Raw genomic sequence first — 144,179 nt, 5'->3', positions numbered from 1 at the left:
ATTTTGTCCCGTTTTTGCATTAACACGCTGCTGAATTTTACAGAGGCTCTGCTGTCAAGGAAGGAAGTATGTCATCGCCATTTAGTGCTAGTCCAGTGGTTCTCAACCTTCTGGCCCTTTAAATACAGTTCCTCATGTTGTGACCCAACCATAAAATGATTTTCGTTGCTACTTCATAACTGTCATGTTGCTACTGTGATGACTCGTCATGTAAACATCTGATATGCAGGATGGTCTTAGACGACCCCTGTGAAAGGGTCGTTCGACCGCCGAAGGGGTCGCGACCCACAGGTTGAGAACTGCTGTGCTAGTCCAACACATCGAGGACCTAATGAGCACTGATAGCCAACATCAGGGATATTTTGGAAAGCACTGTGCAGTTGGTCTGTGATCTTAACTTCTTTCAAATTAAATGCAGATTTTTTTTTTTGAAAAAATAGGGACCTTGCAAGTAGAATCCTAGTTTCTTTTCTGTATACCTTTTAACTAAACTAGAATAAAACCAGTGGATGGTAGGTTAGTGAGTCACAAGCTTTCTACCAAGGTACACATAGCATCAGACGAGAGTTAAGTAGCCCTGCCTTTATTTCTTATTTACCTTACAAAGCCACATGACTTCTGCAGTGCACACAGCTTAATATATTCACATGGATAGAAATATAACAATATGCCAAATTGACACCCCCAGAGGACGTGCCATTTTAACTTTGTGTATTCCTTGGCACTTGGCTATTGTGCTTCCATTTGAAGGGTAAGGCGCTGCGGGTCAGTTTTGATTTAATTATCGGGTTTAAAACTTAATAGTTTGAAATGTCACACACTAGGATGTACAACCAGCATTTATTTCACTTTCAAATACATGCTTTTGTAGTATGTGGTTGGTGTACAAAGGCAATTACAAGTTATTTTAGATGTAAATACTCGGTTATCTAACACGAAGGGGAAACTTCCCCACAGTTCTTATCAAAAAGCAAATAAGGCCAGTGTTTTTCCCCCAGTTAAAAATATGAACTAATCTCACTAGTGATTCAAAAGATAGGCATGAGTTGATGCTGGTTGTTGGTACAGTGCTGGTGACAATAGATACAAATCTTTTTCAAGCTGACAGGCTACAAAAAAGAAAGAAACCAACCTAATTTATATACTAGTATAGGTAGGAAATGTAGCACTCAACAGGTGAAAAGTGTTTTTAACTGACTTGATGAAACCTAATTTAAAATTCTTAAAAATCTTCAGATAATCTGTGAGAACCTCTGAAGAGCACACTTTTCATGTGTAGACAGTGTTCTTGTCATCCTGATCATGAGTATACAAAATCTGTAATAATAGAAGCGTAATATGCTAATTAGACTGGACGTCCTTCCGGACGACCTTCCCTATGAAGCCAGAGCTGCGAGGGAAGCCTGAGTCCCAGGTGCCAGAGGGAAGCTGGTGACAATGCCAGAGGGAAGCTGGTGCTGGCAGCCGGGGGAAGGAAGGCCTACTCTTGCACGAATTTCGTGCATCGGGCCTCTAGTTAAGGTAATAAGAATAGCGGCTGCCATGGAGTAGTTTCTGTTTGCAAAAATACCACATTCAAAATCAGTGCTCTTCAAATATATTTGTTTTTCATTTGTTTTTTCTTGTTTGTTATTTTAAAATTTAGAAATAACAATAACCCATGTTTTTATTGATTTTAGAGAGGGGGGGAGAGAGAGAAAAATCAATGAGGTGAGAAACATGCATCGGCTGTCTCCTGCACACCCCCTAGTGGGGGTCAAGCCAGCAACAGGACATGTGCCCTGACTGGGAATGGAACTGTGACTCCTTGGTTCATAAGTCAATGTTTAACCACTGAGCAACACTGGCCGGGCCAAATTTGTTTTTTAATACATATATTCAGATGTTCAAAATTCAGAAGAAGTAGAAGAGTTTACAATAGTTACTCTTTATGTATACTAGAGATTTTTAAAGCATTTGCAAGTATTAGTATTGTTATTAAATGTATCTTTTCTCTCCTGTAAACTGAAATTGTAGCATGTTTATGTGGATTCTTCCATACATTGATGAAAGGTTTTTTTTACATACCACGTAATTCTGTGTCATTACATAAAGTGCCTTTGTCATCATTCTTTTGTTGGGACTGCCCGGTTTTCCCTCGAATGGCTGTACCCCTGTTTTTTTAACCAGTGCCTGTATTACACTTTTAGATTGTTGCATTATTGTCTTAACTCCATAAAATATTTTAGTGTTGAGAATCATTGTTTCTTGCTTTCAGACAGAAATATTACAGAGTTATGGAAAGAATAACAAAGAATGTTGGCAGCGGGGTGAGGAAGGGTAGATAGACTTTAGCCAGTTTTTGTTTGTTAGAGGTAAAGGGTTCAGTTAAAGACTTTTTATTTCCTATTTAAAATCAGTTTCTTAGTCTGCTATCACACATGTCTCCATATAAGTGGTAGCATCCTATAAAAGGGGCTTCTAAAACAAAAGCACAAAAAATTGAACAGACCTGGGCAGCATTTGGTCATAGTGCCAAGACCTAGGTTTGTATAGTGTGGAACTGGGAATGTGGGCAAGCCCCAAATTCTCAACTATCTTTTTTATTTACCCTTTTAAAATTGTTGTTATTATCTATCTATCTATCTATCTATCTATCTATCTATCTATCTATCCATCCATCCATCCATCCATCCATCCATCCATCCATCTATAAGCCTAAGCAACTGGCTGACTGTTCAGCTGGCTGACCAGTGGCTATGACACGCACTGACCACCATGGGGCAGATGCTCAACTCAAGAGCAGAAACATGGAACAAACTGATGAATCTCAGAGGGGAGGAGGGAGTGGGGAGGGCGGGAAGAGATTAACCAAAGATCTTATATGCATACTAGAGGCCTGGTGCACGGATTTGTGCACCGATGGGGTCCCTTGGCCTGGCCTGCACCCTCTCGCAATCCGGGACCCCTCAGGGGATTTCAAAGAGCCGGTTTCGGCTCTATCCCTGCTTGATCCCCGCAGGCCAGGCTGAGGGACCCCACTGGTGCACGAATCCGTGCACCGGGCCTCTAGTAATAATAATAAAAAAAACTAATTGTAAACAGTTTAAGTAGTGGTTCCTATGTTCATTATCCTCTTGCTTTTTAATATAGTTTTATTACAGCTCTATGTACCTAAAGACATTTTACTGTTTCAAGAACTTGTTTTAAATTTTATAAAAAGATCATGATGTGTGATCAAATCTTTGCGATTTCTTCCATTTACTGTTACATTGCTAAAATTCTTCCATAGTATTACTTCTCAAAAAATATTGATCCGTCTTATATTGTTATGTCTATTTCACTCTATGACCATCACCGGAATGTAATTATCTGGTCTTCTGTTTGTGGATATTTGGGTTGTTTCTCCCATTTTTTGTTATTGTGAAGAGTGCTTCTGCAATTATATTCTTATGCTTGTTTCCTATTGTGCATGTACAAGAGTTCCTCTCAGTTACATGCCTAGGAAATGAGTTGCTAGGTTATAGCACATGTGAATTTTCCACTTCAGGAAACAACGTCAGTCTTTTTACCAGAGCGCTTGTGCTCTAGCAAATAACTTTCTGCTTCTGTTGTGTTATGAATACAGATAGGGTTCCTACTCTCATGGGAATTATATTCTAGCTAAATAAATACGAGAGATAATTCAAGAATTATTGCAGTGTCATGCAAAAAATAGGTGGGGTGTCGGGAGCTGGGCGATGGATGGTCTTTAGCCAGTTTCTCATTGTTAGAGGTAGAGGTTGTTTTAGTGAGTGGGATTGTGGAAGGCCTCAGGGAGGGGCATATGAGGCAAGACCACGAAGAGGCAGCTGCGTCAAAATCTGGGCCTCCAGGTGTGGCTAGCACAGAGGCCCTGGGGAAGGAATGGACAGGGTCTGTAGCAGGAACAAAAAACCATTGTGGTTGGGAGACAGGGGACCAAGAGGGAATGAGAGGTGGGCAGAGCCAAAGCATGACAGTGCAACGAAGAGCCTTAAAAAATTGAAATAGGTGAGTGATAATGAGCTTAATACAATTTTGGAAATGTCACTCTCCCTACCATTTTGGTAACGAATACCAGACAGGAATGAAAACAAGGAGATCGATTAGAAGCAATTGCTAGTCTAGGTGGACAGTAACGAGGCCTTAGACTAAGGTGCCAGTGGAGAGGAGAGAAATAGTGAGATTCAGGATATGTCTTATAGATAAAGTGACAGGAATTGTCAATAAATTAGGTTTGGATTTTTAGGGAGGCATAAGCTTTTAATGTAGAAAACATGCCCCTTAATGATTAAAAAAAAAAAGCAATATGTTATTTAGAGGCTTTGTCTCTGATTTAAATAATTTGCTCAGTGATTTCAGGAGTGTTAACTGATTTTTTCCCTTTCTTCTGCTAACTTTGGGCTTGCTTTGTTCTTCTTTTTCTAGTTCTTTAAGGTGAAGTGTCAGGTTATTTATTTATTTATTTATTTTTTGAGATTTTTCGTGTTTATTGAGATGGGCCTGTAATGATAAAATTTTCCTCTAATTACCACTTTTGTTATATCCCCCCAATTTCGATATGTAGTATTAACATCCTCATTTGTCTCAGTATCTTTTGATCTCTTATTTTATTTTTTCTTTGACCCAAAGAAAAAATTGTTTAATAGCATTGTTTAATAGCATGTTATATAATCTTTACATATTTGTGGTTTTCCCACTTTCTCTTTGCAGTTGAATTCCAATTTCAAAGCATTGTGGTTGGAGAGTAAGCTGGGTGTGGTTTCAGTCTTACTAAATTTGTTAAATCTAGTTTTGTGTCTCAACATACGGTGTATCCTTGAGAATGTTCCGTGTGCGCTAGAGAACAAGGTAATCTGGTGTCCTGGGATAAAAGGCTCTGTAAATATTGATTATGTACATTTGGACTAAAATGTCATTTAGGACCAGTATTTCCTTATTGATTTTTTGTTTGGATGATCTATCCTGGTAGTCAGTGAAAAATGAGGCTTGCTCATCTTGCATCTGAAGCACGCAAGTGATTTTCTCAAGACAGCCACGTGTTGTGTTTTGAAGTCTAAAGTGCTTTTATGCTATTTCCCATTTCATCACACAGAACATTAAATAGATACATGGATTCACCAAGAGGCTGCCCGTTCGATTCCAGTCAGGGCATGCACCTGGGTTTTGGGCTTGATCCCCAGTAGGGGGTAAGCAGGAAGCAGCTGATCAATTTTTCACTCTCACATTGGTCTTTCTCTCTTCCCTCTCCCTTCCTTTCTCTCTAAAAATCAATAAAAAATGAAACAACAACACCATCAACAAAAGTAAATATTTGAACAAGAACCATAAAGTATTTATGTGCTAATACAGTGAAAAATTATTTTATTTTGATTATTGAGTTTTAGGCTTATATTTGATAGATTCTTATATTTTACAAGTTAGCCAATCATTGAATTGATTTGAATGTAGTATTTGGTACAGTTTCTTTTGAAATCATTCAGTTTAAAGATAGCTTAATCATTAAAAAAAAGGTTTATTCTGAGGCACACACTTATGATATATTACTCATCAGAAATATTAAAAGTATTTCCTAGTTTAATTTGATGTCTCAAATTTAGCTTGTAGAGGACAAAAATGTTTAAAGTTGCTTACTTTCCTGTCATATTCCAGGAACAATGCTTTTCCTTAAGATGTTTTGTAATGAAATTAAAAAAAAGTAAATAGAACAAGAAGTAAATATGTATGGAATACAGATGGTTGCATCATTCCTTACATGTATTACCTAGATTTTTATTATAAACTCAAATGGGAGAGATTAAGGAGAGTAAACACTTTTATCTAGGTATAAAAACAATAGTATTTCTCAGTAGCATCGAAGCATTTTCTCAAAGATATGGATTGTGGATTTGGAAAAAAATAAATAGCTTCTTTTTAATGTTTCATAAAATAATCTGATTTGGCTAAGCAGTAGAATGTTAAATTTTAGGTTCATGTTCCAAGCCTCTCTGTTACAGTAATTATGTCTTTCACAAGACTGCCACCTGATGTTCCAATTCTTTATTAGCAGCTAGCTCAGTATTTCATTTAGCAGCTTAAAATATTTTTGTTCCTTGTTATTTGGCCACATTAATATTACATATACGTATCTCTTAATATGCAGGCTGTTCTCGACATGGTGATAAAATTAAGACTTTTAAGTAATTTAATTAAAAATATTGACATATTTTAAGGGATTCAGATATGATTTTTTCCAGTGGCCCCAAATCTTGCTGATAGCCTCTCCACTATACTACCTTTTATGCTCTTGTTATCTACATACTTCTAATCTTCAATTGGTAGTTTAGGCAGCAGTCTTTGGGGTTGCTCCATGGTGGTGGTAGGGGGTAGACTTTATTATAACACAATGTAAAAATAAAATTAATTAGCTCTTTAATAATTCAGAGTGTTGGATACTTGAGCCAATAGTAAAAAGTTTAATTAGGAAACAAGTTTTCTTCAAGAAGGTGTGAATGAAATTACTATAAATACTAGAGGCCCGGTGCACGAGATTCGTGCACTGGTGGGGGGGCGTGGCCTGTGGGGATTGGCCCGCTGTAGGAGTACCGCTCATCCCAGTCAGCTGAGTGGCTGTGAACCCACCCTCTGAGTGCACTGACCACCAGGGAGCAGCTCCTGCATTGAACGTCTGCCCCCTGTTAGTCAGTGCACGTCATAGTGACTGGTTAACTGGTCATTCTGGTTGTTCCGCCGTTCGGTCACTGGGCTTTTATTATATAGGATGATTTAAGGAAAATTATTTTAAATTAAAGTAATTCTTGCCCAGCCAGAGTGGCTTAGTGGTTGAGCATCAACCTATGAACCCAGAGGTCATGGTTTGATTCCAGATCAGGGGACAGACTTGATTCCCAGTGTGAGGTGTGCAGGAGGCAGCCAATCAATGATCCTTTCTCATCATTGATGTTTCTATCTCTCCCTCTCCCTTCCTCTCTGATAGTAATTAATTAATTAATTTATTTTTTTTAATTAAATTTTTATTGTTCAGATTACATTTGTTCCTCTTCCCCCCCCCCATAACTCCCCTCCTTCCAGTTCCCGCCCCACCCTCCGCCCTCACTCCCCACCCACTGTCCTCATCCATAGGTGCACGATTTTTGTCCAGTCTCTTCCTGAATCTCCCATTCCCCTTACCCCCCCAAAAATAGTCAGTCCATTCCCTTTCTATGTCCCTGATTCATTATAATCACCAGTTCATTCTGTACATCAGATTATTTATTCACTTGATTCTTAGATTCACTTGTTGATAGATGCATGTTTGTTGTTCACAATTTGTATCTTTACCTTTTTCTTCTTCCTCTTCTTAAAGGATACCTTTCAGTATTTGGTATAATACTGGTTTAGTGGTGATGAACTCCTTTAGCTTTTCCTTGTCTGTGAAGCTCTTTATCTGACCTTCAGTTCTGAATGATAGCTTTGCTGGATAAAGTAATCTTGGTTGTAGGTTCTTGGTATTCAGCACTTTGAATATTTCTTGCCATTCCCTTCTGGCCTGCAAAGTTTCTGTTGAGAAATCAGCTGACAGTCGTATGGGTATTCCCTTGTAGGTAATTGAGTCTCTTTCTCTTGCTGCTTTTAAGATTCTCTCTTTGTCTTTTGCTCTTGGCATTTTAATTATGATGTGTCTTGGTGTGGTCCTCTTTGGATTCCTTTTGTTTGGGGTTCTCTGCGCTTCTTGGACCTGTAAGTCCATTTCTTTCACCAGGTGGGGGAAGTTTTCTGCCATTATTTCTTGAAATAGGTTTTCAATATCTTGCTGTCTTTCATCTTCTGGCACCCCTAATATTCTGATGTTGGTACGCTTGAAACTGTCCCAGAGGCTCCTTACACTATCTTCACACTTTCGGATTCTTTTTTCATTTTGCTTTTCCAGTTGGGCGTTTTTTGTCAAATCTTTGGTTTGATTCTTGTGCTCCTCTGGTCTGCTATTGGGTATAATATTCTTTATTTCAGTCCGTGTATGCTTACTTTCTAATTTCTTTATCGTAGCATCGAGGGTCTCATTAGTTTTCGTGAGGCTCTGCACAAATTTATGGCCAGCCCTCAAAATTGCGATTCTTAGCTCCATATCCTCCATTTCTGTCATGTTTTTTTGTCTCCGCATCTTTTATGCTTTCTTGGTGCACCCCCTTGTGGTCTTTGTGCGCAGTCTTGTTCTAGCCAAGCCTTAATTGTTGTAGTTAACACTAGAGGGATTTGACCACCAGGCCGACTGGCTGCAGGAAACAGCTGTGTGGAAAACGTCTGCCTTCTGGGGAGGCGCTAATCCAGCCTTTGCCTGAGGCGATCGGCAAATGGCTGTGCACAGGGTTTGGGCGGGGCGGGATCCACAGGGCGGGCGGAGGGAGCAGTTATGGCCGCTCTCAGTCCCGTTCCCAGAGGCTCTGCTTCTCAGAACCCCGGCAGCCGCTGCAAACCTCGGAGAGAAAGCTGCCCTCAGGTTCCAACTGATGCTGGATAATCCCGCTTCTCCCGTTTGAGTCTGGGTCCCTAGAGACTCGCCCGGATCTGGAGCCCAGAGTCTGAGACTCACTCCTGACCGAAAACGACAACCGCGCCCTCAGCCACCAGCCCGCTTTGCGCGCGCACCTCGGTACCTTTGTATTTTCCACACTGCGCCGCCTCTGAGCCTCGGTTTGCTGTTCTCTTTCCTTCTAGTTGTAGAGTCTCTCTTCAGCCAGCTTTCCTGTGGTTCTGGGTGATGTCCGTTCCGTCTTTTAGTTGTATTTTTGAAATGGTTGTTTGCGGCAGCGGTCTCCGGTGTTTACCTACGCCGCCATCTTGGTCTCTCCTGATATTAATTTATATATATGTATATATATATTAAAATAAAGCAATATTCTTTCTAAATATTTATTATATGTGAATGATGCTTTAATTACTAATAATTTGCATCTATTCATTTATATTGATTTCCTAAAGCCTTCTATCAGTACATACTTTTCTAAGTATAAGTTGATAATGACTGTTTTCAATAATGCCCAGTTTAAGTCAAAAGAACATCATAATTAAAATCCTATATTTGACAAAAGTTAGAGATGAATACAATTGTGTTCTTTAAAAACACTTCATAAATTCAAAAGCTGATCTAGGCAGTGCAGCATGATGTAAAGAACATATGGCTTAAATTTTGACTTCTTTCTTTCCTGGTTCTTTGTCGTAGGGTCAGTGGTGTAACAGTGCACAACCTTACTTTACTTTTGTGTGAATTGGGCCAAATGTACCTTCATAGGTGGCAGTGACTATTAAATGAAATTACATGTATTACATAACAGTATATGACCGGCAGTAGCTTAAGATTGGTCAATTTTGTTGATCTTTCTCAAGGACTAAGTTTTTGTTTTCTCAATTTTTCTGTTTTTTAATTTTTTTCCTGTTGTCTCTTTCTGCTTTGGTATCTTTACTATTTCTGTCTGCTTGCTTTGCATCTACTTTATTCTTTTACTAGCTTCTTAAGGTAGGAGGTTAGGTTATTGACTTGAGTTGTTTTAGTATTTAAGATAAAGGCATTTTCAGCTGTAAATTCCCTCTAATCACTGTTTTCATTGCATCCCGTTAGTTTTGGAGGTTGCATTTGTGTTTTCACTTGTCCCCAACATTTTCTAATTGTCCTCGTGAATTCTTCTGTGACCTATTTGTTATTTAGGATTGTGTTGTTTAATTTTCAGTTACATGTGCATTTCTCACTATTCTTTCTGTTAATTAATTTCCAATTTCATTCCATTGTGGTTTAAGAGTGCATATTTTCAGAGCACTTTTAGTCCTTTTAAATTAATCAAGACCTGTTTCATGGTCTAACATATTGTTTATCCTGGAGAATGCTCCCTGTATACTCGAGAAGAATTTGTATCCTGGTGTAGATGAAACATCCCGTAGATGTCAGTTAGGTTAGGTTGTTGTATAATGTTGTTCCATTCTTCTGTTCCTTATTAATCTTCTAATTGTTTCATCAATTATTTAAAGTAGGGTATTGAAGTTTCCAACATTAGTGTTGTATTCCCACCTCTCAACACTGGCAGCCTTATGTATTTTGGGACTCTGCTGTTAGCACATGTATATTTGTAGCAGTTTCATCTTATTGACAGACTAGAGGCCTGGTGCATGAAAATTCATGCACTGGAGGGGGATCCCTCAGCCCGGCCTGCCCCCTCTCACAGTCTGGGAGCCCTCAGGGGCGAGAGGCGACCCGGTGATCGGGAGATGGAGACACCCCCATCACACCTCTGCTGCTGCCACTGCCGGCAGCGCAAGCCTCGGCTGGCCCTGGTTACCTGAGCCTCGGGCGGCCGTGGGCTGCCGGGCAGCCACCATCTAAGGCTTGCCTGCGCCTCAGGCCCACCCTTAGCAGCTGGGCAGCTAACATCCGAGGCTTGCCTGCTCCTTGGGCCGGTCCTGGGTGGCTAGGGGGCTGAGGGTGGGCTCAGCCGCACCTAGCGCCTGCCACCCCCCCTGGCGGGTCTGAAAGGACTGGGAGACTCCGGCAGGGCTAAGGGGACTGGGCGCCGCCATCTTGTGTCTATGGGTGCTGGCATCTTTGTGATGGTGTGACAGTCAGTCAATTTGCATATTACCTCTTTATTAGATAGGCTTGGCCATTTTATCAGTATAAGATGTTTTCTGTCTTTAGTAACAATGTTTTTTTTCTTAAAATCGTTTTCTGTTAGTATTAGTATAGCCACTCCAACTCTGTTTTTGGTAGTCTGCATGAAACTTGTTTTTCATCCTTTCAGTTTATGTTTAAAGTATGTCTCTTATGGGCAGCATATAGTTGGATCACATTTTTTAAAAATTTCATCCTGCCAATGGAATGTTCAGTTCAAGTGTTTTGATCTGAAGTCTCTTGCGGACAGTATATGTAAGGGTCTTGTTTTGTTAATCTAACCAACCTATATCTTTTGATGGGAACATTTAATTCATTTGTATTTAAAGTAATTATTGATAGACATGTATTTATTGCCATTTTATTATTCATATTTTGGAACTTTTTTTTTCTTCTTAAAGAAAACCCTTTAACATTTCACATTATACTGATAGGTTGATGATGAACTCCTTTGGCTTTTTTTTGGACTTGGATGCTTTTTACCTGTCCTTCGATTCTAACTGATAGCTTTGCTGGGTAGAGTAATCTTGGCAAGTAGTTCCTTGCTTTCATCACTTTGAATATTTCACACCAATCCCTTCTGGCCTGCAAAGTTTCTGTTGAGAAATCACCCACCAGTCTTATGGGAGCTCCCTTATAAGTAACTGCTTTTCTCTTGCTGCTTTTAAGATTCTCTCATTGTCTTTAACTTTTGCCATTTTAATTAAGATATGTCTTGGTATGGGCCTCTTTGGGTTCATCTTGTTTGGGGCTCTCTGTGTCTTATCCTGTCCCTCAGTTTGAGTTTTTCTGACTTTTTTCTCATGGGTTAGGGCTTATGGATTTTGGGGAGAGTTACTATTGCAATTCTGTTTTAAAAATTGCTTCTTGAGGAACAAACATGGACAAGAAAAGGTAAATACGAGACATTGTTCTTCCCTTCTAGATTTTTAAAAAAGATTTTTAATTGATTTTCAGAGAGAGGAGGAAGGGAGGGAGATTGGGTGGGAGAGAAAAAGAGAGAGAGTGAGAGAGAGAGAGAGAGAGTGAGAGAGAGAGATCAATGTGAGCTCCAGACACAGATCTGCTGCCTCTTGCAAGTCTCCTATTGGGGATTGAGTCCGCATCCCAGGCCCTGCCTGGGAATCAAACTAGTAACCTTTTGGTGGACAGGATGACGCCCAACCAACTGAACCACACTGGTCAGGTCTTACCTTCAAGATTTTTATTTAAAATCATACAAATCACATATCCACTTATCCCACAAAACTAGAGTACATATTTAGTCTCATTACCAATAACTCTGCCCTCATTTATTGCCTCAATTTATCATCCCTATGGTGTTCACGTAAGATTCATTATTTTGGCTATCATAGCGCACTGTACATATTTGAAATAAATATTTTTAAATAGCTCATATAGCATTACGAAAATGTTGCACTATTAAAAATATTATCTGCAACATAAGATTTAATTCAAGGGAAGGGAACCTGTCACGTTTTCAGGAGTTTTAGTCTGGTATTTATATTTCAATAATGCAGCATTCATTTAAGGCAGCTGAGCTAAGGCACACTATTTTTGATATGTTCTGCAATAATGTTATTTAAATGGATTCTAAGGATACTGTGATGACATCTTGGACTCTTGCATCAGCCACCTTTCTCCTTCACCATCGCACCACCTGCTGCCAATTGCAGGAAATTTCAGCACATTATTGTGTGCTGTGCTGTCATTTGCCTTTGCCAAGTTAATTCTGACAAATGGAAGATTAAAATTGAGGTGGTATAGGTGGTAAACCACATCCTTTGTGTCAGATAAAATATCTCCTGGGGTATTTTTCTGGTTTAGCTGAAGCAGTGATTTTGTTCATTGTCAATGAAATGTGAGTTTCCTTGAGCATAAGAGCATGCCACTGCCTTGGGGAACATTTCTTAATTACTCCGAATACAACTTGTATCATTTACATTTCAAGCAGCAGAACTACTAACTGAGTCAAAACAATTTGAGGCTTAGACAAATGAAAACTGAGATTCTTCAAGTATGCTGTATTTTATTTGAAATATAAACTTTTGGTGGGATTTAGAGAATAAAATGAAGAAATTATATATATAAAATTTCGGGAACAACAAGGTAAAGTTCAGATGAAAATATAATTTGAGCTTCAAATTAATCATGTTTGGTAGCCCAAATAGGTTTGTTCTTTATATGTAGAATAAGCAGTTTTTTAGCTCTCAAATTAGAACCTTGTTGCTTTCTTGTAAGTATTCTGGATCACACACATTTAAGTACATGTTAATTAAGCATATATATATGTATATATATATACACACACACACATACACAATGCTGTGGAGTTCCATAGGGCATTTGATATAAGCAGACCATGCTCTACTTGCCACCTAGAATGTTCACAGTTGTACTACCTTATGTACTATACTACATATAACATTCTACCACTGTAGTAGAGTCATATTAGCATCTATACTAATAAAAGGGTAATATGCTAATTAGACCGGTTGACTGGACATCTTTCTGGATGTCCGACTTCCTTCCGGACAAAGCCATGGTGGCGGGGGCTGAGGCAGAGGCAGTTAGGGATGATCAGGCCGGCAGGGGAGCAAGCAGTTAGGGGCATGATCAGGCCAGCAGGGGAGCAGTTAGGCAGCGATCAGGCCAGCAGGGGAGAGGTTAGGGGGCGATCAGGCCGGCAGGCAGAGGTGGTTAGGGGTGATCAGGCAGGCAGGCAGGCAGGTGAGCGGTTAGGAGCCAGCGGTCCCAGATTGTGAGTCGGACATCCCCAAGGGGTCCCAGATTGGAGAGGGTGCAGGCCGGACTGAGGGACACCGCCTCCCCCATGCACAAATTTTGTGCACTGGGCCTCTAGTTTAAAATAAGAAGTAAGTATAAATTATTTTGAGGTAAATTAAGCAGTACGGTTTGTAATAGCGTAAATTTTATTGGCATAGCCTTCATGAGAATAACTTGCCCCCACAGACCCAAGAATTCCAAAATACAATAGTTAAAAGAAGATGGTGACTTTGCTTCTTTTAGATTGCCATAGCTCTGTGCTAAGAAAATATGACTTCCCACATGTGCATATGTTACAAACACCATGGTTTGCTTCCCTTTTGCACAGCGAGGGTCTTATTTGTATAGTATGCCAGGCAACTAGATAGAGGTTAAAGTTGATAGCAATGTTACTATTTTCTTTCATTCAAGCCTTGTACTAACCACATGTGGCTAATGAACAACCCCTCCATATTTGAATTGATCAATTCTGAGTTATAGGATTAAAAAACGGCTATTTATACAATTTTAATACTCTTTATTTAGGAATGCTATTTCCTGTTCTTGAATTATTGGTCATTTCAGAAAGTAAAAGCATATCATTTTGGGGGCTTAATTTTTGTGCTTGTTTCTTATGTAAATGCCTGATCATGATCCAGTGGGCTGTTGGATAAATAAAATGAACTGAAGAACCTCTAGTGAAGATTCTAGCATCTGGTTTCTGGAAACCCAGTAGGTCTATGTGGGCGTGGGAGAACCTGTACTTTTTTAAGTTACTCAAGGGGTGCCCAGTTAAGTTTAGGAGTCAGTCATAGCATCTTTAAATAGTTCTCTTAAATACATTCTGAGGAACTCCTGGCTCTTTTGGGTTACATAGAAGGCACTGAGATGCGCAGGCCATGAATAGCTGTTCTGTTGTGTTAGATGCCCAACTTTTTTGATGGGAAAACTTTTATTTTGTAGTAAGACTTGAAATATCTGACTGTCCATAAAAGCATGTATAGTAAATATAGATATTGATTTTAAAGCATTATTTTTTACACAGTGTTTTTGCTGTAACATGATGTATGTATTTCCAAAAAAAAAAATCTTGTGGTTTTACAAATCATATACTAAAAAGAGAAGGTCTGGTAAAAATAAGGTTGCACAAATATCTCAAAATCTATACAGCTTTGTATTCACAGCAGTAAAAAAGCAGTAGCGGTCCTAATAACTGTGGACCCTGCAAAAGCATCACCTACCAAGAAGGACTCCTGGTGGCTAACTGGAGTCAAATTAAAAAAAAACCACAACAGAGCCTCGCAGTCATTTCTACACGGGGGCCTGTCTCGCAAACTGCACTTCAGGGAGAAGCCTGCACCAAGCTGCCTGCCTCCTGCACTGAACTGCCTGCCCGCACTGTGTCCCTGCCATCCCTTACAAAGGTGTTCCTGGAATTGTTTTCAACCAGTAGGACCAAGGCTTTCCCTGTACAATGGGAGCTGTGCATCTATATCCCCAACAGCATCTTCATCAACCAATCAGAACGGCTCTATTCTGACAATTCAGGAGGTGCCTTTTGGGCCCAGCAAAGTACAAGGATTTGGAGACGGACCAATCAGAGACCAGGGGGTGGGGACTTCTGTCTTTATAAGTCAGCTCTGCTCCCCTCTGGCCCAGAGAGCACTCTTTCCCTTTCCTCCTAAGAGCAGAGCTGTCTAGAGGGGCCTCCTCACAGCTGTGCGGCTTCACAGCCATGCTGCTTCCTAGTTGGACTGTAGCACGCTTGAGCTCTTCCGTAGCTGGGCTTGTATCACAACGGAGCTGTTTGCGCTCTAAGGCAGAAAAAGGAAACCTGAATTTCTAGAGTTCAGTTGACTGATTTCAGAATAGATGGCTTCAAGGGTTCTTCTAGCTTTGAGATTATTTGACTCAAATTTCTGTTCAGTGCTCATGGTTGATTCAAGTTCTTTATGTTTTCTGACACAAGTATTTCTCTCGCCCTTCATTCTTCTTAGTGGTACATAGCCACTGGCCAAATTCTCCTTCACTGTCATAGACATCTGCATCACATATTCAATTTGGCAAATATTCCTAGTTGTAGAGATGATGGCCTAACAAACATGTCAGCAACAGCATAGGGATTGCCCCCATATTGATGCACAGCCAGGGGCCGCGCAGGCCATCATTGTGTCTCCGGGCGTCATTTACAGAATGTCCTGGGGGAGAGTATGGGTACCCTTACTGATATCCCCAGACATTCTGGTTAATGACATGTCTGTTTCATCTGGGAGTTTTTAAGGAATTACACAAAGTTTACTTTTTGCCTGGTTACTTCCCCCCTCCTGTTGTCCTTCCTGACCAGAGACTTCATTTCATCCAGTTCTTCCTCCCATCCCATCCCTCCTTAAAAATAACTTGTGTGTGCTGCTGATTTCAAGTAAATTAAGTTCTAATTGAAATAATTTCCCCCTTAAGGTTTGAATGCTCAGCCAGCTTGACACTCTCAAGGAGAATTTGCGTTCTCAATTGTTGTTAATCAAAATAAATCCCTAAATAAGTCATGAGTCATTGTTATCATTGAGTGTGTACATATCCCTGAACTTTTCGGGGGCAGAAAAAAGGATTGAGAATCTGTTTAAAAGATTCTTGAAGAAACAGCCTTAGTTTTTTTTTTTTTTTCCTTTGGAAAACAATGCTGCACGTGACCTGCTCTCTCATTGTATCCTCATTTCCTGGAACACGGTGCACCTGTTTTTACTATTAAGCTCTTTAACGTGACTATGTAGTTATTGAAAGATTATAATGAAAAGGACACATCTGTAATACCCTTTGTAATACTTTAAGCAATACAAAAAAGAAAGATTACAATGAGTTCAGTTCTCAATGCTTTTTTTCTCTTAAAATTTTAGTTTTCTAAAATCTGATTTTATATCTAAAATATATAAAATTCCCACCCTTTCTCTTTGTCACTTGTCATTTGCTCTGAAATTTGTCAGAGTGCTTTGAAAACAGTAAATGGCTGTACTAATCTAAGGGGATATTTTTATTACTGGCTGGTTGGTTGACGCTGGCAGAAACACCAGCGAAGGTTGAATCGTCTTCTCCATTTGTTCATATAAAAACTCCTTGCTAGTTCGTGGACATAGTTGGTATTTGCAGAATCTTTTACTTGGAGATTCTGATGCACTGACCAGATAGTAACAGCACTTTCTTGGGGTTGGGTGGAGGAGATTGTCTAGTTCTCCTTGGCAAATCTATGACACTTGTTACTAACATGTTGGATTTCGAAGCTCATGAGGATTTATTAATGTTTATCCCCTCTGTGTTACATTATGTCATGAATCCATGTTTTCTCAGCTATGAGCCTGTTACAGTTCATTATTTGACCTGATTCTTACAGTCATTTAATTTCAAATATTTAAGAGTTGGTGAACTAAGTTTAGTATATTAGAATGGGATTTTCAGCTTTTTATTCACATAATTGATCATTTATTCTGGGATATAAATTGTTCCTTCTTCCTGCTCAAGTGGGATTGACTTATGTTTCTGTCCTCCACTTTAAGGATAGTCCATAGTTCACGCAGCTTTTATGTGGTCCTTCTAAAATAGGAGGAATTAATTAATGACAAACGTGCTGTGTAGAGTCTTAGGATTAGCCATAGATGGTTCAGATGTGTGTGGTGTTACCATTGTCCACCTAGTAGATCGTGTAGGAGGACACAGAATGTCATTGATGGCAGTAGAGGGTGCAAGAGCCCCTTTAGGTTAGAGGTCAACACTTGCAACCTCTTAATATGTCGTACCATGGAGAGCTGCCCCACTTTAACTTAGTTAAGTCATTGCAAGGTTATCTGTGGCCCTTTGGTTACCTTTTTTTCTTTGTATTTTCTAACTTTTTTTCCATTTTGTTCATTCGATTAACATTTTTCTTTTTTAGAAGGCTGGTAGATAAGGCAGAAAATATAAAACTAAAGCATTCAATATAGCTCTTAGAAATTAGTGACTGAAAACATGACAGCTAGAGGAACCCGTAGAACAGCACTTGGGATATAATCAGCAAGATCCAGACTGTTAGAGATTATATCGGACCTGGCTTCGTCACAAATATATGACAGGAAAAAGCGGGAAAGCCTTTAAACCACAAGAAATTTAAGACATCTATTCGTTAAATATAATGTGTGGACTTTCTGATTTAAACAAATCAGCTATTAAAAAAAAAAGATTCCTGGCCATTGGAAAATTTTGTACACTGTCTGGATATTTGTGATATTAAGGGATTAGTGGTTAATATCTTTAAGTGAGGTAATGATATTTTGGTAATTTAATTTTATGAGAATTTTGATTTCTTATCTAAAGGAGCTTAACATTTTTTTAATAAACCCAAAACCTAGATTCATGAAACATCTTTCTTTAGTCATAGCTACCATTCTTTCAGCAACTATTATGTCTCTCTCTCTTTCTCTCTCTATCTCTCTCTCTCTATATATATATTGTGTTGCAAGGATACTTTATAGGTACTGTTTCATTTGATGACTTTGGTTGCAAAATGGTTAGGCATGGTTATTCTATTCAGATGAGGAAATTGAGCCTCAGAGATCTTGTTTTATTTACTTTTTGATGTTTAATGATTTCAGGACTTCTTATTTGCCCACTTTACTCCAAGGGGGTTAGGGTGTTCCCTGCTTCTGAAGCTTTAATGCCTCAGAAGTTTGGGGTCAACCTCATACAGGTCTTTGCTGTCCACAATCCTCCTGGTGGATTGCATAGAGTTTTGGATGGATTGCATAGAGTTGTCCAGGGTGTCACCAAGATTGAAGTCCTCCCCTTCCTCCAGCAGGCGGCAGTAGATGTTGATCAATCTCCTGCTTGACCTTGATATTCAGCAGAGCTTCCTACTCCTGGCCCTGGCCCTGGCCCTGGCCCTGCCCCTCCGCCCGGGTCTGGGGCATCTCTGACTCCAGGGCAGCTGGATCCTGTTGAGCGGTTCCATCTGCATGGCATTGCCCATCTCCACCTCCCTCAGGCTGTTCTCCAAACTGGCCTTCAGATTTCTCAATGAGGCCAAGTCGATCTCCAAGGACTGGACCGTACGTCTCAGCTCTGTGACTGCCGTCTCAGCAGCTCCTATCTCAGTGGTCTGCGAGGTGCCCACTGTAGTGCTCTCCTCAATGTGCTGGCACCAGTACTTGTCTCGCTCCTCTTGGTTCTTCTGAGCCGGCTCGTCATACTGGGCTCAGGTGTCTGCCATGATCTTGCTGAAGTCCTGAGATTTGGGGGCACCCAACTCCTCGGTCAGCCCAGAGTTGGCAGTCTGGTTTCATAGACCATTTACTTCCTCCTCGTGGCTCTTCTTCATGAAGAGCAGCTCCTCCTTGAGAGCCTCTCTCTCTGTCTCTGGCTGCAGCCCAGTGACATGGGTGTCACCAGTGACCTTTCGGAGCCCATTGATGTCACTCTCCACAGACTGGTGCATGGCCAGTCCCATCTCATCTTGAGTCTGAAGTCATCATCAGCAAGATGGGCATTGTCTACAGAACTTGCAAAGATCTGAGCCCTCGGACCCTCTCTGGTCAGAAGTAATGCCCCAGTCGCTGACCTGGGGTCCCTTTTTCTCTAGGTGTTCCCGATTTTGCTCTGTATTCTCTGATTACCAGCTCTCAGGCTCCGCACCCTCTCCAGGTAGGAGGCCAGGTGGAGATTCAGGCATTGCAGAGTTTCCTTCTCTGTCTGGATGCCCACAGATCATGGCCACGCCTCTGGACCCCCTGCCACGATGGATGCTGGTGGAGTGGGACATGGAAATCCTGGAGCCTGAGCCCCTGGTGCCTGCATAGACACTGGCCCTGCCGTTTGCCAGCTGGGTTGGTGGCTGGGCAACTGCCCGGAGTCCAGGTTTGGGAAGAAGCTGGAGCAGATTTTGATGAAGCTCATGTTGTTCAAGGAAGAAGGCGAGAGGCCAAGACTCAGGTTCAGGCTGTTGATCGAACTTCAGAGATTTTAAGGAAATTACTTAAGATAATAAGTGGCATAGAAGGAATTCGAATTATTTGAGCTTCATTAAATTAAAAAATATCTACCATTATTTCTAAAATGGGAACCATGGATACTCAAAAATACTACTGTTAAAAAAATACTACTGTTGTTTTCAATTACTTTTATATTTAACTTGACTGCTATTTATAATAGTGAAATAGTAGCCGATGCATTGCATACCAGTAAGCAATGAGTTAGATTCTAAACCTGCTTACCTTACCACAAGGGAATCGTGATAGAACTTGGAGATGCTGAATTGAAACAAAAAATAGCTTCATTATTTTGCCAGTTCTGTTTGAGACATTGTAAAATGTGCTTTGCATTCATTATATCTTTGGGAAATGTCAGATGAAAAGCACCACAGATAATAACTTTAATGTCTGGCTCCAGCAAAATCAGAAGAAATAGGCAGATATTCAATTCCTAACTAATGTGTCATTCAAACTTAAATACAAGTCTGTATGGTTTTAAAGAGCTACCTATATTAACTTCCTTTTACCTTCCTATTATATTTTATTCTTCAAAAGTTTCACATGATTATTTTTGCAATGGGTAAGTTTTCCCAGAAGAAATTTCTATAACAAAAGATAATGGGAAAAATGCCTGTCTCCTGAAATAAATTTAAATGAGCAGGTAGAAACTTAATGCTCCTTTCTAGGAAAATAAAACCAAAGAATTACTGATACCAGAGTAGAAGTATATTTATTTCATTATTACTATTGTTTTCTTAAACTTTTTTAAAAAGTTGAGAGAGAGATACATCGATGTGAGAGAGACACATCAATCAGTTGCCTCCCGTACTCAGCCAGCCCGGGGATCGAACCCACAGCCTTTCAATGCATGGGGCGACACTCCAACCAACTGAGCCACACTGGCCAAGGCTATTGTTTATTTATTTATTTATTTTTTACTGTGTTGCTGTTCAGAACTTCTTGAGAACAAAAGTATGAATACCAGTCAACTTCCCTGGTCTAAACTTAATTGGCCTAAAACAGGTTATTTTGTAGCTTGAACATCTATAATCTATGCCTTGAAAATTTAAAGCAGAAAGCAAAATACTGTAGAAAGCCAGAAACCTCATCAGTACACCTGGATAGACATTTCCTGGTAGTTTTTGCTCTCCTAAACCTTTTCCCCACAGATTGCTCAGAGGCCCTTGGTCAGCACAGCCCCGGTGAGGGGTGAGAACAGAATGTTGGCAGGTTCTGCAAGTGGAGACCTTACTCTCTCCATGGGATCGAATCTGGCTTTTTTTTTTTTTCATGAAAGCTTTATTTCATTCAGTTTTCTTCCCCCCTTTCTGTGGTATTCCTTGCAGTGTCTTTCCGTGCATCTGCAGTGGTAACAGTACCAAGTTTCTTTTCACATTTTTCACACACCACCCTCCCCGGTCCCCTTAGCCGCAGAAGCGGTGGCAGCTTAAAAACATCAGTCAGAAACATACTTATTTTAAATCAGAATGGTTAGATGTCAGATTAGCTTCTATCCTTTGAGGATGGGGTGATTGTGATGGAAGAAAAACGCTCCTAATTCTGTAAGTGTTTTATAAAACTTTAAGTAACTAGTTACTGCCGACTCCCACCTTTATTCTTGCCACCCCCTGTGGGTGGCAGCTGGGGAGCAGGCTGAATAAGATGAGTAGCTGCTGCTAAAATTACTTCCCTCTCAAATAAACACAGTCGAGTGAGCTGTCCAGGTAAGGATACCAGTAGGTAAAACATATGAGTAGATGAAAACATTCGATGTATTGGCATTTTTCAAGTAGTGTAGTTGGAGAAATGTTAATAAGGTTAAACAATACCCTGAGATTTTCAGGTATGCAGGCTTAGTATAGCCTATTTATTTATTTAGTCCCAATTTCCCCCATAGTGACTGCATCCTAGTCCCTCCCAAATCTTCCACTGAGAATCTAGTTAGATCATTTCTGATTATTATTCACTAAATTTATATTTAGCATTTTTTTGCGGTATTATTAATATTAGGAGGAGTTCTATTACAGTGGTAACCAGAAGTACTATATGTACAGTTTAGTTTCTGCCAAGATCATAATTTTCTAGCTCTGAATTCATGAAAGTTGTAGCCTTCTTGTGCTGTAACTCACTGACTATGGCATATCCAATCAAAATTCTAACTCAGGAAATATTTTCTTGAATTGAACATTATATTAAAGGATACTCAGACTTCATTATCTTTACAAGACCTTTTACTATACCAATTGTGACATAATTAGTTCTTAATTTTCAACACCGTACCTTTACATTAATTAACTGGTCCACTTCCTTTTTTAGTCCTATAGATTTACTCAGATAAAAATACTGTTTTAGTCAATATGGTCATTTTAAAAGATGAGTGATTCTGTTAAATTTCTTTTTGCCAGTGTTTTCATTTAATCACTATATGTAGATATTGTATTTTTGTGGTCTTTAACTCATTGCTAGGATAATTATAACTTGTTTTAGACTTTATATGTTAACAATTATATAGTTTTGATTTGTGTGTTGTTGTTTTTGTAGATTGAGAGCAAAATTGAGTACCGCCTCAGACCAGTGAAGATTTCCTGAGATATCTGGAATCTCATGTATCTGATAATGCAAGCATTTCTGTTCTTATTACCTACTGAGTCAGCCAATAGAATGTTGAAGTTAACACAACTTTCTTGTTTTGTGTGTCCATGGCTGGGTAGTTGTATGCGTTGTTCTCTGTAGCCTCTGACTATTTTAATTTCATTTGGTAGAATATGTTAACGTTGATACCATGTCCTCCCCTCCCACCCCCCCATACACACACCCTTGGCATGAGAATACCTTGAGTCTCCTGAGTGTTGGAAAGTATTCCTGTGTTGGATTTTGTGAACTTTTGAACAGGGAAGCAGTAAAAGAAAGGGATGTGGCTCATGAGTTTGACAGTAAGTAGATGCAGTCTCTGCATTTACGGACATTAGATTCCATTATCAATGAGGTGCAAATACCATGGATTTGGGTCTTCATAGGTTGGGGTGGGAAATAGGTAGAGAAGGGATTACAGTCATATTAATGCCTGATGATCAGGTTGTAAACCAGGTAGGAAAGGCAACCACAGGGTCTTCAGGAGCAGAGCCCTCTGAGAACTTCCCAGCTTCAAGGATTGGATTGACTGCTTTCTTTCCTCCCTCCTGCTATTCAGTACCTTCTGTTCGTGCTGGGTTTTCTTTAGCTCCAGAAGAAGGGAAAAGAAAACAGAACACGTTGATTTCGAAGTTAAAAACAATCTTTAAAAGTTCTAATAGCAGAGTCAACCCTGTGAGGACAAGTCTGGGAAGGTTTGCTTGGTGCGTATGTCGGATTGGTGAGAAGGATTAGTCAGACTGCCCTCATGTTCTGTAGAAAATAGTGCTGACAGTCCACTTCCCCAGGTTTGAAAGGGCTTGAGGAAGTGAGACAAAGAGATGAGTTGAAAGGAAATGTGGGATGAATAGAAACATCGTAAAGGAGTTGAAATTGTTTAGAAGAAAAAGAAGATCCAGGTAGTTGAAATAGTATTTAAAAATCTGGTTCTTTACTGAGGGGTATAAAAGGTTATATATAAAATTAGTTATTGATTTTTATAAGGGTTATATGTGCATGATATAGTGAAAACCTGTCTCCCTCTCACTCCTTTTCTGTGTTTTTTCCTTTGGAGACAACAACTGTCATTGGTACTGTCCTTCCGTAGATATCCTGCACATGTCTAGTCATGCATGCTTCTTCGAAAATGTGAATTGCAGCACTTCATAGACACTATTCCATACCTTTATCTCTTTCTTCTTTGCCTTAAAGTGGCCTTAGAGTTTTGTTCCATGTTATGGCCAGTAGGGCTGCCTTGTGTTTCTCATTTAACTGTATACTAATAGCATTCCATTCTATGGCTAGCCCATAATTGAACTATGTAATTTTCTGCTAATGGGCAAGTAAGGTTGTTTTTGCTATCTCTATTTTGTGATTATAAAGTTTACTACAATGAATATTTCTGTTCATCTCTTATTTCCACATGTAAAAATAATGGAATGTCCTAGAAGGGGAATTGCTGAGCCAAAAATATGTGCATTTTGAATTTTGGTAGATTTTTGCCAAATGGTCTTGCACAGAGGTTATGTCATTTTATATTCCCATCAACAGTGTATATTTACTTTCCCACATCTTGTTTCAGTTTGTTAAAACCTTTAAAAATCTTTGCCTGAAAGATTGAAAAAGGCATCTTACTGTGTTTTTTGCTTTTCTATTATGAGTGAAATTAAATACTTAACTATGTTTTAAGGTCCTTTTATATTTTTATATTATTATTCTGTTTATGCTCTTTGCCTGTTATCTTCTGGGTTGTTGAGTCTTGTATATATGTAGGCACGCTTTATATATTACTTGCTATGTACTAGTATATATCTCCAATATATATTATTTGTAAAATTTTAAATGGTTTTTAATGGTTTTAGGGCTTCTTAAAATTATATTTAGAAAGGACTTTTCCCACTGTGAGGTAAAAACTTTCCTATGGTTTTCTTTTATGGTTTTATTTTTTCATTTTAATCTTTGATCCATTGGAAATTTATTTTGCGGATGGAGTGGGGGAGGTATTAAATTTCATCTCCCCAGAATCTTTGGAATATGATAGGGGATTTATGGCATAGAGAGATCTCAGTAATACATTAATTTTTAAAATGATTATTCAGGCCAAAATTTGCAATGGATTTGTCTTGAGTGGAAATTATTAGACTAGTTTGCAATATACCTCTGTGTAAATTGTTCAGGAATTTTTTCCATATTTGTTGCTATCAAGAACCATTTGTTTTCTAAATGTATTCCCAGGCTTGAGAATGAATTTTGGTTTCTAGCAGAAATACATTTGATGATCACAGTCAGTAGATTAAAATTATACAGAGTTTTGAAGCAGTAAGATTAATACAGTAACACATTATGTAAGTTATAATTTTATAGGAAAGAAAAAAGTACAGTATTGTATAAATAAAGTCAGCTAGAAGGTCTCTTTTCCTTATTTTCAAGTATGAAAATTCAAGGGTATCCTAGTGGATGCCTTTAAATTTTTTTTATCTGATCAGATTTCATAGATAATCAAGGCCCCATTAAAAGCAGAAACCTATGACTATCTGACTTGTGAATGGATGGTACCAGGATGGCCGTTCTCTAAGTAACAGTTGTGTTGTTGCCTGTTACAGATGCTATACTTTTCACTCAATTCCCAGAAAGTCATTTTATTGCTACTATTGGCATCTGTATATTAAATTATGTGCAAAAATGTCGCATGCTTTTTATTTGATATAATTTTTGCATGCTTTTTATTTGAAACTAGAAGCCTGATGCACGAAATTCATGCAAGGGGCTTGGCCCTCGCAGCCCGACACTTGTTCTGCTGTTTGGTCTAATTAGCATATTAGCTCTTTATTATATAGGATAATTTTCAACATCTTTTAACTTAGGATGCTTTTTTTTTTTTTTTTAAAGCCATGGACAGACAAGCTTGGCTGTGAATGTCCTACTTTGGATACCTGAGCAAAGGTGTAGATGGCAGTTCTTGCTGAGAGGAAGGAAAGATGGGTGTGTTACACTAGAAGGCATGAGGTTGGCCCGGTCCCTAGACTTACCTTGTCTATAAATTGTGATCCTCCTTACCTGTGAGGTCTATAACTGCGCCTCTCTGCATGGTTGGCCCAGGAGAGCTTTACCCATAGTGTTATCTTTTCTAGTTTTCCTGTTTATTTTTCTTAAGTCTGAAACAGCAAAAAGATATGTGAGAGAAGCATGCATTTTGAAAACATCTAATGTTAAGTGGACACGTTCAGTTAAGAAGAGACAAATGGTGATGAAATAAATTATAAAGAATGAGCCGAAACCGGTTTGGCTCAGTGGATAGAGCGTCGGCCTGCGGACTGAAGGGTCCCAGGTTCGATTCCGGTCCAGGGCATGTACCTTGGTTGCAGGCACATCCCCAATATGTGGGGATGTGCAGGAGGCAGCTGATCGATGTTTCTCTCTCATCGATGTTTCTAACTCTCTATCCCTCTCCCTTCCTCTCTGTAAAAAATCAATGAAATATATTTAAAAAAAAAAAAAAAAAAAAGAGTGACTGAAACGTCCCCTTCCTTTGGGCTCTGCATTGGCTTATGTAGGTCACCTCCCAGGGCCTCGGGCAGTGGGCGGGTGTGATGTCACAGGTGTAGCAGTCAGTGCAGTGAGTATGTGGTGTGTGATTTCCTGTCTTACCCACTGTAATTAACCCGGCGCGTAATAGACTGTGGCCGGCATGGTCACATATCACTGGTGTGCCAGCCACGCACCCGAGTGCAGGTAAATAGAGCTGAACAGCCTGAACACTGGCGTTCCCGATTCCATGCCTTGAGGTACACTTTGGACGACAGGATGGAGACCGAAAGTGAGAGCAGCACTTCAGGGGATGACAGTGTCTTTTGGTTGGATTCTGAAGTTGTCACCCAGGTGACTGACAGTGAAGGGGAAGGAAGGGAAGAAACTTGGAGGTAATTATGGAATCCCCAGTTCTCTCTCTCTTTCTCTCTCTCTCTCTCTTCACCCCCACGCCCCCTTCCCATCCTCTGTGTTTTCATCTCTTCTCAGTAAGACTTTCTCTTCTCTGGGGGATGGTTTGGTGCTGTAAGAGGACAGGTTTCTAGTTGTATATCACGCTCTTCACTCCCCAGCTCGCCCTGAGCTTGTAAAATGCATGAGAAATGACTTGTTGGAACACCAGGAAGAGAAGGTGTCAGACAGGTTCTGGAGTGGCATTTCAGGAATTTCAAGTAGAGACTTCGAGTGAACTACTACCCCTTCCTGTGCCTGATTTGTATCGGAGAGATTTAATCTGAATTTGAATATAATAGGACTTTCTTTCTCTATTTTTAGAATATGTGTGTGTGTGTGTGTGTGTATGTGTGTGTGTGTGTGTGTGTGTGTGGCTGCTTTTGGTGCCTTATTCATGTGTGTGAAACATTTTCATTAAGCATAAATTCATTATTTCATGGCTTTAATCCTTAATCTTCTTTCTGGCCTTATGGCTCCCTCCCTCTACCCCCACCAGTCTTGGTTTTGGATCTCTGACTGTAACTCCACGATTCTCCAAGTTGGAGAAGGCCTCTTGACTAAGCAGCTCTCCAGGTTCAATGGTGGTGAAGAAAGAGTTCTCACTCAGCCTGTGGACACAGGGCCATTTGTTTGTTAATTCTGTTGCACTGTTACAGATTTTAGGAGGTTTGATTTTGGCTTTTCTTTTTCAAAAAGGCTTAGCAAATTACAGTTTTTTGGAGGCATGAACAAAATCTCTGGAAGAGTGTGTAGTACAGATTATCACTGCCACCCACATGGGCAATTAAACATCATTTATAATTTTACCTGTGAGTTCTCGGGTAGGTGAACATACCATTATTTCCATCAGATCTTGTCTTTGTGTTTAGTGTTCAAAAGAGTGTCTCTCTTTCTCAAGGTAAAGGATTTCTGTATCCACAGATTTCATTTTTAAAGTCTAGGTTAAATGACAAAAGGGATTGGATATTGGGATCTCGTGATAACTCACACTAAATTAGCTAATCAGTGGTTAAAACGAATAAGACATATGTTTTAAATTTTGAAAAATAATTTTAATGTTCAAAGGAACTATTTTATGAGCACATGGCATTCTTGTGCGAACTTTCTCACTCTCTCCATGACTTTATTTAGCCTTTCTTTTTTGAGTGTGCCATTTTTCTCCCAAGGTTGCTGGAGTTACTCACATTCCTTAGTTTTCAGTGTGGTCATTCTCACGGACAATCAGTAGGAGTAAAGTATTTATTTTGTTTGCTTTGATACTGTTTGACCCGGTATTAAAATTGTGGGGTATTTGTCAAAGGAAGAAAACAACCTGGACTCTGTTGTTGTAATAGATTCGGTGCTGTGAGCCTCCATTAACTTGTTAGACAAGAATAGCCTTCCTGGGCATGTGCCCCGACTGTGAATAGAACCAGTGACCTCTTGTTTCCTGGGTCAATGCTCAACCACTGAGCAGCACCAGCCGGACAAGGATACTTCTTCTTACATCTAGCACTGTGGGAAGTTGCCCAGTCTCCTTCATGGCAGTAGTTCACAGGTGTCTACCACTGAGTCACAGATCTCTCATTTTCTAATTTCTTACTTGTAGAGGGAAGTTAATGTCTCCCATTTCTCTATGGTAAGATAGTTCTTGGACTGAATATTTAAAGATCACTAGAATCCTTAGAATAGAATAGTCCTTAGGGATTATCAGAAGGGGAATGTGAGGCAGAAAAGGAAAAACAAATGTTTTAATTCTTTTAAGAAAGAAATATTCTACTCAGGAGTTGTTATATGCAGTGTACTAACCCAAATATGTTATATACAGAATATTCATTATCTACTCCTATACAGTAAGTCTTATTTTACTTATTTTCCAGATTAAAAAATTAAAACTTATAAAGCAATTGACCTTATTGTCAGAATACAGTAGAGCAAAATTCTGAACTCAGGTGTAACTGATGTTGAAAGTGAAAGACTAGTTTTAGAAAAGATTTTTGATATGTCTGCTGCTAAGTGTTATGCTCTGGTCAGTAGTAATAACTGCTGGAGGCTGTAACAGATACGCTTTGTGAGGAGTTTTGAGCACCCATGATGTATAGATATGGAACCAATATAAAAGTGAGTTAATGCATACGATCATGTGACCTTATAAAGATACGACCTCTAGGATACCTAGCAATCATTCCTGACTCACAGTCACGAAAAGTTCTAGTTTTTTGGCGTTTGAGGGTAGGAAGGGTTATTATATAATCTTTCTTATTTTTTATAGAATCTTTCTTAGTCTTCTCTAACATCACGTTATTGGCAGATAACACAGCCTGGCAAGTAGGACATGTAGTTTGAAACAGTTACAGAGATGATATGGTGCATAATTGAACCACATTTTTAGAATGATCTTTTTTCTTTTTTAATCCTCAACTGGGGACATGCTTAGAGTGAGGAAGGGAGAGAGGAAGAGAGAAGGAGAGAGAAAGAAGGAGAGATTGATGTAAGAGAGAAACATCAATCAGTTGCCTTCTGTATGTGCCCTCACCAAGGATTGAACCTAATCCCAGGTATATGCCCTGACCAGGAATCAAACCTGTGACTTTTCAGTGCATAGGACGATGCCCAACCAACTGAGCCACTTCAGCCAGGCAGAACTTGTATATCTTTAAAATCAGAGTCTGCAGATGCCCGGATCTCTCAATCAGATCTTCACTTTATCTCCATTGTAAGGTAATTGATTTTAAACGAGACAAAAAACTTCTAACTTCCGTTACACTAGATGATTTGGTGAACATATTTTAATTTTCTTGGCATGTCTATTGCTTTGTAGCATCCCAGGACTAATACAGTCCAGGAACTCGATTGGTTGGTTGCTTTATTCATGCTCTGCCTTATTTAAAACGGTACCATAAGTTAGATGTTGCAGCAGTAGGAATAGGTAACAAGGGCTTGGAATGTGATGTTATATTTCTTCTCATTCTTGTTTTTAATTACATTGAGGACAGTTTACTTTAATGGCTAAATTCTTCTGGAAGTTCCTGCTTTTATTTTTTTTAATTTTTTTTATTTTTAAATATATCTTATTGATTTTTTACAGAGAGGAAGGGAGAGGGATAGAGAGTTAGAAACATCGATGAGAGAGAAACATCGACCAGCCGCCTCCTGCACATCTCCTACTGGGGATGTGCCCCCAACCAAGGTACATGCCCTTGACCGGAATCGAACCTGGGACCCCTCAGTCCGCAGGCCGATGTTCTATCCACTGAGCAAAACCGGTTTGGTGGAAGTTCCTGCTTTTAATACCTTGACTGTTCCTTTGTCTTCTGTAGAAATTCGTGATTTGGGGGTTCTCAATCACTTTTTATGGGCTTGGAAGGCTAGAGAGGTAGCATTAGCAAGTAACTATTGACATATATGCCAATATCATACTCTGAAATTACTTATCCTTAATAATCTGTTATGTACAATACCAAAAAAGATGTGTATTTTGCAAAAAAGGTTATGTTTATATTACTTTATAACCTTCTATGTGTGATCTAGAGTATAGTTTAGCCCTGCACATATTCTTTTAATATGTGAAATGTAACTTTCACCTAACATACTGCTACCAGTATTAGAAAAAAAAATTAATTGTAAACAGCAGAGTCTTATGTGAACATTGCTTTATCTCAGAAAATTTTATGCCATATTGGAGTATAGCCTGACTGCCTTTATAATCTGTGAAATGAATCTGTCTTAATCATGGGGCATGCTAGTACAAGACTCTCTTGGTATTTCAGTCATTAAACTCTTTGCGATGGAATCTAAGGTGAGCCTTTTTTATATATCTGTCTGTATGAGGTTTTTGAAGTTCAAGACAGGACTTAGAGCACAGAAACTATATAAAATTTCCTAGCTATTAAGTTGTTTATGCGCAGTTAAAACTTTAAAAACCTATTTTTCCTTAACTTTTGCATTCAACTTAAACATTAAACTCGCTTAAAACAGTCAATTGTATGTTGAAACTTAGTAAATAAAAATTTCTGAAACATTTAAAATTCTGTTTATAAATGTCATATACTCAGTTTCCTTAAAAAAAAAAGATTAGGTGACTAGCCTAGCAAGATTATATCTCCCTCTTAAGATTTTCAGAATACTCATACTTCCTCTTTCTCTCAATTCCCTTCTGCCTAGATGAGACTTTGCATTCTTTATTTATCACCATTCTCCTCGACCCCAATCATAGTTTTTTGTTGAGATTTAATATTTTTATCATTTATTCAGATTTAATTATACAGGCATACCTCAGAGATATTGTGGGTTTGGCTCCAAACCACTGCAATAAAGTGAATATTGCACTAAAGCAAGTCACATGACTGTTTTGGTTTCCCAGTGCATGTAAGTTATGCTTACACTGTACTGTAGTCTATTAAGTGTGCAGTAGCATTATGTCTATAAAAACCCAATGTACCTGGCTTAATTAAAAATACTTTATTGTTAAAAAATGCTAACTATCTCCAGGCTGGTGTGGCTTAGTGGTTGAGCATCGACCTATGAACCAGGAGGTCATGGTTGGATTCCTGGTCAGGGCACAAGCCTAGGTTGCGGGCTTAATCCCCAGGAGGGGGGCGTGCAGGAGTCAGACAGTCAATAATTCTCTCTCATCATTGATATTTCTCTCTCTCCCTTCTGCTCTGAAATCAATAATAAAAAAAAAAATGGTAACTGTCACCTGAGATGTTAGCTAATCTTAGTCTTTTTGCTCATGGAGTGTCTTGTCTCTGTGTTGATAGCTGCAGACTGATCAGGGTGGTGGTCCTGAGCGTTGGGGTTGCTGTGGCAATTTCTCAGTGTACACTAACAATGAAATTTGCTGCATTGATGGACTCTTCCTTTCACGAATGCCTTCTCTGTAGGATGTGATGCTATTTGAAAACATTTACCCACAGTAGAACTTCTTTCAGAATTGGAGTCAGTTCTCTCAAACCCTGCTGCTGCTTTATCAACTCAGTTTGTGTAATATTCTAAGTCCTTTGTTGCTGTTTCAACAATCTTTACAGCATCTTCACCAAGGGTAGATTCCATCGGACATCCCTCTCACAATCCGGGACCGCTGGCTCCTAACTGCTCGCCTGCCTGATTGCTCCTAACCGTTTCTGCCTGCAAGCCTGATCACCCCCTAATGGCTCCCCTGCTGGCCTGTTTGACGCCTAACTGCTCCCCTGCCGGTCTGATCACCCCCAACTGCCCTCCCCTGCCGGCCTGATCACCCACAACTGCCCTCCCCTGGTGGCCTGATTGCTCCCAATTGCCCTCCTCAGCTGGCCTGATTGCCCCCAACTGCCCTCCCCTGCCTCGACCCGCCTCCTCCACTGGACCCCGCCTCCACTGTGTGCGTGGCCATCTTGTGATGACATTAGAGTGTGATGTGTGAGGGTGTGATGACCACCTAGGCCAGTGATGGCGAACCTATGACACGCGTGTCAGAGGTGGCACGCGAACTCATTTTTTTGGTTGATGTTTCTTTGTTAAATGGCATTTAAATATATAAAATAAATATCAAGAATATAAGTCTTTGTTTTACTATGGTTGCAAATATCAAAAAATTTCTAGATGTGACACGGCACCAGAGTTAAATTAGGGTTTTTCAAAATGCTGACATGCCGAGCTCAAAAGGTTCGCCATCACTGACCTAGGCTATTATTAGTATAGATATAGATTGATTTCAGAGAGGAAGGGAGAGGGAGAGATAGAAAATCAATGATGAGAAGCACTGATTGGCTGCCTCCTGCACGCGCCCTACTGAGATCAAGCCTGCAACCCGGGCATGTGCCCTGACTTGGAATTGAACCATGACCTCCTGGTTCATAGGTCAATGCTCAACCACTGAGTCACACTCACTGGGCTACAATGTTTTCTTTAGTCTTCGCATGATGCGTATAGCATCTGCCTTGCTTCTCTCAGGTACAAACACCCACATTAGGAGCCCTAGTCCTTCTAATTGGTTGTTAAATTTCTTTCCAGGTAATTTTCCAGGTTTTATTAATTCCTTGGAGTGCAGATCTCTCCTTTGTTGTGGAGAGAAGTGGGAGTGTAGCCTTGAACCTTTGGTTTCTCAGTCAGTATGCTCCCACTTGCTTTTTGTCTTCCAGAAGCTTATCAAGATATCTGGCCAGCCGATCCCATGCATGCCTTTCTGCTAAAGATTTGCTTTGATTAGCTTACTGACTTTTCAGAAAGTGGGAGAAGGAGAGATCTGTCCCTCTACATATATGCAGACTTGATGGCAAGCCTACTGGCGTTTTTTCATGGCTCTGAGAGGGAGCTTTTGTCTTGGTATCTGTTCCCCAGTCCAGTGGTCCTTAGAGATGGGGTTGGCTTGTTTCAGTGTCTTCTCCAGGCTGGAAAGTGGGATAATCCAGGAGAAAATGGTTTATCACATCAGAGTGTCTGAGATGAGTTCATGTGTTTCAATTTTTCTATCTGCATAACAGGGCTAATGATAGTGGATCAGGCAGTAACCATTGAGAAGATGTAATGGAGGGGAAGGTGCCATTTTTAAGAGCAACAAAAAAGATAGCATAATCAAAAGCAAACTTAATAAGGAACTCTAAGACCTATATAAAAATCTGAAACATTACTAAATGTTTTGAACAAATGAATACTGTACCTTGTTCCTACCTGGCAATATTCAACATTATGAAAATGTCAATTTATTATAAATGTAATGTGCTAATAAGAATGCTTTTTTAAAAACCTAGATAGATTGATCTAGAAATAAATTGATCTTGGCTTAATAACTTAGACAAGAAACCTTTTCAGGAAAATAAACAAAGCAAGTATTGCCCTGGCCGGTGTGGCTCAGTTGGTTGGGTGTTGTCCTGGCCATTGAAATGTTGCCCGTCCATTCCTAGTTAAGGCACATCCTCAGGTTGTGGGCTTGATCACCAGTAGGAGGCATGCAGGAGGCAGCCAGTTGAGGTTCTGCTTGCACATTCACGTTTCTCTCCCTCTCTCTAAAAATCAATAAAAAATCTTTTAAAAAAAAGCAAGGATGGTGGATATGACTAGGGCAACCAGATATTATACTTAGAAAGTCTCAATAATTAAAACCTTGTGGTATTGTCATGAATAGTAGGCATAATGGGTAGAATGGAAAGCTTAGAAATATACTCAAATAGACATGGTAAAGATGCCTTCTCAGAACCAATGGTATAGAATGTACTATTCAATAAATACTTTGTGGGAAACTGGATGCGCATCTGCAGAAAATAAAATTGGAGTTCTACCTCATCCAAGGATAAATTCCAAATGATCAAAGATATAAGTATACTAAATGAAACCATAAATTTTTTAAAAGAAAACATGGGAAAATTTTAAAAAATTATTTTGGATCAGGGTAGGCATTTTTGAACTATGATTTAAAATGCAAACCAATAAAAGAAAGGGTTGTGAAATTCAGCTATATTAAATATAAAACATATGTATTATAAAAAAAACAAAATGAGCAAGGACAAATGATATCCTGGAAAAACACACAGATAAAGAACTAATCTGTTTAATATACGTATAACGAACTAAAAATAGATTTAAAAAAGACTAACAACCCAGTAGAAAAATGGGCTAATGCATGAAAATAATTTTTTTCATTGATGAGAATTCTCAGGTATACTTGTGCATGTGTAGTAGTGACATATTTACCATCTTTTTGTAGCATTGTTTGTAATAGCAAAAGCTTGGAAATAATTCAAATATTATTCAGTAGGGGACTGGTTAAGTAAGTCATGGAATATCTATTTAGTGAAAACAACAAGGAAGCTCTTTATATACTAACCAGAGGCCCGGTGCACGCATTGGGGGTTAGGGGGTCCCCGCAGCCTGGCCTGCATCCTCTCGCAGTCCGGGACCCCTCAGGGGATGTCTGCCTGCCTGCTCGCTGTGCTCACCAGCCGTGAGCCCAGCTTCTGGCTGAGCAGCACTCCCCCTGTGGGAGTGCACTGACCACCAAGGGGCAGCTCCTGCATTGAGCGTCTGCCTCCTGGTAGCCAGTGCGCATCATAGCGACCAGTCTTTCCACTGGTCATTCCCCCATTCGGTCGATTTGCATATTAGGCCTTTATTGTATAGGATGTGTGAAGTTCTCCAGGGTATATTAGAAAACTATGCAACAGTGTGTACACATACTTTTTATGTGAAAAGTAGGGTGGCAATGGAGGAATAACAATTATTATTATTATTTTTTTACACAGAACATGTTTACACATTGTTTCTATATTTTGTTTTGTGTGTATATATTCTTTAATATATATGAACAATCTCTCTATATGTTTATATATACAGACATAGTTAATTGCACTTTGCTGATACTGTTTTTTTTTTACAAATTGAAGGTAAGACCCTCTATCAGCAAAAAGATTATGACTCACTGAAGGCTTAGGTGATGCTTAGCATTTTTTAGCAATAAAGTTTTTTTGTGCTTTTTTGTTGTCAATTCTCACCTGAGGATATTTTTCCCCATTGAATTTTAGAGGGAGTGGCAGGGAGGCGGGGTGAGGGGAGAGTAGGAGGGAAGAAGATCATTGATTGGGCTGGGGATCAAACCTTCTATCCAGGTCCGTGTCCTTGACTGGGAATCGAACCTGCCATCCTTCAGTGTGCTGGCTGAAGCTCTAACCATTGAGCTACCTGTCAGGACAGCAATAAAATTTTAAAATCAAGTTATGCACATTTTTTTAGACATAATGCTATTGTGCACCCAGTAGACTACAGTATAATGTAAACGTAGCTTTTATATGTATTGGGAAACAAAAAATATGTGTGGCTCAATTTATGAAACTATAATTAATAAAACTATAATTAATCACTTTAAGGGTTAAATAAGTCCATAATTTAAAGAGAACAAGAGTCAAATAAATAGATATTAAGTGTTTATGGTGTTGATTCATTGTTACATGACCCAATGCATATAAATAATTTTTACACCTATTAAAATAATGTGTAACATTTGCCAATAAACTTATTTAGATATAATTTGCATATCATAGTCTACAAATCATAAGCATATATAGCTTGAAGAATTTATATAGGTGTATATGCTCAGGTAACACAATGCAGTCAAGATATAAATTATTTCCAGCACCTCACAAGCCCCTTACAAGCTCCTAGTCAGTACCTCTCCCAAAGGTACATTATTCTGATTTCTGTGACAATAGATTATTTTTCCTTGTTTTTGAACTTAATGTAAATAAAATTATACAATAGGTACTCTTCTTTTCAGCTTTGTTGAGATATGATTAACATATAACATTGTGTCAGTGTAAGGTAAAACAATGAGATGTGTTTCCTAATTCCCAAACATTTGGGAGAATTTGTAGTTATCTTTTTTGTAGTAATTGATTTTTTGTGTAATTCTAGAATGGTCACAAGTTACTTCATTCATAATTTAAATTCTTTGTTGAGATTTACTTTATTGTCTACATATTGTCTCTTGATAAATGTTTTAGATGTACCTGAAAAGAATGCATATTGTGTAGTTGGGTTTAATGTGCTATGTTAGTTCAGGTTGGAATACTGGTTTCAAATGTTCTGTATACTTACGACATTTTTTTCTGTCTGATTATTCTGTCAATTACTGAGAAATGTTTATTAATATCTGCAACTGTAATTGCGGGTTTATCTCTTTTCCTTTTAGTTCTTTCAGATTTGCTTTATGTATTTTATTTTATTTTTTTTTGTTTGTTTTTTTAAATATATTTTATTGATTTTTTACAGAGAGGAAGGGAGAGAGATAGAGAGTTAGAAACATCGATGAGAGAGAAACATCGATCAGCTGCCTCCTGCACATCTCCCACTGGGGATGTGCCCGCAACCAAGGTACATGCCCTTGACCGGAATCGAACCTGGGACCCTTCAGTCCGCAGGCCGACGCTCTATCCACTGAGCCAAACCGGTTTCGGCTGCTTTATGTATTTTAAAGCTGTGTTACTTGTCACATACAGATTTTATTATATCACCCTGTTCGTTTGACACATCATTGTGAAATGTGTTTCCTTTATCTATTTTAATGGACTTTTTTTTAGTCCACTTACTAGTTTAATAAGGTATAATTCACATACTAAAATTCATTCTTTTAAATTCTACAATTAAATGGTTTTTAATATATTCACAAAGTTACACAACTACCACCATTATCTAATTGTGAACATTCCGGAAAGAAATCTCCTATTCATTAGTAGTAGTTCTCCCATATCCTCCTACCCCGAGTCCCTGGCAACCACCAATATACTTTCTGTCTCTATGGATTTGACTAATCTGGACATTTTGTTTATATGGAATCAAATAATATGTGGCCTTTTGTGTCTGACTTCTTTCATTTAGCAAAAAGGCTTTTACTATTCATCCATGCGATGGCATGAATCAGCACTTCATTCTCTGTTTTCATAGCTGCATAATTTTATTGTATGAACCTGGTACATTTTGTTTCTTCATTTTTCAGTTGACGGACACTTTGGTGGTTCATACTTTTTATCTATTGTGAATAATATTGGTATGAATATCTGTGTACACGTTCTTGGTGGATATATGTCTTTATTTCTCTTGGTTTAATACCTAGGAATGGAGTTGCTGGATCATAAGGTATTTGTATTTTGTAAAACTGCCAAACTGTTTTCTACAGTGGCTGCAACATTTAAGTTTCTACGAGCAATGAGTGAGGGTTCCAGTTTCTCCACATGCTTGCTTACTGGCTCATTCAATTTAAAAACTACAATAATGTACTGGGATTGAAGTTTACCATCTTGATTTTTTTTTTATTTGCCTTTTTCATTCTCTGTGCCTTTATTCTTTCCTGCTTTCTTTTGGATTAATCAAGTATGCTTTATTTTTCAAAATTTTCTCCTCTGTCAGATTTTTAGTTATATATTTATTTATTATTCTTTTAGTGGTTACCATTGAGATTGCAACTTTTATCTTTGACTTATTGCATTCTCTAAGATTGGACTTATTTCACTTCTCAAAAAAGAGGACTCTTAAACTGTGTTCATGTACGTTTCCAATCCTCTGTGCTTTGTTTATTATAAACCTCAGAGGATATTATTTTTGTGTGCGCATTAGTTAGTTTTAACACCAATATTTACTTAAATTTTCCTACACTTTGTTCTTTATTACACTCTTTGTTCATTTCTGTAGTTCTGGGGTCAGTTTCTTTTGGTGGGAAGAATGCTCCTTTTATTTTCCAGTTTTTCTGGTGGGAAATTCTTTCATCTTTTGTTTGAAAATAACTTACTTTACATGATTTTACAAGGAGGAGAGCTCTAGGCTGGCAGTATTTTTCCTTTTATGAAGTTGAAGATTTTTTCCATTATCTTCTCATTTCCATTGAAATATCCTCTGACATTGTTATTATTGCTTCTTTGAAGTCAACTTGTCTTTTTTTTTTTTTTAAGATTTAAAAAAAAATATATTTCTATTGATTTCAGAGAGGAAGGGAGAAGGAGAGAGAGTTAGAAACATTAATGATGAGAGAGAATCATTGATTGGCTGCCTCCTGCATGCCTCCTACTAGGGATTGAGCCCGTAACCCAGGCATGTGCCCTGGATTGTGATCAAACCTTGGACCAAACCCGGGACCTTTGAGTCTGAAGGCCGACGCTCTGAGCAAGACCAGCTACGGTTTAACTTGTCTCTTATTCTCTAGCTGTTTTTTTTTTTTTTAATTTTAATTTTTATTTTTTTATTAAATTTTTATTTTCAGATTACATTTGTTCCTCTCCCCCCCCCCCATAACTCCCCTCCTTCCAGTTCCCGCCCCACCCTCCGCCCTCACTCCCCACCCACTGTCCTCATCCATAGGTGCACGATTTTTGTCCAGTCTCTTCCCGAATCTCCTATTCCCCTTACCCCCCCAAGAATAGTCAGTCCATTCCCTTTCTATGTCCCTGATTCATTATAATCACCAGTTCATTCTGTACATCAGATTATTTATTCACTTGATTCTTAGATTCACTTGTTGATAGATGCATGTTTGTTGTTCACAATTTATATCTTTACCTTTTTCTTCTTTTCTTAAAGGATACCTTTCAGTATTTCGTATAATACTGGTTTAGTGGTGATGAACTCCTTTAGCTTTTCCTTGTCTGTGAAGCTCTTTATCTGACCTTCAGTTCTGAATGATAGCTTTGCTGGATAAAGTAATCTTGGTTGTAGGTTCTTGGTATTCAGCACTTTGAATATTTCTTGCCATTCCCTTCTGGCCTGCAAAGTTTCTGTTGAGAAATCAGCTGACAGTCGTATGGGTATTCCCTTGTAGGTAATTGAGTCTCTTTCTCTTGCTGCTTTTAAGATTCTCTCTTTGTCTTTTGCTCTTGGCATTTTAATTATGATGTGTCTTGGTGTGGTCCTCTTTGGATTCCTTTTGTTTGGGGTTCTCTGCGCTTCTTGGACCTGTAAGTCCATTTCTTTCACCAGGTGGGGGAAGTTTTCTGCCATTATTTCTTGAAATAGGTTTTCAATATCTTGCTGTCTTTCATCTTCTGGCACCCCTAATATTCTGACGTTGGTACGCTTGAAACTGTCCCAGAGGCTCCTTACACTATCTTCACACTTTCGGATTCTTTTTTCATTTTGCTTTTCCAGTTGGGTGTTTTTTTGTCAAATCTTTGGTTTGATTCTTGTGCTCCTCTGGTCTGCTATTGGGTATAATATTCTTTATTTCAGTCCGTGTATGCTTACTTTCTAATTTCTTTATCGTAGCATCGAGGGTCTCATTAGTTTTCGTGAGGCTCTGCACAAGTTTATAGCAAGCCCTCAAAATTGCGATTCTTAGCTCCATATCCTCCATTTCTGTCATGTTTTTTTGTCTCCGCATCTTTTATGCTTTCTTGGTGCACCCCCTTGTGGTCTTTGTGCGCAGTCTTGTTCTAGCCAAGCCTTAATTGTTGTAGTTAACCCTAGAGGGATTTGACCACCAGGCCGACTGGCTGTTGGAATCAGCTGTGTGGAAAACTTCAGTCCTCTGGGGAGGCGCTAGTCCAGCCTTTGCCTGAGGCGATCGGCAAATGGCTCTGCGCAGGGCCTGGGCGGGGCGGGCTCAACAGGGCGGGGGGAGGGAGCAGCTATGGCTGCTCTCAGTCGGTCTCCAGGGGCTCTGCCTCTCTGTCCCCACAACCGCTGCAAACCTCGGAGGGACCGTAGCCAGACAGTCCTGCTTCTCCCGTTTGAGTCTGGGTCCCTAGAGACTCGCCCGGATCTGTAGCCCAGAGTCTGAGACTCACTCCTGATTGAAAACGACAACCGCGCCCTCAGCCACCAGCCCGCTTTGCGCGCGCACCGCCGCACCACCGTACCTTTAAATTTTCCACACTGCGCCTCCTCTGGGCCTTGTAATGCTGTTGTTTTTCCTTCTAGTTGAAGAGTCTCTCCTCAGCCAGCCTTCCTGTGGTTCTGGGTGATGTCCGTTCCGTCTTTTAGTTGTATTTTTAAAGTGGTTGTTCGAGGCAGCAAACTCTGGTGTTTACCTATGCCGCCATCTTGGTTTCTCTCTCTAGCTGTTTTTAAGAATATATTTGTTTTTTTTTTTTTTTTTGAACAATAAAGATTTAATAAAAAAAATAAAAATAAAAATAAAATAAAGGCCAGGGTCAGGCAGAGGCAGTCAGAAGGCAGCTGAGTGTAGGGATGGAGCAGGAGCTGATTTACAGTCACCCGTGCCTCAATCTGGGAGCAGATGGACTTGAGGAGGCAGGGGGCTAGGAGAAAAAAGACACAGATGAGAATCAGGGTCTTATCATGAGTAAGACCCAGGTAGCTAAAGGGCTTTGGAACCAGCCGAAAAGAGAGTTGTCGCGGGATTGTCTTGCATGTAGTTCTTCACTCAGCTTAGACAGGGTATGCACGTTGTGCTCCACTACTCCGGACTCGTTGATGTAGTAGCAGCATTCCTCCTGAAGGAATATGTAGCTTCCTCCTTTTTCTGCAGTCAGAAGATCTGAGGCGCGCTGGTTCTGTAGGGCTACCTGGTCTACTGATGTTTAAGAATATATTTGTTTTGTTTTTTTAAATAGACGCTTTTTAAAAAGCCTGCTTGAGGACTTCTTCAATCTGTAGTTGGATGACTTTCATCAGTTTTGAAAAGTTTTTGGCCATTATTTTTTCAAATATTGCTTTTGTCCCTTTCTCTCTTTCATTCTATTTCTTATCTCCGAGTTGCTAGTTTTAGACATATTTGAGACCTTTTACCAAGTCTCCTTGTGTTTTATGCTGGTTTGTGTATTTCTGTTTCTGTTGTCTTTGTTCTTCAATGTAGAACCATCTGCTAGTTCACCAATCCTCTCTTTAGCCATGCCCATTGTTCTGTTAAACCCATCCATTGAGTTCTTAATTTAAGATTTTTATTTTTAGGATGAACATTTTTTTGTTTTTCATAATTATAAGTTTCTTTTGAAGTACTTTATCTTTTCATCTACTTTATTATAAACATACTTTTCTCTGAACGCATTAATTATAAATATTTTTAACAGCTTGATACTGAATTCTTCTTACCAGTTGTGTCTCTCTCTTCTACCCATGCCTTGTCCTGGTGCAGTGATGGCGAACCTTTTGAGCTCGTCGTGTCAGCATTTTGAAAAGCCCTAACTTAACTCTGGTGCTGAGTCACACATAGAAATGTTTTGATATTTGCAACCATAGTAAAACAAAGACTTCTATTTTTGATATTTATTTTATCTATTTAAATGCCATTTAACAAAGAAAAATCAACCAAAAAAATGAGTTCGCGTGTCACCTCTGACACGCGTGTCATAGGTTCACCATCACCTAGTGATTGCTTGTGACTTAGATCATCTTGGATATTCCTGCCTTTCCTTAGAGTTTAGGCTAGTAGTGGGTTGCCACGAGACCTCAGTTTTTTGATGGATTCAAGAAAAGTTATGATTTCGTAGATTATCTGTCTTGTTGTTAGGCTGGGAGTGATGCTTTCTACATCATAACCAGAAGCCAGAAATCCGTCATAGCCACTTTTAAGTCCCTTTCTGATAATTCGAAAATCCCAATCAAACATGACTCTTGGTCTGTTTTGACTGCGTTTTTTAAAAATTTTGTTCATTTGTTTCTGTTTTCTTAAAGCTCGCCTTATAATGTTTGTGGGCTACCAGTCAAGGTGGATGGAAAGTTGCAAGGGGCCTGTAGAATGTTATTTTCCTCTGAAGAGAGTTAATTTTTCTTCTGACAGTTCTGACCATGCCCGAGGCTTGGTTTGGGGCTTTGAGCTCATCTATTGCTATTTTGTCCTTAGTCCTGAGGCATGGCTTTTCTGGAGTCTCAGTTGAGAGTCCAGGTTTCTTTGTTTTGTTTGTTTTTTCAGTGCCCCTGTTTGGGGCAATGCTTGCCAACCTCCATTCCCTCAGCATGGCCAGCCTGTGAAATGTCTGCTGGGCCCACTAGTTACCCCGCAGCTGTTTTTTGATAGGTTTCTTGGCATCTTGTCCTACATACTTACAAGCTGAGGAATCAGTTCACAATTTGAGGGGAATTTCCATGTCTATTTTTGGACTCTTCCTCTACAGGTCTTTGAGGGGTGGCATTTTTTTACCCTGAATCCCCATCTGCTTTGATGACCCCAACATCCAACCTCTGCCTCTTCAGCCTAGTTACGCTATCATATTATCCTCAACCATTGATTTGTATAGTCTGTTATACAAAAGGAATGATTAAGTATGGAATTTGCTTCATAGGTTTTTTCTCTCAAAGAATGTAGCCCCAGATATTCTATTTGTATGGATTGCTTTCTTGTGCCTTCAGGAAAGAAGCTTTATATGATTTGTCTAAAATTCATAGTTATTCTCCTTGAGAATGTTAGTTTAATACATTGTCCTCCATAAATTGGAAAAAAAAGTACTGTATCTGTCCCTTCATCCTGAAATTTTACTAATGCTTAGCGCAGTTCTTTAATATTGACCACTGTTGCAAATCTTTTCAAGGTACCAACTATGTTGAACTGATAAAAATCAGTCCTTATATAATAACTAGAGGCCCAATGCACAAAATTCGTGCAAGGGGCTCGTACCTCGCAGCCCCGGCTTCATCCTGAAGGTCGTCCGGATGGTCGTTCTGCTGTTTGGTCTAATTAGCATATTAGCTCTTTATTATATAGGATTATCACAGATCATAAAGGTTAACTAGTGAAAGACCTTAGTTTTATCTCCTGGAATAAAACAGGTGTTTGGTACATCAGGAAAGATCTCCAAAAACTAGACTAGAAATAGAGGAACAATACTAGCTCACCAAAGCTCTTTTAATTCAACTTTAAATCTCACGTAATTTTCTATTCTTTGAATTGTAGTCATTGGAAAGTTTTTATAGAAGCATAAATTCTTATCAAAGTCTCTCACGTTTTGGTCTCTAGGAAGATGAAGTCCTCGGTACATTCTGAAGAGGATGATTTTGTTCCAGAACTACACAGAAACGTCCACCCCCGAGAGCGGCCCGATTGGGAGGAAACACTGAGCGCCATGGTAAATCAGCTGTATGAACGTGGATGCATGCATTTATTACAGTACATTTTTACCGATTTCAGAGAGGGAGAGGGAGAGAGAGAAACATCAATGATGAGAGAGAATCATTGATTGGCTGCTTCCTGCACACCCCCTACTGGGGATCAAGCCCACAACCTGAGCATATGCCCTTGACTGGAATCAGACCCTTTGGTCTGCAGGCCGATCGATGCTCTATCCACTGAGCTAAACGGGCTAGGGCAAATAATTATCAAACAAAGAGTAAAATAAAATTGGAAATGCATCTCTTTCTGAAATAGATATTTTGCAATTAGTGTATATATTTATGGATACGTATCACTTAATGCTGGAACGGATGCATGCATATTTTACTTACATAAGAAAGAGGAGCTGAAGAAGCCTTACTTACAGAAAATGTGTTGCTGTTGTTGCTTTGTTCTTTTATTGAGCAAAAACTTATTCCAGGCACTGGTTTAGACTCTGCGGGTAGAGCCCTGAACAAAACACACGCATTTCCTGCCTTTGTGGAGCTTATATTTTAATGGGGTAGGAGGAAATGTAATTAATTAAATATATAAGATGTTAAGTGGTGGTATGTGCTATTGTAGAAAATGAATGCAGAGCAGTAGGGTTACAGAGGGTAGGGCAGTGTGAAAGGATAGTTGCTCGTTATACTAGAACACGGTGGGCACAGACAGCCTCTGGGACAGAGGTTCTCAACCTGTGGGTCGTGACCCCTTTGGGGGTCGAACGACCCATTCACAGGGGTCGCCTAAGACCATCGGAAAACTTACATAATTACATATTGTTTTTGTGATTCATCACTATGCTTTAATCATGTTCAATTTGTAACAATGAAATTGGGGGTCACCACAACATGAGGAACTGTATGAAAGGGTCGTAGCATTAGGAAGGTTGAGAACCACTGCTCTGGGAGGTGATTTATCTGGAACAGATCATTTTAGGCAGTGGAAGAACAAGTTAAAGTCTGGGGCAGAGGGTTAAAAAGCGTTGGAACAAACCCCCCAGATAGGACATTGGCTGGAAGTGAGCCGGGGGAAAGCGGAAGGAGTTGAGGCCAGAGAAGGGGTTTGGGTGGGCGGAGAGCAGATCATGTTGTTTCTTGTTGTCCATAAGGTCTTTGGTTTTTTTTTGTGCTGAGCGGGAGAGGGAAACCACTGGAGGATTTTTGGCTGAAAAGTAACATAATCCGGCTTAAAATTTTAAAGGGAGTCTGTGGTTGCTGTGAATAGGCTAAATGGGGAGTTAAAAGAGGAAATAAGGAGACCAGTTAGAAGATTATTGTAATAGATGAATGATAATGATAAGCTTGAACCAGGATGGTAGATAGGATGAAAAATGGTTAGATTCTGAATATAGTTTTACAGATAAAAGCCAACCGTTTTGGCTGATGAATGGGATACAGAGAGCGAGATAAAGAGAAGTCAAGGGTGACTTCAAGTGTTTTTGGCTTGATCAACCTGAAGAATGGAGTTTACATTCACTGAAATGTTGGAAGAGCATTTTTTGTTGGGGGATGAGGTGGACCAATCCCATGCAGTATAGTTTTCCACATACATTTAAAATACCCATTTAATCTAGTATAACATTATGTAATTCCGGTCTCTTAATAAGAACAATGAAATCTTTCTGTGGAAAGTAACATTTTATTTAATTGTAATTAAAAGTTAGTGTTTCTCATCATGAAAATTGAATGCGAATGTTCATCTGTCAGTGAAGGTCAGTAATGAGATTTTACATATTTCATTTTTTGAAAATGCCTTTTCACTTGGATATGTCCTGCCAAATACTGACATCTGTTTGTGAGCACATGATTCTAATTGAGCATATTCATTGCTTAGAAGGCATTTTCAGGACTCTATTAGATTTTTCGTTTAATTTTTGCCCTTTAGCATAACATTGCAAACTTCGATTTGAAGGTTAGAAGGAAGCGCCTCCATTGCACAGTGAAGTGGGTTTTGCAATATGGAAATTTACTTTGCATTTGCAGGGCAGTCTGAAAAGGCCTGCTGGAAGTGGAGTTGGAGCTTAGAAAATATATGCACTGCAAGTTGATGTGGGGATGGCGATCTCCCATCTCGGTTTCATGTTTGATAGCTGGGAAGTATGTATAACTGCTCACGATTACTTGCCAGACTGACAGTATTATTCTTGCGTAAGTTTTGCCTTGTAATTTTAGGTAGAATTCATTAAGAAATAGCACCAAACGTGCCCCAAAAACTAATTACAAAGGCCATTTAGTGTTCAGTAACAGAGGTGGAAAGGAGGTCCAATCCTTTCTCTGCTCCACACATATTTTTTGCCCAAATCAGTTTTAATGTATCTTAGTAGATTCCACTTCAGGTTGTTCTGGACTAATGTTTGCTGAGTTTACTTGAGAATATTGTCGCCTGTAGTTTCCCTATGCAGACTGTTCATAGGAGCTAATTCTTGAGCCATTTTAAACTTGGCATTGACTCCTCGACCATTGAGGCAATATTGGCTATGTTTGAGAGTCAAGGAAAGCCAATTGCAGTCATTTGCCTTGTTTTTTTTAAAATATACTATTGATTTTGCTCCCAATAACCTCAACTCTTCAAACAGCCGTTCTGACCAAAAGGCTAATAGGCTTAAAGAGTCTGTTTTCTCTGGATGCATTTCTTTGGCGGCTGCAGTCAAATACGATTTAATGGGTTCACCACTGGTAAGTGGTACCATGACTTTCCTTGTTGGCTAACCAATGAGCTACCTGGAAATTTACTTTGGATGCAGTCTTGTTTCTGTTTTTGTGAAGAAGTCCTGTGTGGTGGTAATAACCTTTTAGAATTTTGGAATTTTTCAGATCATGGCTTTCCTGTTAGTTGAGAATATTGTGATGAGTGCAGAGTTTGGTAATATTGATGTATATTCTATCTTTCAGCATAACTGTAGTGTCATTGGGTAAGAAGCACAATGTTCTACCATCTGATTTGCTAACAAAACCCATACTCTTCTGTGCCTTAAAAGCGTGACCTTCAAAGTCCACTTGTCTCTTCTTTGCTTATTTTTACATGATCTGTACCAAGTGGTAATTTAAAAAATGTGGTATGGTGATACCTGTTGAACTTGAACTGCTGTTGAGTTATAACTCAGCTAGAGGCCCGGTGCATGAAATTTGTGCAAGAGGCTCGGCCCTCACAGCCCTGGCTTCGTCCGGAAGGTCTTTTGGCTGTCTGGTCTAATTAGCATATTACACCTTTATTATTATAGACTAGAGGCCCGGTGCACAAAAATTTGTGCACTCGGGGGGGAAGGGGGGGTCCCTCAGCCCGGCCTGTGCCCTCTCGAAGTCTGGGACCCCTTGGGAGATAACGACCTGCTGGCTTAGGCCTGCTCCTGGGTGGCAGAGGGCAGGCCCAATCCCTAGGTGCAGCCCCTGGTCGGGCTCAGAGCAGGGCTGATTGGGGAGTTGGGGCACCGCCCCCTGTCATGCACAGAGCAGGGCGGATTGGGAGGTTGTGATGCCACCCTCAGTCACGCTCAGGGTAGGGCTGATTGGGGGGTTGGGGCACCGCCCCCTGTCACACTTAAGGCAGGGTCGATGGGGAGGTTGTGGTGCCACCCCCTGTCACGCACAGAGCAGGGCCAATCAGGAGGTTGGGGCGCTGCCCCCTGTCACTCACAGAGCAGGGCCAATCAGGGGGTTGGGGCACTGCCCTCCCCCTCGCCCCCCCCCCCCCCTGTCACGCACAGAGCAGGGCCCATCAGGGGGTTGGGGAGCTCCCCCCTGTCACGCACAGAGCAGGGCCGATAGGGGAGTTGGGGCACCGCCCCGTCACGCACAGAGTAGGGCTGATAGGGGAGTTGGGGCACCGCCCCCTGTCACACACAGAGCAGGGCGGATCAGGGGGTTTGGGCGCCACCACTGTCACACTCAGGGCAGGGCCGATGGGGAGGTTATGGCTGTACCCTGTCACACACAGAGCAGGGCGGATCAGGGGGTTTGGGCGCCACCACTGTCACACTCAGGGCAGGGCCGATGGGGAGGTTATGGCTCTACCCTGTCACACACAGAGCAGGGCCCGTGGAGGGGGGGGGGGGGTTGGGGCGCCGCACCCTGTCACACACAGAGCAGGGCCGATCAGGAGGTTGGGGCTCCACCCCCTGTCACACACAGAGCCGCAGGGCGATCAGGGGGTTTGGGCGCTGCCCCCTGTCATGCTGATCTGGTGCCAGGAGGCCTCGCGGCTCCGCTGATCCCGGTGCTGGGAGGCATATTACCCTTTTACTATATAGGATAGAGGCCTGGGGGCCGGCTGGTTTGCCCTGAAGGGTGTCCTGGATCAGGGTGGGGGTCCCCACTGGGGTGCCTGGCCAGCCTGGATGAGGGGCTGAGGGCTGTTTGCAGCTGGTCACACACCCTTCAGGGTGGGGGTCCCCACTGGGGTGCCTGGCCAGTCTGGGTGAGGGGCTGAGGGCTGCTTTCAGGCTGGCGGTTTTGACTGCTTTCAGGCTGGCGGGAAGCTCCCAACCGCTCCTTTTTTCTTTTTTTTTTTTTTCTTCTGGGCCAGCTTTAGCTCTGGCTCTAGCTCTGAGGCTTCCACTGCTGAGCGTTCTATAATCGAAACAATGTGTAACTTCAGCTCTGAGATCCCAGCCGGCTATATTTGTTAGAATGTTTCAAACTGCCAGCTGAGAGGCCGGCAAGTTAGGCGGGGAAAGTTGCAGTCTGTAGTCACTGGAGCAAGGAAGCCTCCCTGCTCGCTTCAGTGCATGGCTGCCGGCCGCCATCTTGGCTGACAGTTAATTTGCATAAGGATACGCTGATTAGCCAATCAGAAGGGTAGCGGTCGTACGCCAATTACCATGTTTCTCTTTTATTAGTGTAGACTAGAGGCCCGGTGCACAAAAATTTGTGCACTCAGGGGGGTCCCTCAGCCTGGCCTGTGCCCTCTCGCAGTCTGGGAACTCTCGGGGGAACACCACCTGCTGGCTTAGGCCCGCTCCCCGGGGATTGGGCCTAAGCTGGCAGTCAGACATCCCTCTGGCAGCGCAGGAGCCTTCGGGGTATGTCCACTTGCCAGCGGGGAGCAGGCCTAAGCTGCAGTCTGACATCCCTAGTGCTGCTGAGGAGGCTGGAGAGGATCCCACCACCACCGCTGTACTGGCAGCCATCAGCCTGGCTTGTGGCTGAGCAGAGCTCCCACTGTGGGAGCGCACTGATCACCAGGGGGCAGCTCCTGCATTGAGTGTCTACCCCCTGGTGGTCAGTGTGTGTCATAATGACCAGTCATTCCTAATTTTTCTGCTATTACGGTCAATTTGCATATTACCCTTTTATTATATAGGATACTGCAGTTCATGGTGTGCGTGTGGATTGATGAGAGTGCCACGCAAGGTCTCTCACAGCTACTCAGTCCTGTCATTGTAACATGAGAGCAGCCACAGAGAGTACATTGAGTGTAGCTGTGTCCCAATAAAATGTTATTTGTGGACACTGATATTTGAATGTCATGTAATTTTCACATGTCATTAGATAATCATACTTCTTTTGATTCCCCTCTCCCCCTAACGTTAAAAAAATGTAAAAAACATTTTTAGCTTATGGGCCACACAGAAGCAGGCAGTGGGTGGGTTGGCCCTGGATTCGTGGCCCCTGCCTTGTTATATAATTGTAACTTAAGAGGTAAGACTCTCTTAAACCTTCCAGGCAGAAAATGATTTTATTTTACTTCTCATATGTTATTCATATCTCTCTTGTAATACTTACTCTCATCCTAGTTGGCTAGTCATATCTCTATTATAATACCTACTCTCATCTTAGTTGGCTGTTTTCCTTACAATATTGTGAGATCTCTGAGGAGGCATGGGGATCATTTTGTATTCATTTTACTGAAGGATGAAGTTTAGAAGAGGATGTAAGCATGACTTTCAGACAAATATAAAATGAACACATACCAAAGATATTTCACTCATTAATTAATGAAGGAATCAGTCAAGTGTTAGAACTGGTTCAAAGGAGAATTCGATGTTACAAGTTCACTTATCTGTGGAGGTGTAAAATAGCCAGGCAAACAAAGCAAGCCCCACACCCCCTGTGGAATCAGGTAATCCCTGGAGGTGCCAGCATTCCATTGAAAGGATGGATATTCAGTAATCTCTGCCATTTTTAAATCTTCCACATTTGTCCCCTACAATTCTTATAACCTCCCCGAAACCTACATTGAATTTATCGAATGGGAAGAAAGGTGTTATCTGTTACTATATGGTGGTTTGTATTAAAATGTCATATGCTGCATACATTGAAAGCTAATGAATTATCCTTTTTGGAGTCCACATTGATATGTTTATGGAAATTACCAATTATATCATACTAGAGGCCCGATGCATGAAATTTGTGCAAGAGCAGGCCTTCCTTCCTCAGGCTGCTGGCACTGGCTTCCCTCTGGTACCCAGGACCCGGGCTTCCCTTGCAGCCCTGTCTCCATCCGGAAGGTTGTCTGGAAGGACGTCTGGTCTGATTAGCATATTACACTTTTATTATTATATAGATGTGGTAGCACCTAATTGTATTATCAGTTTGGTATTCTAATTTTTTCATGTGTAAGTTTTTTTTGTTTTGATTTTTTTAATTCTCACTTGAGGATCTTTTTCCCATTGAAAAATATCCTCAAGTGAGGATTAACAATCAGTGACATGTCTTTCAGTGTTCAGGTTATTCATCTCCTTGGTTAAGTTTATTCATGGATGTTTTGTTCTTTTTGATGTAACTATAAATGGGGTTGTTTTATTAATTTCTCTTTCTGATGGTTTGTTATTTGCCTTGAGAAGTACAACTGATTTTTGTATAATGATTTTATATCCTGCAACTTTGAATTCATTTATTGGTACTCACAGTTTTTTGGTGGTACCTTTAGGGTTTTCTGTATGTCACCTGCAAATAGTGACAGTTTTATTTATTCCTTTCCAAATTGGATGCCTTTTTTTTTTCTTCTTGCCTAATTGCTCTGGCTGGGACTATGTTAAAAAGACAAGGTGAGAGAGAGGAGGCATCTTTGTCTTGTTCTTGATTTTGGAAGAAAACCTTTCATGTTTGAATATGATGTTAGCTGTGGGCTTGCCATATATGGCTTTATTATGTTGAAGTACTTTCCCTCTATGTTCACTTTATTGAGAGCTTTCATGGCAAATGTATGTTGAATTTTGTCAAATGCTTTTGCTTCATGCATTGAGATGATCATAAGATTTGTGTAACTTGTTTTGTGAATGTGGTGTACCACATTGATTTGTGGATGTTGAGCTATTTTTGAATTTCTGCATTAAATTCCACTTGATCATGGTGTATTTCAATGTATTGTTGAATTTAGTTTGCTAATATTTTGTTGAGGATTTTTCATCAATGTTTATCAGGGATATTGGCTTGTAATTTTTTTTTGTGTGTGTGTGTGGCTTCATTGTCTGGTTTGGTAGCAGGGTAATGCTGGCCTCATAAAAAACGTTTGGAAGTTTTCTTTTTTTTATTTTTTGGAAGAGTTTGAGAAGGATTGCTATTAACTTATCTTTAAATGTTTGGAAGAATTTATCAATGAAGCCATCTGGTCCTGGAGTTTTATTTGTTGGGGGCTTTTGATTACTGATCGTCCCCTTTTTAGTATTTGGTCTGTTCTAAATAGTCATTTAAAAATCAAAACAGAAAAAACAAACCATAAAATAGGACTTTCCCCTTTTTTGATGTATGGTTCATGATTTGTTTATTATTCTTCATCAACTTGTAACAAAATAACGAGTTATCTTAAGAAATCAAAAGCTAGAGTTTTAAAAAATTAAGAGTAAAATAATTATTTGCAATGTCTTAATAATAAATTATATAAGTAAGTAAACATTAGGATCTTAAAAAATAAGATAAAAGATATAAAAAGAAAGTAAGAGGAAATCTCTCACCAGTTTTGAATATTTTAACTAAAACCACTTCAATCATCTTACTTCTTAGTGTTGGCTTAAAATGATCTCATGAAAAATAAAGTGTAAATTTTGTACTTCCAAAATACCGAAAAAATTTAAAAGGCACGAAGTTAATTTTTGGATTTGTCAACTGTGTATGTGTGTGTGTGTGTGTGTGTGTGTGTGTGTCCATGAGTGATGCTCTCCCCTTCCTTCCTGTCCCTCTTCCTCTTTCATAAACACATATATGTGCATGAGCATGTGCTCTCTCATGCATGTTCTCTCTCTCTCTCCCTCTCACCCCCCCCTCCCCACACACACACACTCACAAGGGTGGGCTCTTTTCCTCCGACTCTCTTCCCACCTGCTGAAAGCAGGCATTTGCAGGATCTGTACTTCGTCTCTTCGTGCTTGGTCCCTCCCAGTTCTATGCTGGTCCTGCAGATTTCATTGTCCTCTCTATACAGATGACTTCCATGTCCGTGTCCCTAGCCCTGTAGGAATTCATTTCCCAGCTGAAGGTCCTGTGGAAGCCGTGAGCTGTAGATTTTCACTAAATCTCATCTTTCCTGCTCCCTCAATGAGCTTCTTTTTAACTTTACAGATCATGTTAATAACACTCACTTTATTTCAGTCACCCAGGTCTAAGACCTTGTGGTTTGTTATAAATGAAATGGTTCCAATTCATTTTCCTTAAAAGCCAAAGCCCTTCCTCACTTGATCATTTTGCTCCAGTTACATTGACCTTTTTGCTATTTATTTCTGGACTATGCCAAGCATTAGCTACTCCGGGGCCTTTGTGTTTGTGGTCTTTTTTTTTTCTTTTTCTTTCTTTTTTCTGAAAGCACTTTCCCTGCATTATCTGCAAAGCTTGCTCCCTCTCTTCCTTCAGTTCCCTCTTTACGATTAAGTGCTGCCTTCACTCACCGTCTTAGATGAAATAATAACCCTGCCCTCCCCTCTTTATCTTTCTTACGTTGCTTTAGTTTTCTCCACAGTGTTTAGACATACTGAATATTTGTATGAAAATTGTCTTTCTTTTCCATGAGATTGTAAGCTCCTTGAGTACAGGGACTTTGTCACTCATGTTTTGTCTCTTGTGCCTGGCATAGTAAATTCTCAGTAAATATTTTTTTGAATGAATGAAATTGTCACTCTCTGGACAAATTGAACCAGTTGTTTTTTCCTTGACAGCACCCGAATTTCCCTGCTTTTCTTTTTTTTTAAATATATTTTATTGATTTTTTACAGAGAGGAAGGGCAGGGATAGAGAGTTAGAAACATAGATGAGAGAGAAAGATCAATCAGCTGCCTCCTGCACACCCCCAACTGGGGATGTGCCTGCAACCAAGGTACATGCCCTTGACCAGAATCGAACCTGGGACCCTTGAGTCTGCAGGCTGACGCTCTATCCACTGAGCCATACCGGTTAGGGCTCCCTGATTTTCTTTATCTCATTTGTTAATATGAATTTTCTTTTCTTTTGTTTTCTTCTCCCCTTCTTTCTTTTCATTCTGTTTTAAATAAAAAGTTAGACCATTACATTTTTCCAAAAGTACCTCCCTTGTATTTGGACCACATTCCCCCCATATTGCCTGCTTTCTAAAGAGGATTGATAGAATAGTCATTCTTCCTGAATAGTCTTGAAGCAGTACTTTTGGAAGACATGTGTATTTTGTGTATTGCTCTACTCTCTATGGTTCCTTTTACCCATCAGTTATAAAAACATTTGCCATTCGAATAAGAGAGAGAAAAGTCTTTGCAGATGCTCCTTCAGTGAATTTCTTTAGCTCTTTCTTACTGTGTGATGTTTAGCTGTTCATTTTTGATTGATGGGTGGATTTTCCTCATGATTCAGAGACACTGATGGTGTTTATCATTTCAGTTCTAAAGGCGCGATGTCTTGTTCAGAGTTGCTTTGTGAACAATCACAAATGCACCCATTGATTACTATGCAAAGCCCAGGTTTTGAGTTTCTGCCAGTATATTCAATGCTCTTCAATAAACAACCCCAAGCCCACCCCATTCCATGGTGCATTCGGCTCTGGCTGAAGATGGTGGGAATTCTCTGGCATGAATCAAGCAGTGTTAATTATGGAAGGTAATTAATGCACTCCTGGGAGTTCTGGGATTTATATTAGGTTGAATGTATGAACTCGTTCATTTTATAGGTTAAAAGGTGTTGAAAATGGGTAGTTTTATAACATTAAGCCTAAAATCTTTTGAGCTGGCGAACTGGTCATAAACCCAGCATTTATTTGATAATTATTAAACTAAAAAATACATTACAAATATTGTGCTCTTTAAGACTTTAAGTGATCTGGATGTTACTTTTACTGATAGAATTTGTTATATGACTTTTCAAAAAATGTTTAAACTTGTAAAATATTGAAGGAGGAAGGACATAAAACACATGCAGTTAGAAGAATGGGGTGTCACGCGTAGTCTAGAATCTTGCCATTTCTTCCTTTAGTAGAATATTTCCAACTCAGTGTCTCCATCATTTGTGGTTCTTGGTTCCCTTCCACCCTTCTCTTCATACCCTGCCTATTCCAGGAAGAATTCACATTTTATGTTTTTATAATACACGTTTAAACATTATATGTACATTTTTACTAGTAGATCTGGTGCACAAAATTCAAGTGCAGAAACAGACCATTTTCTAGCAGCACAGAAGAATAGCAGTACTTTACCTGAATAAAGTACCTACAAAGCTAATCATGTTGTTTTTAGATTTTCCTAGGAATCTTTTCATAAAATGTCTGGTAAAAGTATATACAACATGGGACTCCATATTTTCAACAGAAAATATCTGCTGAATCAGTAGGATTATCTTTAATGATTGGGGCAGATAGGAGTGAACAGATAAATCTGCATTATAGAAAAGTAGAAACTTCAAAATGTTTTAAGATTTTGCTAATATGTCAGTGTGTTAATTTTTAAGTTGCTTGCCTAGCTGTTGCCTAGAGAATTTGTATTATTATTCTGATGGCCCTTGCTGATCATTTTTCTTAAATTATTTTAAACATTGCTCCTGAATAATTTTCCCCTAGCTGTTGCATGTTCTTTTCGAGGAGATATTTTCTGTTAGAAGTGAACTTTAAAGGCAACTCCTTTGTGCAAAAGTACTAGTTTTATAATCAGGTGCAGAAATCTTTTTTTCTTCTCTTTAGTATTCCCACCCTGTTGTTCCTCATCAAAATAGAGAATTAAATAGGAGTAACTATATAGTTTACTCATGGGCTCATTTGATAGCTACTTGTACGGTTTGTGAATTTTCCACATACTTAAACCTTCCTGCCTCCTTTGAGTCCCATTTCTGTTATTTAGCACTTGCACATTGGGAGGTCTAGATAACATACTGGAAGAAATAAGTGAAGAAAATTGTCTTGTAATATGTTTTTAACATCAAGCGTATTTTGCTGTACAAAATTCTCTTGAAAATATTCACACATAACTCAGTTAATTGAATTTCTTTGTGATCTTCTTTAAGAATCATTTTAGTGATAATGTAATACACTGTAGATTTAATAAATTTAGCTTTTCTGATGTATTGGGATGATGATTATTAAATTTTACCTCATTATCTCTTCTTTGTAAGAAAGGGAATAATATTTAGACTAATTAAAACTTTGTAAACTTTTCATTACAGAGATTTTTTTGCATTTATTTACTATGATTAAACTGTGGTTGCATTTGGAAACTGGCAGTCCTGTTTGCCTTTCTTGGCAGAATGGATTTTCCATTCAAATACTGCTTTTTCAGTTGACTGTATATATGTATGGGTACCTCCCATTATACGTGTGTTTTTATTTTTATTCCTCCCTAAATATGGATACCTAGTTTTGCCCATTAGAGTTCTATAGAATATATAATCTCATTTATTTATGACAGTTTGTTATGCATTTGCAAATGGTTGCTGTAAAGGTAGGTAAATGCAGAGGTGGGAAAGCTAGCTAGCCTGCTTTCTCTCTTTTTCTCTCTTCTACTTTATAAACACAAAACATGCTTATATAGAAAAGGCAGAAAATTGAAAAAGAGAGAGAGAGAGACTGTCAACCACAATCCCATTTTGCACAGTGGTGAGATTATTTTGGTATATTTCTTTCATGATTTCTTGCAATGCAGAGTGTTTTAAATTTAACATAATATAAACACGATTTTCTTACATAAAATTTTCCAAATTGTTAGTTTCAAAGAATAATGCTTTGTTTATCTATCCCCCTTTCCCATCAGGCGTGGAAATGTGACTTATAATTGTAAACCATATACAATTTTATCTCTCCTTCCTACTTAACATAAACTTTCTACCTTATTATTAAGGTGCTGCAGTTAAGAGAAGCTTGAATGTTTCCCAATGTGCATCATGGGAAGTGTCATAGGTGCAGGAGTTGCTGGTTCACTGGAAGGAAAGAGACCTCTGGGAAAGATTGGCTGCTGGACATAGTGTAGGGACACCTGGAAGGGGGTTAAAACATTTCTGTGAAGGAGGAAGGGAATTCAGTTTCCCTTAGGAGAAAATAGGGAGGGCTTTGAGATCTGCAGAATGGGATATGGGACAGATTGTAGCATGTGCATGGAAATGCATGGTTGCAAGAGAGAAGGAGAGAGGGCTGTGGCGCTGAGTCAGCTCTATATTTCCCACCAGTTACCTACTCCACCTGCCAAATTTGCACTTAATTCTAGGCCTTGCCTTCTCATGAGCAGCATACTCCCGAGGGATGCTTCAGCAGAAGCCTTGCGAGACTAGGAAGTAGGCTCACCCAGATAATTTTCCTACTTTAAGATCCACTGACCTGGAATTTTAATAACATCTGAGCCGTCTCTTCCCAGCATTGCTCACGTTAGTGTTTGAATAGCCAGGAAGTGACATAGGAATCTTGGCGGGGATTCTCTTGAGAATTTTTCCTCCCACAATGTTATATAGTTTTTCTCTGGTATTTATACTCCATGATATAGTTAACATATGTGATAACATTAGTTGATGGAAATGACAAAAATTTTAAAACCATTAATACTCTATAAAACTTGCCTGGGAGAAATTTATGTATACATAATTAGTGCTAAATGAAAAGCTCTTAATAAACAAAGTTAATGGCTGCATAATACCCTATAAGACAGGAAATATTATTGATGTTTCATAGATTAGTAGGACTTTGAGTTTGTTTTATATTTTTCATGTTGATGAATATCTTTATGATGAATTTTGCCTTGTCTTTTTATTATTATGGGGAAGTATCTAAAGAGTATGAAAGGATTTGTTAATTCGTATTCTAGGCAGTAATGTTTAGTGTCTTTTGTGCCATTATCTTTTCATTCAAACATTCTTAGTTTTTCACATTTTGATAGGAGTAAAACTATTTCCCACATACTATTTGGTTAATAACATGTTGCTTTCTTTACAGTTGGCTACATGATCTGGTTGAGTTCCTGTCAAGCTCATTCTGTTTACAGCTGCAGCTGCAAAATACTGTGCTGCATCTTAACATTTAGCAACAAGAGCATTTAGTAAGAACTGCTCAGACCTCGAGACCCTGGTCCTACCTAACAATTTGGGCTTTTTGTGTAGGTTACAATTTTCACCCAGGAATTTTTGTCTTTTCAATATGTTTATGATCCTATATAACAAAAGGGTAATATGCAAATAGACCAAAAGGCAGAACAACTAGAATGCCTGTGGCCCCTTGCCCCAGCCAGCCCTGCTCCCAATCGGCCCCCCTGCCCCAGCCTGCCCACCCTTGATAGCCCCCATCAGGGCAGGCCTGCTGGACCCCACAGTGCGGGAATTCGTGCACTGGGCCTCTGGTATCTATTATATTAAAGAGCCCATGGCCCTAACACTGTAACAACCAAAGACCAGCATGGGTGGGTGGGGCTGTGAGCATGGCAAGGCCGCGCAGGTGGGTGGGGCCTCGTGAATTTGTGTGCCGGGCCTCTAGTATATGGTATAAAGTCTTTGGTAAGTCCAACATTTGTTTCATCTCATATTTGGTATCTGATTGTCTCTTTTTGGGGACTTGCTCATATTTTACAGATTTTTGGTGTATCAAGTAATTTCTTATTGTGTCATGGATATTTTGAATATTATCTTGTGAGACTGTCTCCTGTTGAAATCCTCTGGAGAATGTTGACTTTCCTGGCTTATCAGGCATTAACCTGGTGGGGTTTAGGGTGATGTTTCTATCTGGATTTGTTAGGTGGTGGTTTTAGCATCAGTTCAGTTTTGACTTGGGACCCACTGTCTCCTCTCAGAGGATGCTTTTCCTGGCTTCTCTGGCTAGAAGGAAGGAGGAATGTATTCTCCAAGAATGTTAGTCTCTGTACTGCACAGTTTTTCCTGACTGGGGCTGTCATCAGGCCTAAGCAATGAGAGAAAAAAGAGAAAAACATAACAAGGATTATCCCTACGGTCTTTACACAACAGGGTCCCCTTTGATTATTTCTCCAGTCCAGTGATGGCGAACCTATGACACGCGTGTCAGAGGTGACACGCGAACTCATTTTTTTGGTTGATTTTTCTTTGTTAAATGGCATTTAAATATATACAATAAGATCCTTCTTCACTTTCCAACCATTTTTTTTTTTTTTCTCTCTCTTATCTTTCTATTGTTTTCTTGATTGTTGAATATATTGGGCTTTTTTTTTTTTTTTTTTTTTTTTTTTTAAATTTGTTTGTTTGTTTTGTTTTGTGTTTTTTCTTCTTTTTTAGGACTGGTTGTGAGGTTGTTTTTCTTTTTCTTTTTCTTTTTCTTTTTTTTTCTGCTGGTTTTTCCCTTCCCTCCCCCACCCCACCCCAGCTATTTTTGTGCTTCTGTTTTCCCTTACCCCTCTGGATATTATTGGTGGTTTGTAGTTTGCATTCATCTCCAGGGATCTGTTGCTGGAATTTGTTGAGATTAGTGGCAGTTCCATTGGAGTTTGCTCCTCATACGGGGAGTCTCTTCCCCACTTCTACTTCATTCTCTTTTTTCGCTCTCTTTTTTCCCCCCTCTTTTTTCCCAATTCTATTTTTGCACTCCTTTTTTGTTTGTTTTTTTCTTATTTTTCTTTTCTGTTCTCTCTTTTATCTTCTTCTCTTCTTTCTCCCTTATCCCCTAATTCTCTTAATTCGGTTGGTCACCTTTATTTGGAGTTATTAATATTGTGAATATACTTGTGTTCAGTGCCTGGTACGTTGTGCCTTGCTCTGTTGTATTTTGTGCCTTTAAATCAACGCAGCAGATCCAAGCAACAGCAGCCCCCTGATCACCGCAGCCTCCTGATCACCACAGCCTCCTGATCACCACACCCTCTGTCTGTGGAACAGCAACTGTACGTGAAGCCTCCCCCCACCAGCCAGAAGAGCCAACACAGCTGTGAACAACACCCACCAGAGGAGCTGCTGCCAACTGGAAAGCAGCTGCTACCGCAACCGTCTGAGCAGCAACCACAACCCAAGGAGCCCCTGCCACCCAGGGAGCAGCCACTGAACACCTCAACATCTACATATGTCAGCGAGATCAAACATGGGTAGGCAAAGAAACCCCCAAAGGAAAGAAAAGGAGGACTCGCCAGAAAAGCAGCTAAGTGAGACAGAGATATGCAACATGACGGAAAAAGAATTCAGAATAAGGTTCCTAGAGTACATGCACCACATGTTCAAGAAGCAAGAAGAAACAGATGAAAAACTCAACTACTTATGCAAGAAGCTAGAAGAAACAGATGAAAAAATCAACAACTTAAGTAAGTCCCAAGAAGAAATGAAGAGTGACATAGCTTCAATAAAAAACTCCATTGAAAGTATCAACAGTAGACTGGGAGAAGCGGAGGACCGAATTAGTGAATTAGAAGACAAGGAAGCAAAACACACTCAAACTGTACGGCAAATGGAGAAAAAAATTAAAAGACAGGAGGAGAGCCTAAGGGAGCTTTGGGACAACATGAAACGAAACAACATACGAATAATAGGGGTGCCAGAACAACAGAAAGATGAACATGGATTAGAAAACCTATTCGAAGAAATAATATCAGAAAACTTCCCTGAGGTGGGGAAGAAAAAAGTCAAACAAGCCCAGAGAGTCCCAAACAAGGTGAACCCGAAAAGACCCACACCAAGACACATCATAATTACCATGGCAAATGTTCAGGATAAAGAGAGAATCTTACAGGCTGCAAGAGAGAGACGGAAAGTAACATACAAGGGATCTCCCATTAGATTATCAAATGATTTCTCAACAGAAACACATCAGGCCAGAAAAGAATGGACGGAAATCTACAAAGTGATGCAAAGCAAAGGACTGAATCCAAGAATACTCTATCCAGCAAGGCTATCATTCAAAATTGAAGGGGAAATAAGAAGCTTCACAGACAAAAAAGGGCTAAGGGAGTTTATCACCACCAAGCCAGCCATGCAAGAAATGCTAAAGGGACTGGTGTAAAAAGAAGAAATATCAAGCTCAGAAAGAAAACAGCCACACACACACACACAAAAAGAAATGGCTACAAACAAATACCTTTCAATAATAACTTTAAATGTAAATGGACTAAATGCTCCAACCAAAAGACATCGAGTGGCTGAATGGATAAAAAAACATGACCCATACATCTGCTGTCTACAAGAGACCCACCTCATTAGAAGGGACTCACACAGACTGAAAGTGAAGGGATGGAAAAATATCTTTCACGCAAATGGAAAGGAAAAGAAAGCTGGGGTAGCAATACTTATATCTGACAAAGTACATCTCAAAGTGAAGGCCATAACCAGAGATAAGGAAGGCCACTTCATAATACTAAAGGGATCAATACAACAAGAAGATATAACCCTGGTAAACATATATGCACCCAATGCAGGAGCACCCACATACATAAGAAAACTTCTGGAAGATATCAGGGGAGAGATCGACAACAATACAATCATAGTAGGGGACTTTAATACACCACTGACATCACTGGATAAATCCGCTAGACAAAAACTCAGCAAAGAAACAGCAATCCTAAATGACTCACTAGATCAGATGGACTTAATTGACATCTTCAGAACACTTCACCCCACAGCTGCGGAATATACATTCCTCTCAGGTGCTCATGGGACATATTCAAAAATAGACCACATATTGGGTCACAAGCAAAGTCTCCACAAATTCAAGAAGATTGAAATCATAAAAAGCTTCTTCACAGACCACGATGGCATAATGTTAGAAATAAACTACAATAAAAACAACCCAAAATACTCAAACACTTGGAAGCTGAATAGCATGTTATTAAATATTGATTGGGTTACCGATGACATCAAAGAAGAAATTAAAAACATCCTGGACACTAATGACAATGAAAACACAACAATCCAAAACCTCTGGGACACAATGAAAGCAGTCCTGAGAGGGAAGTTTATAGCTCTACAGGCCTATCTCAAAAAACAAGAAAAAATGGTAGTCAATCATCTAACTCTACAACTCAAAGAATTAGAAAGAGAGCAACAAGAAAACCCCAGAGTGAGCAGAAGGAAGGAGATAATAAAGATTAGAGCAGAAATCAATGAAATAGAGACCAAAAAAACAATACAGAAAATCAATGAAACCAAGAGCTGGTTCTTTGAAAGGATAAACAAGATTGACAAACCCCTAGCCAGGCTCACCAAGAAGCAAAGAGAGAGGTCCCAAATAAACCAAATCAGAAATGATAGAGGCGAAATAACAACAGACCCCACAGAAATACAAATGATTGTTAAACAATACTACGAGCAACTCTACTCCAACAAACTGGACAACCTGGAGGAAATGGACAAATTCCTAGAAAAATACAACATTCCAAAACTCAATCAGGAAGAATCTAAAAACCTCAATAGGCCAATAACTATGGAAGAAATTGAAGCAGTCATCAGAAAGCTTCCAGCAAACAAAAGCCCAGGGCCAGACGGCTTCACAGGGGAGTTCTACCAAACATTCAAGGAAGAACTAAAACCTACCCTCCTCAGACTACTACAAAAAATTCAAGAGGAAGGAACGCTTCCAAGCTCATTCTATGAAGCCAGCATCACCCTAATACCAAAACCAGGTAAAGACATCACAATGAAAGAGAATTACAGGCCAATATCCCTCATGAACATAGATGCCAAAATCCTCAACAAAATCTTAGCAAATCGGATCCAGCAGTACATCAGAAGGATCATACACCATGACCAAGTAGGATTCATCCCAGAGATGCAAGGATGGTACAACATCCGTAAATCAATAAATGTGATACATCACATAAACAAATTGAAAGAAAAAAACCACATGGTCATATCAATTGATGCAGAAAAAGCATTCGACAAAATCCAACACCCATTTTTGATAAAAACTCTCAGAAAGGTGGGAATAGAAGGATCATACCTCAACATAATAAAAGCCATATATGACAGGCCCACTGCCAACATCATACTCAATGGACAAAAACTAACACCATTTCCCCTAAGAACAGGAACAAGACAGGGATGCCCACTCTCACCACTCCTGTTCAACATAGTACTGGAAGTATTAGCCATTGCAATTAGGCAAGAAGAAGGAATAAAAGGCATCCAAATTGGAAAAGAGGAAGTAAAACTGTCCTTATTTGCAGATGACATGATATTATACATACAAAACCCTAGAGACTCCATCAAAAAGCTACTAGACTTAATACATGAATTTGGCAATGTAGCAGGATACAAAATTAACCCCAAGAAATCTGAGGCATTTCTATACACCAACAGTGAACTTTCAGAAAGGGAGATCAGAAAAACAATCCCATTTACCATCGCACCAAAAAAATTAAGATACCTAGGAATAAACTTAACTAAAGAGGTTAAAGACCTCTACTCAGAAAACTACAGGACGTTGAAAAAAGAGATAGAGGAAGACATAAACAGATGGAAGAACATACCATGTTCTTGGATTGGTAGAATCAACATCATTAAAATGTCCATACTACCCAGAGCAATCTATGCATTCAACGCACTTCCCATTAAAATACCAATGGCCTTCTTCAAAGATCTAGAACGAACTCTCCAAAAATTCATCTGGAATAAAAAAAGACCCCGAATAGCTGCAACGATCCTGAGAAAGAACAAAGTAGGTGGGATCTCAATGCCAGATATCAAGCTGTATTACAAAGCCACTGTTCTCAAAACTGCCTGGTACTGGCACAAGAACAGACATATAGATCAGTGGAATAGAATAGAGAGTCCAGAAATTAGCCCGAACCAATATGCTCAATTAATTTTTGACAAAGGAGGCATGAACATACAATGGAGCCAAGATAGTCTCTTCAATAAATGGTGTTGGGAAAATTGGACAGACATATGCAAGAAAATGAAACTAGACCACCAACTTACACCATACACAAGAATAAACTCAAAATGGATAAAGGACTTAAATGTACGACAGGAAACCATAAAAATTCTAGAAGAATACAAAGGCAACAAAATCTCAGACATATGCCAAAACAATTTCTTCACTGATACAGCTCCTAGGGCAGTTGAAACTAAAGAGAAACTGAACAAATGGGACTACATCAAAATAAAAAGCTTCTGCACAGCAAAAGAAACCATCAACAAAACAACAAGAAAACCCACCTCGTGGGAAAACATATTTGCCAACGTCATATCGGATAAGGGCTTAATCTCCAAAATTTATAGGGAACTCATACAACTTAACAAAAAGAAGATAAACAATCCAATCAAAAAATGGGCAAAGGATCTAAATAGACACCTTTCAAAAGAGGACATTCAGAAAGCCAAGAGACATATGAAAACATGCTCAAAGTCACTAATCATCCGAGAGATGCAAATCAAAACAACAATGAGGTACCATCTCACACCTGTCAGAATGGCCATCATCAACAAATCAACAAACGACAAGTGCTGGAGAGGATGTGGAGAAAAAGGAACACTTGTGCACTGCTGGTGGGAATGCAGACTGGTGCAGCCACTGTGGAAGGCAGTATGGAGGTTCCTCAAAAAATTGGAAATGGAACTCCCATTTGACCCTGTGATCCCACTACTAGGAATATATCCCAAGAAACCAGAAACACCTATCAGAAAGGATATATGCACCCAGATGTTCATAGCAGCACAATTCACCATAGCTAAGATCTGGAAACAGCCTAAGTGCCCATCAGTAGATGAATGGATTAGAAAACTGTGGTACATCTACACGATGGAATACTATGCTGCTGTTAAAAAGAAGGAACTCCTACCATTTGCAACATCATGGATGGAACTGGAGAGCATTATGCTAAGTGAAACAAGCCAGTCAATGAAGGAAAAATACCACATGATCTCACTCATTCATGGATAATAAAGACCATTACAAACTTTTGAACAATAATAGATACAGAGGCAGAGCTGCCTCAAACTGATTGTCAAACTGCAGTGGGAAGGCCAGAGAGAGTTGGGGGGCAGGAGGGAGGGGAGTAAGAGATCAACCGAAGGACTTGTATGCATGCATATAAGCATAACTAATGGACATAAGACACTGGGGGGTAAGGGAGGGTAGTGGTTTGTCAAGGGCGGGGGGGGGGGGGAAAAGGATACTTATGTAATACCCTTTGTAATACTTTAAGAGGAAAATAAAAAAAAAAAAAATATGAAAAAAATAAAAAAAAAAAAAATAAATATATACAATAAATATCAAAAATATAAGTCTTTGTTTTACTATGGTTGCAAAGATCAAAACATTTCTATATGTGACACGGCACCAGAGTTAAGTTAGGGTTTTTCAAAATGCTGACACGCCGAGCTCAGAAGGTTCGCCATCACTGCTCTAGTCAGAAGGATGGGTTTTCACTCAGGGTCTTACGTGTCCATGGTACAGCTGAAGTGTTGCTCCCAAGTCTGTCCTTGGAAGAGAAGCAAAAAAAAAGAAAGAAAACTCTTGCCTATTTGTTTCCATATTCAAGGGCCATTTTCTAGTCAGAAAGTTGTAATTCCTTAGAGTTTTACTAGTCATGCTTGTTACTTATATCATGAGTCAGGTTTTCCTTAGGCAATTCCAAGAGGTAAAGGGCAGGGAGGGGGGCGGGGGGGGGGGGGGGAGGTTTGAATCCAGGAAACACGCTGTCAGCCTATGATTAGTCATTCTTCAGGTCTTGACTTTACACCCCAATCCACTTACTCTAATTAAATATTTTAGAATTCTCAGGTAGTTGCTTGTTTTTATTTTATTTCATTTTGTTTTCTGTAGAGTTTCTGTTATAAACAGAAGAGTCTAGAAGCCTCCCATTCTTTTTTTTTTTTTTTTTGAAATAAATTTTGCTGGATATAGAATTCAACGTTGACAGTTGTTTTAAAAAGCAATGGAAAGAACCCATTCCACGTTTTCTGCTTTTCTCATATGTAGTCCTGTGAGTGTAATGTGTGTATATACTTTCCCCCCCTTGGCTGCTATTAAGGTTTTCTCTTTATCAGGGGTTTGGCTGAGTATGGAGTTCACCTTATATAATCTGTTTCTTTTAAAGATCATAGCCTCTTATGTCTTTTCTGTATTGTGGAACTTTAGTGACTTAAACAGTTGGTTTATACATTTATACAGCTTTTCTTAATCGTGTCCTTACTAGTGTTGAAAGTTTCTTGGGTGGTTTTGATGTCTGTGTTAACTTATAAAATAAGTAAGAAAACAGTCTTTTTAAAAATGTTCTTTGAAATACAATTCTTTTCTCACTCCTCATTTTTTCCCCAGTTATAACTATTTTAGACAAATGTAGAACCAGAAGTTTCACAAAAATTCCTATTGACATTTTTTCCTGTTAATTTTTAATACAAACACACACAGTCACATACTGTAGTAATGCCTACATTTATTCATGTTTTTAATGTTAATAAATTTTTTTTCAAGCACAGCATTCCATAAACACACTATAGTTTATTCAGCTATTCCCCTGTTTTTGTGTATTTTGGGTATTTGTGTTTTATAATGACCATTTTCTGGTGATTATAAAAAAGCTATGAATGTTTATGTACATGTTTACTTGTGTACATATGGAATATTTTTTGGGTCTATATTCAGGAGTGTAGTTGCAGGATGATAGGTATTTCATGTTTAACATAATAAGAATTATCAAACAAATATCCTAAGTGGTTATTACTATTTTACACTTTAATCAGCAATAAATGAGAGTGTTAGTGCTTCATTTTTTTTTTTTTGCCAACTTTGGTATTTTACTTTTTTTTTTTTTTTAAATTTAGCTCTTTGGAGAGTGTATATTATCCCATTATGGTTTAATTTTGCATTTCTTTTATGAGTAAGACATTGAGTATCTACAATTATTGACCAGTTGGCATCCTCTTTTATGAAATACCTGTTTAGATTTTTTGGCATTTAAAAAATTGGGTTGTTAGTTTTTAATATATTATAAGGAGCTCTTTTTAAATGACTTGTTTTTAATCTTGATGTAATCAAATTTAATTTTTTCCTAAAGGTAATACTTTTTTTATTTCCTGTTTAAGGCACTTTTACTTATGTTAAAGTTGTTCTTCTGTATTTAATTTTAGCAGCATTATTAATCCTCACATTGAGTGAATTTTGTGAAGGTTCAAGGTTTATTCTTATGTTGCATGCTTTAGAAAACTTCACCAAGCATATTTATTGACACAGCAGTATTCCTTTGAATCTCATTATTACTTTTGTTCACAAGTTAAGTTTTGTTGTCTATATGTGGGCTTTCTCTGGACTTTCTGTTATATTTATTTCCTTTGTCCTTCCTTACTCCAGTCCAGTATCAACTGACTTAAATTACTATTGCTTTTCAGTAAGTCTTTTAATCAGGAAGTGTACAGACTAGATCTTCCAGGTTATTAATTTTAATGGCAAGCTATTAAATCTTGATATTTATATGTCAGACAGATATGACTAGCTTTCACTTAAAAATGTTCTTTTCTCTGAAAAATCTAAAAACCAGAATCTAACAATATGTATATATATATATACACACACACACAATAATACAGATGCCCACTAAAAGTGTGAAACTTTATTGAATCTTTTACCTATTTAATTAGAAAAAAAGATGAAGTAATCCTATTAGATGGCAATGCTAAAGATTGATAATATTCAGTGTTTGTGAGGTTGTGAGAGAACAGGCATCCATGTACATGGTTGGTAGTGTTGTAAATGGGATCAGTGTTTTCTGGAGGATTATTTAGCAGTGTGCATCAAAATAGAGAGCCAGGACAGTGGAAAGCTAGGACAATTCCTTTCAAGTGGAACGGGGAAACTGAGACAGACAGCTGACTGAACTGGTCTGACACTTTACAGCCAGATACGGAAAGTCACCGGGGCCGGCCGAAAGCCCTGGGTGTGGTTTAGACCCCCTGACCTTTCCTCCCTAGAGATAACATCCAGGCCTCCATTTCAGCTCCAGGCCCAGAAAATCAGCAAAACCAGGTGGGTGACGCTAGGACCAGCTGCAGTGAGTGACTAAGGCGCTGACCAGTCAGTAGAGACCGTGACCTTGATAGAGTACCTGTGGGAAAGCAGCCCCACCTCGTTTCTCTCTTGTTGCTTCTTCTGTCCTAAGCCCTTCCTTGTGTCACTGTCCCAGCTTTCATAAACTTACTCTCAAAATCACCTGGACTCGTGCTGTGAAGTCTTCCCTGCTCGAAGCCAAGAACCCACACACTACAGGCCGGCCCGAGGCAGACCCGCTTCAGGCCTGATCCCCATCTGATCACAGCAGTAGTAGTGCTCCCACATGTCCAGCTTGGCTAAGTAAAGCTGCAACTTTCACAGATGCAGCACAGTACTGCTAACTATAGTCACCCGGGTGTACGTCACTTCCCCATGGCTTCTTTATTTTATAACTGGAGGTTTGTGCATTTTGACCCTGTTCACCCATTTTACCCACTGCCTACCCCCCTGCTCTGTCAAGCATCAGTCTCTTCCCTGTATTTATAAACTTTTGTTTTTTGGTCTATATTTTTAGATGCCACATATAAGTGATATCATATGGTATTTGTTTTTCTATTTTTATGTATTGATTTTAGAGAGAGAGAGGAAGGGAAAGAGAGAAATATCAGGTTGTTGTTCCACTTATTTTTGCATTCATTGGTTGATTCTTGTATGCATCCTGACCGGGATCAAACCCGTAACCTGGGAGTATAAGGACGATGCTCAAGCAACTGAGCTACTGGCCAGGGCTTGCTTGTCTTTCTTTATCTGATGTATTTTGCTTAGTTAGTGTAATGCCCTCAAGGTCCAACCATGTTGTCACAAATGGCAAGACTTCTCCTTTTATGGCTGAGTAGTATTCTGTTGCATATATTTACCACATCTTCTTTGTGAATCTCCTCTTAACTAAATTTAACTGCTCACCCCATGTTATTCTCCCCTGTTGCATCAGGTGGCATTAGCTATACTAATTAATGTTACAAATCATGGATAATATAGCATAAATGTTTTTTATAGATTTTTGGATTTGCTATTTATTTTGTTCAGAGTATGAAGAACCTTGCAGTTGAATGTGTCACTAGAGTTAAAAACTCACCACATGAAAACTGTGTCAGATGAAGGAGTAAATTTGGAAGTATTACATAGATGTCACTTTCAACTTCTGTTGTGAGAAATGCATGTTGTCATCTCCTAATTATGTTCCTATTACCATTTTACCTTTTATTAATCATTGTAACCAAGGTTACTTTATTCCACCAACTCCCTGGGGAGGTTTAAGTATGTGTGAGACACATAATAGCTGATTTTGAAATTTGAGTATAAGAGCATGAAAATTCTTAACAGAACATTTTTTCTCATACTGTAAAGTTAAATATTTAAATTAGGTGAATTTTTTTTCTTATTCTTAATTAAAACTCAGTAAATTATCATTTTAAGAAGAGATTATTAAATCAGTATTTATTGCTCTTGGTACAGAGTCAATAGAATCATTAAAATGAACCATACTCTGTTTTTTAAAACATACGGGTGCTAAAGGAATAGTCATAAATCTTTTTTCTTTATTATTTTTAAGGCAAGAGGAGCAGATGTGCCTGAGATTCCTGGAGACCTTAGCCTTAAGACATGTGGCAGTACAGCTAGTATGAAGGTTAAACACGTGAAAAAGTAAGTATAACTTTACCGCAGTTTTGAAATGAATTCCTATAAATGGAAATGAGTTCTTTACTTTAGTTCTGTTAAAACCTTTATTTAGATTTCTTACTAAATAAGCTGTTACTGTCCATACATTAAACTATACTGTTAAGCTTTAATTTATGACTCAGCAGTTAGTGGGCTAGGTTTGAAGACTAGCCCTGGTCTAAAAATACACTATAATTTTGTTCTTGCATCTTTATGTCATTGTGTATTAGACTGCATTTGTTCAACAGGAAAAAGCCAAGTATGTCCTTCTTGGTACCTTTAGTAGGTGTTCTCACCCATTTAGAAAAATCGAGTTTGTTGTTTGAGTTACGAGAATTGCTGTATCTCAGCTTCGCCTTCACAAGGGTAGGGAATGGGTGCCAGAAGTTGACTCTCAAGTGAAATATCTTTAGGTATCTGTTTTAGTTTTAAGCAGAAAAACCACCTTGTCAGCTGGTAGAGGGTTAGATAGCTGTGTTTTCATTGCGGGCATAGAAAAGACAAGGATAAAAATGTTCATTCTGCATCCAGACCCACCAACCCAGGACTGATGGGCTGCGACAACATGCACAGGTAACGCCTGGCTTTGTGTTCTGTGGTGGGAATGCTGCTTCTGCCTAGAAGCTGGCTCATCTCAGTTTCCATAACATTCACCGACAGCATAGTTTTCCTGTGGGCACTGACTTGGGACACGATGAGGAGAGTACAGTGATGCTTTTTAATTTTTGTTGTTGTTTTTTGACCTGTGCAGTCCATGTAACTTTCATTGGATTCCGTGTATTTCTGAAAGGGTGTGTGTGGGTATATGTGTGCTCATGCGCATGTGCTTATTAAATAAACTATTAAATAGTTTGCTTGCATGAGCTCCTAAACCCGTTTTATTTTCTCTTGGTGCTTAGCAGTTTCTTCACTGTTTCGGTGTCTTGTATCTCACTGATTTATCTCATGTGCTTCAGGTTGCCCTTCACCAAAGGCCACTTTCCGAAGATGGCCGAATGCGCACATTTCCACTATGAGAACGTTGAGTTTGGCAGCATACAGGTATGTTTGAAGTGGTTCCTACAGGCTGAGTTAAGTTTGTTATTCACGACTCTTTTTCAGGACTAAACCAGGCACATATTCGTTTCAGGTATACAAACATAGTGATGAGACATTTATATAACTTATAAGTGATCACCCCAATAAGTCTAGTACCCATCTGACACCATCCATAGTTATTACAATATTACGTTATTGTGTGTTTTTTTTAAATACAAATAAGTGGCTCTTTTTTTTTTTTTAATATCTCCACAGGAGGATAATTTTTCCATTGATTTTTAGAGAGAGTGGGAGGGAAGGGAAAGGAAGGAAAGAGAGAGAGAGAGAGACATCAATGTGAGAGAGGCACATTGATTGGTTGCCTCCCACACTTGCTCCAATTGGGGGATTGAACCTGCAACCCAGGCATGTGCCTCAACTGGGAATCGAGCCCACGACCTTGAGTTGCATGGGATGATGCTCCCACCAACGAGTCACACTGTCCAGGGCTATGCTGTTGTTTTTTAATCAGTGCATTTAAATTTGGAAAGTTTCCCCCTGAATAGTACATTGAACAAACTCTATAGGTTTTGATATATAGCGTTGTATTATGTTTTGTTTAGAGAAATTGAAACCTCAGAGGAAAAAAAAAGATAATTTCTAGAAAGGACTTCTTGTTTTAAGTAACACGATATATAGTTTTAGATTTTGTGAATTTATTATCTTTGTTGCACTTCTCTCTGTTGTATCATCTCCATTGTTCAAAAACTAAGACTTATTCAAATTTCAGAAAATGTTTTTTCAGTAAGAAGGGAAATATCCCTTGTAACATGCAAATATCAGTAATCAGTTCATTCTGTTTTACCCATTTGAGGCCTTGCTCTCTTGCTGCTGTGGCTGGTGTGGTGCCGCCACCTAGTGTGGAGGACACTAAAACATTTGTGTGGTTTGCATTTCCTATTATTTACTCATCTGAAGCTGAAATTAATGTTTCCTTTTTATCTGATTTCATATAAAGCATTGAGGTAAATTAACCTGAATCCAAGAGATCAGGTCTTACCTGAAATAAGACATAGGAAACGTATGAATTTAATACCTATTCCTTGAGCATTTGCTGCTGAAGTTACTGTGCAAGGGCCTGGGAAATGCTGCTGTTGCTTTCTGGGGTCAGATCCACTCTTGCCTTGATACTGAGAAATGTGGAAAGAGGTTGTAATGTTTGACCCAAGTGTGAAAATGTTGAGGAAAAATAATGTGAAACACAAATCCTGACTTTTCATTTTAAATGAAGTTATCAGGATTATGATAATCAAATACAAGCCAGTATTTATTGAATGTTTTCTGTGAGCCAGATTTACACTAAGTACTATTTGTATATTGTCTGATTGAGTCTTCACGACAGTTTCAGATGAGGAAATCGAGGTAGGAAGAGTTTAAGAACTTACCTAAGATCACAGCTGGGAAGTGGAGGGGTCTGTGTGTGCATCACAGCCACGAGCCATTAACGCCCTGGGATGTAAGCATAGGGCTCTGGGAGAGAGAAAACTCTTCTCTGACCAGAGGGCTCTATTTGTAGGTTTGCTGTTCAGTCATAACCCAGGTATCAAAGCAAGTCCTGACCACACAGAAGTGTGAAAATGCCCATGAAGCCCTCTTTTCCTGACGAGTGTATGTTCTGGAGTGAGCATCTGTAAGACAAGAGATGCGATTCTGCTAGTGTGTCATTCGAGCTCATTTCCCATGTGTTCTGCAGGCTGCGGGCATCTCACTGAGCTGAGGGGGATTCTAGTGTCTGGAGATGAGCAAACCTGGTTGTCAACACAGGAACAGTGCTCTCTCCCAAGTCTGGAGGGAAAAGTGGACCGTGAGGCTTATGAAGATGCGTGTAGGTCTCTAGATTTTTCCAAAGGAATTTGAAGCGCAGTTTTGTCTACTATTGATTTTTGCCTTATATGCTGAAATTAGAACTCAGTTCACTTATTACTCACCTAAAAGGCCACTCTAATATATATTCTTCCACTTGGCATTCTCGACTCAGGAGTTTTAAAGTGCTATTGTCACTCTTAATGTGTTAGGGTGTTGACGGCGGGCAAGCGTGGACCACATAATATTGTGAAACAGAAATATTTTTCATGTTTCCACACCTCGTAGAGGCTACAGAGGTGAAATGTACGAACTCCAGAGGTATGTCACAGTGCAATTGCAACCGTACTAGAACTAAATAAAAGATGAATAAAAGGTCTCCCTTTACCCCACTTAAAATCTGTTGATTAGGCGTTGATGACCGGTATTTTATGTGGGTGGGGTGATGTATTTCTACCCTGACTTACAAAACTGATGTCCATGCTCCCTGTAGAGAAAGGACTTTTCTGAATATTGGAAGGCTTTCTGGATAGAGTTTTATTTTTAAAGATCCTAACAACACTAATTGCAGATTGGTTACCATGGTGATAGAAAAGTGAATTCAGTATAGGAAAAATAACTCCAAAAATAGATTTGTAAGGAATCTAGAAGGATGGGACTTGGAAATTCTGTTCTCCCTTCCTTATAGACAAAGCACTGAGATAGCGTTACGTTGAAGGAAGTAAAGATATAATGTAAATCATTACGTTCATGTCATTCAATAGGCAAATGTAGCCCAATTGTTCATAATGTGTGCTCTTGGCACATGTGGTGTGGGTCCTGCATAAAACCTCGCCATTCTGACTTGTTCATAGGGTGTCTTAAAACCAACAGACAATTCATCAAGAATGCTTTTCTTGAATACCTTGTAAGAGATTCTTTCCTCAGGGGAAACACGCAATATACCAGTACACCTAAGAAAAATGTAATACATATTGTGAGAGTGCTTGTATAGGCATTCAAAGGCAAGAGAAGTTACTTCCTGTGGCACTCAAGGAAGGCTTTATTGGAGCTTGAATAGATTTGGGATATGCAAAGACAGAAGCGCAGAGCATTTAGACAAGGAAAATTAGCTTAGACAAAGGCACCTGGGAGGAGAGGGGAGGGGATGAATGGGTTAGAAGGATTATGGGAAAACGTGATTTCGAAGATATTTGGAGCAGTGCCTTTCTTCAAAGCTCATCTAAGCTTCTGGACTTTGCATTTAAATTACCTTCTTAGTAGGAATTGAGAAAGAATTGAGAGATTTTTGAAAAGAAAGTACCATAATCAGTGTGCGAGGGAAATGGAGAGAGGCCAGTGGGAAGACTACTGTGAATGTCCAGTCTGCAATTGTCTAGCCCAGACACTGTGAGGCTCAGACCCAGGGGAGAAGCAGTGGAGAAGGGGAAAAAAGGAACAGGTGAGGTGTGAGAGGCAAGTTTTGGGAGACTAAAGAGCGAGATTAGGGAATCAAAGGTTGAGATCAGACCTTGACCCTGGGAATATAAAAAGAAAGGATATGTGGAGAGGCGGAGGGGTAGATGAATACGGATGATTAGGCTGGTTAACAGTGAATGGTTATGAAACCAGACACAATGGGTCCAAGGCTGCCTGTCACTACTTGAGCCAAATTAAGCAGAGACAGGGTTGAATCATATATGAGCGTTTATTCCAGTACTGCTGGCAGCATGGGAGAGCAGTCGGTCACCCTGGAAATTCTGCTGTGACCCCCCTTGCCAGTTGGCTGATTATATACACACGAGGGAGAAGATGGCTAGGTGCGGCTGTGAGCGTAACATGGAAAGGGGAGGGTCGGGTCTGCAGTTGGGCCTTCAGGAGCTCAAAGATCCATAACCAGGTGGCTAATCTTCTATGATGCTACAAACAGCTCAGCCCATTCCTGAGACTGGAGAATAGTCAGGTTTCTAGGCAAACTCCCAGAGAGGGTCAGGGTCCGGGCACAGCAACCAAATCAAAGCCTGTCCTGTCCTTGGTCTGTTCTCAGAATGTATTTCTTTTCTGAGTCATGGACCCATCGAGGCATCTTACCTTTCTACAGCCTTGTGTCATCCTTCAGTTTCCCGGGGCCTGTATGAAAACCTCTCATCTATAGTTAGTAGGTGTATAGTTATTAGACAACTGTGGCACTATTCTTATTCCGTGCCCTTCTCCACTATCAGTTAGATGATGAATTTAGTTTTGAAAGTGAGTATTGCATTCCAGTGAGACCATGTTTGTTTATTCAGTCACTCATCAGATAATTAGTGACCCTTACTTAAATTCCAGGTACTTTTCAAGATGTTTGGGTTAGGCATATACCTATCTGATTTTTTCCTTATACTAGTATATGATAGTTTAAAAATCTGCCAAATGTGTATTACAGATATTTTTTTATCCCAGTTTGTAACGCATCTTTTCACTTAGTTTATGGTGTCCCTTTTGTGATAACTGTAAAGTTTTTGATGTAGTCAGTCTCTTATTTTTCCTTATCTGCATTGCAGCTAAGACATTCTTCCCCATCTGTGGGCTTAACGCTATGTTCCTGTATAGCTTTATGGACTGACCTCATGCACTTGAAGGAATAGCTGGGGAAATCAGTGGGTGGGCGGGCGTGGACGCTGGTACCAGGTGTTCCTTGCATTGTCCTTTATCACTGCGGGCCGCATGCAGCCAGTCAGGGTTTGGCTGGTTTCTCCTGACCCTGGCTGAGGCAGGTTCTGGATCCTCCTGTGCCTTTCCCAGGCTTCCAAACACATCCATGAACCTCTTGGGTCTCATGAAAGTCTTGTCACTTTCTGCAACTTCATTCATTCAGGTTTCATTTCACCTTTCATTTTTTTTTTTTTTCATCTAAAAAATCCCCTATGACTTTGTAGTTCATCTGATGTATTTTGGCTAATGTGAGAATGATTTTTATCTCTTACAAAGGTGTTTTTTAAAAAATACTTTTTGTGATACTGCTTTCAAAAACAGAGCACATATCTTCGTCATCCTTATATTTCTGATAACCTTAACTGTAATAATCGGTATCATTTTTTAAGTAGTCACTGAGTGCCAGCTGCCTCAGTGCGTACTTAATAACTGTTATCTCATTTAATACTCAAAACCTCGAGAATAGTTACTGTGACATCATCTCCATTTTCCAGGTGAGAGATTAAGTAGGGGGATCAATATTGCACAACCAGCTAGTGACTCTTTTGAACTCAGGGTTGTCTGACTCTGGCCCAGAGTTTGCCAGTGCACATCCTAGTTAGGGCAGGCAGGTAAGGTGAGTGAGCGCCGTGAGTGGGATAAGAAATAGCAAAGAAGCAGCACGATGGATGACAGTTAACATCCAGCCTCGATGCTGGTGAAAAAATAAAGAGGAATCGATTCGGTGGCAAAGTCTCTTGGAGCCACATTCACAGGGGCCGGTCGCCTCTCAGCTCCAGCCAGTTGTTGCCCATGTGAGAATATGGGTCCAATACTTCAGATTTCCTGATGTTTCAATAGAAGCCTAGAAATTGTTTTTTTTTCTTCATATAAAACCACCCAGTTTCTAAATGCTATTTTGTGGTTCGAATAAAAATAAAGTTCAGTGTGCAGACCTGCACGGTGAGTCTACAATGAAACGTATCTGGAGCCCACGCTGTTCTCCGGGCCCCGGTCTGCAGTGTCTGTAGCAGAGCTGAGCCCTGGTAACCCAGCTGCTCACCTGCCTCTCCGTGGCCCTGGAGCCTTCCTTCCCGCTGTGCTGTCAATAAGGGCATGGAGACCTGCCCTGGAGCGAATGTGTTTTAGTGGCTGCTGTTGTGCACGTGTTGGTTTAGATACAAGCTACAATTCTCAGAATCACATCTTTTTTAAAATCTTGAATTCTTTATCTCCAAGTAGTAGAATTCTACTCTCAGGCACACCTCATTCCATCACGTTGATGTGACAACGCCAGGTATTACTGAACGCTTCGTTTGTCCTTGTTCGCTAATCACGGCTCTCCCTCTCTCTGCCCTTTCTTCTTGGCCTCAGCTCTCCCTTTCAGAAGAGCAGAACGATGTAACGAAAAACGGCTGTGAATCGAAAGAGCTGGTCTACCTCGTGCACATCGCCTGTCAGGTAATTTTGTGGATGCGTTCTCCGTTTCGCATGAAATGTGCTAAGGATTGTTTTGAGCGATTGTTAAGTTCCTTTCTGTAACGCTTTTCTCATATTGCCTAATAGAATCCACAGGAAAATCCTCGTACAATATTGACAGGGAATTGGACGATGAATGGCTATTGTTAAGAAAATAAAGGGTATCCTCTAAAAAAGAGGAATCAGTGTCTTTATACAGAACCAAGTGGAATGCACAGTTTAGTATGGCCGTTCACATATCTTCTCTGCACTTGTTTTTAAGGCTTTCGACACCTGTGAATGCATAACAGTGAATATGGAAATACAGATGTTTTGTTTTCTTTCTCTTAGTCATTTTGGCACTTCTATATGTACTCAGAGTTGAAACAGTCAGTTTAAAAGAATCCGTTTTCTAGACATTTAATTTACAAACTTTCAATGGAAATTCTTCTTGTAAGAACGAGGGGAGTCTATTGTTTATGGTAAGATGCTGAGAGCCCACAAAGTCATCTCTGCCTGAGGTGCTCACGTTTCTAACCAGGATGGTGAATTCCACTGTGGTGTAATAGTAGATTGTGCGCATGTTTTAGAACTGTGCTGGTTTTGACTTGCTTTTAATGAGATTTAAAATATGTTACATGTAGCATTGATTATTTCCTCTACCAACTAATCAGGTAATATACTTTATTTAGTCTATGTTTATTGAGCCTTCTGCTTGTTTTCAAGCCAAAATTTCTTGTATACAAAGTTATTCTTTTTCTTTGGAAGAGAGTACGATAGGGTCATTTATTTTATTTTCCCCCACCCAAAATTCTTTTTATTTAACCCAAACCCTTGGTCCTTCATCCTAACCCACTCTCTTTCCTTGTTCTTTGATCTGAAGTTAAAATTAAATAACCTTGAAAAGTCTAAGGCTTATCTCATATGGGAAATACTGAAATTCTTAATCTAGATGACCTTAAGGAAAGCCTTTCAGAATTAAGTGCTTTTTTATTTAAGTGCTTTTAGGTGTCAGAGGATGATGCTGGAAATGGAGTTTTTTTTTTAATGTTTTATTGACTATCATCTCGGAAGTAGGCAGCTCTAAACCACTAAGTTTCATGTTGTATTTTTATTTGATGAGTTAACTTTTAAGTGAGAATATTAAGTGCTTTTATGATGAGCCTTTACTAATAGACGAATATAAAACATATCTTCTGCCTGGCTGGCGTAGCTTAGTGGTTGAACATCAAAGTATGAACTAGGAGGTCACAGTTCAATTCCCGGTCAGGGCACATGCCCGGTTGCAGGCTTGATCCTGAGTGTGGGGTGTGCAGGAGGCAGCCGATCAATGATTTTCTCTCATCATTGATTTTTCTCTCTCTCCCTCTCCCTTCCTCTCTGTTATCTATATCTATATCTATATCTATATCTATATCTATATCTATATCTATATCTGTCTAATCTGTATCTATGAAAAAAACATACCTTCTTTATCTAGAGTACCTGGTTGACATGTCATAGTGAATTCATTAATCCCTCTGTAGCCTAGCACTTTTCAGCATCTTTTTTTCTCACTATTAATTTCCACATGTTCTGACAAGGCAAATATTTTTTATCCTCATAAGCAAAACACAGTGTCAGTAATACCTGTGCTGGCTTTCAAAAATGACCTTCCAAAGTTATCTGTGGTATTTTGATACCATACAGTAGCATATATAATTGTTATTTGATTATGCTTCCATGGGTAGTGACCTAGATAGGTAGGCTGTTTCCTGGTAGTGAACATCTTGTCAAACTGCTTAGAAAATTTTAGACTCCTTGGTATGCTGTTTATTACATCAAAGCAGTAATTTACTGCATTGCAATAATGCCACCACACGGCTCTGCCTCGGCGTAAGCAGTTATTGCTGCCTGCCCATGGCTCACCTCCTGTATTCTTGCCATGCCGCTCAGCCACAAACCATATTAAACGAGAATCCTACTTTTTTAATAACTAAGAGAGACTCACAATCAAACCCTCTAATTTTGCAAATGAGGAAATTGAGGCCCAAATGCCTGAAGTGGCTTTTCTAAGCTGTAGGGAATCTTAGCAGGAGCTGCTAAGGACTTCAGTTCTCTGATTGACAGTTGCTCCTGCATCTCCTTGGAATTCTCTGGTAACAACAGACGTGGGGGGGTTGCATAGTCTTCAGGTAAGATAAGCTCATCCCCACTGATGGGATCTATCCATCTCAGAAGCTATTTATGCACGTTTCATATCTTTGCTAATTTCTCATTTTAATAACGTGCTCTTGAAATTCTTTTTATTTAACCCAAACCCTTGGTCCTTCATCCTAACCCACTCTCTTCCCTTGTTCTTTGATCTTAAAAATAATGGCCAATTATTTCCCTTCCTCTAAGTTGTGGTAACTGCTTCCTTTAGGTCTTATCTTCGAACCTTCTAACCGTGCCATTGCCTCTGCTCTCTAAAGTCTTAATTTCTTTAAAAAACTGTGAACCTAGAAATGTAAATTATGCTCGTCTAGTGAATTGGTCCAGAGTCAGTGGGCATTTTGGGGCGCCTGTGTGTAGTCATCAGATACTCTGACATGCAGTCTGTCATTTAATTCTTACAACAACCTGTGAGGTGAATAGTCTGGTTTCCATTTTGCGAGACTCACAATTGTTACTTAAAGAGAAAGGCCAAGATTTAAACCTCAGTCTAGTGGGTTTCCCCCCCTATTCCTTCACCATTTCCTAATATGATTGTACCTGGGTGGCTACTGTGAACTTTGTGAGCCTATCCCAAATATTAATAAAAGGAACCCAAACTGGCCATCTAGGTTTCCTTGAATGACTTATGTGGACAGGGCGTGGGTAGCACGCATATATGAATAAAGACACTTACAGAGAGAACATTAAGTGGAACTTTCAAATGAAGAGCTTCTGAGCAGAGAGGTGAGGCTGACTGGGTTTTGTCCCAGGCCAAGAGGCTATGTAGGCTGAGTGATTGTAAAACTATTTAACAGCTGGCATGGCAGGGGCCATGCAATAGAGCAGATACTGTCATACAACCTCAGTTATCCGTGTTGGTGTGTCTCAGCTGAGTGGTAACCACGGATTAAACTGCTCTCCTGGATGCCTTGAAGAATTGATGTTTAATGTCTTGCCTGAGTCCTCATTCCCCTCCCTCTTGTGCGAATTATTATTTAGAATAAGTTGTCTTAACCAACATAGGCTCAGGTATTTCCTTTCTTACCTTTTTATTCTATTCTCCAAGTAAATAAACTGGAAGGAAATAAAGTGTTAGGTAGAAAAACAAGTTAGCTAATGTGGATGAAGCAATGCTTTTCCAGTTTGTATCCTGATGTTTATCTGAATGGAAAAACGTTTTTTTGTCTTGTTTTCTGAAAAATCACACTAATTTTTTCTTTGCATTTTACTCACTTTTTAGGAAACAGTGTTTCTAGTTTGAAACCAATGAAAAATTCTAAAAATCTTAGGAAGTTCAGGAATATGTCAAGGTAGATATAAGATAAACTTTTATTGTCCCAAATGTTGAAAATTTAATAATAATAAAAAGAGACCAAACTAGATAAACCCTGCCACTAATTATATTGAGCCCACTACAAAGAATGAAGCATTTATAAGTGAAATGTCAGTGGTAGTGAGTCTTAAAAGCATTCTGTAGTCTACTGTTTTATTCTTTAGCAAATAAGCAAACATCAGCTTTTAAAGGTTAATTTTAAAATGACAATTTTAAACCTAGCTGTTGCAAGAATTTATCCTAACGTGTGCTCTAATGAAAATTCTGTTCTGATCTTTCTCTAAGTAATTTTGTTACTGTAAGTATAATTGTTGCTTCATAAAATACTGTGTATTTTATTGTCTTTTAGTAAGCCTTATGGTTGAAATTAATGCTTCATGATGAAGCTGGATTGTATTAACTACCTCTGTATTTTAACCAGAATTCATCAATATACTAGTTTATTTTTCTGAAGATCCAGTTTTTCATAAATGTTTACAGTAATATGAAGGCTTCATTATGCCCTAGTTGGTGAGGTAAACAGTTGGTTTTAGGGGAATGCTTTCCTACCTCAAAATATCTCCTGTATGTTGATGCTTGAAATTCCACCATTAGAAATGTATTCCTCGGTATTAAATATTTCCTCCACTCAGTCCATTTAGAAAATGAGGTTCCTAAGGGGGCGGGGTTTGCATATGGACATTTGCAGAGCATCTGTATTCACACAATGTACAGGCTGATGCAAACCTCCTGATTTAAACCTCACACCTCTTCTGTGCTGTGTAGGTGGTGCTGTTCCCAGGCTCCCGATGAGATGAGTAAGCTGCTGCTCACAGGTGTTAGGTAACTTGTGTGACGTCCTGTAGCCAGGACACGGCCAGGCTGAGATTTGAAGCAGGTCTCTCTCGTCGCCCTGAACTTCATCATACAGTGGAAGATGTGATTCATAGCACAGTTTTTCCCCAGATAAATTTCCCATGATAAAGAGACTTCACAGGACGTGGGTGAAGGCTGTGCCTCTCAGAAAGAACAGCAGATCTATCTAGAATTTCTCTCTCGCTCTCTCTCATTACCAAGCCAGCACAAGCCACTCCCTCTTGCTGAGCCATTGTGATAGCATGCGTGTTTGCGCCCTGGAATCGAATATAACCCTCTGAACCGCCAAAATGATGTAAAGTGTATATTGAAATGTGTTCCTTCAGTGATTAAAGCGCTACAATAGGTTTTCACCATATTTAGAAACTGAAACCACTGCTTAGCAAGGCCTGGGAGGACCTTGCACCCTTAGACTTGCCTGTCTCTTCTCCATCGTGTCTTGACAGCCTTCTCTCCTCTGCTGGGAGCTTCAGCCAGTTCCCAGGAGAAACTACTTTCTTCCTGCCCAGGGCATTGAGCTTCCATCAGCCCCTAACTCTTCCCATTGAGCACTTGCTGGGTCTAGTTCCTTCCCAGTTTTTATTTAAAAAAAAAAAAAATATATATATATATATATACACACACACACACACACACACACATATATTTATTGTTGACAGTATTATAGCTGTCTCCCATTTCCCACTCTTTGCCCTCCTCTACCCAAACCCAATCTCCATCGTTTACTTGTTGAGACTGTGAATGTTACTGCATTTATGTGGTTGATAGTCGATATTTATTTCTGTGAACAAGACTGCTTAGATGGCAGAGAACAGGATTACCTTTCAAAATTAATGAACTTTATTTTGTGGAGCCGTTTTAGGTTCCCAGCAAAAGTGAATGGAAAGTACAGGTTTCCCTTATACCCCCTGTTTCCACGTATGCACAGCCTCCTCCACTATGGACATTCCCTGCCAACATGGTACATTTGTTACAACCGATGAACCTACATTGACATACCATTGTCATCAAGAGCTCACTCAGGGTGCTGTACATCCTATGGGTTTGCATCCATTTATAATGACATGGACCCACCCTTATAGTGTCACACACAATAGTTTCTCTCCCCTGACAATCATCTGTGCTCCGCCTGTTCATCTCTCACTTCCCAGGAACTCCTGGTAACCACAGATCCTTTTATTGTCTTGTTTTGACTTTTCCAGAGTGTCCAATGGTTGGGATCATACAAAATGTAGCTTTTTCGGGTTGGCTTCTTTTGCTTAGTAATATGCATTTTAAGTTTCCTTTATGTTTTTTTTCCCCCCATGGCTTCATAACTTACTTCTTTTTATTGCTGAATAACATCCCATTGTCTGGATGTACCACAGTTTATTTATCCTGTCACCAGCTGACGATCGCTTCCAAGTTTTGGCAGTTATAATGAAAGCTGCTATAAATATTCATTCGCAGGTTTTTGTGTGGACAGGACATAACTTTTCAGCTCATTTAGGTAAACACCAAGGAGTGCAGTTGTTGGACCTGGTGATGAGAATATGTTTCATTTTGTAAGAAAATGACGAACTGTCTTCCAAAGTGGCTATGCCATTTCGGCAATGAAAGAAAGTCCCTGTTGCTTCACATCCTGGCCGGCTTCGGCGTTATCAGTGCTCTGGATTTTTGTCATTCCGATACGTGTACAGTGGTGTGTCCTTGTTTTCATCTGCATTTCTCTGATGACATGTGGTGCGGAGCAGCTCTTCATATGCTTATTTGTCACTTGTTTATCTTTTTGGTGAAATGTCTGGTAAGGTCTTTGACTCATTTTTGAATCAGTTGTTTGTTTTCTTATCTTTGATTTTTAAGAGTTCTTTCAGTATTTTGGATACTTAACCGGGTATGTCTTTTGTGAATATTTTCTCCAAATCTGTGGCTTGTCTTTTTATTATTTTTTTTGAGAGTGCCTTTGACAGAGTGGGAAATAATAATTTCAGTGAGGTCTAGCTTATCAATTCTTTTTTTTCATGGGTTGTGCCTTTGATATTATATCTGAAGAGTCATCACCAAACCCAAGATCATCTATATTTTCTTCTATGTTACCTTCCAGGAGTTTTATTGTTTTGCATTTTACACTAAGGTCTGTGATCCATTTTGAGTTAGTTTTTGTGATAGGTGTCAAGTCTATGTCTATATTCATTTGTGATTGGATGTCCAATTGTTGCAGCACCATTTGTTTAAAAGACTGTCTTTTCTCCATTGTATTACCTTGATCCTTTGTCAAAGGTCAGTTGACTATGTTTAGGTGGGTCTGTTTCTGGGCTGCCTATTTTGTTCCATTGTGTTTGTCTATTCCTTTGTCAATATCACACTTTACAGAAAATCCTGAAGTAGGATAGTGTCAGTCCTCTAGCTTCGCTTCAACATCCTGTTAGCTATTCTGGTCTTTTGCCTCTTCAGATAAAATTTAGAATCAGTTTGTCAACATCCACAAAAATAAGTTGCTGGGGTTTTGATTGCGATAGCATTGTGAATGTATATAGATCAAGTTGTGAAGAACTGATAACTTGACATTATTGAGTCTTTCTATCCATGAAAATGGTCTATCTCTCCATTTATTTATCTTTGATTTCTTTCACTAGAGGTTTGAAGTTGTCCTCTTATAGATCTTATATTGGACACTTTCTGTTGGATTTATACCTAAGTATTTCATTTGAGGGGGATGCTTATGTAAACGGTATTGTGTTTTTAATTTAAAATTCCACTTACTCATTGCTGGTATATATGAAAGCAATTGGCTTTTGTATATTATCCTTGAATTTTACTGTTTTACTATAATCACATATTTCGGGAGTTTTTTGTCAATTTTGTTTTGCATATTTTATCTAGAAAATCATGCCATAATGTGTACAAAGGCAGTTTTATTTTTTTCCTTCCCAATTTGTATCTTTTATTTTCTTGCCTTACTGCATTAGCTAGTAATTACAGTACAGTGTTGAAAAGCATTGGTAAAAGGGAACAGCTTGGCCTTATTCTTGATCTTGTCATGTAACTCACTACATTGTTTTGGAATTTAACTACTTATTATCAAGTTAATAGAAGCTTTCCATTATTAAATTTAAAATCCTCTGAATGAAATACCATTTTAGAATAAGGTTTGGTTCATAATAGAGACTAATTATAGGAGCCTTTTTTTCTTACCCATAGGGCAAAAGTTGGATTGTTAAAAGAAGTTACGAAGATTTTCGAGTACTTGACAAGCATCTTCATCTCTGTATTTATGACCGAAGGTTCTCCCAGCTCTCAGAGCTTCCCCGTTCCGATGCCCTGAAGGACAGTCCAGAGGTAATTACTCCACCTAAATTAGCAGACATTTTTGCTTGTATACTAAATAAAAGCTTAGATTGAACACTCAGGATGACTCCTGGGATTATTTAATTGTTTCACGGATGAAAAATTAGCAATGCTGGGTAAGAAATTTAGTAAAGTAGATTCAATGTATAATCTTATAACAAACAAACAAACAAAAAACCTCGGATTGTACTATATAAATGAGTAGACCACTCTCCAAAGAGAATATAAAATATGGAAGTAAAAATATGGAAAGAAATGGACTTTAGCAATAATCAAATAAGTGCATATTAAAACAATCCTGTTTGCTTAGTTTTGATGGCTGGCTATGTCTTTGCATCCACCTGCACACCTGCCAAGTATTCCTAGTGAAAATATAAAAGAGTGAAAGAAATATTTTTAAAGGGAAGAGATTTTTTTTATGACACCAGAAATAAAAAATTGTGAGGAATGTTTGAAAGTACATGGGGTAAGACTTATGAGGGAAAAAAATATAGCATAAAATACATGGACAAGAAGACAGATAAACTAGAAATCTTATAGGTAAAAATAGCGTTACATTATGGGCTGCATGATAACAGTTGGTCAACAATGGACAGCATATGTGACAGAGGTCCCATAAGATTATAATGGAGCTGAAATTTTCTATGGCCTAGCGACATAGCTGTCATAACATCAGAGTGCAATGCATTACTCAAATGTTTGTGGCGATACAGGTGTGAACAAACCTGTCACATAAAAGTATAGCACCTACATGCCCAGCTGGCAGGTCACAGTTCGATTCCTGGTCAGGGCACATGCCCGGGTTGCGGGCTCGATCCCCAATAGGGAGCGTGCAGGAGGCAGCCGATCAATGATTCTCTCTCATCATTGATGTTTTTGTCTTTCTTCCTCTCCCTTCCTCTTTCTGAAATCAATAAAAAGACATACAAAAAAAATAAAAGTAAAAGTATAGCACATACAGTTATGTACAGTACATAATACTTAATGATAAACATGTTGCTGGTTTATGTGTTTATCATAATATGCTTTTTATTGTTGTTTTATAGTGAACTCTTTTTACTTAAAAGAAAAGTTTGCTATAAAACAGTATGCCGTGTCATCCGGCAGCAGCCTCACTCATCTCATATTTATTGTGTCTCTTGATTGCATCATTTTCTCTTGGGCTTGATTTAATCTCCTGTTGTTTTGTACATAGCATGCTGTGCAGGTTTGTAACCTAGGAGCCATCGGCTGTACCGTCTAGGTTTGTGTCAGTGCATTCTATGATGAAATCGCCTAAGGATGCGTTTCTCAGAACATGTCCCCATCAGTTAAGAGGTGCATGACTGTAAACAAAATAGAGGGGCAAACAGAGGGCTCTGAGGAGCATGATTATTACACTCAGAGAGAAAGTGAAGCAATCACATTCATGGAACGAGAGAAGAATTTTACAAAAATAAAATAGAGAACTTAGAAATGAACATATAGTCATTTAAATTAATTTTAGTAATAACAAACCTGAATAGCTGAACGACACACAGCATTGACACAGATGAAGGGAGAATTAGTGAGCTGACAGAATAAACTTTATGAGAACGCAGCCCCAAAGGAATAAAACGTAAGAGAATAGTCGGAAGACATGGAGAATAGATGGAGAACTCCCTACTTCCCTCTCACCGGGAGTAACTAAAAATTAATAGAAGAAAATCCCCTAAAGCTAAAAAGGGCATGTTTTCAGATTAAATGGTCCCATTAAGTGCTGATAGAATGAGGGAAAAGACACACTTCTAGAAACATGCAGTGAAACTGGAAAATGCCAAAACAAAGAGAAAACCAGAAAAGCTCCTAGAAAGCAAAACACAGATTTTTCTCAAAAGAACAAGAATTGGACCAGCATTGGACTCCTCAGCGGCTGCAGTGGATGGTTGGAAACAGCACCAAGCCTCATCCAAGCCCTGGGGGGAAGCCATTTCAATTCCGTAATTAATTCCAAGGCAGTTGACACGTTAAGCGCCCAGCAGCCTGTTTTGTCTTCGGGACGGAGAGTGTAGTGTCAGTCACCGGTGACTGGCAGGGCGCTTCACGTGTTAAGGATGGAGGTAAGGTAGCACCATCATCAGTCATGTGGGAACTGGCCCTACAGCAGAGCCTCGGGAGCATCTTAGAGCCACCGGTTCCTTCGTGTCATAGAAAACCTGGGCGTCTCTCCATCCCCATTCCCATCTCTGTCCGTGTGGTACATTTTCCTCTCTCATACCGTCTCAGAACATGGTCACCACCAGGGGGTCCCAGGTTTCTGTCTAAGTTAAGACAGCAGCCAGACTGAGCTGAAGTTTTGTATCCTAAATTCCTGATTCCTACAGTCACTCTTGCTAGGCCTGTTCGTGTGGTGTCACATTCCTGGACCAATCGGCTGGCCCTCGGTGTAGGACCATGTATGAACATGGCTGTCCTGCCGTAGCTGGGATATTACAGAGAAAGAGTTTCAGAGTAGCTGGGAGAAGCTGGGCAGGAGCCTAGTCTGTCTCTGCTATCATCGTTTACATTTTCAACACAGAAGTAGAAAGAAAAAGCAATAAAATTAGAAGCTATCAAATAGTCTGCCCCCTGATGAAGAGGTGTTAAAAGCCAAAGTTCTGTGCAATACAGGGAATTACTATGTATGTGCCTGTAGTTCCAGTTCATGGAGCTGTTTCTCTGGGAAGAATCCTCTGTAACTATGGAAATGCCAAGAAATCTGTAGAGTTGCCTTTTCCCTCAGAACAACCAATTTGCAACAGTTCCTCTGACAGAGAGTAGTACCTGAGTTACCACTGAATCTTCTCTTTCCTTTCAGTCCGTCACTCAGATGCTTATGGCTTACCTGTCCCGGCTTTCAGCTATCGCTGGCAACAAGATCAACTGTGGACCTGCCCTTACTTGGATGGAGGTATTATCTAATTCACCTCTTATTAAGGTTTATTTTTAAAGTATCTACTTAAAGAAATTTAATAATAGTTTAATTTTGATAGCTATTTAAATTTTAGGAATCAAAGAAATGGTGTCTGTTCTATCTTCTAGAAGGATATAGATGTGACACATTAAATATTTTTCATCTGGAATCTTTCTTTGCTAATCCAGGCAACTAATTCTAATATTATTTTGGTGCTTAACATATTAATGTATACATTTAGAAAAGTGTGTATATATTTTCAGTTGACTTAGTAATTGAGAATATTTTCCAGTTATTTATGAACAAGCGACAGCTAACCTTTTAAAGGATCTGATTTAAGAAGTCTCGAGTGCCTTCTGGAAAACTCTGTGCTCACCTTCTCACATGGCCACAAGAATGACAGCTGAATTCTAGAACAGCCATCCTTGAGAACCACTTAAAAACTAGCTGGAAAGAATTTCTGTAACTAAGGATATCTAAAAGAAGCCATGTTGGGACTGGTGGGAAGGGTGGAGATGTGGAACAGGCAGGTCCGCACCTGGGTGTGGCAGTTAAGAACTGGGAGGGATATCTCAGCTGTGCAGGTCTCCCCCTAGGAGCAGTGGTCCCAGCCTTACACTGGACTCCCTAGCCCAGGGTATCAGGGCCTAAGACATCGAAGAAAGAAATTCAAGAAGATGCAAATAACTGGAAGCACATACTATGCTCATGGATAGGATGAATTACCATTGTTAAAATGTCCACACTACCCAAAGCAGTCTATAGATTCAAGGCAATCCCTCTCGAAATACCAATGGCACTGTCCATAGAACTAGAAAAAATAATCCTAAAACTTATATGGAACCAGAAAGACCTGGGATAGCGAAAGCAACATTGAGAAAGAATAACAAAGTTGGAGGTAATACGCTACCTGACATCAAATTATACTACAAGGCCATCATAATAAAAACGGCATTATTATTGGTATAAAGAGAGACACATAGATCAGTGGAATGAAATAGAGGTCCTGTAAATAAACCCATGTCTGTGTGGTCAACTAATCCATGACAAAGGAGGCAAGAATATACAATGGGGTAAAGACAGTCTCTTCAATAAATGGTACAGGGAAAACTGGATAGATACATGGAGAGAAAAAGAAAGAAAGAAAGAAAGAAAGAAGAAAAGAGAGAGAGAGAGGGAGGGAGGGAGGAAGGAAGGAAGGAAAGGACGTCTTTCTTACACCATATGGAAGAATAAACTCAAATGGATTAAATACTTAAATGTAAGACCTAAAACCATAAAACTCATAGAAGAAAACATAGGCAGTAAACATTTTTGTCATTGCTCTTAGCAATATGTTTTTGGGTATGTGAGGGAAACGATAGAAAAAATAAATGGGTCTATATCAAACTAAAAAGTTTGCACAGGGAAGGAAGTAATCAACAAAGTGAAAAGACAACCCACTGAGTGGCAAGACTATATTTGCTTACCACACAACACATTAGATCCAAAATATATCAGGAATTCTACAAGTTACCCCCCCCCCCAAAGAAAACAACACATACAAAAAAAACCACTCTAATTAAAAAATGGGCAGAGGACCTGAATAGACATTTCTCTAAAGACAGATAATGACCAGTAGACGTATGAAAAGATGCTCAACATTCCTAATCATTAGGGAAGTGGCAAATTAAAACCATGAGATATCACCTCACACCTGTGAGAATGGTTATCATAAATAAATCAAGAAACAACAAGTGTTGGCAAGGACGTTGAGAAAAGGGAACCCCTTGTGCACTGTTGATAGAATTTTACATTGTTGCAGCCACTATGGAAAACAGTATGGAGGTTCCTTGGAAAATTAAAAATAGGACTTTGCAATTAAATATAAAATATGACCTCGCAATTCCTAACACTAATTGGAAAAGATATATGCAACCTCATGTTCATTACAGCATTATTTGTAATAGCCAAGATCTGGAAGCAACCTAAGTATCCATCGCTAGACAGATGGTATGTACACAGTGGAATGTTACTGAGCCATAAAAAGAATAAAATCTTACCCTTTGTGACAACATGGATGAACCTAGAATTATTATGGTATGTTAAATAACTCAGGCAGAGAAAGACAAATACATGAATTCCCTTATATGTAGAATATAAAAAAGCAGAATAAATAAACAAAATAGAAAAAAAGAAGTCTTGGGTGATACAATATCCAGTAAATATGTTAGATATTTTTTCTTAAGTTACATTATTCTTTTCCCATTGAAAACTGGAAGGCAGGATGGAAAGTACAAAGATTGCAGAACTTAGAGTCACGTCAGCTTGTATTGAGATCTTGGCTCTTTCACTATTGTCTGTGTGATCTTGGACAAATGATTTAATCTGTTGCAAATTACATGACCTTGTTTAGCTTTAGCATCTTCGTCTTTAAATAAGGAGAATGATGATTAGTATCTTTTGGAGTGATGAGGATTAAATTAAATCATAATGTCATATGAATAGCACAGTGACTATCCTGCATTAAGTATTCAGTAAATGATAATACGTTTTCTTTAAAAGATTCTTTGGGTTATAGTCTCCCTAAGTCAAATGGAATGTCAGAGAAACTTTTGCAAATCTCCTGTCTTTAACCATCTCATAGCACTTGTTTTTGTTGTAGATTGATAACAAGGGCAATCACCTTCTAGTCCATGAAGAATCGTCCATCAACACGCCTGCTGTCGGTGCAGCCCACGTGATCAAGAGGTACACTGCTCGGGCCCCTGATGAACTGACCTTAGAGGTAAACGCCTAAAGCTGCTGCTCTGGGTTAGCTCGGCCTCATCCTTAACCGTGTTAATCATTTTTTAATGAGAAGCACCAGGTTTTTGGTACCCCATTATCGTTTCGCTTGGCATGCCATTTATTTTCACTGAAATGACTGTATTCATCTTTGAAAATTTCAACCTTAGTGTCTCCCATTTCTCTAGGCAGTCATTCCTGCTCTCCTTCCCCTACTCCATGCAAATACATCTCCACCCCAAGTGTGGATTGAATGCCATTCTGAACCATTCGCCTGGTTCATCACCGACGTGTCACTCAATTCCATTCACTCCTAACTGTTCTCCTGTTGGTCTCTGTTAGCTTCTTGAAAGCCAGGTCTCAGTCTTTTTTTCTTACTTTATGTTTTCAGTCGCTCAAAAATGATACCCAGTGATACTTCTTTCTTCTCATTGTTTGTTCAAAGACTGAGCTAATGGATAGGTGAGAAGAGAAATGAACATTTCCTGCTTTCAGATGCAAAAGGAGGGGAAGCAATTTCTTCCTTTAATATTGGCAGATGAGAGAGAAAAACCAAAATGCTAACAGTATTCAGTTTAAGGAAAGTCAATATACATTTTTACTGTATAGAATCTGAACTGTTCTCAAACTTAATTTTTAGGTTCTAGAGTAGACCCAGAGCAATGTAGATCTTGAAAGATGCCGAGTCTGTTAGCAAACGTGGCTTTGTAAAGGTGACTCTTCCCTGACTTAAAATATTCATGGTGGATACACACAGAAAAATTCTTAAAGCAACATGAGACACATTAGCAACATTGCTGTGCAGTACTTAACTTTGCTCGGTCACAGAGAGCATCACTTGCTTTGATCGAAGAATGTAACTTCCATTAAATACGTTATTAAAAATGATGATTGCCATTTTATATTAATGATTTTGTAAAAGTTTGTGCAAACAATAGTTTTGTTTTTGTTGTTTTTTTTTAGAGTGAGGGAATAAGCTATTATACCTTCTATGGAAAAAAGTGTAGTTTTCCAAATTTTACTAAGAATAACCCAGGAATTGTACACATCTTAAGCCTGTCTTCGATGATTAAGTAAGATAATGCCAAGTGCTCAGCACAGTGCCTGGCACGTGGCAAGCGCTCACTCACTGTGTATTAACAGAAGCTGCTGTTGCTCTAACTATGAGAATCTCTGCCTTTTATAAGTGAATTTGGTCACTTTCAGTAACAGCAGTAAGAGAGGATTGTAACAGCTGATGGGGTGATGCCTAAGTCTTCAAAAATCTTACGCCATCAAGCTGGCTTCCTGCAGTCACTGCTCCGGTGATGCCTGATCCCAGTCTTCGTGCTGCGTTACTTTTTGTAGCCCTCTCCTTAACAGATGGTTAAAATTATTATTAAATTCTTTACAGAAAGAGGTAGTATGTTTTTTTCAGAAAAATTAGCCAGAGAGGAAGATAGTACTTTTACCCTTGCGTTCCAGTTCAGGTTAAATTCGAGACCTAACAGTTGGTTTAAAATTTGACTGAACGCATTTCCCTTACGTTTTGTTCTCCTAGGTGGGCGACATCGTTTCTGTGATCGACATGCCCCCGAAAGTGTTGAGCACGTGGTGGAGAGGCAAGCACGGGTTTCAGGTAGGCAGTGGAGAATCGGGCGTGGAAAAGGCGAAATAACAGTTTTTCTTGGTTCTTCGGTAACATTTTGGTTTACAGCGTGTACTGGCAATAGACTTTACCGTCAGAATTCTGCGTGCAGGGGTAGAAAAATGTAGCTGATGTTAGACCTGGGTTTTCTTTTCTAGTTACTAATGTGGTTATTTTCACTGCCTCCTCTTTTCCCAAATGGTGATATAGCCGAAGTGCGAGGAGAATCCCAGGGCTGACGATCACTTTGCCAGTATTGGGCCTACATTGCTTCTAATGTTGGTTTTAAATCATGGTTTCCATATATTTTCTCTCTGGAATTAAGTCAGTCTGTTATTTTTTTTCCTTTAAAATGCATTTATAACTGTTAATGTAAACAGTGCATTAATAGCAGAACAACAACAGAATCTAAAGTGGCCTCATTTCTTCTCCCACATGTGGCTAAATAACGTTAGACCTGATAATGACATCATGTAGGCTCACCAGCACTAATTCCCATAGTCTACATAGGGTTTCTCTAATCTTCTAAAACGGTCACTGGAAGCACATCTAAAAATGCCTCAAGATTGTTTTCTTAATATGTTACCTCTGCCTTTTGTGATCTGTTTATAAAAATCTTAAAATACTGCATAAATAAAATACTGCTAAATAGTTGAAAACATTAATAACCATTATAAATATTGATCTTGACATATTAAATAAAACTAATTACTGGGCTTTTAAAAAATGTATTGTATTAAAAAATAATCATATGGTGGTTAAGAGCATGGGCTCCGCTGCCAGATTTCTTGGGCTTTACTCCTGTGATACCTTGAGCAAGTTGTTTAACTTCTCTGCGCCTCAGTTTCTTTATTTGTAAAGTGGGGACTGTAGGACCTTTCTGTACCTTATAAGGTTATTGTAGAGATTGTAGGTGGGTGTGCGTGGGAAGACACGTGTTAAAGCATCGGTTATGTGCAAAGTATTGCGAGGGTCTTCATACACGTTTTCTTTAATATTTGAAAAACTTCATGGCAGTTGCTATCCCCCATTTTATGGAGAGGATACAATTTTGAGAGGATTATTAAGCAGCCAAGATGCCAGATCAGTAAGTAAATGATGGAGGACCTTTTCCTGCCAAGGGCCATTTGGATATTTATAACATCATTTTCGGGCCATACAAAATGATCAGCTTAGAAATTAGCCTACTACAGTGGTCGGCAAACTGCGGCTCGCGAGCCACTTGCGGCTCTTTGGCCCCTTGAGTGTGGCTCTTTCTAAGCCTTAGGAGTACCCTAATTAATGACAATGAACCTACCTATATAGTTCAAGTTTAAAATATTTGGCTCTCAAAAGAAATTTCAATCGTTGTACTGTTGATATTTGGCTTTGTTGACTAATGAGTTTGCTGACCACTGGCCTACTATATTTGGTCAAACATTTAATTAACTCACCCCTAATGCCTTGGCAGGGCCAGACCAAATGATTTTGTGGGCCTCATACAGCCCATGGGCCAGATGTTCCCCACCTCTGGACTAGGGACTCAAATCGGGGCTGCTTAGTCGCATCGCCTGAAGAGCATTGAGCGTGATTTCTACATTCACTCTCCTGTTGTTGACCTTCTCCACCTCACTTTCCTGCTCTAGAGAAGAAACATCTTTTCTTTGCAGCCAACAGGAATGTTACAAGGATTAAGCAACTGTGGGCTGCAAAACATTCAGGTTGCTGATGGAAACTTTGCTGTTACCAGGGGTTACATTTTTACATGATGACTAGTATCTGGAAAAACTCCTCTTCAGGTTACTTGTGACAGTGTTGACTCTTGTTAGGTAAAATTGTGAGCATGTGCTGATCTCCTCTCAGATATTCTGTTGAGAGAGGGAGATAATCGTAATTTACTCCACGTACCGTGTCAGTCCTCACTTCCCATGGTCAGTCGGTTCTGAGACTTTAATCGAAACAATATAATAAAGCTTGTTTGACCACAGGCTAATTGATAGAAACAGTTGTGTTCCTACGGCATCTCATCAACGTTATAATGAAATGAAATGACATTGGATGAAACCATGTTATTCCAGGTCCTCTGTATATGATAATTATAGATCAGATCCCTTTACTATCCTGAGTTTTAAGTTTGAAATAACTGGAATAATGGCTTAGTCCACTGGTTTTCATAATTAAAAAACAACAACAACACAACAGAGGAACTTTTAATCAAACAGAACTTAACATTGAACCTCACTGTGAGAACATGTAAAGGGGGAGCTGCCCTGGTTAGTTTGGTCAGGCACCCTGGGCCTCATGCCGCGTGGAACATGCCTGGTTGACCTCTCTCAGACCTCCTGCGACATCCCAAAGGGGCCTCCGTGGAGTGTGTACAGGTAACACTGCTGGAAAACCACTAGTTTACCTGGTAGGTTACTGTACTCCTTATTTTTTGTGTGGTAGATATATTATATCAAAGGCTATTTTATAATTTGGACTTTTAAAAGCCAGTTAAGCCCAGCCTGTGTGGTGAAGTGGTTGAGCATCTAGCCATGCACCAAGAGAATCGACCCATGCACCAAGAGGTAGACAGTTTGATTCCCAGTCAGGGAACGTGCCAGAGTTTCAGGTTGCGGCCTCATCCCCCGTTGGGTCCTTGCAGGAGGCAGTCAATCAATGTTTCTTGCTCATTGGTGTTTCTATCTATATCTCTAAAAATCAATAAAAGCATTGCTTTTTAAAAAGCCAGTTAAAGGTTTCTCTCTATTCTCATTACAGCAGTCCCTTTAACATTTCTTACAATTCTGGCTTGGTGGTGATAAACTCCTTTAGCCTTTTTTTTTTTTTTTGGTCTGCAAGGCTCTTTATTTCACCACCTATTTTGAATGATAGCCTTGCTGGATATCGTAATATTGGTTTCAGATCCTTGCTTTTCATTACCTTGAGTACTTCTTGCTATTCTCTTCTGGCCTATAGAGTTTCTGATGAGAAATCAGCTGACAGCCTTATGGGAGCTCCTTTGTAGGAAACAAATTGCTTTTCTCTTGCTGACTTTAAGATTCTCTCTTTGTCTTTAATTTTTGGCATTTTTATTATGATATGTCTGGGCATGGGCCTGTTTGTGTTCTTCTTGCTTGGGAATTTCTGTGCTTCCCGAACTTGGGTGACTTTTTCCTTCACCAGGTTAGGGAGTTTTCTGCCATTATTTCTTCAAACATGTTCGCTATCCCTTGCTCACTTTCTTCCTCTTCTGTCACACCTATTATGAGAATATTGTTACGTTTCATGTTGTCCCACAGCTCCCTTAAGCTGTTCTCCTGTTTTTTGATAGTTTTTTTTTTTTCTTTTTGGTTCTCTGATTGAGTGATGTTTTTCAACCTTGTCTTCTAATTTACTGATTTGATTCTCAGCTTCCCCTAATCTGCTATGTATTCCTTCCAATGTGTTCTTAGTGCTGTGTCATTCTTTATTTCTGACTGTTCTTTTTTTCATAGTTACTTGTTTTCTTGTGCTGTTGAGTATCTTTACCATCATTATTCTGAACACTATGTCAGATAAACTTCTTATCTCCATTTCATTCATCTCTTCTTCTGGAGAATTATCTTGTTCTTTCATTGGGGGTTGTTTTTTGGTCTCGCCATTTTGGATGCCTGTTTGGGTTTGTGACTATGTAATAGGTAGATCTGCTATGCCTCCCAATCTCTAGTGAAAGACAGTTAGCTGTTTCTGACTAATTAGATCTGGTAAAGACTCAAAGCCTCCAGAGATCTGCCTCTGCCTGCAGACTGATTGGATTTAGTCTTCCCTCAGGCAATCATCCACAGGTGTAGCCAGAGGTTTCCCAATAAGGTGGGTCAACTGTCTTCCTCCCAGGCAAAAACCTCCTGGATAGCAAAGGTCTGCCTGGAAAGATGACCTCCGCAGTGTGAGGGAATGACTCAGCACAGGAAACTGGGGTGCCTACCTTACAAGATCTAAACCTAGAGCCCCAACCCTGGCTTCTGTTCACATATCTCCAGTCACAGCCCAAGGTGTGTCTGCACACGAAATTTTGTGTGTTGGCCCTTTGAGAGGGTGACTGCATATCCAGCCATCTATCCCTGACAGACAATAACCCTGCAGCTTTTGATAGCCAGATGTTATGTGGCACCTTTCTCAGTTCTGGTGCTCTCTGCTGGGGGGCCCAGCTTGGGGCTTAGACCCAGAGTTCTCAGTGGCAACCCCCACAGCTGACATAGTTCTTCAGAATGTCAGTTGCTGTCTGTGGGAGCCTGGCCAGCCCTTTTGCACCTCCTCCCTTCCTACCAGTCTCTGTGCAGTCTCCACTTTCCATCCTTGGTTACCAAGGTTTTCTCCTTCAGTTAATTATTCAGGGTAAAAAAGCAAAAAAAAAAAAAAAAAAAAAAGCCAGTTTATATGCTAAAGGGATTATTAGATAAATTTGTTCTTTATATAAGAACATTTTTTATGTGACTCCTTTTAGAAGGGTGATAATTTGATTTTTTAAAATGTATGTAATGTAAATTGTCTGAATTCCTGGTGTTTCATATATTCTGGTGTAGATGGATGATACAGATTCGGAATGCGAATAATCATCATCTTTATTTTTGTGAGATTGTTTTGTTTTGAAGGTTCATCTTCTTGCTAGGACTACCATCACCACATACTGCAGACAGAGTGACTTAAACAGCAGAAGTTTCCTTTCTCAGCCTGCTGGAGGCTGGAGGTCCAAGGTCAGGGTTATTGCCAGGGTTGGTTTCTTCGGAACCCCCTCTGCTTGGCTTTCAGGTGTCCCCTTTTTGCTGTCCTCACGTGCATTTTTTTTTTCTCTCTGTGTGCACACATACTCAGTGTTTTTGTCCCTGTATCCTAATTTCATCTTAGAAGGACAGCAGGCAGATTAGAATGGACACACCTAAATGACCTCATTTAACTTTAATTGCCTTTTTAAAGGCCCGCCCTTCAAATATATTCTGAGATACTGGGGGCTGGGGCTTCGAAATATGAAGAGGTTTCAACCAGTCATGAATGGCTAGGTGGTTGAGGTCTCCTTTGGGGCTGGTGTGAAGGCCCTCAGGGACTCTCACGCAGACTTGATAAGCAGCAGGGCCCTCCCTGAGCCAGGCTGGCCCTCTGCCGAGGGCGGGCAGAGCTTGGGGGCATTGGCCATGACTGCAAACTAGGATGTTACAGAGATTAAGCAACCATGGACTGCAAAGCAGTGGGTGCTCAGCCCCCCTGCTGTCCCAGCACCGAGGAGGCCACACAGCATCTGAGAAGTTGTCCACCTCGAGCTCACAGGCTGGTGTCAGGCCTTTGTTTCATTCATGACAGAAGGCCTTCCTGGCACTGGGCACTGTGCCCCGATGCGGTACAAAGGGACAAGCAGGCCCTGGTGCTCTTCTTGGGACCTCGCAGAAGAGTGGAGGTTTAGAGCCCAGAAAGCTTCCTGTCAGGAGGTGGCTTTTGAGTGCTGAGCCTTATGTATGTCTTCTGAGGACAGGATGTCCACATGCCCCAGGCGGACTGGCCAGACACGGAATAGCCGTGGGACTGGTTGGCCAGCTTGACCAGTTCTGGTCCCGCAGATGGACTCTGTCTGTACACTGGGCTCTGTGAGTAGACCAAGGGGGAAGCACAGAGACAGGAAGCCAGAGAGTGCGGGAGGAGACATGGCTTGATTGGCCTTGAGGTGGCCTGGCCGGTGGTCTTCCTGAGGATCGAGACCAGTGAGAGCAGACCACTCCCCAGAGAGTGGCGGGAGCTAGGATGTGGCCGCTGCTTCCCAGGTGGAGGCGACTGAGGGTGCTGCTCTCACAGCGCGCCCTCGACTCGCAGGTCCCAGGGGTCCCCACCGGCAGGTCTGCTCCACCTGACGCGCTCTGACATTTCACATGGACTCCACCTTGTCTCTTGTCTCGGTCACGTGGTTGCTTATTTCCTTTCTGGCCTGCTGTCAGGGCATGATCAGGTGTGGCAACTGAAGCTGCACCGTAACTGGGTTGTGACTTTATTTTATTATTTTAAAAAATAAATAATAGACCTTAGATTTTAGTACAAATTTACAGAGTAATTGAGTAGATAGTACACAGTTTCATATAATACCTCCCCAGACACACACAGTTTTTCATATTACTAACATCTTGCTTTATAATTCATTGAACAAAATGCCCTGTGCGCCACGTACCTATCCCTCTCTCCTCCTGACCCTGAAAACCACTGATCAGTTACTGTCTGCATGGTTTTGCCTTTTGTAAAACATCATGTGGTTGGAATTCTACAGTACGTCTCTTTTTCAAACCTAGCAAAATGCATTTAAGCTTCCTTCATGTCTTTTTATGGTTTGCCAATCTCTTTTTAAAATATGGTTGATTGATTGACTTAGAGAGAGAGAGAGGAGGGGAGAGAGAGGGAAACATCGATGTGAGAGAGGAACATCAATCAGTTGCCTGCCATACACTCCTGGACCAGGGATTGTACCCATAGCCTGGGCATGTACCCTGACTGAGAATAGAACCCACAACCTAGATGTGCCCTGACCAGCAATTGAACCCACCACCTTTCAGTGTTCTGTTACGACACTCCAACCAACTGAGCCACACTAGCTAGGGCAGTGATGACACGTGAACTCATTTTTTTGGTTGATTTTTCTTTGTTAAATGGCATTTAAATATTTATTAAAATAAATATCAAAAATATAAGTCTTTGTTTTAGTATGGTTGCAAATTTCAAAAAATTTCTATATGTGATATGGCACCAGAGTTAAGTTAGGGTTTTTCAAAATGCTGACACGCTGAGCTCAAAAGGTTCGCCATCACTGAGCTAGGGCTTGTTGCTGTCTCTCTCTCTCTCTCTCTCTCTCTCTTATCACTCTCTAATATTCATTGTTATGGATGTGCCAGAGTTTATTATTAAAGGACTTCTTGGTTTCTTCCAGTTCAGGGCAATTATGAGGAATGCTGTTCTAAATGCAAACACCCATGTGCAGGTTTTTGTGTGGATGTAAGTTTTCCGCTCCTTTGGGCGAATACCCAGGAGTGCAGCTGCTGGATCCTATGCGAAGCCTCTGCTTAGCTCTGTAAGAAACCAGCTGTCTGTCAGCGTGATTGGACCATCTTGCATCTCTATAGCGATGCTGCTGCTTGGCTTTCTCATCAGCATTTGATAGCTGTCCGTTGTTTTGGATTTTAGCCATTCTAATAGCTGGGTAGTGGTATTGCATTGTTGTCTTGATTTACAAATAAGTCGGTCCAAGGAAAAGCACTTACTAATATACTAAAGGTGCTATCCTGCCATCTTCATTCTTCCATTACCAATACTTCTCTCCGTCCTCCGTTCCCCAGATTCTGAAACTTCAGTGTATTTAAGAATCACTAGGGGAACATGTTAAAATATAAAACCCCAGGACCTAATCCCCTCAATTCTGTCTCATGGCTGTGGGATGGGATTCTGGTCTAGGTCTTCCTCAGTCCAGTCTCCTAGACTCGGCGCTGACTCTGTGCTATAGGTAAACTCCGAGTCAGCCTGTGCTTGATAGAGATTGGCATTTGCCAAGTTCCAGTCTGTGTGTTGTTTTAGCCTAAGCCATCATGTAGCGATGGGAACAGAAGGATTAGTTCATCCCCATGTTTAAATTATACCATGACTCCGTGTCTTTTCTTAAACTCTGGGAGTAGGAAGTGTTATATTCACTATAGTAATTTGAAATTCTGAAAATCTGTTCTTTATTTTTTTGTCTCTTAAAGAGTATTGAATCTTTTGTTTTCTGAGGTGTTTCATCAGATAATGTACTTTAGCCAAAAAATACACTTTTTTTTTTTTGACTAAATGGCATCGGCTTTTGTGGCTGCCTGTAGACTTCTGTTGGAAACAGGAGGTGAGTGTGTGGAAAGCCTTCTCTTTGTAGGTTAAAGGCATCACACAGGTATAACATGCTGATGTCTTGGTTTGTCTGTTTTCTCTGGAAGCCACAAGCATCAGAAGGATCTGAGAACCATGCTACAGCTGGATATTCCTAATCAGAATCTTGGGTAGGGGTGGTGAGGGGGGTGGGGACAGAATCTGAATTTTATCAGGTTCCTCAGATGAAGGGCAAAATGTGAGAACCACTGATCTAGCCTCCCGTTGTGTATCTTGTGCCCAGATCAAACAAGAAATCAAACACAGTTTAGCAAATGTTCTCTTCTCCCCCAGAAACATCTTCCTTACAGCACCTTTGGGAGGTTCACCTAGTGGATAAATTTCGTTGAGAGATGGACAGGATTTCACGCAGGTTGCGTTCCCCTGGTTCTCACCCGGGTGGTCGAGGACCAGCTATTTATTTTATTTCTCAGTTACCACAGGCTGTTCTGTAAGCGCTTTTGTGCACACGTCTCAGAGAAGCAATTCTTGGACAATAAACATGTTCTTACCTCAGGAGTTTAATGTGGTTCCAAATAACTTATTTTCAGAAAAGTATTCTTTAGGCGAAATGGAGATATTCCGAAACCTTGCCCATTTGTAGTAGTTTAATGGGAGAAGGCTGTTTGCCTGGTTATTTATATGAAACCCATCATCTGTTTGTACAAAATCCAAAGCTGCACTTTTCATTACTCAAAATTAAATGGAGCAGAATATTTCCTTTCCAGCTCATTGACGGGGATTCGTGGACTGTAATTTTTCGTCTGTAATGTTATATAATTTCAAGGGAAGAAGAAGGATGGGACACTACAAGTGGAAGTGACTTGTAACACTTTCCAGGTGGTTCTCAGGTGAGCTGTTCTAAGCGTTTTCGCCTTTAGTTCTCACAACTCTGAGAGAGGTACCATTATTATCTCTGCTTTACTGATGAGAAAACTGAACAGACAAGGGTTAAACAACTCGCCAGTGCTGCTCTGCTGTTTAGTGCCAGAGCTGAGAAACCTAGGGAATCTGGGCAAAGAACAGGTCATAGAAGTAAGTTGATGAACCAGTTGTGGCTTCTACTTGTCTACTTGTGTGAGTCATGGGTTTCTGTAGTGAAGCAGAAGATAGTGGATCATCTGAGCCTGAACTGTCATTTAAAAATTACAGAATTCCAGAGATAAAGGAATTTAGGTCCATTGTTCTGACTCACAAAGACAGTAGGTAGTGGTATAGCCAGGAGCAGAACACAAGATTGGTGAGTTCCAATTTTGTATTTTTCCCTTCTTGGGTCACAAAAACATGTATATTTTCTTAAGCTATTTTCTTCTATATTTCTTGTTGCTGGTTTTATTTTTCTTAGTGGTGCCATTAGCAGCTGCCATAGATATAACTTTGTTCCTTGATAGCTTTTTGTTAATTTATAGCATCAGAATGTGTCCTGCCAAATGATGTTTAACATTCAGTTTCATGAAAACTATTTACTAAATGGCTCAGAGCAATAGTTCTTAACCTCTTCAATTTTTATAATCTTTTGTTATGCTAAATATTTTCTAAGCTCCTTTAAGATTCTGAAGTGAGATGTACAAATGATATAAATGTACAAATGAAATAATTACCCACAGTTTCAAAAAAGTCAGCATAATTTTTCACATATAATACAATGAAGAAAAAAGGAAAGTAATTTATGTATTTAAAATACATAGTATATATTTAAAATATAAATACTGGGGACAACTGTGTGAGAATCTTGTTACAGATTAGCAGCATTAATGTCAGTCAGAAAATATAAACTCCATTTATAATAGCATTAAAATATTAAATATTTAGGGATGTATCTGAACAAAAAGAAATGAAAGACCTGTTTACTGAAAACTATACAACATTTCTGGGAGAAGTCAAAGAATCTATAATAATAAAAGTGTAATAGGCTAATTAGACTGGACGACCTTCCGATGAAGCCAGCGTTTCAAGGGAAGCCTGGGTCCCGGGTACCGGAGGGAAGCCGGTGCCAGCAGCTGGGGGAAGAAAGGCCTACTCTTGCATGAATTTTGTGCATCGGGCCTCTAGTATCCAAATAAATGGAGACATTCACCCCGTGTATGGGTCAGACATCCTAAATTGATCCCAGTCAAAATCTCAGCAAACTTCTTTTGTAGAAATTGATAAGCAGATGAAACAAGTCGTATAAATACAAAGGACCTAGAATAGAACAACCAAAACAGATATTAAAAAGAAGAACAGATTGGAGAACTAAACGAACCCTAATTGAAGAGTTACTATACAGCTACAGTATCAAGAGAGTGTTTTCTTCTCTTTCATCCAGTGGCCTCTGTTGGCTTCATGCAAAAACGGTATTTCATTACTCCTCTTACTTAAACTCTCCTCAGTATTTGATTAATCTTTTCCTGACACATCCTTCTCTTGACGGACATGACACCACACTCTTACAGTTCCTCCTGTCTTCTCAGTCTTCTTTCACGTCGCATCCTCCTCCACTGGACCTGAAAGTTGAGGGTTGGACTGCCTTCTCATTCTACCCGCTTTGTCCAAGACTGTCTTATTCACTCTCTTAGCTTAAAATGCCATCTATACGCCCAACTCCCAAATTTATATCCTGGTCCCTGACCTTGTTTCTGAGTCTCAAGAATGTATGTTCTATTGCAAGAGTAATGTTTTCAGGAGTGGAAATTAGGAAACTGGCATTTAAGGTTTAGTAGAAGTATAAATCAGGCAAAGAAACCAGCAGCATTGTGGTATTTTGGGGGTGTGAGTGGGGGAGTGAGGAGCAGGGGAGGTATAAATAGGACTGTCTTTAAAAAGCCCAGTGCAAGAATGATTAGGCCATAAGCAAATGGAACCAGAAACTGGGAAGTAAGGAATTGAGGGAATTTGCTGCTTCTTGGTCTAATCCTCTTTCTTTCTTAAAAAAAATTTGGTTTTTTTAGTTACAGCAACTCAATGGAGATGATTAAGAATTCTGACTTAGTGCCCTATCTGGTTTAGCTCAGTGGATAAAGTGTCAACCTGTGGACTGAAGGGTCCTGGGTTTGATTCTGGTCAAGGGCACATGCCCAGGTTGTGGGCTCAATCCCCAGTAGGAGGCAGCCGATCAATGATTCACTCTCATCATTGATGTTTCTATCTCTCTCTCCCTCTTCCTTCCTCTCTGAAGTCAATAGAAATATATTTTTAAAAAATCTGATTTAGTTACAAATCTTAAGAGACAGATTGATTGACTCCTTAACTTGTGGGCTGATCAAGACTGGATGGAGACCCCAAAGAGCAGGGGTTCTCTGAGAAAGTCTGGGGGGTGGGGAGACATAATCGGCATGTCCAGGAGAGAGACTATGAATGTGTCTCTGTTTGAATCTCCTCAGTGATGTGATTCTTCTCCAGCAATAGAGAGGCATACAATCTCTATCTGACTCAGTTTTGCTTTGTTGGATTGGTTTGGCAGAAGGTTAATATTGCCAGGAAATGAAGGGTACTGATTTTATTAAAACTTCAAGTGATCAATCACCGTGTTCATCCTGGGTATAAAAGCAAAGAGATCTGAAGGGAGATAGGCACCGTGGTGCGCGGGGAGTACAGGAAGGCAGGGGATGGGAAGTCTCTGAACTTGAACTTCACTCATTATGGAATGTGAACATTAGAGACCTGGCTGGGTAGGAAGCTGTCATCAGAAAATGAGGAACTTGGAACCTCTGCGGCCAAATGGTTTCCACTGATTAAAATGCCTGCATATCCCTAGAAGCAAGAGCAGTACATTACTAAGCTTAATTAAAAAAATACTTTGTGATGCTTACAGCCCTAAAGTTTCACTAGCTGTAAACTAAATAAATAAACCATTAAAGTAGGAATTCCTGGCAAAGTTAGCAGTAAGCACATTGCGATGTTGAAATTCCTTTTTAGATTTTGGTCGGTGACAGCCCACAGTTAGGCACAGGCTTCCTCCTTACATAGCGATCCCTTTACCTTCCCACTGCTCCCGAGGCTCTAGGCTTATTTTATTGCAGTAGCTTCGTATCCAGCACTTCCTCTAGGTTGTACCGAAATGGTTTACAGTGCCTTCTTTTTTGTAGCCAGACCAGTGTTCTTTCTAATGTGAGCGTATCCTCGAGGTCGAAGATCAGCAGAATCAGGACATGGCCTGTTCCCTTTAGTTCTCTCCTTGTTCTCCGAGCGCGGATTCTTGTCAAATTTCTCGGAGCCTATTTCCAGGGCAGGCGCAGGACCTAGAAATAGAATAGATTAGTGGTGAGCTGGAGCCAGCGATGTGATTGTTAGGAATTTTGTAGGACAGTTATTACATAGCCATTATTAAACATTAAAGCACACACATTTACAGGTAAACGAATTATTATTAAACGTAAAGGGAGTAAATACGAAAGACATGCTAGCTACTTGACTGGTATCTGTGCTGATTACTTCCACCTTGTACACGGGCACTATATGGTCAAAATACTGCACAGCAGGCTGTCCTGCATCCCTTCCCAACGCCGCATTCAGTTGTGTTAGGCTGGTAGCTCCAAACCAGCCAACTCCATAAATCAAGGCCTTTCCTCCCCGAAGAGCCTGTTGTTAAACATTTACCCTTTGGTCCACGGACCGACGCTCCAACCACTGACCCAAACCGGCCAGTGATGGGGTTTGTTCTTTTTCTACCTCCTTAAGGTGTAATGTTAGGTTTTTATTTGTGTATTTCCTGGTTTCTTGAAGTAGGCCTGTATTGCTATAAATTCCCTCGTAGTACTGATTTTGCTGCATCCCAGGAATTATAATATGTCATATTTTCATTTTCATTTGGCTCTGTGTATCTTTTGAGTTTGTTTTTTTTACACTTCTTCTTTGACCCAGTAGTTGTTCTGTAGCATGTTGTTTAATCTCTACATACTTGTGATTTTTTTCAGCTTCCTTCCTATAGTTGATTTCTAGTTTCATACCATTTTGATCACACTGGGTGCTTGTTATGATTTTAGTCTTCTTAAATTTATTAGACTTGTCTTCTGTCCCAACATAATGATCTCTCCTTGAGAATGGCCCACGTGCACTTGAGAAGAATGTGCATTCTGTTGTTTTGGATGGAAATGTCTAATACATCTACTAAGTCCAACTGCTCTGTGTCATTTAAGGCCACTGTTTCCATGTAGACTCTGTGTGGGTGATCTGTCCATTAACAATTTCTCCCTTTAGGTCTATTAATAATTGCTTTATACATTTTCATGCTCCAAAGTTGTGTATATATATATATATGTGTGTGTGTGTGTGTGTGTGTGTGTGTGTGTGTGTGTATATATGTGTGTATAGGAAGCTGTCGTCAGACAGAGTGCCCTTGACACTATATATTTGTTGTGGTGGTGTTTTGTTAATCCTCACCCAAGGATATTTTTCCATTGATTTTTAAAAATTATTTTTTTATTGATTTCAGAAAGGAAGGGAGAGGGAGAGAGAGATAGAAACATCAGTGATGAGAGAGAATCATTGATTGGCTGCCTCTGTATGCCCCACACTGGGGATCAAGCTCACAACCCAGGCATATGCCCTGAATGGGAATCAACTGTGACCTTCTGTTCACAGGCTGATGCTTAGCCACTGAGCCACGCCAACTGGGCTCCATTGATTTTTAGAGAGAGTGGAAGGGAGGGGGGAGAGAGAGAGAGAACCCTTCGGTCTGTGGGCTGACAGTCTAACCACTGAGCCAAACTGGCTAGGGCAGGTGCTTATATATTAATAACTGTTAAATTTTCTTGATAGATTGTCTCCTTTATCATTATAACATGTCCATATTTGTCTCTTTTACCTTTTTTTTGGTCATGAAATCTACTTTGATGTAAAAATGACTGCATCTTCTTTACTCTGGATGTCATTTGCTTGGAGCATCATCTTTCACCCATTGACATTGAGCTTATGTTTTCTTTTGTAGCTGAGAAGGGTCTCCTGAAGGCAAGTGTGCAGTTGGGTCCTGTTTTTTTGTTGTTGTTTTTATTGTTTTGTTTTTTAAATCTGTTCTGCTACTCTATGTCTTTTGATTGGTGGTTTTCCTTTGTAGGTTACTGTCTTTTTCCCCTTGGCTGCCTTGAATTTAGAAACTAGGCTAGCTGCTTTCACACAATTATCTAATATTATCCCCATTTTTACAAATGTAAGAAACTGAGACAGAGGATAAGAAATTTGCTCCAGATCACAGCGCCTTAGCAAATGTGCAAGCTAAGTTTAGAGCCTGGTCTTTTCTCCATAGCAGATTGCAGAAATGTTTACAAATGGAAATGAATTAGACTTTTACGGAAATATTTGATAGTGAGGACACTTAATACACACACATGCAAAAGGTGGTATTATGTGCCATGAATATGTGCCTAAGGGAGGAGCTGCAGCCCTCTAGGTCTTCTCGCATCCAACACACTGGGAGAATAGTGTGTTATTAGCAGGGGGGGGGGGGGGGGGGTTTACTGTGTGTAGTCTGTCCCCTTTAATTCTTATAACAGCCTTTATGAACTCGGTGCTATTATTATGTTTAGATGAATAAACTGAAGCAGAGAGGCTTTGTTACAAACCCGATGGAGTAAGTGGCAGTCGGAGAGCTGACCCCAGGTGCTGTTACTCTCCTGGCTGTGCTGTTAACTGTTTATATCACATGCCCTCTCGTAATGACTGATTTGTGTAAGAGAGAACGGGAAGGATTTGTCACACTGATTCTTATCTCACGTCGATTCTTATCTGGCTCTAACCAGGCTTGTAAGAATTTCTGCTTGTTTAGTTAGATAGGAAGCTCAATAAAACGTCATATAGAATAAAACAAATACTTAATCCCAAGTTCAGATCTTTCAGACAAAACTGATAATTGTTAATAACCCCCTTTTAGCTCATGATAACTGGTTACATCCTTATAATCTTAAGAACAACCATAAAATATTGATCCAGAAATTGGAATGATAATGCAGCCAGTGAGTGCGTGAGAATAATCCCACACAGATGGGAAGGCTGCAGCTCAGAGCGCGAGGATGAGTCATGGTCTTGGGAGACCGTCGCCTGCTTCCCCAGAGTCTGTCAGCAGAGGGATGTGCAAAGTGATGTGATTTTCATGTTTTAGCCTTAACATCTGCTACATGGCAGCTCGATTATATTCCTCTTGAGGGAAACATCTATAAACATGGGTAAAGATTGCCTTTTTACTCATGTTTCCAGGCTGCTTCGCTCTGTAGTCATTCTGTTGGCTGCACTGTACAGTCTCTCTGGGTGACTTGGTGCTCAGCACTTTCCCAGGATTTGATCTTCTTAGGATTTGACCTCTGCCACGAGTAATTCTACCAGGTCAAAGTGATGTGTTTCTCAAAGCCAGATTCTGTCACCCCTGTGGAGATTGGCTCTTTCCTCTCTCTTCCTTTCCCACTTATCCACACACCACTAGTTCTTCAAGGACAGTAAGAACCAGGATTTTCAATGAGCAGTTGTTTAACCAATTTATTTTAGTTTTGTCATTTTTTTTTCATGAAACATGTGGAAGAATGAAAAAAATTTGGAAGGTGGCTTAGTGTAGGTTTCCATTAAATCAGAGGGAAGATAATAAATAGAAAAATTCATAGTAGAGATAGTAACACAACTAGATTGAAATGTCAGCAGAGTAAATCATTGAGAGGTAAAAATGATAACTACTACATGCATAGGTTAGCATCAGACTCAATATTTTAATTGGTGTAAAGAAGTGTGGAAAATTAAAAGCTAAAACTTAAAAAGCAGACTTAGCTATTTGGACAATTAAAACACATAGCTCTATACTCATAGCAACAGATTGTTTCATTATTTGTTTGTGTGATTGGTATCATCTGTGATTTAGTCTTGGAATAATAGGGTCAGTTGGGAGGGACTGTGGAGTCATTACGGGAATTGAATTGGCGCTGTTCACACCCTGCTCTGCTCTCTGGTTTAGAATATCTCTTTGCTGCTTTTCTCAGGTGGGACTCTTCCCTGGACACTGTGTGGAGTTAATTAATCAGAAAGTCCCCCAGTCAGTGACCAACTCAGTGCCAAAACCAGGTGAGTACACTCATCAGCGTGGTATTTTACCAACTGCCTAAACGTACAGACTTCCTCTTCTAGTCAAGCACGTAGCTTGCTTTGCAATACTTTGTATTTCTCGACATAATATGCATTCTTAATTTTATGTGGCTTTGATTTTAAGTGATTTTTAAAATTTTATTTCTCTCTTGGTCATTTTACCAAAGTTTACGCGCATTTAAAATTGTAGACAACTTTTTTTTTAATGTATTTTATTCATTTTTTACAGAGAGGAAGGGAGAGGGATAGAGAGTTAGAAACATCGATGAGAGAGAAACATCGATCAGCTGCCTCCTGCACACTCCCACTGGGGATGTGCCCGCAACCCAGGTACATGCCCTTGGCCAGAATCGAACCCGGGACCCCTCAGTCCGCAGGCCGACGCTCTATCCACTGAGCCAAACCGGTCTCGGCAATTTTAGACAACTTTAAAGAACTCTTTGCTCCACTAAGCTTTGTCATTATTTGTTTTTACAATTACATAGTAGGAATATAGCTTCTTAGTGAATAAAATGATGAAAGAAAATACTTTCAAAGAACTGACAGAGAAATAGAATGATTAGCTGAAACTTAATAGATGAAGGGGATGTATAGTTTATCGGTGCTTGTGAGTTTCAAAACTATTTTAAACAACATATCTTACTTATATAAGCATATGTATGGTGCTATATAAATATGTGGAATTTTTTACAAATAATTAAAGCAATGTTAAAGTTTTGGGTTTTTTGGGGTGATATCTTGCCAAATCCTACAGAGTATCTAGTCTGGAACTTGTTAATGTGATAGTATGGTCAGTACTCTGAAATTATTACAATTTAACATCACAAATTTATTGTGATTTCTTGTACATTGTTTCACACAGTCTTGCTCTACAAGCTCAACTTTTATTAGTTATTAAGCCTCATCTTTGATCATTTTGCCTCAGAGACATACTGTAAGTGAGTTTTTAAAAATTAGTTTATTATTGGTATTAAACTGTATCAATCAAAGACTTTCTCGTGTTTTGAATGAGAAAGTAACATTTCCAATTGTGATAACTTCCAGAAGCTTTTAAAACGTGAGCGAGTTGACCAGTTATTGGTATTTCTGGGAAACAGGTTTCTATGAATAGACTTGCATGGCATTGTTAATTCTAAATCAGTAATGACGCAGAATGACAGCACCCCTTCAAAAGCTCCTGTCTTCTCTTCTGAGAGCAGCACCCCAGGGCTGTCCTGGGGAAATGTGCCTTCTTGATACATTTTGTAAAGGACGAGATGTGAGTTCTGCCAGCCTCAAGCTTGTTTCACACTTTAAAACGGTCTCTGCCTGCAGTTTATTTTTACCACCACCATCTGTCCCTGCTGGATGCCAGATCTGAAAGATGGAGCTACAGTTTGATACTGAAATGCAAAGCTCCCTATATTCCGGCACAACAAGGGACACAGGAAACAATTTCCCTTTGGAGCTCTTCTTAATGTTCCCAAATGTTCAATTATTTGTGGACGTAAAAATAAAATTAATGGGTCACCGTGTCCTGCTGGGAGTTTACTGAGCAGTGGGTCTACTTATTGATTTCTTCCTTCAAGTTCTTCATGCTCTCAACTATTATCTCTTCATTTATTTCTTTTGTGCAATTCTCTGTCTCCCTGTTCTTTTACACGTCAGTTGTCAGTTATGTCCTTTGATACTGACTCACACATCCTCTCTTTCAGGTTTGGGTACTTTCTAGTGACCTGTCTTATAGTTCACTGACCCTTTCCTCTGTGTAGGCATCTCTCAAGGCGCCTAATAAGTTCTTACATTCTCAGCTCATGTATTTCATTTCTAGGATCAACATTGGGTCTTTTTTATAATCTCCAAAGATGAATTCTCTCATCTTCTGACATTATTTACCTTTTCCTCCACAAAGAAAGAACTAGGAGTCGGGAGAGGGAAGGAGGAGAGAGTGAGAAGTGGGGAGAAAAGGTGAAGACAGAAGAAAAGCAAAGCTTACTCTTGAGGCATGAACTTCTAAAAATAAAGGACTAGGGAATTCAGACAAACCTTCCTTGAGAAGAGTTAGCAAATTTGGACCAACATGAAATTCTCTCTTTGAAGCATTTGAGAATCAATAAGGTAGTAAGCAGGTACTGAGTAAGGCTAAGCAGAAGGAAATCGGTGGAGTGTGACGATGGAGACATTCTTTCCCTCCTGGATCTCCTGGTAGAGTAGAGAGAGTCAATCCTGGGGGGTGGGGAGAGACAAAAATTGGAGCTCAGAGCCCAGGAGGGCATATGGTAAATGCCCTAAGCTTTGAAGTTGGGATTTTTGTGGAAATTGAAAACTGATTCTAAAATGTAGATGGAAATGCAGAGCCGGAAGTACTCCAGACCATTTGGAAGAACAAGAAAGTGGGACACTTACTATAATAGACACCAAGATTTATTGTGAAAGCTTCACTAATTAAGATACTGGTATTGACATAAGGATTGACAGTTAGATCAGTGGAACAGAACAGAGTTCAGAAACCAGCCTGTGTACACAGACCCTGATTTATAATAGAAGCGGCGTTGCCCAGCGTTGTCAAAAGGCAGTCATTTCAGTGAATGGTGTTAGGTCACCTGGACAGATTTTCTATCTGGTCCTTATTTAACCCCATACACAAAATCCTTTCCAGGAGAATTATACATCTGTATGTGAAAGATAAAACTACTGAAAGGTAATGCAGTCGACTATCCTCATGCCATATTTTCATGATCTTAAGTTAAATATAATTGAAAAGCTTAGTAATTAAAATTAAAGTTCAGACCACTGTCATAATATGCTATGAAGATAGTGAGGAGGGCAAATCACGAAGTGGGAACACATTGGCAGTGCACGTATCTGAGAAAAGTCAGGCAACCAGGCTGCAGAAAGAAGCAAATAAGAAGACAGATACATTGATTTTTTTAAATGAGTAAAAACTTGCACAGGTACTTCACAACAATTGTCCCAAATGCTCAATAAGCATGTGATAGGATGTTCAACCTCATTAATCTTTAGGGAAATGCAAGTTAATACTTTATTGCTTCATATACACACCCACCAGAATGGCTAACATTTAAGAGTAGCAACACCAGAAGTTGGTAAGGATATAAATCTGTGGGAATTCTCATACCCTGCTGGTGGGACAAACATTCTTCATACACTCTTAGGTCTATATAGAATGTAACTAGCAGCCTTATTCCTAATTGTCAAAAAACGAGAAAAACTCAAAGGTATGTCCGTAGAGGCGTGGGTAAATAAAGGCATGCCCGTTCAGTGGACTTCTCCATACCAGGGGAACTGGAAGGGGGTACGGTTCTATGGATGAGTCTCACAAACATAAACGCTGATGAGGAAGCCTGGTCTCCATGCACGATCACACCATGAAATGCCACCAAGCAGAGAGAGAGTTCAAAGACACGGAGTCGGAGCCCGTTCTGTGGTGGTGGAAGTTACACAGTCCTTCACGGGACCCACACAGTTCGCTAAGTATTGAGAGAAAAATAACAAGTGATCTCTCCTGTGCCATCGGCAGCTATTCAGTGACAGAGCAGAGTGCCTTTCAGCCCGCCATATATTTTAGCTTCTCAATTTGAACTAATTGTGGTCTCAGAGGAAGTCACCAAAGCAGCCCAGAGGTCCCATAGACTCAACTTCTCCCAGTTGTCACACTCACACAACTACGTATATAGGACAGTATCAAAACCAGAAAGTCGGCATTGTTCAATCCTGGTGAGCTAGACTACAGACCGTGCTCCGATGTCGCCAGCTTTGCACAACCGTTTTTCTTACCACACATTTCTAGGTGGCAGAGAGAGTGCAGCCTTTTGGGGTTCAAGTTCAAGTTACTGTTATTAAGTAGTTCTGCAGACCATTGTGGAGTTGATTTATCCCACCCTGTGTTTGTATGTTGGGTTATATGAGGGGATAATGAGTTGTGCTAAGTGTTCCCAGGGCAGCTTTTCTACAGGATAGATTTCCCCTCCTCCTCCTTCTTTCTGCCTTTTCTTCAGCTTTCTCTTTTCTTTCCCCTTCCCCGGCCCCCCCCCCCCCATTCCCCCCTTGCAGTCTCCAGTACTGACCAAGAAAAGGGTGGGAGGAGGGGTGCTTTTCATTTAAATTTTCACAAAAGAAGGGGGGCTTTGAGTTCTCTGCTCTGAATAAACATAAGCGCCTCATTTCGTACACAGTAAAATGGGAACCTCCACAGCCTTTGCATTGGTCAGAATTTACATGTTTTTTGTTCCTGCTGCACAGTAGAGTTCTCTGTGGCCTTTCATATTTTAAAATCGCATCAATTCACTGTTTTTTCTCCATTGTGCCTTACCCTTTATAAGCAATTTTGTATTCAGAGCTGTATTCAGAGAGGAGGGAAAGAGGGAGTTTGATCTATAGCGGAAGACCTTGGCAGGGTCCTGAGAAGGACCCTAAGGATCTTGAATCAGGCAGCTCCTACCTGTGAGGCCTGGCAGTGGCTGGATCCCTCTGTCTTGGCTTCCTCCCCTCTGGTTTGGGATGTTGGAATCGGCTTCCTAGGGTTGTAATGAAGACTGTCAAGTGCGTGGATCGTGCCTGGCACCTGTGTTTATCAAAAACTAGTTCCTCAATGTGGATTTGCATGGGTGTTAGTAAAAAGTCATTTGGAACAGCAAATACGTTAACCTCTTCCAATTCATTTATTTCTTCAAGTAATTATAATAGGGTTAACAGTACAGTGCCTCGTATAAATATTGACTCTCATAAGTATTTACATAAGTCGAGTTACAGTTTTAACATTTGGTCAGAGTGTCAAGGAGGAGGCCATACTCAGGAAAATTTGTTTAATTCTAGATTTTCAATTCTGAAAAAAACACACAAAACTATTATATTTTACCCTGAGATGCTCAAGAGATTGCTGTCTGTGAGGATTTTTCACACAGAGGCAGTATGAATTGACACTTTTTAAAACATGCTGTTAGAACAACAACCGCAGCTTATCACCAGCAAAGATATTAAAGGGTATGTTTTCTCAGCCTGTTGCTGCCAGTGTCAGGAGTCAGCCTTTCACTGGCAATACTTCCTGCACGATCCATGGCTTCTCTCATTTATTGGGGCCTTCAGTACCCTCACTTTCCCTGGATCCACTTCTCCCGACCGAGTGGCGTAGCTTTGGAAAGAGTAAAAACAACACCGAACGTCAAGTTCTGCTGGGAGTTCTGAGCAGGAAGTTCACCTGGTGAGGCCGAGGGGAGGGGTGGGGCTGGGCTGGAGCAGCCTGTTTTGCCAGTGGGAGTGCCGGCGGGGCGCTTGGGGGAGGCTGCGACTCAGGACCTGCTGAGAAGGGAGGACTCAGCCCTGCAGGCAGGAGCTCTTACCCCCACACAGGGGGCGAGGCTTCCTAGGAACTAAAAGCCGCCGATGCGGGGGGGGGCCTGGAGACAGACGGAGCAGGAGCCTGAGAGCCTGTGGGGTCTGACTTGGAAAGGTCTGAGCAGGCGATCACGCTTCATTCTGTCGGCGGCTGCATAGACTGCAGAGCTGCTGTTTCCCGGCGAGTCCCTGCTGAGTGCAGTCATTTGGAATAATCTTAAGTATTGATCCTCAAACCTGTGCCACCGCAAAAGGTAAGGCTACCTCAACTAAATTCAGACGTTCCCTCCAACAGCATCCGGAATGTTTCACGGTGACTGTTTTTGCGTTTTATTTGGGCACATGTGTCCTTGGTGGCTTTGAAGCGAATGGCTGGTGAGTGTTTGGAATGTCTAGAAATTGCATAGCTGAGGCTTCATGCTTGTAGAGGGATCATCATTTTTTTTGAAGTCGGTTGTACCACGTACGGGCTGGGCAATGTATCTCTTTCCTAGTCGGGCATTACCCATTTTTCTATTGGAAATCAGCTTCTGTCTTAATGTTTTCTAGACCTTAAGTTATTGCACGAACGTTTTTATGATGAAAAAAGCCTACCTGTGCTTCACAAGCCACCAGTATAAATCATTTAAATCCTTTCCTGGTGGGTTAGTGTAGCATCGGCAGCACGGATTTACTAAAGAGGCTGCTCAAATTAGCAGGAGGAAGTAACCCTTCTGCCCTGTTACCTCCCATGTTGTGTGTTTTTTCCTCGTTGGCATTGGTGAGGATCGCCAGCTCTGTCCATGAAATACTTGTGCTAGTGTGTTTCTTCCTGCAGGGATTTCCTGCCACTGGGGTAGCAGTCCGCGTCTCTACGGACCTTCTTTAGCCCTTTCATGAACATAGCAGGGACACCAGAGTTTTCCCTGAACCAATCACAGGTCAGCCCTGTTAAGAATTTGAGCACCCCTCCCCACCCCTGCCAGAAAAGTTCTACTGTTTAAATGATATCAACATTTTAATTTTCAAAACTGTCAATGGGGCGAGGGGGGGTTCAAATTTCAGAGCTCTTTTTCATTGTCAGCTCTAAAAAACCCTACACTTGTAGCTCATGTTCATGGTTTGAGACCAGAACTTACCTCTTTTACAGTATCATGTAGTAATTAATACTTTATAAGTATTCAGTGGAAGAGAGCAGAAGTCTGAGGTTTCTGAGGTTCAGTTCACATTGAAGAGCATGACAGGAGGAGGGGCTGGAAAATGACTGTGTGCGCGCCTTCCTGATGGTCCCAGCCCTGACTCAGGAGGGACACCCAGGGCCCGTGGAACCTGGTTTGCAAAGCCTCAGGTTCTGGTTAGCTCTGTGCCATGCAGGATCCTACAGGTTCTCAGACCAAAGGTCAAGAACAGCTGCAGTCATCAAAATCACCCCTGTGGATCGACACTTCCTGAGTGAGCGCTTGGCCTATTTCTAACTTCATGAAAGCATCATAGTGCTGTGATGTGTATTATGGTTGTCATTCTCACTGTGCATTTGCAGGAGCTGAGACTTAGGTAATTTGCTCAAGATCTTGCAAAATAGGAAGCTAAGGATTCAAACCCTCAGGTCTGTCTGTCGCAGAAGCCCATGTCCCTGTTCCCCAAGCGAAAGGTGAGGTCTTGCGTAGGGCAGATTCCAAGACGATTATTGCTTTCGGTAGAGTCTTCGTCATCAGTTCAATGCTCTCAAATATAGAAACGTTTCCCTCCAGCTCCTGAAAGGAAAAAAAAAAAGGAAAAGAAACAAACCCAACCCTTAGAAGCAAACAAAAACCACGTACATAGTCGTGTTCTACACCAAACTCCATAGCTTAACGAAGTGCAAGTGTGTGTGATATTAAAGGGAATATGATTACATTTTAGTCTAATTAAAAAAAAAATTTAATGCCGAAACCGGTTTGGCTCAGTGGATAGAGCGTCGGCCTGCGGACTGAAGGGTCCCAGGTTCGATTCCGGTCAAGGGCATGTACCTGGGTTGCGGGCACATCCCCAGTAGGAGATGTGCAGGAGGCAGCTGATCGATGTTTCTCTCTCACCGATGTTTCTAACTCTATCTCTCTCCCTTCCTCTCTGTATAAAATCAATAAAATATATTAAAAAAAAAATTCAAGACAAGAGAGTTTTCACACTGTTAAGCTTAAGGTTCTAAGTTTTCAGATACATTTCATAAGAGGAAACTTATAAATACATGTCCTCCTGGGGTAGTACTAGTATTTAAACTTTTGTCAAACAGTGCGAGTTCATCTTAGAAAAATAGGAACCCGGATTATTTTAAAATCCTTGGCAGAGTTGCTTGCATAGCCTGTGTCATATTCATCCTCCTAGTGTTGGGATCTGAGTGTCAGGAATTCATACCCACATCTTGTTTCCTCCTACTCGCCTCTGCTCAAATGCAAATCCTTTTTGTTCTGTATTTAGAAGTGCAGTCAGTCTTATATAACTGAGGTGGTAAAGTCACCACGTTAAATTTTGTTTTTTCTTTGCTCTTTTTATAAAGTTAAGGAACAACACCAATCACTTATTATTTAAATGTTTAATTTAAAATTTACAATAAAAATCAGTATCCGTTTTACTGAGGAAAATGTATAGCTTTTTTATATCTCCCTAAAAAGGCACGCAAGCTAAATTTGAACCTTCGTTGATATTTATTACTGAAATGTGTAGCGCCTGGAAAAGCAAATGTATTATGTAAATGACAAGAGTGTTTTAACCTGTGACCGGTTTCCCCAGGGAACAGTGACTTCTAAGGTCTGACGTAGCACGCCATCTCTGATTTATCACTCTATGTATTCTAGGAAGAGCAGCAGCATGACATGCTTTGGTTTCATCCTTAAGTGAGCAGAAGAAAGGTCCATTTTTATTCCAATCCCCAGGTATTTTTGTTAGCCACCAGTGTGTCTGGCTACATAGGAGTGGTACTGGAAAATCTTGCCCAGGGCACATGCCCGGGTTGTGGGCTCGATCCCCAGTATGGGACCTGCAGGAGGCAGCTGATCAATGATTCTCTCTCATCACTGATGTTTCTATCTCTCTCTCCCTCTCCTTCCTCTCTGAAATCAATAAAAATACATCTTTTTTTTTTAAAGGATTTTGAAAATGCCCCCTCTTCTCTCTCATGAGTAAGTGGAAGCCGATTTGATTAATGTGATTGCTAGTAGCTTCCTAGTTTTTCAGCCAAGAGCCATGACTGTCCGTGTTATTTTTAGTTCAGCATTGGGTAGACATGACATTTCTCAAATACCTGGTGTCCTCCCTCTGAGGATGGAATGTGCAGATACCAGAGCTGTCCCCGTTCCAGAGCCTCATCCCTGGGCTGGCCCCAGAGACGGTCCCCGGTAGTCCCGTGCAGCTGTTACGGCACCGGTTGGAGAATTGTGTGTCTCTTCTCCTCCCAAGCTGCTTATAATACAGTGATAAAAATGATTCTGTACTCTCTTCCACAATCACTTCAGCCCTATATCAAGATTTAACACTCAAGTTTTCCTAAAGACTTTCTTGGACATCTTGAGGGGGTGAGGAGAGATGACATCCAAGGCTGAAGCTGCTGAATTCCCGCTCTGAAGTGCAGACTACGTGCAGCAGTTCCCCGAGAGGCAGGAGGGGTTTGCATTGAGCACTGCCCTGGTGGGATGCAAGTTTTCCAAAGGCAGAACCTACAGAGATAATATTTACCGTTTTTTTCTCTCTTCCTAGAGTGAATTCTTAAACCTCATTCAAAAATTAACCTCTATAAAACATACGGCATCTATAGAGAAATAATATTATAAATGACCATTATATTGCTCACCAAGGTCTTCCTAGCAAATAAATCAATGAAACAAACAGTGGCGTATTGTATGGCATGAACAACAGTTGCGAATGGCTTTAACAATTAAAGAAGATAGTACGATTACGTGTTGGAAATAGTATAAGTATGTTGTGTAAATTAGTTATAAAAGGGCCCCTTACTATTATTTTAAGTTTTCATGGGGAAAAATGCATAATTTAATTTAAAAAGTGCTAAGCCTAACATACTATACATGAAACAGTAGCATTTTAAATGACCTTTCTATCTTAAGTTCTTATGCCAGCCCTTTCCAAGATGACTTAGCCTAATTTATGTTTTTGACGCTGCCTGCCAATGAAGTTTTAGATGGTGGCCTTTTTCCCTCCTGATAAATTTTCCTAAAACAAAGGTATTTTCCACAGACTTTAGAGCTTTCCATGCTTTATACTTTCTCAGTGTTTTATGATTTTTCAGCTGACAGCTAGAATTCATAAATTACTTGGCGAAATTCCTTCTTTTCTATTTTTAACCTGTGATCTAACCTGGTTAATTGCCCTGTCTAAAATCTTACAGCAAGTTTTTGGCAGAATCAGGACTAAAACCTTTATCTTCACATTTTCACTTGCTCATGCCTGGCCGGTATGAGGCATGATTGGACGGACGGCCTGCATCAGACTGTTTTATTTATTATTGGTGAGGTATAAAAGCTTTCAATTATTAGGCGATTGGTTCAAGGATGTATTTCTAAATCATCAACTAGAATTGCTAGCATTTTATGCTTACTGAATATTTTTATCACATACAAAAGCTATGTATTTAGATATTTCAGGATAGTACCAGATACACTAAGGAAAATGGATTGAAATATGAGTATTAGGTCATCTGGAAAATTAGATCTGGAAAATTAGAGAAGAGAGGAAGAGTATAAAGTGTCATTATCGTGATAACCTTTATTCCATTTAGAAGACATTACATGAATGTAATGGGAGATAAAATAGATTTTATTTAATATACCAGTCTATGAAAAACTATTATGGACTGAATTCTAGTGATTAGATACTGGTTTATATTTTGAGTTTAAATCATTCAGAGAGTGATGCTAACACAAAGTGAGTATAAATGAGCTACTGTTGTGGGCTTGATCCCTGGTCAGGGCACATACAAGAATCAGCTAATGAATGCATACATAATCGATGTTTCTTTCTTTTTCTCTTTCGCTCCCTTCCTCTCTCTCTAAAATCAGTCATAAAGTAAATAAATAAAAGAAATATGGCTGAAAGCAAAATACTCTACAACCCAATGATCCTACTCCTGAATGAGGATGCCAGAGTTCTCTCCCTCGTGCCCAGTGAGGCACTTAATGAGATTTTTCAATGAATTATCGATAGTAATAATAAAAACTTGGAAACTCTCTAAATGGCAGTCAGCAGGATAATGGAAATATAAGTTGTGGTATATCTATATACATAAAAGCCAAGTGACCGGGACGCCAGAACGACCAGTTGCTTTGATGTGCACTGTGTCCATGATCAGCCCCCCCACCCCAATCGGGGGCGGGGCCAGCTGGCCAACTGCCTGCGGCCCCTCCCCTTGGCTGGCCCACCCCATTCGGCCCCAATTGGGGCGGGCCAGCTGGACCCCACCCGTGCATGAATTCGTGCACCGGGCCTCTAGTATACCTATAAAGGAATGGCTGTGTTTAGGTCACCTGGGTCTCAGGGTGCCACCACTGTGATGGGGGTGTGTGGCAGTTGAGAGGGGAGCCCAGTTTGCAAGGTGCAGCCCCCACACCTGCTGCCACCTATTTCCTGTGGCTGCTGAAACTGCAGCGATATGGCCGGGAGGCTGGAGATACATCTTCACTGCTGCTCCCAGGGCTCCCCTGGTCTGAGCACTCCCGTAATTGGGGAGAGAGCCAGGTATGGGTGCTGCCTGCGGCTGCTGCTGCCTCTCTTATTCTCTGCTGGGCTGTGTGGTAAGGGCTGTACCCTGACTCCACTGACTGCTGCCATGTTGGTTGAGGCTGTGGGTTCAGCTGAGGTGTCTGGGAAATCAGGGTTGTCGGTTCTGTTCTGTCTGTGCCATTCTGCTTTCCCTTCACGTGCCAACACATTCACCTTCAGATGTACGGCTGTGGGCATCTTTCAGGAAATCTCACTGAGCAGAGGAACCTGGGTTGTGGGATAAAGGTCCTCCTAGTTGTTGATAGATGGAAGGGGGGGAGATGGGTACAGTGGGGTACGCTTGCTCTGCCATGATGCTCACAGTATTTCAAAGTATACAATAGGGACTTGGAATTTGGGAGGATAAGAAACTCTTAAATATCAGTTGCCTGTGCTTCTGTCCCCCTCTGTTAACTTTCTTCCAAATGCTCATTTAATCTGTGTTTGAAAACTCTGAGCAAAGAAGGATTTGTGTACAATTGTGAAAATCCATTTGACATGCTACACATTATACTCATACTTGATTGTTACCTGGGTTTGATCAGGACAACCTCTGCAGGTATTACGCATCCCACCCCTACCATCTCATTCTGTCAGCTTGACTCTGAATTTGCTACAGATCTTAGAATGGGATGCATGTAATCAATTAAGTGTAATGCTGAGGCCATTAACGGGCACCAATTAGCTTTCTTTAATGTCCTGAGAAATTAATTCAAAACAGTCTAGGAGGTTTCTGAGACTGGATTTAGAGAACTCTAGATTAGGTGAAGTATTAGGAAAAAGAAAAAATTTTTTTGGCTTTGCTAGAGAAATGTTTTACTTGGGTAATTTAAGACACCCAGTGCCCCATTTCTCCATGTCAAAGTTCACTGGGCTCACTGAACTGCCGTGAGGGTAGCTCTGTAAACTGGATATTGGTCTCATAAAGATTTGTGTTGGAGATACTGTGTGTCATACTGTTAAAGCTTTTAACTACTGGAAAGACTGGTTCAGTTGGGTTCGTCTCAGGTTTGAAGAGAGATTTCGGATGTAAAATCTGTCATATCTAATATGGAAGCAGTTACATTGGGGCACATGTCACATTTTAACTCTAGTACAGGAAAATTGAATATAAGTCAGAGTGATTTGCTTTTGTCTAAGTATTGTTTGTGTTTTATTGTTGAGGTACTTTTTCTGTGGAAGTGGCGTTATCATTTTCATGTCCCTAATCCAGCATATTTGGTAGACTTTGACCTTAAGGCCCGTAGCTGCATTGCAGTCTCTTCTGTTGAAATGTTTTATAAGCACTTGACTGTCTAAAACCAAACTCCCACTCTGCCTCCTTCAGTGGAAGTCTCATGAGATTGTTGACGGCATTCCAGACTTCTGTTCCTCAAACAATGATTTTACTAACTAGTTTTCTCGTTTGCTATAAAATTTTATTTTATTTTTTTTTACTTTTTAAACTCCTGTGAAAATGAAGACAAACACACACACACACACATTAGCCTAGGTTTTCACAGGGTCGGGATCATCAGTATCGCCGACTTCCACTTTCATGTCCATGCCCCACAGGCAGGTCTTCAGGGGCAACACAGCCTTCTGCCCAGCACTCTGAGCTTTTGATACTTGTTGTATGTGGAATTTTAGAGTAATTTACCCTGTAAGCTGTGCTTAGAGATCTGTTTGCATTCAGTTCTTTCACTGTTGTCTTTCTCATGTATCAATCAGTGGAAATATTTTTTACTTATCTCTTGCCTTGATCTATAGAGGACTTAAGGTTATATTTAGTGTAGCCTAGATGAATGTTAATAGGAGGTCTAATGTTTTTTTATGGGTGTGTGTTTTGCGTTTATGTAGCAGTTAGTTTGACAAGTGTGTTCTGTATCCTAATGGGATTGTCCTCTTCATAAAATGAAAAAGAGGGAGTTGTTTTTTTGTTTGTTTTAGTTTCCAGGTTATAAATACCATGACAATTTCTAACCACCACGTAAAATATTTTAGAAATTGACTAGAAAATAAAACCACATTCACAACGTTTTCAGCCTTAGTTATTATGAAGATCTCCAAAGTGACATATTAGAGTAAAGCTCAGATACCAGTCATAATCCTGGGGCATCCGTAGGTATGCATTAGGGAAATGGCTGGTTTACCATTTGATTTAGAAGTCACGGATTACAAGACTTACAGTTGCTCATAGTCCCATCAAGTAAAATCACAGACTGGTGAGAAGACAGTGCAAAATTGTGATTTTATAAATAACTGTTTCCTAAACTTGTGCTGAAAATTTCCATAGAATATAAAGTGTACTTTTAATACATGACTTTGCAGTCAACCTGTTAAGACCTCCATTTCTTTTCATACTAAGTAAAAATGTAACCTCTTGCCACAACTAAGATGTTTTTCCCTTATCCCTGTTTTTTAGTGTCTAAGAAGCACGGCAAGCTCATCACTTTCTTACGCACATTCATGAAGTCTCGGCCAACAAAACAGAAGCTGAAGCAGCGGGGGATCTTGAAAGAGAGGGTGTTTGGTTGTGACCTGGGGGAGCACCTTCTCAATTCTGGTTTTGAAGGTAAACATACATTCTCTACTCTTATCATTCTAGTTTCTAACCTCTGCATATTGATTTTCTAGAACCAATTGTGCAATAGATTAGGCAAGTAACTTCTGTTCCATTTAAGTTCGGCAGCAGGTATTGAACATTCTTGGGTCCTTATCTTAGTTCTGGGGTTGCTGAGAATAAAGACGGGTCTAAGGATGTACTTTGAATCAGATACTTCTGATCTATTTAGGAAGAGCAAGACATTCTCGGAAAGCACCGTCAGTTGGCATTATTTTTATATCTGTCCAGATAGCTTTCTCAGCCAGCTTTCCCCTCCCACATTTTATTCTAAAATATTTACTTAATTTCTTATTTGAAAAATATAGCCATAGTTTTGAGGCTATAAAATACCAAGCCCAGTCTTCCAACTTTTATAGCTAAAATTTTTAATTTCGTTCCCTGTAAATCAAGTTCTGACTCAAGATTTCAGTGGATGGTGAATGGATAGAGGGGAATGAATAGATAAGAAGAAAGAAAAATGGGGTTTTCTTTTGATTTAAAAAAAAATGCACTTCCCTCTACCAGTTCTTGTAGAGATGCTAGAGCAGTGGTTCTCAACCTTCTGGCCCTTTTAATACAGTTCCTCATGTTGTGATCCAACCATAAAATTATTTTCGTTGCTACTTCATAACTGTAATGTTACTACTGTTATGAATCGTAATGTAAATCTCTGATATGCAGGATGGTCTTAGGCGACCCCTGTGAAAGGGTCGTTTGACCACTAAAGGGGTCTCGACCCACAGGTTGAGAACTGCTGTGCTAGAGTATTAAAGTAGTATCCAAAGTACCTATAATGTTGATAAGTACCAGAAATAGATGATTTGTAAAATTCTAAATCCTGATGGAAAATACCCATTGTACTTTTTAAGACCACTGATGAAAAGTAGGGTAAATATCAATACAGTAAACAAAATACAGAAAAGTGTTTATGCTCATCTGTAGTCATGAAAATGTATTTTCAAGCCATTTTGAGATATTTTATATTGACACACATTATTAATGTAATAAAGCTGCTTTTCTAAATTATGATCATATTAACTGTAATTAAATGGACAGCTATATATTTCTCCAGCAAAATGTGTTTATTCAGGAACAACAAAGAATTGCAATTTAGGACATGTAGCCTAACCAAAAACCATGCCTAAGTCTAGGGAAACAAAGGGGAGAATGCCTTATTAATGGATTGGGGGTTGGGCTATTGTAAACCTAGTGCCCATTGGAGGATACTGAAAGTACAAAGTATAGTGACTTTCCATTGGCTGAATTTTGGCAATCTCCCATTGGCTGAGCTGTTCCTGGGAAAGGAGGAGTCTTCTTCCTCCTGCTGAGGTGGTCAAGTATCACTTCCTGTGACAAAAAATCACTTTCTGTTGGAGGTGAAAGGTATGTTTCTTGTTGGGGTCAGGAGTGTGTGTTAAGTGACAGGTGCATAAAAGTTCTCTTTTCTAGCCTCCTGACTGCCTTTTAAATAATATTTCTGTTTATTAATTTTCACAAATCCAGTACCAGTAAGGCAGCAGCAATTTTATCAATAGACAAATGCTGTTGGTTTTGGGTAGCTTGGTGTATTATTAATTTTTTGAAAAACATTTTGGTACTTCACAGCAAGAAACTTTTTTTTTTTTTATAGTGTTCTTTTCATGTAGCAGTTCCCCTTAGGGATTTATCCTAAGGTTATATTTCAATATAAATAAAAATGTTCATTATAGCAGTAAGTATGAGAGCAAAAATCTTGAGTACTCACTTTTGAACCATAAATTGAAGGTGTTAAAATTGTAAATTTGAGTACAGTGTGGAAATTTGGGGAAAAAAAAAAAATATATATATATATATATATATAGGCCTGTCTGACCGTCTGACCAGTAGCTATGATGTGCAATGAACACCAGGAGGCAGATGCTCAATGCAGGAGCTACTGAGCTGTGGTGACTTGGCAGCTGCGGTTCTCAGGTGTCACACCCGGAACCAAAGAAGAGGGAGCCCAGTTCCAGGGTGCATCACTCGAGAACTGCCCTCTTGCAATCCAGAACCCCCCAGGGGATGTCAGAGAGCCGGTTTTGGCCCAATCCCCATAGGTCAGGCCAAGGGACCCCACCAGTATTCATGCACCAGACCTCTAGTGTTATATATAAACAGTAAGTCTACCTTTTTAAAAAATATATATATTTTATTGATTTTTTACAGAGAGAAAGGGAGAGGGATAGTTAGAAACATTGGTAAGACAGAAACATCAATCAGCTGCCTCCTGCACATCCCCCACTGGGTATGTGCCCGCAACCAAGGTACATGCCCTTGACCGGAATCGAACCTGGGGCCCTTGAGTCTGCAGGCCGACGCTCTATCCACTGAGCCAAACCGGTTAGGGCAAGTTTACCTTTTTAAATGTATGGATACTTAGAAGATATATAAAATGAATATAATTGTGGTGGCATATTACATGTGCAAACTTTGTAATTTTTTTTCTTAGTTTTCCTGCCTTTTTAATTAAAAAGAAGAAAAAATACTAGTAGAATGTTAGAAATTAATTTAATAGTCATGGAAGAGAACTCTGCTATAGGCTGATTCAAAGGAGAAAGTCTGTTCAAGTGATTAGAAAAACAAAAAAGAAAAAAAGTTAATTCGTGACATTAGAGTGTAATTGTAATTTAATAAACCTTGAAGACTGAGGTCACATACATTCTATCTCAGTGGTCGGCAAACTGCGGCCCCTTGAGTGTGGCTCTTCCACAAAATACCATGTGCAGGCGTGCACGTACAGTGTGATTGAAACTTTGTGGCCACACTCAAGGGGCCAAAGAGCCACATGTGGCTCATGAGCCGCAGTTTGCCAACCACTGTTCTAGCTGGTATTTTAGAATAATTTCCTCTTTATTGGAGATGATGACAATGATGAATAAATATTTATATGACGGAAATAATTTGAATATTTAATAAAGACTAAATTAACACTGAGAGAAACCTTTGAAGTTTATCAACTAAAATTTTAATTAGGAAAGAAAATGGCTTTTAATATTAAATTGATTTATTAATTTGTCTTTGATTTAATAAATGTGTGAGGAATTAAAACTTTTTAAGATTTTGAGACTTTATATGTACTGTATATAGTCTATAACTAGTCATAACATAAGTGCATAGATAGAGAGAGAGAGAGATTATTTCAAAGCTTATATTAAAACAAGGAGAATTGAATATATATCATATGTAACTAGAGGCCCGGTGTATAAAATTCATGCACTTGTTGGGGGGCGGGGGTCCCTCAGCCCGGCCTTCGCCCTCTCGCAGTCTGGGAGCCCTTGGGGGATGTCCAACTGACGGCTTAAACCCATTCCCTGTCGGCAGTCAGATATCCTTAGTGCTGCTGCAGAAGCAGGAGAGGCTCCCCCCACCGCTGCTGCACTCGCCAGCCATGAGCCTGGCTTCTGGCTGAGCAGTGCTCCCCCTGTGGTAGTGTACTGACCACCAGGGGGCAGCTCCTACATTGAGCGTCTACCCACTGGTGGTCAGTGCACATCATAGTGACCAGTCTTTCTGCCGTTCGGTCAATTTGCATATTAGCCTTTTATTAAATAGGATATTTAAAGTCTAAGTGAAAACAGAATAACCCTGAGGAGGAAGAATGATATGTTGATATTTTATATATGTAATTGTGAGGAGAGAGGAGATACAAATATGGATAGATATATGATATGTATGATCATTCTTCCTCATGATTACCCTATTAGTTGGGACTTTAAAATATATAAAATATAAAAATTAAATATATAAAATAGATTATGCACCAGATTTTTCTAAGAAGGAAGCCCATATCAGTAGAATGTTTTGCTATGTGACTCATTCTCTGGATTGTATTCCTAGTGAATAATCGACTTTATGGAGAGCTTATCCTGTTAACACTTTCTGAACTTTTGAGCACCTCCCTGTGGGATCAAGAGAAAAGCCTGACCTGTTTCTCCTGTAGCAGGGTGTTGTAAGAATTCGAGTAGGAGCCTGACAAGGCCTTTCAAAAATTCTTTTATTTGTGATCCCTGGTGTCAGAATTCACTCAGGATGATCTTACAGTTTCAGCTCCCACAAACCACAATACTTATAATTGAGTTAATTAAAGGTTATAGCACAGTTACTCACAGAACCGGTTTTTTAAAAAAAAATCTTCCCACATGGTATTTTTTTTGGATAGATCAAACTAATTTGTCATTTACTGTTGCACCCTGAGTGATGGAGTCAGATTTTTTTTGTTTCTTTTTCTTTTTGTATTTCTTTTTGTTGTTGTTCAAGCTTGCTTGAATGTGATCGTTAATATGAGGGAGTGTTTTCCAGTTTGTTTGCCATGCTCGTTAGCTTTCACACATCGATTCAGCACGTTTTACTTGTACTTAGAAGTTTCTGGTGTGTTTTCATTCTTAATAAGTACGATAGGAGAGGATGGTTGCCAACATTTAAGAAGGCAGCAAACAGGTTTAATAACTATAGTGTTCATTCATTCCGTAACTGTGATAAAATCTATTCTAGTGGAACTGTTTTCAAACGTCATCAGTTTCGTATCGGACTTGTTTTATTTGTTGCACATATCTGAAACTGAATGTCCTTACGATGAAATTTCAAATGAGATTTCTTTAAACAAAAAAGCAAGAACTTGGTAGGACACTCGGTAAAATGATATTTGGCACAAAATATAAAATCTATTTTAAAACTCAAGGTGAGGAAACTCTGTAGTCTGAACTTACTTCTGTGTTTGAGGTTTTTTCCAACGATTTTTTACAATAGTTAGAAGAAACAAACAGGAATTTTATAATCAGAGCACTCTTGGGGGGAAAAAGCAAACAAACAAGGTCCAAATAACCTCTGAAATTAATTCCTTAATCATATTTTCCAACAAAAAGTCACGATGCATTTTCTAATAACGCCGCACAGATGCTGCTGGGAACCGCCACCCCGAGATGAAACAGCTTTTTCATAGGATTTCCGTGAGATTTAAGTGAGGGTGTCCATTATAAAGCATGTAGCCTGGCACATATTACATATTCAGTAACATAGCTGCTTAAAAAACTCATTTAAAGCTAAGGAGCTTGTTTTAAATGTACGTTACAGGATCTGACAATTTAAAAGGTAGAATGCAGGAAGGACAACAAAAGGCAGGAAAACCAAGGAAAAGTCTGCAGGTATAATCATGATGTACAGCAAGTCCTGGAATAACATCATTTCTTTCAGCATCATTTTGTTATAATGTGGGTGAGATGCCGGTGTAGGAACTCTTGTTTGGATCAATCAGCCTGTGGTAAAACTGATTCCATTATATGTCATTTCACTTACAGTTTCAGAATCCTTAACGAAGTTAAGTGAGGACTTACTGTGTACTATACGTGCAATACATTACCTAAAAGTATCTAATCTTAAATATCATTTCATTCACCACTCCTGTGTGTTTCATCCCTAGTATAGTCGTTCATTGCAACCAAATAGTGTTCGTCCAAGCACTGCTTTTCGGGGATTTGAACTAAAACTATCAAATGAAAGTTACTAAAAATTTACCAGTCTGTATTGCAAAACAGAGTTCAATTTCAGCTGCTGTACATGTTTGAATGGTTATAAAAAGAGCTTTATCATATAGTTTGAACGTCCTTTTTTACAGTGTAGGCCCCAAATAGTTGGCCATTTGTGTCAGATATTCAGTGAAGTAACCAGACAGTCCCCATCTTTTCTTTCAACTTATTGTTGGGGTGCCCTTTATAAGGAGCTGATAATATTAAGTCAAAAGGTCAGTACTTATAATGTAAAGATAGACAGGAAATTAAGGTCTTATCTACTTGAAATTGCCTTGACCTTTGTGTTATATTGGTGTTTTATTTACTAGATAAAAATAGAATTAGCATTAACTATGAAAAGATAAAAGAAACTCTTTTAAAAGTGAAAAATTGCAGTTATCTGTTGAGACATGAAATTAAGTACACATGCCCTCTTCATTTTTTGTAGTAGATTAAAATTCCACTCCTATAACTTTAACTCGCACATTTTATTTTGCTGATGAGAACTAAGGTATTCTCATTTTCTGCGGAGTCCTTTCCACCTAACCCACGTCTTTAACATGACTCTTCAGTCCCCCAGGTTCTTCAGAGCTGTACGGCATTCATCGAGAGATATGGCATTGTGGATGGAATATATCGTCTCTCTGGCGTTGCCTCCAATATCCAGAGGCTACGGTAAAACCTGCTATGGCATTTCCTTTTTCATTCCTATTGTAATTCATTAAAATGAAATTATTTCAGAATTAAGTCTCTTACACTGAGAACCATAATTCAATAAGATAGTTTAGAAATAATAGGCAACACTAAACGTATTGTTCTCTGTGTGTATTTTCCTAAATGCCATTTACAGTATCAGAACACCATGCCCCCTTCACCTTGTCAGTCCTTGTGTTTTCCCTTTACAATAGTTGATGATTTTAGCTATTGAACTTGAACCCATGACAACCATGGCAGATGAAGTTTACATTATCAGAATAGAATTAATAGAATTAGTCTTTCATTCCTAATTAAAATTGACGAGGGAAACTTTCTGATCTCCTTGGATACCTGTTCTGTATTCTATGCTCAGGTATGCACGTGTTATGTATTTCACATCCTGTCTCAGTATCTTCCCCAAAATCACGGTGTCCTTTACACCAGCAATAGAGATTTTATTTTTTGCTCAATCGCTTAGCTTCTGGTCTATTCTTAATGTGTTATTTTTCTTTCATTTTCACTGTGGTGCATGGAAATTGCCGTTTACTCTACGGGGGTTTTAATATCCTAATTGACCGCAGAGCTCACCTCTGTTTTCAGGAATACGTATTGGAAAGTACTTCACCTGATTCTGGTACTAAGGACAGTTTCGGTCTTTCACGTGCAGCAAACCTCATATTCACTAATAAATCCACAAACACTAATCCTCTGGGTTGATGAGTGGTCTCGTGCCTGTAGATTAATATTAATTAACCTCCTGGAGAGTGAGCGTAACCTGCCCTCGCTTTCTGAACGCAACCTTTATTCCATTCACTTCAGTGCTACAGATTTTACCGTCTGTTACAATGTGGTGTTGGCTGGGGATTGGTTGATGTTGTCTCTGGCTTTCTTATCCGTCTTTAATAAACCACTCCTGGGCCATACTTCCTGTAGCTGAGGGGTTTCCGGGCACGGTTATTCCTGGACCAGCTGCCACTCAGTCCTAGTCTCCAGAATTACCAAAATCTCACAGATTCAAACCATGAGGAACTGAGTCCTGTTTTTAGATCTGTGTATGAAGAGCTGCTCATTCATAAGCATTTCAGAGATTGTTGTCCATCTTTATATTAAAGCTATGCCCTTAATATTCACATAGAAAAACACTTACGATCAAACATCCAGTTACTGCTCGAAAAAAAACACAATTCACTGAGGTATCAATTCACATTTGTGCATACATTTATATTTATTTGTCTGTATATTTTATTTGGGTTCGTGCTTTCCCAAATATTCTTGCTTTTCCTTTAATAAAATAATTTTGTCACTCTGCTGTCTTTGTTAGCCATGAATTTGACTCTGAACATGTCCCCGACTTGACAAAAGAACCCTATGTTCAGGACATCCATTCCGTGGGCTCCCTCTGCAAGCTGTATTTCCGAGAGCTCCCAAACCCTCTGCTCACCTACCAGCTGTATGAGAAATTTTCAGTGAGTACCAGTCACTTTTAAATCAAGTCCTCTTTGGAGTTTTTTCTTCAAAATGTGTCAGAATTGTTTTGGCCAGGTAAGAAATAGTTCCATGCCTAAAATGACTCCTTTAAAGGAAAAAACAACGACAACAAAAAAAACAGTCATTGCTACTGGTTCCTAGTTTTGGCTGATTTCACATTTTCATTCTTTTAGTTTCTGACTTTGAGCCACTACTCTTATCACACTTAATGTTGGTGACCATAAAGTTTTTAAAAAAATTATCTTTTAATAGATTTCAATGTCCACATAGTGTGGGGGGAGGTTTACTTCCTTGATGCCACATGGTGTTTCCTCATCGCTCAGCGCCAAAGAGTAGATAGAATGATTTACCTGAGAGTGAAGAAAGCTAAATTGTAAGTGGAGAACTTTGATTTTTACCAACAAAGTCCACTGGTTGATGTCGCATTACGATGGTTGCAGGATGCTGTCTCAGCAGCGACAGATGAAGAAAGGCTGATCAAGATTCATGACGTCATCCAGCAGCTGCCCCCGCCACACTACAGGTAAACCCCGTGCAGAATTCCAGCCACGTGTTTTCATCCTATGGACTGCTGACTGGCTAAGTTTTCTTGGAGTTGCAACTATTTATTTATTATTTATTTATTTTTATATTTTTGTTGATTTCAGAGAGGAAGGGAGAGGGGGAAAGAGAGAGAAACATGAATGATGAGAGTAAATCATTGATTGCCTGCTCTTGCACAACCCACTGGGGATTGAGCCTGCAACCCGGGGATGTGCCCTGACTATGGCCTCCTGGTTCACAGATCAAAGTTCAACCACTGAGCCACGCCATTTGTCCATACATTTATATTTATTTGTCTGTGTATGCCCAGGGCCTGGCACAGTACTTGGCATGCAATAGGCTTTAATAAATGTTGAATGAATGAATACATGAGTGAGCAAATGGATGGTTGACTAAAACTATTTCTTTGTGTGTTTGTTTTATGATACTGAGAAATATTGCTGAAGGTACTGGGATGTCTGGCCACAAGTGTGCAGACCTGTGAATTGCTTGAATCCAAAATATGGACTCGCTACTGGGTGCCTGTTTGCTGGTTTCCTTTTTTGCAACCCTTCTTTTAAAAAAAAAAAAAAAATTATATTTAGAGAGGAAGGGAGAGGGAGAGAGAGATAGAAACATCAATGATGAAAGGGAATCATTGATCGGCTGCCTCCTGCCCACCCCACCCTGGGGTTTGAGCCCACAACGTGGGCATGTGCCCTGACCAGGAATCAAACCATGACCTCCTGGTTCCTAGGTCAACCTGAGCCACGCAGGCCGGGCCCTCCTTTGTCTTTCAAAATGTGTCCAAGCCACACAGAGCGTATCTGCCGCAACTAGAGCACCATAACTTCATGGAATCCTTTGTCTAGAAGCTGGAGGGGAGGGTTCATGTCCCTGGTGTCTTGAAACCAGGTGTCTGGCAACAGGAGCAAATACTGCTAAAGGTTTTTTAAAAACTCAGGCTGTTTTCTCAGAGCCAGTCCTGTCAGAAGCCTGTTTCTTGCCTTAGACGTTTTCCGTAGTATCTGTAGATGTGGTTATTACACCTAGGTATAAAATTCATACTGATCTCCTGACAGTTCTATGGTAATAATGTTTAAACCTAGTACACAGCACACAATTTGCTGGGGTTTGTATGGTTCTGTTTCCATTTTGCCATTGAACATTACGAGTTCGTGGAGTTGTTATGCTCTGTACTGCTACATGATGGGTTTTAGAGTTGTTGTTAAAGTGTTGTGTTTCGTTTTCCAGGACACTGGAGTTCCTCATGAGACACTTGTCACTTCTCGCTGACTATTGTTCCATCACAAATATGCATGCAAAAAACCTAGCAATTGTTTGGGCTCCAAACCTGCTCAGGTAAGTTGCATTTGACATTTGACCTTCAGTAGATCCAATCACCTTGTAAAGTCTAATTCATCAGTGTTCCTTAAGGACCCCCCGTTCAAGTAAAACTGATCTGTTGTTTTTATGCGCATCTCCCCAAAACAGGCCAGTGGCACTTAGCTGAGGCCTGTGAAAGTATTTTTCTTACTCTGGTTGGTGTGGGATTTACCAAAGGACTTGTATGCATACATATAAGCATAACCAATGGACACAGACACCAGGGGGGTGAGGGCATGAGTGTGGGGATAGGAAAGGTAAGGGGGGATAAGGACACATGTAATACCTTAATCAATAAAGAAAAATTTTTTTAAAAAAGGATTTACATGTTTTAAAAAATGCCCTTTAAGACTGCTATGTCTGTGACTCTGATGGCGATCTTGTCTGCCCCACAGATCGAAACAGATCGAGTCCGCCTGCTTCAGCGGCACGGCGGCCTTCATGGAAGTGAGGATTCAGTCTGTGGTCGTCGAGTTCATCCTCAACCACGTGGACGTCCTCTTCAGTGGGAAAATCAGCGAGGTCATTCAGGAGGGGGCAGGTGCGGCTCGGCCAGAGTGCGTTCCTGGCAGGAACGTGCACCTACACTTCCAGAGCCATGGAAACGGCATTTCTTTCTTTCTTTCTTTCTTTCTTTCTTTCTTTCTTTCTTTCTTTCTTTCAAATATATTTTTATTGATTTCAGAGAGGAAGGGAGAGGAAGAGAGAGATAGAAACATCAATGATGAGAGAGAATCATTGATAGATAGGCTGCTTCCTGCATGCCCTCTACTGGGGATCGAGTCTGCAACCCAGGACCCTTCAGTCCACAGGCCGACCTATGCACTGAGCCAAACCAGCTAGGGCGAAACCTGCATTTTTTTTAATCTCAGTTTCATGACTCCGTCTTTGGTAGAAAGCAGCTAATTTATGGCCATTTCCCCAAAATGCACAATTTAACAGTTATTTTCTGGGTACTTCGTTAATGCTACATATTAGACCTTTTGTGAGCTACGTTCACGACGCATTAAAAAAATATGCCGTGTTACTTATTATTGGTGGATGTAAAGGTGTAAGATGGAGCAGCAGCAGAAAAATTCTTTCCAGAACTAAAAATACTGAGTGATACCAGGCAAGGCCACATTACTTAAGAATTCTAAGTGTGTGTGTGTGTGTGTGTGTGTGTGATTGCTAACAACCTGGTATGTCACCTTCTATTCCTCACTTAGTATAAAGCCCTATTATTTTTGCCACTTAAAAAACGGAATGAAGAAAATTTGAAACAAGGCAGGTAGGTAGGTAGATGGATAGACAGATAAGCAGGGTGACAGCCACACATTCACACATTTTTCCCCCCGTGCAGAAACGTTTGACTGTCTTTATTGTTTTTCTTTCTTTCCAAAGCGTCTCTATCCAGGCCCAAGTCCCTGCTCATTTCCTCTCCGTCCACCAAGCTGCTGACATTGGAGGAAGCCCAGGCAAGGACCCAAGCTCAGATCAGTTCTCCGCTGGTGACGGAAAACAAATACATCGAAGTAGGAGAAGGACCTGCCGCGCTACAGGGGAAGTTTCACACCATCATCGATTTCCCGCTGGAAAGGTAGCGTTCATTAAATCCTCGCCGGTGTGATCTCAAGCTGTGTGTTCTCTTGGTTTTACCTTTGCCTTTGTATTTTTCCTATCACTCTATTCCTGCAGTGGCTCTGGGCCAGTCCCAGGCAGTCCTGTGCTCTTCTGACGGTGGGTGAGACTTCCTAGGGAATGAGAGACATGTTTCTCGAGAAGCATTGCAACACCACGTCGTTTTAAAAAGAAGAGAGTCCGTTGTACAGGAAAAATGGTTAGGAAAAAGGATATAGTTCATTGGCCGGCTTTATAACGTGAAGGCAGTTCACTAAGCGTCTTAGTGTTGTAACTTGCTTAGCTGTGAAATGAGAACGTAGTACCCGCCTCATATGATTTTATCATGTAAGTGCGATATTACATAGAAGGCAGTTAGCACAGTGCCTGGCATTCCATGTATGTCAGTTACTGTTCGTAATCCTTTTCTTCGTGTTTGGCTTCATTCACTTTGCTCACACCTAGAATCACTTTCCCTAACTCTAGTTTTGGAGTGTTAATATTTCCTGTTCCCAAATATGTCTTACTCTTACTTCCCAGCTTGTGAGGGCAGTCTCAGTGTGGCAGTCTGTGTGATAACTGCCCTGTGAAACTAATCACTGGTATGGACACCCATACAGTCAGTTTCCACTCCACGCTCAGCTGCACCGCACGGCTGCCCTGAGTCGTGTGCCGTGTGCCGGTGGGTGTGTGCTCAGCTGTGCTCTTCTGCTCTGGTTCTTCCCATCACTTGCTCATTTTCTCTAAGTAAAGGGAGCCCCTTGGATATCTCACTGCGGAAGTGTTTCTCTCTCACAGGAGGAGGCCTCAGAACAAAATGAAGAAGTCCCCCGTGGGCAGCTGGCGCTCGTTTTTCAACTTGGGGAAATCGTCGTCTGTTTCCAAGCGGAAGCTGCAGCGCAATGAGAGCGAGCCCTCGGAGATGAAGGCCATGGCTCTGAAAGGTCAGCGCCCTTCCCCGCCCCTGTCCCCGTGCTGCGCCGAGGGCAGCTGGCCCGCCGACAGGTCACCTCCTCCTGCTGCCACGGCGTCTCTTTTCTTTCTCTGGACCCACAACCGACACGCTCCAATGGGAGATGCTGTCTACTGGAGGCTAAGGTCTGAGATCACGGTGTCAGCAGGGCCGTGGTTAGGTGTGAACCCTGATCCCTTGGCTTGTGCTGGCGTCACTCCAGTCTCCGCCTCGGTCTTCAGAGAGCATTTTCCTCTGTCTCTCTGGGTCTGCTCTTAAAGGGACACCACACCAGTCATTGGGTTTAGGATCATCTACCCTCAATCCAGTATGGCAGCACACTCCTCTTTAGGAAATATAAAAGGAGGTATTTTTAAATTCATCTCTATTCACAAGTTCTTAACCCTTTAGAAAAGAGATTTTTCCTATAGGCAACCACTTGAGAACAACAATACATTAGGTAGCATGATGCTAAATTGAGTATGGTTATCAAAATGTACAACTAATCGCTCTTGGAAGTTTAAGTGTGTGTAGAGAAAAACACTGCTCCTTTTCACTGTAATAATGACTAAAACGTCACACTGTTTGGTTTTGATTCTGTAGGTGGCCGGGCAGAGGGAACCCTCCGGTCAGCTAAGAGTGAAGAGTCTCTTACTTCTCTCCATGCAGTCGATGGTAAGAGGAAAAGCACCAGTCGTTTTATTCTGTATTTCAGAAAAGAACATAAGAAGCAAGTGTATTTTATAAATACATGCTTAGCAAAGAGGCCGTAGAGCATCACTTCTTAAGAATACTAGTATCTATTTAGTATTTTCCATTGATGTTTTTATATAGTACCAGTCTCTAATTTCTTCACTTTTTCATAATTGTTATTCAATTTGCATAAGAATGAGCGAATTGGTTTAAGTTAACCATTTATATTTATTAATGCCCTGTGAAAAATTATATTATTAGTATTTCTTAGATTTCACAGTGAGAACACAGTGTTACAAAGGGTACAATTAAGCAGTTTTGATACTCAGACTAGAAGACTTTTGTCTTGAAAATGGCTAACTTAATGTTAAATTTCATAGATCAGATCAGTTATGGAGGATAATCTTATCAGGAGAAGGCAACTTAAAGTCAATCTGCTTAAAATGGGGACCCGAGTTATATGCTAAATAATGCAGAAAGGGTGGATTGTAACTTGAAAAGCAAAACTAAAAGTTTATGAAAATATGTTTTAGCATCTGTCTAAAGTCAGGTTACAGTTGCCACTAATTTTCAGAATGAACAAAGCACTGCTTCATTGTTGACTTGCAGGGAAATAAAACTCTTGACAAAACCACGTAATGGCAAGTAAGACATCCTTGACGTCATCTTTGGCTTCTAATCCTTTAGAAAAGAGTTCGTAAAGAAGGCAGCAGGTTGTAAAGACGGCCCTTTTAAGGAAATAATCAAGAGCCACCCTGATTGCCCAGGGGTTTTCCTTAGTCAGTTGATGCTCAGTTCATGCTCTTTGGAGGTATCCTGGGAAGTCCTATCAGCCTTCTCATCTTCCTTTACTAACTGCCCTAACGGCAGCTCCTCACTGGCCAGTGACTGTGCTGTGATTCAACAAGTCCTCCCATGTCACTGTCGTTGAGTGTCCTACATCTTTTGGGTTTTGCAGGATTTTCCATTTCACTTTAGTTAAGAGAATGCTTCATAGAGCAGTGTAGAGGACTGGGTAGATGCTAGGATTGAGCAGAAGATAATTTTCAAGGAGGGATTCATTTTACACGTGGCCAGAGCATTAGTGAATGTTTTTATTACGACAGTTTCTGCCTCTCGGTGGTACATGTTCACTCCGGCAGCTCTCAGCATTGTAATCGAATGCTGAGATAGAGGACTTCTGTCAGGAGGATGCTTGGCAGTGGCATCAAACTGTGTGATCTGCAGAGGCCTCCACCACTTTCGAGGACCGACTGCCTGAGAGACTTAGAGCCCGCTCTGAAGGGAGGGAAAAGGAAATTATTTTTGTTTAAGTATCTGAAAGGAATCCCTTACTAAATAGATGTTAATACTTTATAGGATTGTAGGGATTTTTTAAACTGAGAAGTTCATTTTTAGAAATTTGGGGGTTATGAGAATTTTTCCCTCTAAACAAAAACCTCTTTTGCTGCTGTGTATCCAAAGTACTATTTAAAGTGAATGATTCCACCCGGCCGGGGTGGCTCAGTGGTTGAACATTGACCTAGGAACCAGGAGGGCACGGTTCGATTCCCTGTCAGGGCCACGTGCCCGGGTTTCAGGCTTGATCCCCAGTAGGGGGCGTGCAGGAGGCAGCCCATCAGCTCATCATTAATGTTTCTCTCTCTCTCTCTCTCCCTCTCCCGTCCTCTTTGAAATCCATAAAATACATTTTAAAAATAAATAATAAAAATAAAGTGATTGATTTTGCCTCACAAGTCATGTGTGAGGTCAGTGATAAAATAAGACAAAAAGAAATAAAAAACTCGCCTAAAGTCACAACAAAAGTCAGTGTTGGACGAGTGGTCGAACCTGGCAGCTCTGAGTCCTTTTCCGATGGAAATCGACAGCCTCTGCCTTCTCCCTCCCATCATGTCAGAGGTGCGTGTCCTTGAGCATTTGGCTTGGGGGCCCCATCTGTGAGCCCCAAGAGACAGTTACCCGTAAGAAAAGGAGACGTGCCCTTTCCTTTCCCCGTGTGTCCTCGGTAGGTGAGCAGCGGGGGTGCCCCTGTGACGTTCACACTGAGAGACTCTCGTCCGTTCCCCAGGTGACTCCAAGCTGTTCCGGCCCAGGAGACCGAGATCCAGCAGCGACGCCCTGAGCGCCTCTTTCAACGGAGAAATGCTGGGGAACCGCTGCAATTCCTACGACAACCTGCCCCACGACAACGAGAGCGAGGAGGACGTGGGGCTGCTCCACATCCCAGCCCTGGTGTCCCCCCCTTCGGCCGAGGATGTGGACCTGAGCCCGCCGGACATGGGCGTGGCCGGCCTGGATTTCGACCCCATGTCGTTTCAGTGCAGCCCCCCGAAGGCCGAGGCCGAGGGCCCCGAGGGCGGCGCTGCCTTTTTAGACTCCCCCACGGGATACCCCAAGGATAAGCCAAGTGCAAATAAAAGGGACTCGGAAGCCGGCGGCAGCCGGGCCCAGACCCCGGGCAGCACTGCCAGTTCTGAGCCCATGTCTCCTCTGCGGGAGACCCCCAGCCCCTTCTTCACCCTGGACTTGAGCCCGAGCGAGGAGAAGTCCGCCAAGCCGTCCTCCTTCACGGAGAAGGTTGTCTACGCATTCTCGCCAAAAATCGGACGGAAATTAGGCAAATCACCTTCTCTGAACATATCTGAGCCCATTTCAGTGACCCTTCCCCCCCGGGTGTCGGAAGTCATCAGTGCGGCCTCCGCCACGGCCTCCGCCACTGCCTCCGCCACTGCCTCCACCACGGCAGCCCAGACCCGATCTCCTCCCGCCTGGCACACAGGTGTGGACGAAAGTGCCGTCGGAACTAGATCCCCTCCCCAGGTAGGAAAGATGAAGGCAAACGAGAGGGAGGCCCTGGAAGGATGTGAGCCTGGAGTCCAGCCCCCAGGCCTGGCGGTGGCGGTGGCAGCGGCCGCAGAGGTAGAGGCGCCGGGACAGGAGAAGGAGGAGCCGTGCGTGTCCGACGGTCAGAGTAAGGCTGTACCTTCTGGACAGGCTCAGACAGGTACCGTTTGCTTTCCTCCACTCTTTCTTTAAGCTGAGCAGGATCTTCATGTCCCTGTGCCACCTGTGCCTTGTCAGGGAGAGATTCACTTCACACCTGCCCTTTAGTCAAAGAGAATGCGGTTCCGGGTGGTGCTGAGTGCTCCAAGCCTTACACTAAACTCAAACAAGACCCGCGAAGGGCCGGTGGTCCTGTGTCCGACTCCATAGAGTCCGCGGGTCTCTTTGGACAGTCAGAATCCATGGATATTTTTTGCACAACTTCGTAGCTCTTGATTCTGTTTTCTCTTCTGGTAAAATGCCTGTATTTTTAGCCTTCCACGTTAACCAGCCAGCCTCCACCGGTAAAACCATCCTAAGCCATCCGCAAGCGCATGGAGCTTGTGTTCTAAGCCATCTTGCCTGAGCCACGTGGGGGACCTGCTTGTTGTAGCAGCTCACGAGGAGGGGCAGGCTTCACCCCCTCTCAGTGTTAGTGTTCCTCTGAACCAGATGTTTCTGCGGCAGATGTTGCATGTGGGACGGAAGATCGTGGATTGCCATTTTGAAATATGGAAGGCCCCTGTCTTTTAGGGCCCCAACGGGGAGTGTTGGCTTTCCATAGATGGGATAACACAAGCGGCCTTTTCACTCTCATTTTTTCTCCCAATTTCCCACCAGGAGCAGTTACCCATGACCCCCCTCAGGAGGCCATGCCTGTCAGTTCAGTGTCTCTTATCCCACCGCCACCGCCTCCGAAAAACGTCGCCCGCCTGTTGGCGCTGGCGTTAGCCGAGTCCGCACAGCAAGCCTCGACGCAGTCACTGAAGAGACCAGGTGCTTGCCAGTCTGCTCCGGTGAACTATGGAGACGCGGCTGCGGCTGCAGCCGAAGAGCAGCTGCCTGTTTACCATCCTCACATGACTCTGGACAAAGCCTGTGTCCCAGCCGATGGGCCCGCAGAGCACTTCCTCCTCCCGAACCACTCATCTGGGAGCGGCCACCAGCTCCTGCCCGACCCGGCCGCCGCCGCCGGGCACCAAGCCCACGCCAGTGCCCCCGAGTCCGGGCAGCAGCCCCGCCAGGCCGACTTCCAGCCCCATCGAGCCTGTGCACCTGGGGACCCAGACCAGGCCAGAGCCACTGCAGGTCCTTTAACAGGCTCGCAGTCTGACGAGCACATCAGTTTCCGGGAAGACCAGCCCGGGAAGACCACCGGGCCGACCGTCTCCTTCGCGGATCAGGACCAGACTCAAGTTCACTTCTACAGTGGAGATCAGCCGCCGTCTTATCTCAGTGCAAGTGTGGATCAGCCCCATCAGCCCTCACAACTCACTGACAAACCTCCCACACCCTCTAGAGACAAACCCTGCCCTCCTCCTGGGTCCCCCGAGGAGCCTGTCAGCACAGCCGGCCTGGCTTATGTGGCAGCGCCGGCGGCGGCGCCTGACACAGGCGCCTGGGAAGCCTGCTGGGACCCGGCGGAGCAGCCCACCTCGATGGATTTTGCTGCCGCCACCCTCCAGCGTCCGCACAGAACCCACCGGCCCCTTCCCCCACCTCCTTCCCAGAGACCAGCAGAGCCGTCACCAGCTGTGGGGCAGGTGCCAGCAACGGCCTGCGCAGGGTTAAATAATTCCCACAAGGTAAGAAGCAGGGAAGGAAATGCACTTTGCAAAGGAATGTCCCTTTTCAGCAGGGGGTGGTCTTGGAGTCAGACATGGTCTCTGTTTTCCAGTCCTCGGGCGGGTTTTCATGAAGCTTTTCCCCTTGGAGGTTGGGATCTGCCTTTTCCTCGTTGCTGGTATTTCTCAGGAAGGAGCAGTTACACAACGACCGTGGCCTAACCACGTCTGCCCGCTGCTGCTGCCTCCCGCCAGCCTCCGGGTAGTTTCTTCAGAGCGATACCAGAGGTGATAGTGAGTCAGACGGGGCTTCGGGTATCAGGGCTGCCCTGGTTCTCCCGGCCCCGGCACTGACTCATCGTGACCTCGGGCAAGTCATTGAACGTCGCCCGCCGGTTATTCCTGTCTGCCCGATACGGGCGCTTGAGTCTCAGGAGGTGTGTAAGGCTTTTTAGAAGAGTGAGGTTATTTTCTCAACACGAAGCAGCAGGTTCTGCAGTCCAGCGGGCACCCATTTCGATGAGAGAATGTTGTACGCAAAATGCTAAGGTTTCGTCCGAATTTTCTCATATTTTTTTTAAAAAAATGCCCCAGGTGTATTGGGATCACCTTGAACCTTTGTCTAGTCTTCCCTGGAGGACGCTGTGTCTACAGCTGCATCTCAAGGCGGGGTGTTTGCAGCCCTGGCGTCTGCGGCCACCCTAGGGCGGGTCGAAGGCAGAGGGGGCGGTACCTGTTGGAGTTCAGTGCCCCCTGGGGCTTACAGCTCCCCACTTCAAACATCTCTCCCGAGAGAACCCCTCTCTTTGTTTAGCCAAGTGTTCCTGCTGCTGGTGAGCCTGAGCTGGGCAGAGAGTCAGCATATGTTTTTAAGCATGACTGTTACTTGATTAAACCTCTGTTGTGGTCTGCACGTTAAGACAACGTCACAGGCAACCTCATCTCGCCTTCATACCCATCACCAGCTAGAACAGCCCTCACGATGGAGGTGGCCGCTCCGCCAGGTGGCCACGCGGGCCGTTTCCTGGTTGTGGGGACAGGGTGGCCTGCTGTCCTGGCCAGCACGACCGTGTGGCTGGGGGAGTTTCAAGCTGCTTTCCGCATAGCCTCAGCTTGTGATGGTGCTGATTCCATAGAGGGGAGCACAAGAGAAAACTCACGCTGTCCTCATTTTTCTGTAGGTCCCAGGAGTAGTGCCCACTCCGGAGAGGCCGCCGGAACCCAGGGCCGCAGACGACCCTCCTCCCGGCCTCGTCGGTGACGGCGGGGCTGCCGCTCCGTGTCCCGCCTCTGCCCCCACTGTGTGTCCTGCTGTCCAGCCCGGCCTCCCCGAAAAGCTGCGGGAAGGTCCCCGCGCGCCCCCACTGCACCTGCGTGCGGAGTCCGCCCCCGGACATGGCCCCTGTGGCTTCCCGGCCCCAGTGCCCCCCACCCGGACGATGGAGAGTAAAGTCGCGGCCGCCATCCACTGCGGTGGTGCGGAGGCGGCCGGCGGCGGCGCCAGTTACCATCCCTTCGCCTCGGCCGCCGGGGATGATGTCTTGCCTTTGCCACTTCCCGCCCCGCAGCCGAAGCACGCGCCTCCGAAAGCCGATTACGCCACCTTCACGAGGCCCGACGTCACCCCCGAGCCCTTCGGTCCGGAAAACTGTGTGCATTTCAATATGACTCCAAACTGCCAGTACCGCGCCCAGAGTGTGCCGCCCCATCACAGCGGCCTGGAGCCGCACCACGCCTACGGGGCCCGGTCCGAGCCGCCAGCCTCCGTGGGTCCCCGTTACAATACCTACGTGGCCCCCGGGAGAAGCGCGTCCGGACACCACTCCAAGCCGTGCAGCCGGGTCGAGTACGTGTCTTCTCTGAGCTCATCTGTTCGGGGCGGTTGCTACCCGGAAGACCCGTACCCCACCATCCGGAGGGTGCAGTCTCTCCACACCCCCCCCGGCTGCCATGATCCGCTCCGTCCCCATCTCCCGGACGGAGGTTCCCCCCGACGACGAGCCGGCCTACTGCCCGAGGCCCCTGTACCAGTACAAGCCATACCCGGCCTCCCAGGCCCGCTCGGACTACCACGTCACGCAGCTGCAGCCTTACTTTGAGAACGGCCGGGTGCACTACCGGTACAGCCCCTACTCCAGCTCCTCCGGCTCCTACTACAGCCCCGACGGCGCCCTGTGCGACGTGGACGCCTACGGCACCGTGCAGCTGCGGCCCCTGCACCGCCTGCCCAGCCGCGACTTCGCCTTCCACAACCCTCGGCTGCAGGGGAAGAGCCTGTATGGGTACCCCGGGCTGCCGCCCCGGCCCCGGGCCACCGTGACCGGCTATTTCTCCGGTAATGACCACGGTGTCGTCGGCATGCCCCCGGCCGCCGACGGGAAGCACACTTACACCTCGTGGGACTTCGAGGACATGGAGAAGTACCGCATGCAGTCCATCCGCAGGGAGAGCCGGGCCCGGCAGAAGGTGAAGGGGCCCGTCATGTCCCAGTACGACAACATGGGCCCGGCCCTGCAGGACGAGCTGGGCGGGCTCTATGTCATCCACCTGCGCAGCAAATCCGATCCTGGGAAAACTGGACTTCTCTCCGTGGCCGAGGGGAAGGAGGCCCGGCCCCCGGGGAAGGCCCTCAGCCCCGAGGGCGGCGACCCCTTCTACAGGAAGCACCCGGAGGCCGAGCTGGACAGGGCCCATTACCACGGAGGGCACGGTGGGCACGGCAACGGGCAGCCGGAGAAACCGTCCCTCCCGCAGAAGCAGAGCAGCCTCAGGAACCGCAAGCTCCACGACCCGGGCTGCGGCCTCCCGGAGCACAGGGCACACCAGGAAGCAAGCCATAGGCACCTGTGCGAGCCGAAGAGCGGGCCCCCTCACCCCCAGGGGGCCGGCCACTTAGATTATGGGGCCAAAGGGAGTCCGGACGCCTGTGAGCCCGCCAGCTACCATAACTCTGGAGGGAAGTACATGACCGTGGGCCCCGAGTCCTTGCGACTGAACCACAAAGAGGCGAGGCTCTGCAAAGAGCTGGAGAGGCCTCGGGCCAGGCAGCCCCCCGCCCCAGACAAACACCCCCGAGACTGCTACCCGGAGGAGGAGCCGCTCGGCCAGGCCTCGGTCCCACCCCCGAAGCCGGAGCGGAGTCACAGCCTGAAGCTCCATCACACCCAGAGCGGGGAGCTGTGCCAGTACCCAGCGCACGGCCGGCGCCAGGGCAGCCTGGCCACCGTGTCCCAGTACGACAACCTGGAGGGCTACCACTCCCCGCCCCAGCTCCAGCGAGGAGGCTTCGCGGGAGGAGCCATGGGGGCCTACCTGCCCCCTGGCTTCGCCCACCCGCAGAGCAGGACCTACGCCACCGCGCTGGGGCAGGGCGCCTTCCTGCCCGCGGAGCTGTCCCTGCAGCACCCCGAAACCCAGGTCCACGCTGAATGAGCCCCGAGAGCAATAGAGTTGAAGCAGCCTCTGCTGGACAGTGGACTGTTCTATTTTTTTCAGTAACCAAAAAGATTTAAAAAAAAGGAAAAGAAAAAAGCTACAACCCCCCCCCCCCCCCAACCACATTAAAAAACAAAACATAGTAAGAAAAATCAGTCGCCACCCTTCTCCCCTTCCTGTTCCATTTTCCGCCTCTAAGGACTCGCTTTGTCACTAGACGAGATCTGAGTGGTTGTAAAGCACGGTGGTGACAACCTCGGAGAGAGCCTGTCGCCACCTCATGCGCATCCGTACGAGCCTGAGGACTGCCTGGACCTGCGTTCGAATGTGGCTTTGTCCTTCCTGGTGTCGCAGAGCAGTTGCCATCCGTTTCCTTTTGCATTCCTCCCAGCGCCTCCAGGGCCCGTGTCGCTGGCTCAGGCTGGCACCCAGCTGTCGTGTCATTCTCCCCGTCTCGTGTTAAATTCCAACAGAGAAAACCCCCCTGATCCTTCAGCTAAGTCAGTTGAACATTTAGCACATTCTGACTAAAACATACAGGAAGTAAAACTAAGCGTGTAGTAAAGAGTCATCATAAAGAGTCAAACCATGTAGACCCAGGCTGCCCCATGTCCTGTGCATCCTTACTCCTCAGAGGTGTTTCTCAGCTCCCCGTGGAACAGGCTCAGATCCCAGGGGAAGGGATGGTCAAAGGCAGAGTCAGACATTCTCAGGCGGGCGCCAGGGGGCGCTGTTAGCACCAGAGAGCTCTGTCCCTGCTTCCAGTGAGCCCTCCGCCTTCAGTTACCGTTTCTCTTAAGAAGAGCTAGTGACTTGTAACCCTAGTAAAACATTTCACACCATTTGTTTCCCTAAAGCAACTTTTTTTTCTTCATTAAAAATGGAAACGACCCCCAGCGTGGTTTGACTAGATCAACACGCAATTGATCATGATGGCAAACGTACACGTTAAGTTCTGTTTCTGACTGCAGGTTTCCTGGGGATCCTTACAGTAGCTATGTAGTACCTGTTCGTACACCTGCAATAACGGTGCAGCACACAGCCCCGTTTCACCGCGGGCATCCCGGGTGGGTACGTTTCTGCCCGGAGGAATGGCGTGCTGTTTGCTCACCCCCTCTGCTATCACAGTCTACTGTAACTGCCATCGACACCAGCATTTCCGGCACCATTCTGATAACTCTGTGGGCATGTTACACGTGCCCGGCACCCACAACTTTCTTTTGAGAGTTGCACTCATTCCCGATTCGAGTTGGACTAGGCACCTCTCGAGCCCAACGCAATTCCATTTTCTCAACTCAACCCCGATCGCGCGCGCGTGCGCGCGCGCCAGGCGAGCAAGGCAGTCCTGCCTTTACCAGGACGCGTTTCGGTTGTCATTTCATTCCAGGACTCTTAGTAACACTTGATTTTTATACATTCACACCTGGGGGCTTTCATTCCATTCACTGGATGGTCGCTGCTCTGGCTTTTATAAAACTTGGAATTAACTTGTATTTAGAGCAAAGGAAGAAATCTTTTAAGAGGCTAAATTTATGCTGCTATGATTGCTGTGAATTTGTATAAAGATTAGGAGTCATGCCAGTTCCTTTTTTATTTAATAAAAATAAAAAAAAACACGTGTGACTGCATTTTAAGGGTTTATATTTAGGCCAAGAAATAAAGTTTTAAGAATGACACATTTATTTATATGTGAACATACTCTGTAAGGTTTTCCTTTGTTGCCCCGGAATTGATCAGAGGGATTCCGTCAGGATCCTGGTAGAAGAAACCCCGGGATCGATCTGTGAAGAGGCCTGTGGGCCTCGGGCCTTCCCGTTAAAGGTGCAGACCCGCCTGGCCCAGCGTCCCTTAGGCAACCTGGCCGGCTCCCGCTCGGTACACGAACCGCGGGTGCTGTGACAGGAGTTTGGTCTTTGGTGAATAGACGGCACTGATTTTAATTTTATTTTTTACTTTAACCATCTTTTTATCAAGTAGGCAGCCCATTGCCCTTTGTGATCACACGGCCCTGTGTTCTCCCGGCAGCATGGCCATCGGAAAAAGCTGCTGTGGCGAAGACATAGATGGCTTTAATGACAGTTTTTTTTCCTCACTATTTGGCAAAGTATCATCCTGGTAAAACATTTCACACCGTTTGTTCTCCTAAAGCAATATATATATATATATATATATATATATATATATATATATTATTTTTAGTAAAAAAGAAAAAGGATTTAGAAGGCTGTGAGTCCAGAAGGGCGTGGCTGAAAAATCCCTCCGTCCAGTCTTAATATTCGTGGATTTGTGGTCACACACAATTTCTCCTGCGACCGAAGTCTTTTGTAAACACTACGGTCAGTTCCTCAAAGCAGTTACTTTACTCGTGTCCTATGGGCTCAGAAATATCAGGTAAATATTTTGATGACAGAAAAAATGACTCAAATTACCGGTATGAGTGTGAAACACGAATTCTAGGTACAGCCTAGCGTTGTTTCACTTCCTGTGTGTAGAAACAGCCTTAACTTCGGAGTTGGTTATTTAAGGGACGTTGCCTGTGTCTTTCCCTTTCTAATACCGTCGGGTAGACATCGGATGGCAAATCACTGTGAGCCGGGTTACCTCAGTATAGTCCGCCTGTGCGACTTTCCAGATAGTGTGATGAAGGATGGTTCCTTTCTTTTTTTTTTTTTTTTTTAAATATATTTTATTGATTTTTTACAGAGAGGAAGGGAGAGAGATAGAGAGTTAGAAACATCGATGAGAGAGAAACATAGACCAGCTGCCTCCTGCACATCTCCCACTGGGGATGTGCCCGCAACCCAGGTACATGCCCTTGACCGGAATCGAACCCGGGACCCTTCAGTCCACAGGCCGACGCTCTATCCACTGAGCCAAACCGGTTCCGGCAAGGATGGTTCCTTTCCAACGGTGGCGTGGAGCATTCTGATCAAGGAAATGGAACTGCCTTATGCATCAAACCCAAATTTCTATTGGGATTCTCATAATCCTCTCTCCAGGTTTTATCTTTGGCAAGATCCTGATGCCAGTGTGTGGTTGGATCGAAATCAATATTCCCCGGGTGTCTGGCCAGAGACGTTGCTAACAGCCCCAGAGGCGCCATTCTCTTGTCACTAAATTTCATCTGAGCCTTATTGCTTACTGTCTCCAGTTTCCTTTTAAAACGCAATCCCTGGACGGCCCCACGGGGAGGCCTGCACATGTTTGTAATGACAGAGAGCATTTTTAGAAAACAGTTAGGGTCAGGTTGAAAATTCTAGGGCTCACCTGGACAGAGTGTGGAGGGGGTGGAGAGGCGGTTCACACATCGGAGGCGGCAGCGGATGCACACAGTGTGGATTTGAAATCTGCCCCTTCTGCTAATGAGGGAGCCTGCCAAGGCCACACGTCTGTCCCCTGCCCTGCCCACCACCCATCCAGTATCGGCCAAGCGTTACCTGAGCAGGGTGTGTAAGGAAGTGATGATGAAAGCAAGCGTATGTCAGGAGGTTACTTCCCAGTGGTTAGAGGCATGTGACTGTCAGCGCTGTGTGTGCCAGAAACGCCGGGGATGGTGTGTTAACTGTGACACACAGTGTGCGCGGGCTCTACCTTGTCCGATGCGTACTGTTAAGTGTTCAGAGATTAAAATGGTTGTTTGTCAGTGTAGATTCTGAGGTAGCAAAACCTGATTTTTCAACCATGACCTGCATGTGAGAAGCATCCTAGGACGTCGTAGACCACACTTTTGAGTTCCTTAATTTTAATTTATATAGTGGGTTTTTTTTTATGGTTTAATATTTTTGTGAACCCGTGTAAATTGTTACTGCATATACGGCTTGTGTATTTTTGTAAATAGTTTTGTGATTTATTTCTCGATCCATATGTAAATATTTAGAGTCTCATTTCTTTAAAACTCATTTGAAGCTGAGTTGTGGGTTTGGGGTTTTTTGGCTTGGGGGGTGGGGTGCGGGGGGGAGAGAAGGGTTTTTGTACTATGATAATCCAGACGGAGAATTCTGTGGTTTCAAGCGAATGTCCCACTTGAACGCAATTCAAATATCAACAAAATTATTTCAGGTTAAAACAGACTTCTTTGTGTGTGCTTCCTTTTTAACCTAATACGGATGATAACAAACTAGATGGGGTGATTGACGGGGGTGATTAGTGTTTGGATGACAGATGACTGTTCCGAAGGGGCTGTTATTTGGCCGAAGGGGTTAATGCCTCCTGTGTGTACCTGTTTGCCTCAGGATGCTGTCTGGCCAGGTCTTCCCGGGTCAAACAGGATCTTGGAGCTGAGAGGACTCAATCTCACTGGGCTGCCCTGGGGAACCCTGGCACTCCTACC

At 41.2% G+C, this 144,179-nt stretch overlaps 1 protein-coding gene and 2 pseudogenes across 1 annotated transcript; 1 reads left to right on the top strand and 2 right to left on the bottom strand.

Moving 5' to 3' along the window:
• Nucleotides 1–18,077: 18,077 nt before the first annotated feature.
• Nucleotides 18,078–19,485, bottom strand: LOC138998106 (keratin, type I cytoskeletal 18 pseudogene; annotated as a pseudogene).
• Nucleotides 19,486–20,497: 1,012 nt separating this feature from the next.
• Nucleotides 20,498–20,859, bottom strand: LOC138998105 (cysteine-rich PDZ-binding protein pseudogene; annotated as a pseudogene).
• Nucleotides 20,860–25,592: 4,733 nt separating this feature from the next.
• Nucleotides 25,593–143,759, top strand: ARHGAP32 (Rho GTPase activating protein 32). The gene is given in 24 exon segments (XM_070400005.1): nucleotides 25,593–25,919; nucleotides 42,329–42,437; nucleotides 67,311–67,402; nucleotides 67,949–67,990; nucleotides 68,374–68,458; nucleotides 74,324–74,410; nucleotides 81,951–82,088; nucleotides 84,913–85,005; nucleotides 87,653–87,775; nucleotides 89,315–89,392; nucleotides 105,202–105,283; nucleotides 118,770–118,919; nucleotides 125,044–125,146; nucleotides 126,489–126,633; nucleotides 127,096–127,178; nucleotides 128,432–128,539; nucleotides 128,959–129,104; nucleotides 129,947–130,142; nucleotides 130,961–131,106; nucleotides 131,718–131,789; nucleotides 133,876–134,811; nucleotides 135,471–136,435; nucleotides 137,596–138,351; nucleotides 138,353–143,759. Coding segments are annotated over 24 exon segments (6,345 nt in total). The 5' UTR covers nucleotides 25,593–25,803; the 3' UTR covers nucleotides 139,847–143,759.
• Nucleotides 143,760–144,179: the final 420 nt, after the last annotated feature.

This window comes from Myotis yumanensis, unplaced genomic scaffold, assembly GCF_028538775.1.
Source record: "Myotis yumanensis isolate MYYU_CA2020_CCGP unplaced genomic scaffold, mMyoYum1.0.hap1 SCAF_19, whole genome shotgun sequence".
NCBI lineage: Eukaryota > Metazoa > Chordata > Mammalia > Chiroptera > Vespertilionidae > Myotis > Myotis yumanensis.
The sequence above is the reverse complement of the archived record's forward strand: the minus strand, read 5'-3'. Positions and strand labels throughout refer to the sequence as shown.